Genomic DNA, 121,183 nt, shown 5'->3' with positions numbered 1-121,183 from the left:
TTAATGAATAACAGTAAGTTTATAGTGCAGAATATTTTCAACACATTCATAAAGAAAGTCGAGTGTAATCTGTTTCAAGTTCCTCTTTTCATTTACAGCCAAAGTTTCTCGGTTTCTTGCATTTTGTCAACTCATTCATTGTAGCGGATGAATTTACAAAATCACTTGTATTCGAAGTATGTTAGATATTCTAGTATGCAGATTCAGAGAAAGCTTCAAGCTAGTACGTTAAACATCAATATTAAGGAAGATAAGCCATGGGTAGATGGTGCTGAAATATGTCAACACCATATTTAATAATAGCGACAACATTGTAGCTGTTTACTTACTTTACACTTTTCTCTCCAGCTTAGAACTTAGGAACTGTCCATGAAGCTTTCAAAGCACATCTCCTTAGCCTCGTACTGACATTAGCAGAAGATATACAGTAAAATGACTCTTTCATACCTACAATACTGTCAGCTTGAGTTATGCATAAAAAAAATTTTACAATAAGAAAATATATAGGCCTACAAACAGCTGCGTTATTGTTTTAAAGCATGTCTCTCGAAACAAAACTCATTTTCTGATTGATATTAAGGAAGAAAAGACGAGATAATTACTGACTGAATGGACAGAGGTATATCTAATTTATACATTTAATCAGTACACAGGAATATCACTATAAAAATGAATAAAAGATATAAGTGGTAGTGCGATTCATAGGAACCCTATAATTGCGCGAAACGTTTATGCTCCTGTTGGGTGTTGTTATATTATTTCGATTTTTAAGGAACTGGTTCTTATTTGTAAGGAATGTGGATATGATTAATAGTGAAATAAATTTAATACAATTTACGTGTTGTATTAGTAATGATTATTTTCCATTATTTCTTTATTGAAATGTAAAATACTTCAGGATAATGTATTTGGGTTAACCTACATCGATTTAACCCGTATATCTGTACAAGCAATCACAGTGGAATTACTGTCTTCCATCTGAATTGGTTTGTTGGAAAGCCATTAGTTTGTATCTATGATAAAAGAAATAAATATAATTTATGAAAGACTGTAAGCCTAGCCATCTAGCAAATGCCTTATCGAGGCAAAATCATGATATCAGTTTAATATGCACAGTGCTCAAAATGGGCCAGTATATTATACTGGCATTTCTCTGTACTAGCAAATTTCATACCGGGACATTTTCTTTAAAAAGTTTCATACCGGTATACTTTTAATAACCCATTAAAGTAACAATACGTTATATTACATTTCAGGTCTCGTCTGCTGCTTAAATCATTTTATTTGTCCAATACATAATTCACACACATTTTTGAGACTGTAGTTACGACGGCAAATATGTTAACTCTGATTTTCATTGCTTGCGAACTGCTGAGATTTATTTAGGAAAATATTTAATTAGAAGTCTAAGAATAATTTTCAACATGACGCCGAAAAATGTACATCTTTGTATTCGTGGTTTCCGTGTTGCTTTGTCTTCAGAACCACAACCTGCATTACTCCAAATCAAACTGTTCTGAAACCTTTGTTTGACATAGTGACCTCATTGATCTTATCAACAGCAGAATGTAAGCGCATATTTAGTAGAACAAATGACATCTGTACACCAACCAGATATTGTCTACTGTTGGAAATCATAGCGAATTTTTTTCTCCAAAATAATGGACCCCCCCCCCTCTCCATCTCCTTCAGCCAGAAGAACACATAAGCTCCTCGAAATGGAAAGAAAGATGCCACGTTGATCAGGTTGCAGCTCACCAGAAATAGGAAACCAGAATACATCTCTCGAATAGAGCCATTGCTTCTAACTTGCAGTATGGCTGTACACATGTATAACTGTATTTCAGTATGTATATTGTATAATATATTTATATTTTTTACATACAGTGATCTATCATAGACTTATGTAACTGAGGATGGTATAACCTAATTTTATCTTCATAAAGTATAACAATACTTCTAAATTTCCATTTCGAGCACTGAACATGCATCCAAATAAGAGAAGTTTCGTTTTATATATAGCACTTACTTATTTACAAATGGCTTTTAAGGAACCTGGAGGTTCATTGCCGTCCTCACATAAGCTCGCCATCAGTCCCAATTCTGAGCAAGATTAATCCAGTCCCTACTATCATATCTCATCTGCCTCAAATCTATTTTAATATTATCCTTCCACCAACGCCTTGGCCTCCCCAAAGGTCTTTTCCCCTCAGGTCTTCCAACTAACACTCTATATGCATTTCTAGATTCATCAATAAGTATTGTCCACACCTGTGGAGTAATGGTCAGCACGTCTGGCCGCGAAACCAGGTGGCCCGGGTTTGAATCCCGGGTCGGGGCAAGTTACCTGGTTGAGGTTTTTTCCGGGGTTTTCCCTCAACCCAATACGAGCAAATGCTGGGTAACTTTCGGTGCTGGACCCCGGACTCATTTCACCGGCATTATCACCTCCATATCATTCAGACGCTAAATAACCTAGACGTTGATACAGCATCGTAAAATAACCCAATAAAATAAATCCATAAGTATTACATGCCCTGCCCATCTCAAACATCTCTCATTATGTTAGGTGAAGAATACAATGCACACAAAGTATTATAATATATAATTTCTTAAGTAAAATATTTCTTTTGATTTGTTAAGAAGACGTAGAGTAATAAATTTTACACGTCCATTTATATCAAATAATTGGACATTTTTTTTAATTGGTTTATTTTACGACGCTTTACCAACTCTGATGGTTATCTAGCATCTGAATGATACGAGGGTGATAATGAAATGAGTCCATGGTCCAGCGTCAAAAGTTACCCAGCATTTGCTCTATTTTTTTTAATTGATTATTTAACGACGCTATATCAACTACTGGACTATTTAGCGCCGATTGGATTGGTAATAGCGAGATTATATTTGGCGAGAAGAGACCGAGGATTTTCCATAGATAACCCGACATTCACCTTACAGTTTGGAAAATTTTTTGAGTAGGTTATTTTACGACGCTTTATCAACAGCTTAGGTTATTTAGCGTCTGAATGAGATGAAGCTGATAATGCCGGTGAAATGATTCCGGGGTCCAACACTGAAAGTTACCCAGCATTTGCTCATATTGGGTTGAGGGAAAACCCCGTAAAAAACCTCAACCAGGTAACTTGCCCCAACCGGGAATCGAACTCGGACCACCTGGTTTCGCGGCTAGACGTGCTAACCGTTACTCCACAGGTGTGGACTCAGTTTGGAAAACCTCTGAAAGAACACCAACCAGGTAATCAGCCCAAGCAGGAATCTAACCCACGCCTGAACGCAACTCCGGATCAGAAGGTAAACACGCTACCACCTGAGCTACGCCAGTGGTAATTAAAGTTTTCTCAGACCTTTTTTTAAATTACTTTATTTTACGACGCTTTATACACTACAATGGTTATCTAACGTCTGTGTGAGATGGTGATAATGCCAGCGAAATGATTCCAGGATCCAGCGCGGAAAGTTACCCAGCATTTGCTTCTAATGGGTTGAGGGAAAACTCCGGAAAAACGTCAACCAGGTAACTAGTCTCAACCAGAATTTCAACCTGAGTCCGCTCTTTTCACGAACAGATTTGCTAATCATTACCTTACAGTGGTGAACGACGTATATTGTAAAACTTTCTAATACCTATTATTTTTCTATTTACGAAAATCGGCAGTTTAAAATGATACGAATGTTAAAACATATTAGTATCATATTGAGACTCCGTCCTTTAAGTTGTAAATTTTTAAGACGTTGCGTCATTGTTTCATCCTCATGTAAATTTATGTTTACAAAGGATGGTAAATCCTTGGAAATTAGCTCACTCTACCCTGTTCTCCGTTATACATGTCATGTGTATTGCAGCTTCGGGCTTTGTAAACTTTGTCTGAATTCACAATATAAAGTGGAAAAAATATTATATAGAATAATTACTTTCTTTAGTGAAACTTTTTTCCGTTGAAAGTAATTGATTGTCTTATTTGTTAATTTATCCTGCGTGATATAAAATTATCATGAATATTATTAGTTAATGACAGTTGAAGTTCAGTGGCAGTGTGTGTTTTTTATTTCCAACGTAAGTAAAAACCATTGTATTATATGTATGTTATTCCCAAGTAATTTAACACAAAGAAAATGAAAATGAACAAAATATGACCAATAGCTTATATTAACGGCATACACAAAACCACTTTTCTAGTACCAGGTATGCTGAAAATGAATATTTGCAGAAAAGTTTCGAAATCGATATTTTCCAGCATCAGAATATTCTCGTTATACTTTAAACCTACAGTGAGAAATTCAAAATAAAAATTACAAAACAATAGTAAAAAATCACCAACAAAGATCACCAGCTCCTACAGAATATCGATTTGAGACAAGTTATTTGTGTACTGTACAATCAGAACCAAATACTCGTCCTTATTTACATAAAACTTATAGAATGGAGGGTTTGTAGACTATATTGAAGGAAGTTTCTGTAGTGAATATTGCCAGCACTGTAGTGCTCACCTCTCACTGGATATGCTAGCAGACGACTGTATCATGTGTCGCAACATTCATGGTCATACAGTGTAAGGAAATGAAGAATAACGACGCTGTTTTCTAGGAGAATTTGAAAAGAATTTCTCTTGTGTAAATGTCACGTGACCTTTGAGTTTTTACAATGCTCTAACTGCATTACAAATGTCGCATTTCAATACAGTCTGTCTGTTGTGTATGTGCAAATATCTTTTAAGATCCTTGCCAGTTCTATCAAGGGCGGAAGAGTTAAGATTCTTATCCACTACAGATGGCAATAGATTTCATGACCAACAATATTTTCAATCTGTTATGTTAAAATTTCCTATTATTGACAGACATTTTCAAGTCTAATGCTATATTAATCTATGGTAGGTGGGTCTCTTAAATGTTGAACACTGGTCAGAAGCAGATAATAGTGAAGAGCTGCCATGAGATTGTCCAGTGTTTTCAAAAAGATTGAACAAGAGTTTGAGAAGATTTTTGCTATGGACGAAACACGGATTCATGTCTTCGACTATGAAACAAAAAATCTATCAAGGATGGAAGCATCTCTCTTTTCCTAAACAAATGTTTCGAGCACAGAAATCAGCTGGAAAATTTATGGCTTCATTTTTCCGGATGCAGAATAAATTAGCATAGTATATTTCTTGGTCTATCTACCTCAGCATTTATTTAATGGTGAATATTATTTTAATCTTCTAAGGCGACTATGAGAAGAACTGAAGCTCTAAAGGCAAAGGAAGTTGAGCAAAGGAGTCATCCTCCAACAGAAAGTTTACAACTGAAGTAATATTGCAAAAATGTGGGTTCTTAACTGTTACATCAAACAACATATGCACCAAATTTGACTCCATCGAACTATTTTCAGTTTCCAAACCTCAAGCAGGACTTAAAACAGAGCAAGAATTATATGATGGAAGCAGTAAATGACCATTTTCGAAGATTTCTGAATTTTATTTAAGGGGAAATAAAAACCTCCCACATTGTGCTAAATAATATATTGAATTAAAAAGGATTTTATTGAAAAATAAACAGGTATAGATCAAGTCCCACAATTTTTTTTCTTTGATTGGTTAAAATCTTATCAAGCCCCCCCACTCGTAAAATTATTACCATAAATATCACATTTGTACGGTTTGTCCTTGATATGAGTTAGCACATGGTCTTCAAATACACGTGAAAACTTAAAAGTCCTCAGTGCAAATGTCACACTTGAATAGAGTTTCACTTTTATGATGACGCATATAAACAGAAAGATCTTGCTTTTCGTTGGTCATGTTACAAAGAACACATTTAAAATATTTCTCGCCAGGGTAAACACGTATATGAACTTTGAAAGTATTCCAATATCAGAACTCCTCACCAAAACTGTCGTTCTTGAAGAAATTCTTACCAGATGTATGTCAATTCTCTCACTATAAACTTCGAGCCACAATAATATCACATTTTCAGAGTTCAAACTCTGCATAAACATAACCTTTAAATTTGAAATCATACAACTTAATGAATTCCTTATCACATAATTTGCATTTGAGTGGTCTATTGGTAATGACTTAATATATATGCTTACATATATTTTGTTGCAAAAAATTTCTTAGTAAATGTCGCATCTGAAGGTGTTCTCCCCTGATGGAGTTTTTCTGTGTATTTAATTAGAATTCGTGGTGCTCTAATTCGAATTTCAAATACTTCTGGCATCTAGGTTCATCTCCAAGATCTCATCCTTCATTTCTCAGGTCGTCATAGCTACACTGAAGGAAGAGCCTGTAAATCAATAGAAAAAAATCTATGACCAAGAAACTGGAAAATGACATCACAATTAGCAAGGTCTTATTTAGTTTTTTTTTTTAATTGCAATGGTGTTCATTCGATGTGATTCTTATCCCAGCAAGCTGTGAATATATTAAGAAAACATCTAATGAAAAAGTAATTATTTTTATTAGTTCTGTTAAGTTATCTGTAAAAATGTTTTGTAAATAGGTAGTTTAATTCGTGAACAGTGTTTCCAACAACCTTACAGGTCTTCATAACTATAAGATGCATCACGACCTAAGTAATCAATGTGACACACTTGTTCTGTAACTTTTTTTCTGATAACTATTGTTAATTTTCTTGAGAATTTCCAATGAAAATCCATTACTCAGAATTTGTTGTTGATTATTTTTAAATTGTACATCTAAGGTGTGTAGAGTTTGGCCATCTGTCATTCAGGTTCTGAGCTTGCAAGAACAACGCAACTGAAGCACCACACCTATACAATACTTGAAGTAGCCAACAAACCACTATACCCACCTTTTGTCAAGCCACCATCCTCTTCCAATTCCTCTGCAATTGGCTCCTCCTTTACTGCAACTATGTTACATGGCTCCTTCTGAAGCACACACAATTTTTAACATCACCATCTCCATATAATAAAAATACAATATCTGGTGAATAAAATAGACTTGCTTATATGAATGAAACTCCTAGTTCTTCCTTGATCCATTTTTATACATATAGGATGGCATAAATTGCGTTCAAATTGTTTTCCTTCTGCATTACCATATTATTTGAATGTGTGTGGAACATACTGACACACACGAAGACATAGTTCAGTACTTCATTGACACACTGTAAAGTTTAAATAATGGGGGCATGTGGTAGTATCACAGTTAAGACGTAATGCAGCAACCCAGAAGGACGTGAGTTCCATTCCCGATGGGCTCATGGATTTTTCAATTGATCTAACCCTTCAAGCTGCACTATGGCCCTGGGGTCTACTCAGCCTCTAACAAAACAGAGTTCCATGGGGGTAATGGCGGGAGGGGGGGAGGCATGTAGGACTGACATACCTACTGCCATTAAATGCCAATTGTCTGTAAAGGTGAGAGTCCTAACCTCTCGCCACACTCTGGGCCGATTTGGCCTGTCATGGGTTTGACTTTTGTAGTTTAAGTAATATATTATGCATTAATTAATTTTGCATAAACTTATTATGCTAGATGTACATAAATTATTATCGTTTCCAATATGATTTCTTTTCTGCCATTTATGGATTATTATGGATTCTATGTCAGAAAACATAAACAAATCAAGAAGAATTCATGTAAAAAAAAATGCAGGTGACCAGTAGCTATAGTCAAAGGCTCATTGTTTACCTATTAAAAAGACTTCTCTTCGGAAAACTCATTACATCTTTTCATCTGTGGTTTTTGTTTCATTTAAAATTTATATTTAATACATAAAAATTTTACTGTAATAAATGACAGATATTTAAAATACTGTCTTTAAAGAATAAAATGCTTAATTGAACAAATACACTACATTTTTAAAAGCATATGTTTTAAAGTAGTTTAAGACGAAATAGTCTCTGAAAGAGAGTGAAATTATGATAAAAGAAAGAATTATTTATTATTTCCTGTTATGCTTGTGGTTTGGTGGCCCGAATGTCTCTTCATTACGTAGTTCATCCTTAAATAAAATATCACTATTTCAGAGCAAATTAGGTGTACTGATACAAAAATTAATACTTGTAATAAAATTAAGGAATAAAATGGAGATCCATTTACTATCGACTTCAACTACTGCCAGTTTCTTGGCCACAGAACACGACAAATTATTACGGAACTTCACATAAAAGATTACTGTGACTTTTTGTAACATGTTATGAAACATGAAGTTCCATAACATAGTTCGGTCTGGGCATAGTCTAAGAAATTAGGAATTACAATGCTTATAAACAAGAACACAACTCACCCCTACTTCAAACTTCAACAATGGAGACGAAATGTGACATTCATTTTCTTCACATCTTATGTCTGATTCATGATTATAGCCAAGGTCGCATGGCTCCACACTTACGTTATTCACATTCAATTGTAACATATTCCTTTCCTGTGTACCAAACATCAGAAATGAGATAAACATTAGGTCAAGTACGTGAAATGTAAAAATGTAAAATGTTGCTTTGAACTGAGATAGAATATTGCTTCAATAGTGAAATATAGCATATACTTCCATCTACAATATACTGAAATTCTGTTAGATTGAAAAGTTGATTATAATAATGAATGTTGTACGTTAAAATAATATTAAATTTTAAATACAGTTTAAAATTCGTCACAAAACTCTGAACTGCCATACTGTGAATTCTGAAAAAGAGAGTTACAACAATTTATTGTTTTTATTATGATTTTGTGGGACTTGGGCATAAGGTAAGATGTATGAAATGTAGGAAATTAAATGTTGATTAATGAGCATGTTTGAGGCATGCAACATGAACAAATGGAGCAACTATAACATGAACATCGCATAGTAACGGTAGTACCACAGTCTAGTATATGTATACAGTCACGAAGCTTGAGTTGTGAGGGTGCTAGGAACAATAGACTGTGCCGGTACTATTTCGCATTGTCTGTAATGAAGCGATATTAGCGGTTCTAGTGATTAGCAACTATCTATGGATACATATTTACTACGTATTGAACTTCGTGACTGTATATATTAGACTGTGGTAGTACCATTAATTTAAATACCTGTAGTACAAAACTTTCTCCAACTTAATTTTTTATTAAACAGTTTTTACAATTCGTTATAAAACAATGTATACCTTATTTTATTTCAAGGAATGCAGTTTGGTGGCTTATTTGAACACCGAACTGCATTCCTTGAAATAAAATAAGGTATACCTGTCCACAAGTCCCTGGCTACATTGGAGTAAATTGACGAAGCTTGCTTTAAAGTAGTGATGGGAGTATCAGAATAAAAAAATACGAATTATTCGATTCTTGTAAGTTCTCGAGATATAGCTCGAATCGTGAACAAGTATTCGAATAATTTGCTCAGAAGATAGGTGCTGCGAGAAGTGAAGAATGAGAACAGAAAGAAATACTATAGGGATGGAAGTTCTCGAGAACATCGATTGCTCATCAATTATATTTATTCAGCTAACCTCACCTACAAACATGAGGTAGCTGCGTGCAATAAAGACTTCCTCCAGATCGTCGCTGCCTATCTCATCTCTCTCCTCTTTCTCTCTCTCGTCTAATTACGGGACGCAGGAATACAACTTTATCAGAAGTTGCAGATAACTACAGCATGTGATTAGAATAATAAAAAAATATAAACTTCTGTGCTTGCACAATACACAGCTATCGTTATCGCTGTCATGCTGGATGTTGGAAAAGAGAACCGAGAACTACTCGAGAACAACCGAGGTGAGTAATCAAATCGTTATTTGAATGATAAAAGTAATCGAGAACTTTTATTCGAATAAATATTTCGATTATTTGAGAACAGATTATTCTATTCTCCCCATCACTACTTCAAACTGACTGACCACCTCCCATAATTGCAAGATTTAGCTCCCTCAGACTTTTATCTGTTTCCGAAACTTTTTCCCTGTTAAGCTAATAACTAATCGATACTGCCTCAGGTTCTAAAACACCCATTTCCTAATTCATGTCTTTTATTATTCAGTAGTGTGAGGGGAAAATGACAGCATGAGACTGAAAAAGGGGGTTTAAGGAGAGGAAGAGACAAAAATGGTTCACACAGAAAGCCATCTCTTAACCAATATCTCTATTTTGGTCATTACCCACAACTCCAAAATCTTCATGTGTCCCATTGGAGCAACAAGAGATCAAGTCATTATGCCGATTCTAGACTTTTACTGAATAAAATATATCAAGTACTCACCATTAACGACAATCCTCTTTTTTTCCTATTCTTCTCCTCATTCTGTGGAACCAATGGGCTGATCACGGATTCTGGTGTAATTCCATCACTCAGAACTGAAAAAAAAAGTTATTTCCCTTATTTGTCCAAAGGTCCATAGGTGGAGCTATGAGGTAGAAACCACCTAATGAATTTGTGGGCCTCTAAAATTACGTAGGTTGTGAGAAACACCTAAAAATATACCAAAATCAAACAAAAATATTCCATAACCAACTTTTTTTTAAATCAACACCTGGTTATAATCTAAGGCTAATTCCAGACCAGATCAGTATAGTCTGTTCCCCCCCCCCCCCCGACAAACTCGGCTATTCCTCCTGTGCTAGGTTGACCATTTTGCATACACCAGTGGAGATGAAGTCATTGATGAATTCAAGAACATGGTTTCTTTCCAGAGGCATCTTTTGTTAAAATGACTCTTAATAGCCTAACCAAATAACATATACAAATCTAGTCTTTCAGGTAAAGCTCCCTGTAAAGCAGATTTGAATAATTTCAAGGGAAAAATTGTTCCGGGGCCAGGTATCGATCCCGGGACCTCTGGTTGAACGTACCAGTGCTCTCTCCAACTGAGCTGCCCGGGAACTCCACCCGACACTGTGTACGTTAACAGAAAACCACAATTCCAAGTCACACAGAGTCTGTGTGCACTCGAAGTGGGTCTCTGGCATTTCGTCAGCCCACACGAGTTGTGTGGATATAAAGGGAAAAGTTGAGATGGTGTCGGTTGGAGTTCCCGGGCAGCTCAGTTGGAAAGAGCGCTGGTACGTTCAACCAGAGGTCCCGGGATCGATACCTGGCCCAGGAACAATTTTTCCCTTGATATTATTCAAATAATATATGTTTATCTCAAAGTATCTATCCAAATAACTTAAAGAATATAATAGTCATTCCAATAGACAAAGCAACATGATAATAATTATGGACCCATTTGACTTATATTGAACTTGGTTAAAATTCTAGAAAATGGATTAAATATGGACTAGTTAATTATTTACAAACACCTAATATTTTATGCAGTAATAAATAGCTCCTACGGTTTTGCACAGTAATAAAACACTAGTGATGCCATGTTTCAACCAGACAATAATAGGTGAACTAGATGCAGCCAACAAAAATATTTAGGTATATTTTCTTTGAATGTAGAGGTTGCTAATGCTCTAGGTAGGTCTACTGCAAATATAACTTTTTTTTCTTACTACAGTATGTTGGACATAAAAATGAATAAATACAATACGCAATATGTAAGAATGTAGGAAATTTTTCATTGCAAGCCAGCTCAAGTTGCAAGTCACAAAAGTTCAGTCACGAGTGGCACCCCCTAATGAAATTCTCTAGCTCTGCCTATTATCTGTCTATCTGTCACAACTTGTTCCTAATATAGTTATTGTTATGAGAGAGAAAGATTTACCTTCATTTATCTGTTTATAAATAAAGTCAGCCCTTCTTTCCTTCTGCACTGCAAAGTGATCTATGACAAGTTCATTGAAGTTGGGCGATGCCAACAGCTGGTTTTCAATTGAACACATTGCAAGCGCAGAAAGTCGGTCTTCTTTCATTGTATTCTGCGTAAATGTTTTCACTCTTTTCAATGTTGACAAACATCGTTCTGCTTCTCCAGTGGGCATTGGAATGGTCACTATGATCTGCAAAAGTCTGACTGTCTCGGGTAAAATAGTTACCAAATTGTTCTCATGAATACAGTTCAACAAAATTAATGCCCCTGCTGCTTTTTCAAAATCTCTTCGGTTATAGAGTACATTCAACTCATGACGTAACTCCACAGGGTTCAACTTGAACACATCAACAGCTATTTTGAATTCGCTTTCTGGGAAAATTATGCGATGTTTTGAAAATAATGATGGTTCAAGCAACAACACAGCTGAAAGGTGATCGCTAAACAGAAAACGGTCGTTCATTTGCATTGTGATGATGTCACAAACTTCTTTAGCTGCTATTTTCCGTGTATCAGTAATACGTGCTCGTTTTGATGGAAGTCCATTTCCTCCTTCCTCTTTCCAATGGTCGTCAAGTTCGAGCAAAGACCTAACTCGTTGGATGGATGACTGAAATTCGGATATATACTTCTGCGTTTTCATTGAACTAACGGCTCTTTCCTGAAGCTGGCTGAACAAAATGTTGCACAGTGGCATAACTTTGTTGAAGAAATGTAACCAGAAAAGGAAATCGTCATCTTGCAGAAACCCTTTCAGTCCCACTGCTTTACGTACTGTCTTATAGTCGTTGCTAACGTCAGCAATAATCCTGTCCAGGCATTCCACAATTTCCTTCTTGTATGTGTGAACAGTGGTCACGCACCACGTTTTGAAATTCCATCTCATGGGTGGAGGGCTAGTAGGAATATTTTCTTTCACAACTTGGTCAAGAACAGCAGTACGTTTAGACGAATAGGAGAAAAAAGTGGAAAAACCTTCCAAAGTACTAAAAAATATTCGAACTTGTTTATTTCCGGTCACGCAACGTTCAACAATTAAATTCAGCTGGTGGGCGTAACAGTGAACAAAGTGGGCATTCTTGTATTTGGTTTTCACTCTAACTTGGACCCCATCCTTTGGGTCGCTCATGATAGGAGGGCCATCATAACTTTGAGCAATTAGCTTTTCACGGGTTTCATTTATTTTCATTTTATCTAGCACACAGAAGATGGAGTCACTTACATCTTTTGCAGTGTCAGCTTTTGGTTGTAGGAAACTTACGAATCTTTCAATTAATTTTCCCCTGAGTTCATATCGCATTATGAACCCCAACTGTGATAATGTAGCACAATCAGTGGTTTCATCGACTTCAATTGCGATATAATTAGTCTGTAATATTTCAGCTCTGATCAAATTAAGGCACACCTCATAAATTGAGTCGAGCAACTCATTCTGAACTGTTTTAGAAAGACCTACAAAAGCTCGATTTTCTGTTTTTTCAATATGCTGTTTTAGGAGACCATCAAGCTCCGACATTAAATTAACTAGGCCACGAAAAATTCCAGGATTGTTGGAGTCCTCGCCTTCACCATGCCCTCTTAATGCGAGCTCGAACTTTCCACAGAATTTTATGCAATCTATGAGCTTTCCTAATATGTACCGATTTTTGGAAACATCCTCATTAAATGTTTTTATTTTTAACCGGTAAGCAGTGTCCAATTGGCATCTAACATCTACTTTTCCCAACATGGCAAATTCAATGCCGCCATTTATATGCGTCTCGCTGTACTTGTGTTTCTTCACTTTGGCATGAAAATTTTTCAAGTCTGTAACACCTGTTACGGTCCATCCAATATCATTTGTCTTCATGATCAAACACGTGAAACAAAAAAATGCATTTTTAACTTCACATCCACATAACCAGTCAGCAGCATTATACATTGCCCTATTGAAATTCCTAGTAAAACTAGTTTTGTTTTTACTTTGTTTTTGCACTTGCGTGATTTTTAGTTCTGGTCTTGGAGGCCCTAGCTCTTTCAGTCTCACTCTAGTTTGGACATCGAGATTTCTATTTACAATATATTGAACGGAATGCATTTTTTATTTCCTAGCTCAATGAAGCATACACATAAAAATATCAGGGCACAACACTTCGATGCAGAAATTAACAAGTCACATCAGAAAATAAACTACGAGGTTCTGATATCAGATAATGGATTAACACATTCCAAAAAAGCAACACATACAGCATGTCACGCCACAGCCAACTAGATAGTAATCAAAATCATACAGCCAATTTGCAGCTTCCATCGTCATCCGAATGCCTATGAGGTTATATCCTCTTAAGGCATTTCACCTTCAAAATTCTCTTAAGTTCCTTCATAAGAACAGTGACAAACAAAAATAAGTGGCGTCCACACCTGTGCAGTAACGGTCAGCGTGTCTGGCCGCGAAACCAGGTGGCCCGGGTTCGAATCCCGGTCGGGGCAAGTTACCTGGTTGAGGTTTTTTCCGGGGTTTTCCCTCAATCCAATATGAGCAAATGCTGGGTAACTTTCGGTGCTGGACCCCGGACTCATTTCACCGGCATTATCACCTTCATTTCATTCAAACGCTAAATAACCTAGATGTTGATACAGCGTCGTAAAATAACCCAATAAAAAAAAAAAGTGGCAAACGGCTTCGAGCTCACATATATTCTTTCCCATAACCCAAATTTTCTTGCAAGGACGCATGTTCACGTACCTTTTGCTTCTCCTCCCAATTCTTCTTTCTATTGTCAAATATCATCATCGAGAATTCCACACAGAAGTCAGAAATATTGGGTATAGACCTATGGAGTTAATTTAAACGAGGTTGATGATTTACATTTTAAGACCAGGAGAATACAGCAGAAAGAAAGGACGTCATTAAAAAATATTTTGTATATTCTGCACAAAATGAAAAAAAAAATACTCTTTGCAATTATATGCAAAATTTATCGATTTACTCCATACAATCCTGTATACAGCATTTTTCAGCCATCAGCATCGTGGTTTAAACCATATTGGTTTGTTCTGGTTTCAAGTACCTATATGAAAACTGGTCAATCCATCACTTCTTGAAGTAAGGTAGCCCACATTTCTTAGTCCTGTTAGCTGGTAGATAAATACGGCACCTATTTTTTTCGGGATACGGTAGTTCACCATTCTATTTAAATGTTTGCTCCATAATTACTTATCTTGTATAATATGCTAGTTATTTTTTAACTCTTTCCACATATCTTCACATTTTTCAATCATAAAGAGTGTAGCCTGCCAAACTTCGGAGAAATATCATCTCAGCCCCTTTGATTTGTTTCCATTGATCTTTACATTGAACCAGTTTTCAGATCCATAGAGGAGTGTAGGAATAGCCATCACTTTATAGAATTTTCAGCAAAACTAAAAATTAAAAAAAAAAACTATAGCCTATGTCGAGCTTATTTTTTATGGAGCAGGGGCTCCAAGACTTGTACTTCAACATAAGGCTTACTGTGCTTACCACTTCTATTCTGTGAATGATTTTGTTGCTGAATGACCACTGCGTAAGTACAGCACTCTGCACCATGCACTTAACCAGGACTATGGGTAACGATGGGTAACGATGACAATGACATTTTGAATGAATGATAGCAAAATGAGTCCCGAGGTCCAATGCTGTAAATTACCCTGCAATTCTGCTCCATTTTCTTTAAAAATGACAACAAAAATTGTGTTTCACTAGTTCTTTTTCGTAATGTATAGATTGATTATATGTAGTTCTTTTCGCTGAAAACCTATATATTTTCTTTTTTTTTATAGTATATTTCAAGTATCGGTAGTGTTTTGCATTCTATATGTACTAAATTTATTAATAATTTACTTCATAAAATATAATGTCGTGAATTCAACACATTCTTATGTATTACAACATTGATCCGCTTAAAAAAATCTATCTAATTACATAAAATAATTTCCCATAAATTACATTAAGATGACAAAAAAAATTACATAAGACACCATACAATCTTGTACCTCGCTTTAGGCTTCATTCATACACTCACAGAGTTAGTGCCATTGAATTTGTATAATTCCTTTCCATTGTAAACGTGCTTATAGCAGGCTTTAGTGACAACTGACACTGGAATAGGATGAGACAGGACAAAATGAAGTAGACACAAGTAACAAAACAAATTTATTTTAATATATAGGACAATTTTATGTGTATGTGTCAAGATTTTAAGTTATTGAATTTGACCACTGATAACATTCCAGCACTAATAATTCTTTTACCTTCGAATAGTTTTCAAAATCTGGGATATATTACAATCACAATAGATTTCGCAACTGGTTTGTAATGAGCGTAGGAATATTACACAAATAACAGCGGGAATGTGATTAATCTGAAAATATCCGTATTTTTATTTTTATGGACTATATATCTCGCATGCGTTCATATACATGTGAACCCAGGTTTCTGGGTTGGAAATCCAACACTCTGGTCCATATTTTACAAGGACCACTCACATTTAATCTGCTAGAGATGTTTGACATTCATGCTTATCAATTTTTAGAAAAAAAAAAAACAGTGCTGTCTACTTTCAGCAAGAAAAGGTGGGAACATTATATATCACCGTAGACATACCGGTATAGAGATAAACTATTACGTCTCATTTACTTTCTCCAAATATGATTCATATGTATAAAACTCTCCCAGTCATTACAGCATTTATAATATCATTTTACATTATATGGTAAGGACACTCTTCTTACATCCTTCCTTCATATGAGTGAAAAAAAAAACAATAGGATAAAATCCAAGGAATGATAATTGGAATAGAGGGAATGGAATTGTTCTGTGGGAAGTTTATACACCACAAACTCCACCAGTAGTTTACACAAATCTATTTGAAGTCACCAGTAGTGAACAATCTTTCAGCTACAGATGGGCCTCTGTGAGTTTAAAAGAGCCCTTATAGGATTACTTATGTGCTGGTTATGTTGGAAGGTGGCTCATGGTCACGTGGTATTATGTTAACGAATCATCTAGTCACTTGCTAACTTCGTTACTCTACATGTCACTGGAGAAATTGATCTTCTATCTCCGTAGTGTATCCAGCTATTTGCTGACAACACATGCTCCACTATGTCTCACTATGAATTTCCTTTCTTACAAATGATGGGTAGAAAGTACGATGTTGGTTGTATATTTTAGCAGCCACATAGTGGAGAAATTGAGATTATCGTATTCTGAATTGTTCAGTCATTTATTCATAATTTTCTGTCAAGGCCATGTCATTCACTGTAAACCCAGCAATCTCCAACCTTTCCTATTCTCCGCCTTACTCTTAGTCTCTGTATGCCATCTATATAATATCTTAATGCTGTCTATCATCTGATATGTTCTTCTATCCCCAACTTTTTTCCTGTTCATCATTCCTTGCAGTGCATCATTCAATAGGCAATGTCTTCTTAGCCAGTGACCCAGCCAATTTCTTTTCTCTTCCTGATCAATTTCAGCATTATTCTTTCTTCACCCACTCTTTCTAGATTACTTACTTTGTTTGTTCATTTCACATGCACTATTTTTCTCCATATCCACATTTAAAATACTTCTGAATTGTATGCATACATATAATAAACTGCGTGAAGGTTAATTACCTTACTAAATTTCGTCACTGAAAGTGAATAACAACTCCAAATTCTCAACACGACAGAGAGTTGAATTTCTAATTCCAAATTCTCAACACAATGACAGAGTTGAATTTCTAACTTCAAATTCTCAACACAATGACAGAGAGTTGAATTTCCAACTCCAAATTCTCAACCCAATGATAGAGAGTTGAATTTATAACTCCAAATTCTCAACACAATCACAGAGAATTGAATTTAGCTCTTTATGCCTTTTTTCACAAGAAAGCAGACAGTGGAATGCCCAGACCAAACACTGCCAGAGTGCTATAATGTACAAATGAAGCTCATGGAGTAAGTTTATAGTTTTCTTTCTCTTTACCATAACAGCAGCACATTTTATATCTCCAATCTATTTCTGCATGTTACCCGCTTTCTAACATAGTGAAGATTTGATAAATAAAAAAGTACTCATGGATCTCACAGTCATATTTCCAACACAAACTAATTACATCTCGGTGCCTTACTATGCTGTTGATAAATAAAAAGTAGTGTAATTAAATTACCAATTAAACAATGAAGTTATTCCATACTATCCCAATCAAGGAAACCCATGTTCAAATATATCCAAATGATTTTAATTTTTACTTCAACTACTATTTTGTCCCTAATAATACATCACTAAATGGGACCAAATGTGACCTCCAATACTCACTCAAATAACTAAAGCAGAAATATAAATATTAAAGATATTCAATCAAATAAAAATGTTACAACAGCAGATCCAAGCATTTAAAACTTATCTTCTCACTGAGAAACAAATTAAGTTGTCAGAGCTGGAAAAGTGAATTGGTTTCAGTTATTTGACGCTATGTCAACTGTGAAGCAAAATTAAATTTTCTACCAGCCCCAATTTACAACAAAAACGTATTCCATATGATTGTCTTTGTGTAAATGAAACAACGCTTATTGCAAGAGTCAATGTAGAAATCTGCACAGCAACATTTTATACGAAAGAAATCAGTGCTAATATGACAGCTTCAACACATATATTGTTACTGATCTGAAATCCTGCCTCCTATAAATCAGTAGGTTGTCTTTGGTATACATTACTTATTAGCAAAATTGTCACATTTCAATGACTCTCCAGAGCTGTCACTCAAATAATAACATTAAACTCAAATCTAACACAATAACAGGCACAAAACTATAATAAATACACAAAATAAAATATAAAAATAATATACTTCTAACATGTACATTATGACGAAGCGAAGAGAAGCGACTAGAAGCATTTGAAATTTGGATATGGAGAAGAATGGAGCATGTGAAGTGGACAGACAGAATAAAAAACGTAAATGTGTTGGAAAGAGTGGATAAAAAAAGAATGATACTGAAACTGATCAGAAAGAGTAAAAGGAATTGCCTGGGTCACTGGTTGAGAAGAAACTGCCTTCTGAAGGATGCACTGGAAGGAATGGTGAATGGGAGAAGAGTTTGGGGCAGAAGAAGATATCAGATGACAGACGACATTAAGATATATGGATCATATGACGAGACAAAGAGGAAAGCAGAAAACAGGAAAGACTGGAGAATGCTGGGTTTGCAGGAAAAACCTGCCCTTGGGCAGAACACTATGAATGAATGAATATATTCCTAGTGTGGCCCTTCAGTATAGGACTTTAAGAGAATGAAATCCAAGACCAAAGCTATAATTACAATAAATACAATAAATAAATTAATTAAAAAGTAAATAAAACAAAAAGGTACCACTGACATCTAGGCTACAACACACATTATATACTACAGTATATTTCACATAAATACACCTACTAAATAAATAGCAATAGGAAGAAATATCTATTATAAGATAATTACAGAAGGGAATCTCTATTAACCATGAAAAGCAAGAACAGCATGCAAATTTAAAGTAATATAACATTATCTTGTCTTGTATTGATAAAAATAGCAATTCTGGATTCATCTATTGTATATGTACCGGTATTGTATGTAAGGATTTCAACATAACTATGAAGAACCATTTACCAATATGTCAAAACTTAACTAAAAAAATTGGAGAGATTTGACAACTTTATGCCGAGTTGCCAGATGGCAAATAGTTCAATCACAAGAATGACACATTGGAAAATAAGATAACTTTCTTGTTCTGTAAGTTCCAGTTATACAGAATACAAACAATACAAACTGCTACACATACATAAGTAGAAAATAGGGTCATTAAACAGCTTACAATATATAAGTGAGATTAAGCTACTTACAATTATATGACAGAATATGGGGTTGGTGAATTTTGTTTGCTTATAAGCTCTGTGAAATTCACCAAATTTATGGAGAGACAAGGCATGTTCTGAGAGGAGCAAATATCATCAAGAATAATTTCTGCAGTGCTGGTTCCTCCTCCACATTCAAATTTCTTGCTATTGCTCAAACATTAACGCAGAAATGTTAATATGATATGTGCTTCATTCTCTCCTACAAACAAGATATCTTATTATATTAAAATTAAAGTGTGAGATAGAGAAAAACTTTATTAATAGGGGTGTGATTTTTTTGTATTAACGATATATATATGCGAAATACCTTAAAAATTTAATTTTATGCATGGAAAATACAAATTCCTTAATGAAAGTACAAAATTAAGGGGAGAGGATGGTATTTTTTTGGTGAAAAATGAATAAAATTTAAAAAAAATTCTTTAAAATACTCTGTGATATGTGTGGAATGCATAGCATAACATTTTGTGGGTATTTGTGCCCTTATCGGATGTTGAGTCGCCATTTTTAAACTTCCTGCGTTATGGATTTTTAAATCACTCGCCCACTTTTATTGTTATTTCTGGTAAATTAAGTTTTCAAAAAATGTTTTTCTTTAAAATACCCTTTGATATGTGTGGAATGCATTGCATAACATTTTGTGGGTATTTGGCCCTTATCGGATGTTGAGACGTCATTTTTAAACTTCCTGCGCTATGGATTTTTAAATCATACGCCCGCTTTTATCGGTTTCCAGTAACTTAATTTTTTTTGCTACATTGCCAGACAAAAATGGATATAATTTCTAAACTATTAGAGATACATGCATGAAATTTAGAACACACATTCTTTAGACTATTAGGAAACTTTTCTCTGTAACAGAATTTTGTTAATTGATTTCATTTTAAAAATACGTCCGTTTGTTTGCAAGAAAGGAAATCAGAAAATTGTTATTAAATTTTAATTGTTCATTTTACAAACGTAGAGACTAATATCAAAATTCTGTTGCAAACAGTTTGTAGAACATGCTTTTGCAAATGCATTGCAAAAAACTGTTTGAATCTATCTTTAAAAACTGTATAGATATATCGGTTTTAGTACAATCCTGCATTGGGTATATTTTTTTCAAATTTTGGCCCCCAAATAATTGTTTTTTTTTTTTTTTTCAAAATATTTATATTTGGTTGAGTTACTACAGCTATGAGCTCTCTACATACAAAAAATTAATATTTTACACCAAATAGGAAAAAAGGTTTTAAAAAATACCATCCTCTCCCCTTACGTTAAATATATCCGCAGAATTTATAGAAATCCACGAAATTACTTCAAAATCACGTTATTTTCAACAAAAATAAGTTTTTATGAAGAATTCGCAGGAAAAATAACTCTCTCTTCCAAATTAAACTTGAAAATTTTCTTCTCTACAAAATATACATAAACATTTCTATATATTTTATCGTTCAACATTACATGCATGACATCTCGCCATGATGTATGCTTACTTTTAGGATCTACTTCCAGGGAGCAGGACAAGCAGTCAATGGTTATTTCTCTTTTCCGACAATGACTTGTTTGTGAGATCAAGAAGGCAGTACTATCACCTCCTCACAGTCCAATAAAATTTAATTATGAATTTAATTAATGATGCAAACAATTTCTATTAGCTTCATAGGGATTGTTTCAATAATTATTTTTTTAAATGTTATTTTATTATTTTTTAAGTTTCTTTAGGGTACGAAATTGTGTTCATTTACAAAATATCGCCGAAAATAAACCATTTTAATTACCGAAATCACACTTCTATTTACTAAACATTTTCGTTATCTTAACTTTGGTACATCTCCTGAAAAAGTTGGCAGCTTATCGTTTGTTTACACCTGGTACATATTTCAGTCTTCTCCACAATCTGGAACTGAATGTAAAGCTGGAGTGTCTTTCAAATAAGTAAAGTCTTTACAAATGTCATATTTTCTATACCTTTCCCTTTGTATGTTTAACTAAATGACGGTTAAGAAACTTAGAATTCCTAAAAGAATCACCACAAATTTTGCATGTAAAGGGCTTCTCCCCTGTGTGGATACGGAAGTGATCTTTCAAAGTACATGCCTGTGTGAAGCCCTTTCCACAGACGTCGCATTTAAAAGGCCTATCTCCTGTATGAATACGCTCATGTCTTTCCACGTCCCTCTTGTATGAGAAACTCTTGGAACAGAAATTACATTTAAAGACATTATCTTTATCATGTACCCTCATATGGCCTTTATAATAGTAACTGGTAGTAAATCCCTTCCCACAAATATCACACTTAAAACGTTTGTCTTCTGAATGAATTAGCATATGATCTTTGAAGTGATTTGACCGTTTAAAACTTTTCATACATATATCGCATTTGAAAGGTCTCTCGTCTGAGTGGTATATTAAATGTCTCCGAAGAAAATCAATATGTGGAAAAGCCTTGCCACAAACATCACATTTGAAAGGATTCTCCCCTGAGTGAGTTGATTCGTGAATACCAAGATGATCGACTCGTACGAAACTCTTGTCACAGAAGCTGCATTTGTAAGCTTTCTCGCGAAAGTGATTTGCTTCATGTTTTCGAAGATAACAGAGCAGAGGAAATGTCTTACCACAAACGTCACATTTAAATGGTGTCTCTTCTGAGTGAATATATCTGTGCTTGTTGAGAGATCGCAGAGTACTAAAATCTTTACTACAAATTTCGCATTTCAAATGCTTCTTCCCAATAGCTTTATCTTCAGGGTCACAAAGTTCATGCATTTGTTCTTGAAGTATTTGTGCGTCCTTTGTTACACTGTAGCATTCTATAGATTTCTTGCATGTTTCATGGTCTTTATTGCTCGCATTGTCATCACAATGAGAATGAATGGGCCTGCAAAGCAATAACACATCTCTGGTCAACAAGATTGAAAACTAGTCTGCAGTTCACGTAACGAAACATCCAATACTTTATATTATTGTCACACTGTCGAAAGAATCTGCCGTTCAATTCCAATTTAGTTTCAACAATGTTACTAGTCAATTCATAAAAATGTTCAGGAAACTGGTTCCTTTTTTTCCATATTTATTTCATTTTCTGTTAATCAAACAAAAAGTTCCTCAAAATAGTATGCTTTTGGTGAAACTGGTAAAATAATTTAATTTCCAAATTATATGTAATATTAATATATTTGCCATATAATGTAATTAGGATAAGAATTACATATTATTATTATTATTATTATTATTATTATTATTATTATTAGTTCGACTTTTCTCTTTCGTCGAAAATAGCTTCTTCCATGCATAAGTGTTCATATTCCTATTTTTCTATATCATAAAATCACTGGGGATCTTGGAAAACGACTTTATCGATAAGTTGGTCTACACAACTGGCTTCATATGGGTGAATGACTAACAGTCAAATACCTGCCATTAGATAATAAAAATTATTATTATTATTATTGTTAAAATAATAAGCGTGATTTCTTTCATAAGAAAACTGCAATTGGGTGCAAAGTATCATATACATAGATTTTCAGTGCTGACATTCTTCCTGGAAGAAAAAAAGATTCAGGCAAAATTCACAGGTGTCGAAAAATGTATAGCATTTTTCCTTTGTTTGTCTGCTGTCCACTAATATTCCAATGTCGTCCTCATCAGAAGTTACTGAAGCTATACTTTATTTCCAAACACCTGATCTCTGAGCAAATTATGGGAACAATCACGTAGTAAATTAAGGTGGTAGGCAATATTATCGGCCAAAAAACGTTCTTTCATTCGAGTACTACGCCTAAAGGCCTGCTTGTACCATATTCAGAATGTTCTTCCAAGGACTCTCTTGCTTCTAACGATTTATTTTGGCATCGAAGTTCTAACATCTGTTCTATTAAAATCCTGCAGTCAATATTGTTTTTTTCATACTTACTGTACATTCTGCTGTTTGTATTTTTTTTTTTTTTTTTCGTTCTGCTCTTATATCTGTATTTTTCATTTTGTTTAATAGTATGTAGACAGGAATTTTTCAGAAGAATTTAATTTCAGGTGAGATGAGTCATATGCCACCGCCACCACCATCACCATCACCAGTACTACTACAATAATTACTACTACTAATGTCAACACCACCACTACCACTACCAATATATCTACTACTAAACTGTCTTAGGTTTATGGCCCAGTTCAGACTTATCATCATCATACATGGCATGACAGCCCATTATGGGCCCTAGCCTTCTTCAGAATGTCCTTCCAGACTTCTCTATTTGCTGCTAAATTCTTCCAATTTCTAATTTTACTAATTCTAATATCCTGCAAGACATCATCTTCCCATCTTAATTTCGGTCTTCCAACTTTTCTTGTTTGTAATGGCTGTGTCATATAGATCTTTTTAACAGTTTTATTATTGTCCATACGTATCAAATGTCAAGCCCGGGCCAATCTATTAATTTTAATATACTTCACTAAGTAAGTTTCCTTATATACTTCATACAATTCACAATTTTTCCTTCTTTTCCAAGTATCACCTTCTTTCACAGCCCCAAAAATAGTTCTTAGTATCTTTCTTTCAAAAGTAGCCAGAGATTTCTCATCTGACTTTAAGAGAGTCCAAGTTTCTGATGCATATGTAATTACTGGTCTTATGAGAATTTTATAAATCAGTAGTTTGGTTTTCTTTGTTATTAAATGTGATCTAAGATATTTTCTAAGTCCAAAGAAACATCTATTTGCAACTATTATGCGTTTTTGAATTTCTATATGGCTATCATTCTTACAAGTGATTTCTGAGTCCAAATATTTAAACGTATGAACAGTCTAGAATTTGTATGAACCTATTACAATATGCGATGGATAATATGTACATTCCTTACTGGAAGATGGCATATATTTAGTCTTACGTTGATTAATTTGCAAATTCATTTTTCTAGCAGCACTTTCAAATCATATAAAGGCTTCTTTCATTGCAGACTGCGTTCTTCCACCAGTTCAGCCTAGCTTCCCTAAATATCATGAACCAACAACAGATATCCAGAAGCAGTCAGACCTCTTGGTCATGTAGCCAGCAAGGCACACTGCTATTGCAAAATGTCTATCCCACATAGAAGAAACTATATAAAATACTAGAAACTTATTTTACGTCATTTATTTTTTATTCCAAAACACTTTACTTACTTCTCTGTAAAGTCCTCATCCACTTCAGACAGCACCTCCTCTTTAACTGCATATGCGTGACATGCTTCTTCCTAAAGAGAAAGAAAGAAGTAGGTACCTTACAGAAGAATAAATACAGCATGCCTGTTTTATTTCTTCACTACTAAGTGGCAATTATTTGCAGAGCTATGTTATAAGTTTATCTTGCGTGCTTCACACTGTGTATGCCAGCTAAGATCAAGGTGAGGCCCGAGATAACAATAACATAACACGGAGAAAACAATATAAATGGACTCACTCATTTTTTATGAAATGGGTGACATTTTCTGCTGGGTCTGACAGTCAGTATGAGTGAGAATTTCTTTCGTGGTAATAATGAAATTGGAATGGATTTTCTCCGATTACTATGCAGGAGCAGGTGTTTATATTTCTCATGTACTCACTTTGTCCAACAAGCGAAAAGAAAGTCTACAGATAATTTTTCAGATGTCAAAGTTCTTAGTTTATCCTATAGCTCATAATCTTTGTTTTTAAAGAAAGCTATGTATTATCTTTTATAATAATAATAATTCAATAATTCAATCTTCCTCAACTTGGTGAGGTTGCCAAAGACAAAGAATGTTAAACAGTAACATTTAAAATGACATTAAAAATCTCTTACAAGAAATTTGTTTACAAGAAACTAAAATTTGCAGTAGATAATATTTCACATAATGAAAATTTATAAAAATACAGATAAGAAAATAGACTGAGAAAATTCAACTGTAATTTGAATTCAAATACAAATGTCGCCGTAAAATCTGCAGAGAACATTCAAAGCTATAATGGAAATTTCCTTAATTGTTGTTGTTGGGACTCCAAATTTATGACAGACTGACATAAATTGTTTTATGCTCGACCATGCCGAAATGTAGTAATTATACACCTGGTAGCAGTCCTTTAATGCATGTCATTAAAGTACACCTACTCATTAAAGTTCAGGTGTTTTCAGCCAATGACAACTCAGCTTACTGGTGTTCAGCCAATAACGAGTCAGCTTTGTACCATTATAAAACCGCAAGTATCGATTATTCTCGGATATGCAATCGAAAGAGAATTAGCGAAAAGTCACGGAGGCTGGAAATCCAATACTGTCGCAGAAGGTTATGTTCTGTTACTATAATAATTAGCGTTAATTGTAAATAATATTCAAATAAATTCAATTTGTCATCTCGTTTTTCAATGTCGAATTCAATAATCAAAGTTATACCAAGTTTAACGGATTACACAAGTTCAATGACATTATTGTTCCTCGGAAAAAATCAATACTTTCGCGTCTGCGCACATCTCACAATTCACGACCTAGAACAAGGTCACTTCCGATCTTGTCAGATACAAATAAAATGTATACATCTGAATACTGTAATTTCAAGTTAGAAATATGGTCGAGCATAAAAAGTCGTATGAAACTCGCCTATAATGGTAATTAAGAAGCTCGTATGAAAATTATGAAACTCGCTTGCGCTCGTTTCATAAACATCCATACTCACTTCTTAATTACTATCATTGAAGGCTCGTTGCATAATGTACTATTGTTATGGTCCCTCTAGCGCCCAACGATTACTAATGATGGTAACGAGTGACTACTGAAGAGATTCCTCTGTGGCTACCTTGCAGACCACGTAATGGTAGCCAGAAGCGCAGCTGTGAACAGTGAAAGTACTGAAACGCACAAACTGTACAACACGAAGACCATATTCAGAGGGATTTCATAGAAACTAGTGCACAACAAATACACACGCAATATTTGCAAAGTATTATGTTATTCTGTTGGTTGAAAACTGAGACTGAATTCAAAATGAAACACTATATGGCACAATAACAATTATAGTAAACTAATTACTTGTGTGATAATTACGTCAACTTTCATCAGGCTGTTGCAGCTCAGTGCAAATCTGAAATATATTACTACACGAGTAAAAATAACAAAATATCAAAATGAGATAACGCAGATACGAAAAATTTCTAGAATAATAATAAACAAATGCAAGATTTGTTTCAATATGTATCTAATCGTAATAAGATCAATACAACTCACCTCATGTTTGGAATTCAATAAAGGATATGTAATGGATTCTTCTTTTTCTTCGCGTTTTACGTCTAATACGTCATTGTAACTCTGATCATAAGGTTCTTCCTTGAATTCAATCACATCCACTTTCAAAAAATTTCCTATCTGTGTAACAAAAACATAAACAAGTAATTAAATTATACTTAGTCAGAAATTGGAATCCTAGTAACATGAGATATATGATGTTTCACAAGATAGTACCTTCAAAGAACCAACTTACTGATTTGTTCTTCCCACCCTACATATAAACATGATGAATAGTGTACAAGTGACCTTGATCCTTGAATAATTCATCTTTGTGAGTTTCCAGATGACCAATTAGCTATTTCTGTCTGATGACAATGCGTAAGTTTCAGTGTGTAGTTGAAGATCATTCAGGATGGATGTATAGACCTATATCATTGGAGAGCAGGTGTTTGTTGTCAAAACGTTACTGGGTAAAAAAAGTCTATAAAACGTTACACATGAGTGAAATTTCCTCTTTCTACAGTGATCAAATGATCTCCAAATGACTATGGTCATCTCAAACTCCAGATCTGACTCTTACGGATTTTTTCTTATGGGGATATTTGAAGGACCATGATTACAAGAATAAGCTTTGCAAGTCAGAAGACATAGAAAACAACATCAGTGCAACAATCCGAACTACTGATGAGGGCATGATGCAGAGGATCTTCGATAATATGGAGCATCACATTCGAGTGTGTCTAGATACTGATGGAGGATGCTTAATGTGAAAGGTACAGCATACAGTGGCGTATTATATCGCGGTTAAGACTAACCCCGCATCCTGCTACTGAGTTGCAGCGAATCGATATCCTCTCCTCCCCGGACTTCCCTCAAGCTTGCGAGTGCCGCTTCCTGTGAGCGAGGCCGTCGCGCGTCGCTATGAGGCTATTGCCACAAGTCTCTCGCAGTTGAATGACTGCAAACAGTGAATTTAATATATGGAAGGATCGGAGTGAAACCAAGTGTTACGATACATCATTATTACGAACTTACAGTGTTACTAAATATAATAACTCGAATTTTTTTTGGTAGGCTATCTCTCAAAATTCTCTAGGCTAAAGAGCTTCGCCACTGACAGCACAACAAACTTGACTGGTTCTTTGGAGGAACTATATCTAGTGAAACAGACCGTATCATGTAATCACTTACCAGTGATGGACTGCAGTCTTCTTCATTTGGGTCATCATTATCTGATACGAAATCAATTTCAGGTTCTGTTTTAATCGCATTCATGGTAACTGTGAAAAAATTCATTATTCTGTTATTATTTGAACAATAGCTACTTAATTTAAAACAGAAATTCATACTTCAATTTTTTAACGTACACCGCCTGTAACTATTACGTCTAATTATTTAGAAACCAAAATTCGTCAAAAACCTTTCACTGTGGTAAATTTTTTACATAATCTCGGATACAAACTATGAAACTATAAACAATGTGTGTGTTAAAACTACTGTGCGGTTTCCTTTCTTCCAACAATAAAATTTATTTTAAAAGATTAAAAGAGGCGATTTGTCTGTGATTTCTCGAGTGTGAATCATCACGTTTACGAAAAGGCACTTTTCAGTGCCAACTATTTATTTTGTGTGCACAATGTAGGAATTTGGGAGGCACAAAGGAATGAAGGAAACCGCAAGTTGAAGTTTAGCTGAATGGAAATATGTCACATCTAAGTGTTCTAACACGAATATAAATTAGGCCTATACAATATGTCAATTCATATTTTGTTTAATTAGGCCTAGTTTCCTTTAAATGCTAGAAGTACGAGTATATTGTACTTCAATACAAAAGCAGGATATACTAAAAAGACAAAAGAAAAAACACGCGTAATATTTGTGAAATATTAGCATAATACAAAGTTGACAAGCTATTATGCGAAAAATTAGATAATTATAAAGTCATTACCTTCCAGTTCCTCCCATTTAGCTTCGTTTCAACACTAACTGGGTCACTGTACGTACAAGATAATTGTTTTTTTTTTTTTTTTTTTTTTTTTTTTGTGTACGTACTCTGCTGATCCGTTCGCAGTGACCGAAAAGAAAATTATTTTACTGCTGTGCCCTTACATGGCATATAATCAGAAATAACTGCACTGTCTTAATTTTGAATGGATCGTATTGATAAAACTGATAATGTAGCCTACTTATTATTACATAACAATCTTCTCATACTTACCAATATTATTTGTTATTTTAAGCAGTTGTTTGATAGGGATCATTTGTTAATCACATTTTATATCAATCGTTTTGAAGTAATAGTGGCTTCTACTTTAAAGTCAGATTTGTATAATACAGGGCTACTACAAAGGCTTTGCCCGATTCCATAGCCTTGTATTATGAAAAGTATGAGACATACATTATTGAAAGTTATACCAATAAAAAGAGAAACTCAACAAGTTTTTGATCCATCAACTGCTACAAGTGCTCGATGTGACCTCCTCGCGTCACGCGACAAACATCCACTCGGTAGTCTTAACTCCTGCCACACCCGCTGGAGCATATCACGATCAACTCTAGCCACTGCTGCACGGATCCGGTTATTAAGTTCTTCTAGATTAACTGGCACAGGAGGTACATACACTTGATCTTTGACAATCCCCATAGAAAAAAATCACAAGGAGTCAGATCTGGCGACCGAGGAGGCCAACGGAGAACACACCGATCGTTGTTAGAAGCCCGTTGATGTGGTTGATGCCTCAGTTACATGAAGATAAACCAGATGGGGCTCCACCACATTTCCATCTGGAAGTGCGTGGGTATCTTAATGAGCATCTACCAAAACGTTGGTGTGGACGGGCTTCTAACAACGATCGGTGTGTTCTCCATTGGCCTCCTCGGTCGCCAGATCTGACTCCCTGTGATTTTTTTTCTATGGGGTTTGGCGAAGATCAAGTGTATGTACCTCCTTTGCCAGTTAATCTTGAAGAACTTAATAACCGGATCCGTGCAGCAGTGGCTAGAGTTGATCGTGATATGCTCCAGCGGGTGTGGCAGGAGTTAGACTACCGAGTGGATGTTTCTCGCGTGACTCGAGGAGGTCACATCGAGCACTTGTAGCAGTTGATGGACCAAAAATTTGATGAGTTTCTCTTTTTATTGGTATAACTTTCAATAATGTATGTCTCATACTTTTCATAATACAAAGCTATGGAATCGGGTAAAGCCTCTGTAGTAGCCCTGTATATTCGTTACTGTAGGTACGTTAAAAGAAAGCCACAATTTAAGTCACACAGAATTGTATGCACTCAAAGTTGGGTTTCTGGCGTCTTATCTTATTCCAGTTGTGTGGATATAAAGGGAAGAATTGTGACGGTGTCATGTGTAGTTCCTGGGGTAGCTCAGTCGGTAGAGCATTCGTGTGCTAAGCAAAGGATATCGGGATCAATACCCGGCCCCGAAACAAATTTTCCCTTGAAAATTATTCTAACTACACTATTATTTAGATTAACTACATCATTGTGTTCATTAAATTGGGCAGTTAACTAATATTTTGTCCTCCAATAGAAGATCTTGCAATGCAGAAACGTATAAAAATTTTGGGAAAAATTCATTTTTGAAACAGTTATTTGATTCACCTGAAAATTTACAGATACGAGCTATCACTTTTTAGCTATCATTATATAGCACTGATTGATATAACAGCCGCACATAATTTCAAATATTTATACTTATATTTATTCTAGGCCACTTTGGTGGTAAGTTTAGTAAAATGACAAAAAACTGAAGGCATCTGATAGACAATATGGCAAGAACGAAACAACAATAATATGAACATTTCAGGATAAACTGCGAACAAAGAAAATGTTTTCGTGCTAATTTATTTATTACATCACCAACACCTGTCAGGGAACAAAAGTATTGATTGATGGCACTCATGAATGTTAAAAAAAATGTTATGTTTTATTTAATGTCGCTCGCAACTGCCGATGTTAAATCAGCGTCGCCCGTGTGCCAGAATTTTGTCCCGCAGGAGTTCCTTTACATGCCAGTAAATCTACTGACATGAGCCTGTCGCATTTAAGCACACTTAAATGCCATCGACTTGGCCCGGGATCGAACCCGCAACCTCGGGCATTGACGGCCAGCGCTATACCAACTGCGTCAACCAGCCGATGACACTCATGAATCATAGAAACAATTATATTTCAAAATGCAAAAATAATAAAATGAGTCAATATTTATAAACCTAGTATCATTATGTATAGAGTTATTCTCGTCAGAACTTGTTTCGTCTCACTGAAAGAATAAAGATAAATAAATTATACTGTTAACAAATATTTTTAGAATTCTATTTACAAATTAATACATTTAATGGGGTTTAGTATCATGGAACTATTACTGAGTTTTTTTACTTCGGTTTATGTAGAAATGTCTATTTATATATACAACAAATCCAAGATTTTTTTAGCTATTTTTACATGGATTATTGTTCTGTGTTCCTTATTTACGCCTAATCCTCAACGAAATCCTTTTATTTCTGCAAATTAAAGTTGATCTTATTCTAATACTAAAAAACTGCAAATTTCAATTACTAAAAAAATTCGTAAGATTTCGAAGAATGTTCCTTAGAAAGCTATACTAAACCAGACAGATAACTCACTGTAATTAAGAAACAAAATAGCGAACATAATGAATTCTAATTGCACTTTATTTAAATAAATCTTAGTCATTAAAATCAATGGTAATTACACAATTTATGAACTTCAGCATTAGTAATGTTTCTGTTGCTGCAACAAATGAATAACACCAAACATTATAATATATTACAAACTGCTGTTTATATAAAATTATTCCAATGCATTTCAGCAAGACATCAAGACAAACCTTCACACCACATGTCGAAGGAGATTCATATTACAAAGTCTTTGACCATGTAAAAAAAAGTCTAAAATGTAATACATTTCATTCCTGCACGCTGATTGCACTGAATAAATCTGCAACCATTAACATTAATATAAACACAGTCTAGTATATAGTCACGAAGCTCAATATGTAGTAAATATGCATCCATAGATAGTTGCTAACCACTAGGATCGCTAATATCGCCTAATTACAGACGTTAAATATTACTGGCACAGTCTATCGTTCCTAGCACCCTCACAACTCAAGCTTCGTGACTGTATATACTAGACTGTGGTATAACCTTACAAACCACCGTTTGTTATAGTTTCTTTGAAAAACACGTATGCTTTTTAAAAGGATGCAAATGTCTAAAAGCCTTACAACATATGTCGCATTTGTACGGTTTTTCTCCAGTGTGAATTAGTTCATGTGCTTTCAGATTTCTAGACGAACTAAAATATTTTCCACAAATATTACATTTGAACGGTTTCTGCTCAGTATGAGTAATTTGGTGCGCTTTAAGAAAGTTCATAATCCTAAACTCCTTACTACAAACGTCACACTTATATGGTTTCTCATTTGTGTGAGAACTCATATGAATACGTATATTTTGCTTTCTCCTAAAGGTCTTGTCACAAATAAGGCACTTGAATGGCTTCTCATCAGTGTGCATTCGTATGTGGTCATCTAGATGCTTTACACAACTGAATATTTTACCACATGTATCACACTTACAGTCTTTTTTCCCAGAGTGACTTCTTACATGTTGTTTCAAAAGGTATACCTTCGTGAAAGTCTTGTCACAAAACTTGCATTTCAAGGACTTCTCATTAGAGTGAATAGGTATGTGACATTTTAAAGAAGTCATGTACTTGAAGTCTTTACTACATATATCGCATTTGAAAGGCTTCTCATGAGTATGAACAACATTATGAGTCTTTAAATTAGTCACAGTAAAGAACTTCTTATAACAAATATTACATTCAAAAGCCTTCTCTCCGGTATGTAAAGCCTTGTGACGATTGATCTTTTTGCTTGTAGTAAAACTCTTGTCGCATAAATCACATTTGAATGGTTTGTCACCTGAATGAATAACCATATGAGCTTTTACGTAGCCAGGCCTCGCAAATGACTTCAGACAAATGTTACATTGAAAGGGTTTTTCGCCTGTGTGAGAATATGTGTGTCTCTGGAGAAGAATCTTTCGCACAAAACTTTTATTACAACTGTTACACTTGTATGGTTTCTCATCTGAGTGAATAGACACGTGTTCTCGTAGATGATGTCGCTGGCCAAATCCTTTATTACAAATAGTGCATTCGAAAGGTTTTTCTCCTGAATGTGTAAGTCTATGGTTTTCGAGGTACTGTTGCACATTAAAACTTTTTCCACAAATTTCACATTTCATTTCCTTCGGACTTGTAGACTCTTCTTTGTGACCATTATATTCATGAGGGATATCTGCCAGGATTTCTGCTTGACCCACAACATCGTAGTTTTGTACGGAATTCTCACAGACATCATTCTGTTCATTCCGCATTTGTGTACACCTGTGAAACAATTCACGATTTTGTGAAGACGATATCATAATACATATGACAGTCTAATGAATTTCTGGTAATTCTACGAGGCGCATCCAGAAAGAAAGTTTCCCTATTTAAAAAAAAAAGAACACACTTTCAGGAAAACATTTATTGGCAATAGGTACAGCAATGTTTCAGCTATTTTTCAACATAGCCACCATCAGAATTGAGACACTTGTCGTATCGTGGGATCAAAAAAAGAGAGAGAGAGAGGGAGGGGTAGAGAGAGGGGGAGAGAGAGAGAGAGGGGGGGGAGAGAGAGATATATGTTCGGCCCATAGACCTGACAGAGCAGCCGATGAATTTCAATTGGCACAATAGCTTTGTGCATTAAATAACTTTATCACCAACCGAACTTCGCAGGTGGTGGGAGAAGGAATAAGAGCTTCCATTTCGGACCACTGCTGCCACGCTACTGGCACCAGGCAGGACCTGTCCGGCTGGCACATGATTGATACATCATAGATCTGTTACGCATGAGCAATTGACACGGCTAATTATGGCTTACTTTCTGGATGCGCCTCGTAATACAATTCCTATGTTTCTCTAATTCACGTTTCCTAAGTGAAAGTGTTCTACTATATACAGAGAGTGCCAAAAAATATATACACACTTTGACAGGAGATATCTATTTAATACAGTATATTTCAAAGTTGGACCCAAAAAACAACAGTAATGTGTAGTATGATGTCCTGTAAACAGATGAGACTCACATACGTTATGCTAGCGCTGTGCGACAGGTCAATCAACAACAACAACAACAAAATGAAGCCAAGATTATCGTTTGAAAAGTGGAAAGCAATTTTGAAGTGGTACTGGAAAACCGAGAATGTTGTTGAAGTTCAACGGCATGGAGACGTGAGTACAGAACAGAACCACCAACGCGATTAACAATTGCTCGCATTCGTGACAAATTTGAGACTCATGGTACCGTATGCGATGTTTACAAGGGCAGATCTGGGAGACCTCGCACACCAACAAGCCCCGCGTCCTCGGCTATGGTTTTGGAACGATTTGAGAACGCACTGCAGAAATCTACAAAGCAATGTGCACATGAGACTGGGATTAGCAGAACCGGCATACGTCGTATTATTAAAACAGCAAACTTGAAAGTTTTCATCCCAAGACAAGCATGCATTAAATGAAGATAACCCTGATCGGAGAATGCAGTACTGTGAGTGGTTTCGGAACATGGTGCAAGAGGATGAGGTCTTCATAGGGAAAGTTGTTTAGTCCGATGAGGCACAAGTCTACTGGTGTGCAAACAATCCACATGTTTTTGTGGAAAAGGCTGTTAATTTACCTGGAATTAATGTTTGGTGCGGGTTGTCATCTAGGGGTCTAACTGGACCATACTTTTTTGATGGAACAGTAACTGGCCAAGTGTACCTGAACATGTTATGCACATCCATCTTACCCGCCATTCGTACACTCTATGGAAATAAGGAATTTTACTTCCAACAGGATGATGCACAACTACATTACCACCGAGATGTACGTGCGTACCTTGATGAAAATCTTCCAGGGCACTGGATAGGACGAAGAGGTCCGATTGAGTTTCCATCACATTCTACAGATCTAACTCCGTTGGACTTTTACATATGGGGAACTCTTAAGAATGTTGTATGCCGTAGAAAACCAGCTACACTGGCAGCACTTCGGGAAGAAATTGAAACGGCATGTGCTGCAATCGCTGAGGACACTTTCGCAAATGTTGCTCGAAAAGTAGTTCAACGCATTCAGAAGTGTGTCGATGCCCATGGTGGGCATTTTGAGCAACTGTTGTAACTGTAAAAGTCTAAAGTGATTAGTGCTCATCATTTTCTGTCTGTGTGAATTCAGCTTTGTTATGTTAACACAGGTTTTTCTTTGCTTGAAGTGTGTATACATTTTTTGGCACCCTCTGTATATTATGGAAAAACAGAATTTCATGAAAAGCCTGATGATATATATTTTTTTAATTTTACAATAAAAGAGTCTGAAAATTCGCTATGCAATTAACTAATATTCGTCTTACAGTTGGAGAAAACGAAGGGGAAGAAATCAAGCAGTCCAAGTGTGATTCAAACCCAAGCCTACACGAGCATAACTTCAGAGGATGAGTTCCACTCGCTATCCCTGGACCACACTGAGGGCTTGCAAACTCATATTTTGTGCCATCAATGTCGCCACATCTATGGCTCAAGTGCCAGCACGTTGGTCTTTTATTCAGGCGGCCCAGATTCGATCCCCGGCCAGATCGTGATGGAATTTATGGTGGAAAAGGCATACATTGCATACTCATCCACGAAAAGGAACTTGCTCTATCAGGGGCTGAGGCAGGATGGCCTAACTGTCAGCATCGGATTCACGAATGCCGGATTTGGGCAATCAATATAGGGGACGCACAAAGGGTCAAAGCATGCCTAAGTGTACGGACCAGTCCCAGGTGCAATCCTCGTAAAGCCAAGCCTAGCAAATGCATTAATGTCAGAGGCACTATAAGGCTAGAAATCACGAAATTGATCAAAACATGTCCTTGAAATTTATTATGCTACTGACTGGAATTTATAGAATTTTATGTGCTAAAGCAATGACAACCATCATGTTGTAATTTAATTACTGTATGGACAATTGTAATTAAATTGTAGCATAAAATAGAATTCTCTTTTAAATAACCGGTTCTGTGACGTGTCCCTCACTACATCTCCGAAAGCATTTTATTGTCATTTAGCAATTAAAAGAGTGAAACACAATATTTGACAGGATTAAATGTTAGCATACCTCTGTCATTTATTAGTTTATTACAAAACCTCTGTCTTTTATTTATTAGTTTATTACAAAAGATAGTCACTGAATTGTTTTTTTAATGCTCTATTATTTAAATCAGTCTCTAATACTTAATGTCACAGCATACTACAAGCGATATAAGTATCCACTGGATGACTGCAAGAGTCCAGAACAGCTCTTCAGTTGTTTCGTATGGGCCACAGTGTAGGAATAAGCAGTGAAAGGGTGATCTGTAATTTTTATATTAGAGGAAGAAAAACATATATATCTGTTTTCTGGTGAGTACCCGTATTACCAGTCAGTTCTGAGATAGTTAAATTCTGTAAAATGTGTCATGTAGGTTTATGTTTACAGTGAGATATGAGGATGTGCAATTAAACATAATCTTAAACCCAGTAATCAACATGAGCTTTAAGAGATAACAAATTGAAAATTAGTTTTTGTCAGTTCTGTGACACCACTTCTCTTTAAGTGTTAAAAAAACCATGGAAACTCCGCAAGTAGAAGTCGTCGTCAAGGCCTCCTATCGAGATAATTTTTAAAGTCTAATTTATCTAAGCTCATTTCACCTACATAAAATTTCTTTGCTACTTTTCCTCTCCCGTTTCCTCGAAACTCTTCTGAAAGCACAGCAATACCTAAAGCACAGAGGTTCGGAATTGTTATATAAATGCACGTGCATTATCCCTTTTGCAATAGAGAAAGCTCGCAAACTTTGAAGATCTCAGGCAATAGGTTCACGAAAAATTAGTGTATTATAAATGAAACTTAAGCTATCTACTAAGATACTAAAGAAACGAATGTGAATGGAAGCAATACAATGGTTATGAAATATTCGTAAAATAACATGATGAATTTATCTTGTCATTATGTAAGAAATAAAACAATTCATGAAGATATAATTTGCCATGTTGTTTCACTCACCTTCCTATTACATCATCATCCTCTGCTGTGGTCATTTCTGGAATTGGCTGCTCCTTAGGTGACTCTACGTCACATGAATCTTCCTAAAGAACAATTATATTGCTTACAGAGATGTCTCATAAATTGAGAGGTGGAAGACAACGAGTTACAATAATTAACGTTAAATCCAAATGCAGGTATTTTATATTTATAGCCTGAACATCTTTGACATTACGTATTTCGTTCCTAACCCTTTGTTTTCACACCAGGATGGACTTAAACTGCCTTAAAATGCTCACGGACTTGGCAGAACAGAATGAGATTAGACTCATCTGGGTGCAAGGTGCCCTGTGACACTGAGGGAAATGAAAAAGCCAATGAACTTGCTGGATAAGAGAAGAGATCAAAATTTATTGAACCAGAGCCGGCTCTTGGAATACCTAGGTTTTCTGTAGAAGAGATGATTAAGAAGCAACATTGGAAACCCTGGCTAGAAGCTCCAGTAATTAGATATGAAAAACAATTCATTAAGAGACTATGTAACAAAAGAACTGAATGCTTAGGCCCTACTTCAATGTAACAGACTTCAGCTGAGAACAAATTCAGTATTTCACACAGACCATGCTCCTGTGAAAAAGCATGTTAATAAAATATGTTTGTTTGAAGGTTATTTGAACTGTAGATTGTGCAGGAAGGAGACTGAAACAGCCCATCATATTACCGTATTTTCTCGAATACCCCACGCCCTCGAATAAGCCGCACACCCCACTTTTGAAAAGCAAAACATAAATTAGAAAAATATAACTTTCAACCAATGTATTTACGACAAATTAAAAACAATTAAACTCAAATACATTTCAGTTAAAAACAAATGTTATTCTGCAATAGGATCCTCCAGTCTCTGATGCAACTTTCACTTATCAGCACATCAAATTTAGGCACTGTAGTCCAATTTCCATTTTCCTCCGAATCTTTGATAATTTCAAGTATTTCACTGCAAGTAAAGGATCGCAGTCTCATACCTTCAGTGGTACCGGTACTCATTTTCAAAATTGAAAATATAAGACGCACAAAATACACACTCATCACACTTGAATTTTATTTTGACAGATGTTGGCCTACTGCTAATTCAAACACCATTTAATAATGTTAACAGTTGAAATACCCGCGCGGGAAGATAATGGCATGTGATAAGGCCTTAGAAACTGCTTGGGAGGAAAGTCAAGCAATGTTACCAACTTAATTTCAATAAGCCGCGCACCTGTATTTCTCACTTGTACTATAGGCCTATTTCGGAAAAAAAAAAGTGCGCGGGATATTCGAGAAAATACGGTACAGGCCTATGCTTCTTCAAATCTCTGGCTCGTAAAAGGTACAATATCTTCGGTAAATTAAGTTATCACCAGAGGAACTCGTACTGACTTCATTAACAGGACTATATTCCTTGGTAAAGGATACAGAGTTAATGGGTCAGTATTAAAGATGTGGGTAGCATAATAAGCATTTAGGCTGCGATACATCCAGAGTAATGATGGTCCTGTGGGTAGGAAGAAAAAAAAGAATCTTTGCTGGTGGATGTGACAGTGGAAGGGGAAGTAGATGCAGTGATGATCATAGTGCTAGTCTGGCAGTGGATATGGTGGCGGCAGATGCAGTGATGGTAAAGATGAAGATACTGAAAGTGATAATGGTGATGGTGGTAGTAATATTGAGGACAAAGATTATGGCTGTGGTGGTAGCGTGCTAACGGCAATAGCAGTAGTGAGAGGTGGTGGTGGAGGTGGCAGATTGTGGCAGTGATGGTGGTACAATTGAAAATTAAGATGGTAGTGTCAGTGAAAGTGGCAATGGTGACACCAGTGGTGATGACAGCAGAGATGGTGTTGGTCATGGTGCCAGCGATGTGCTAATGACAGTAGTGACAGTGCAGATTGAAGCTGCAATGGTGGTAATGATTATGGTAAGGATGGTAGTAGTGATCGTGATGGTGGTGACAGTGGTTGTGATAGTGTGCTGGAAGGACTAACGTAGCGGCAGTGGAAGTAGTGGAGGTGGAGGCAGCAGTGGCAATAGTATGCTGTGGTGGTTGCAGAAGTGCAAACTGCGGTAAAGGTGATGGTACTGAGACCTCGGTAATTAACAAAAATGATAACAGCAATAACAATGGTTCTGAGTTTATACAGAATGTCTCAGAAGGAATGTGAAATACTTCAGGATAATATAGTTTCAGTTAATCTATACTGATTTAACCTGATATACCTATGTCCTAAATATAATCATTGGAAAGTTATTGATGGACGAACTTTTAAATGGAGAAAGGTATTATAGATGTATTTCTACGTTTTAGAACATTGTGATGTGATACATTATTGCAAATGCTACATCTTATGTTGGTCCAATAAGTTTATTTCATAATTTAGTACATACTCAGTAAGAAAATAAAATAATTACACAAGACAAATTACTAAGGTTTTCCTTCTTATAGATTTCATGAACTGTAAATTCGTATCAGGTAATTACCGGTTCTCTTTCCGATCTCAATGAAACACTTGGTAGCTTGCCAGTTTCAGGTAACATCCGGTAAACACGGGAAAGCATTCAGTTAGATGGAACCCTTCAATTGATAAAACGTCGTCTGTATTTTTCAACAGCAGCCAACACCAACACAAAATCTATACACAAAAAGCAACTATGCGAATACAGAAATTAAGTGTTAAGTGATCATGTATTCAGTTGTGTGTTGCGCTGGTATTGCGGTGCTCAGATGCTACCGTGTGCAAAAGATCTGGCCTAACACGTCAAATGTAGTATACGGAACCGCAACATGTTCCAGTATTTCTCCCCAACCGTTAGACTTCGGACAGAGGTAGGCTACATCAGGTTAACCCAAACTACAGCTTGATTCAGGGATTTTGGCTCTTGCAAAAAGTAAATAGATAGACTAAGAGCGAGTTACTCGTCACTACTGGCGGGCTGGGTCACACAGGCCAGGCCGAGCAGTCATAACACCTAAAGCTTCCTTCTTATCATGTCGCGGTACACTCCGTGTTAAAATACGATATTCTTTCACACGTCCTGTCACTAATCACTAGGTCTGTTGACTAAACAATGTCATGATGACATATTTTCTTGACATGAGTGACCCTCAGCTACGAGCACAGATATTATTTTCATTCTTTCTCTTCCCTCTTTCCTTCCTTGCACGTTTGTGATTAAATTTCTTTCTTGTGACGCAACACACAGCTCGCTCACTAACCAAACAACCAAGGACAGGGGCCATTAACGTTGAATCGAGCTGTACACTATCCTGAAGTATTTTACATTCTTCCTGAGACATCCTGTATGAAGATATGCTCACGATTGTTAATATCTGATGTATAAAAACTGAACATCATAATTGATATTGTAAAAATTAACTTCGAAAAATTACACACATTATTCACTACTACAGATAAAAATGAACACAGTACCGGTACCAAATATCTGAAAGAGTTCCACTGGTATCTACTTTCTGCAGTCTAAAAACACATAATCACGACAGTAACATCGAGATTAACACAACTCACCTCAATCTTCAACTCCGAATACTGATAGTGAGCTTCATTCTTTTCACACAAAATATCAGATACATTTCCATAGCTCGGATCAGAAGGTTCAGCATTGATACCATTAACATCTTCTTCTTTGAAGAAAATTCCTTCCTGCGTATAATACATTACAAAAAATGACATCCGATGCAGAACTAGATTTTTTACATCAAGACATCTTAACATAAACTGGCTATAAAACGCGATGGAGTAAACACCCACTTTGCCTACGTACCATTGACGAAAGTTTACCCTCTCCTTCATTTGTGGACAATGCGGCGCTCTCCGGTTCAGTTTTAATCGTATCCAAAGCAACTGTAACGAAATCCTTACAGTTTATTTTCTCATTGCACGACGACATTACTTTGACATAAAAATAATTTGATTTCCATATTTTCATACATATGTAATCGAAAAAAACCTACTTATTTGCAAACGTTTAACCAATTTATGTGTAACTTACAATAGTCTAAAGGAAAGGAATATCGTTGAGAAGAAAGGAAAAGTCCAACTAGTAGTTCTGTCGTATATTAAGTGAAATATCAGTTTATATTAGGCCTCTTATTAAATATTAGGGACTATCGATTAAGGGACAGATTCCTCTAAAAAGACTAAAATACCGCCAAATTCTTTAAGTTTCAAGACCTTAACTAATACTACCTAAGTTAAAAATAATTTATATCTAAAATATTGCCAAACATTATAGTAAACATTCAATAAACACAAAATTCTTACTTTCCATATTCAACTTCGGTGACACAACAAATCAACTAACCTACACATAAAATGACATATTTATATCTAACTTTCAAAGAACCTGAATACCACAATTTTCTTTCAGTTAATTGGCAGTTGGCACCATTCAATAAAAAATCGCCAAGGATCCTACTGCAGTGAAACACTGCCATCGTGATCTAGACCAGGCCGTAATGCAGGTTGTGTGACGTCATTCGATGAGTCGGGCTTTTCTATTTGAGTATACGGAGCTGAGAGAAAGATATTACTTTATAGCGTGTCGGCGCTCAATTTTATTTAGTGTAATGTGTGTATAAGACCCCTTCACACTTCTTATTGCATAATATGTTGCAGAAATAATTACAAAACTGTGTTATTTTAATGTGAACGGAGTTTTACATGGTAACATAACCTGGTTGCATCAACATTTTAAGTTTGGAATGGAAGCTATTTTGAGATTTAATAAAGAAGAATTATTTATATTGTGATTTTAATTTAGCACGTCTACCTTCCTTACTTGTAGGTACAAAATTTACCACAGTCCCTCCTATGAAATTAGTGTATGTACAGTTGTGTGTTAATCTGGTAGGTTAGATAAATACAATTCATTAGAACCCAGTAAAGTAGGGAACAAATAAATAATACAATTAAATTTTTATTCAATGTAATATGTGCATAAGTTCCATTTATGTGTTGCATAATGTGGCAGGAATAATAAATAAAACTGTGTTATTTTTATGTGAAGAGAATTTACCATGTTAACATAACCTATCTGCGTCAACATTTTAGGCTTAAGTTGAGAACGAAAACGGTTTTGAGATTTAATAAAGAAGAATATATTTTTAGGATAAACTTCAGAACACGGTTACCGTCCTTACTTATAGGTAGAAAATTCACCACAGTCCCTCATATGAAATGTACATACGTTATATTACTTAGTAGCGCTGAGGTATAGTTCCGGTAATTTCTGAACTGAAAACAGTTGAATTTATTTTTTGTGGAGATGCATTTGATCCTATAAGCAAGGCATATTAAAATCCTGAACGAACCGAACTAATTTGTATATGCAAGATGTATGAATACGAAGGGAACTACCTCAGCGCTAGTTTAGCCCTAGTAACATATTAAACTAATCAGACTTCAGACTGGAGTACCGTCTGAAACGAATAAATACAATTGAAGTGTAGACAGATTGCATTTATAAGTTATACGTAGCGTTATGCTTAATTATAATGCATAATTGCGAATATGGAAATAAGGCAAGTACTGATAGAATAAACATAACCTATAACTTCAACACATTAAAATATGCGTGCGATGCAACTGAAAATTGTTGAAACGTGCATAAATGAATGTGCAAGAATTTCGTAATGAAGCATGAGTGCTTTATTTCAACTAATTAAAATTCTAGATACTGTAACAGTAATGAAAACTATAGGGTATAATTTTTCGTAATATACTATATGTATCTCGTTTTTAGTTCAAATTGTGTATATTATCAAACGTCGTATTATTTACTCGTATAATGTAGGTTATTCACAAATAAAAAGGGCGCAATAATTTAAATTTAATAAGACAAATACGGTAAACTAACAATAATGGATTAGACAAGAGTAACATCGATATCGCTGCACTTCGGCCTAATCACAACTTACTTTACATGCCAGTCAGTGTTTCACTTTCACGTATATATTATTACACATATTTAGCCTACTGTTTATAAGACCAAAATTTCACTTAACCACATAAGGGCGCAATATTTAATCGAAATAAAGGCAGGTATTACACATACGAACTTTGCCTGCAACAACGTAATTTTCACACCAAAAATAATATTATACCTTAAATTGCAAGTAAATTGTGTCTCAAGTGTCTCACAATCACTGTTTAAAATTTTACTGACGCAATTACACTGCATTTCAGAGAAATATATGTTATTCTTCATGCACTGCAACTAATTCATATAGTTGAAAGACCGCCTTTCGCGATCAGCTGTTAAGCGAGTCACGTGGTCTGCCTTACGGCCTGTATTAGATCACGATGGCAGTGGGTGAAATCAAGCTTCCATGTGTTCCACCTTCATGACACCTACCGTTGGTCACAATATTATATGTATGTAGGTGCTGCAAATATAACAGCTTATATGCGAATCTAGAATATTTCAGCATTGAGCAAATCTTCTATATATCTTCCCACATCATACACGGGACTGAGGTCTGATTTGCATTTCGTTATGGGTTAAATGAGGGGACAGCTAAGTGACATGAGGTCGAGGTACGTGACGAGGTTAGTGTGTTAGTTGAGAGAATAATATTTAAATGATGTAAGGTCGAGGAGTGTAAAAACGTTTGAGTTTAAGTAGACCTACTGGTATGTTTTGTCACCTGTGTGTGGTGTAGGGAGGTATCGAAGTTTCACCAATTTTGTAAGCAGAATTCACTGCGATCTTCTATTTCAATAAATTGCAGTCCTCTGAGCCGAATTTTCTCAAGTTCTTATAATGAATATATGAATACCAACACTTATTCTATGACTGTGATTCCATTCATTAACCATATTCAAAGACCAAATCATCTATTTCTTTGTATTCTTGGAGCCAGAGTGTCTTTATACTGTGGTAAGTCTTGCTTAATTTCCTCGAAATTTCTATAATGAAAATTATATCCTGTTCAAGATTTCAAAGCCACCAGCGTAGCTCAGGCGGTAGCATATTTGTCTGGTGATCGGGGCCTGCACTCGGGGGTGAATTTGATTCCCACTTGGACTGATTACCTAGTTAGATTTTTCCTTAGATTTTTTCCAACTGTAACGCGAATGTCAGATGATCTCTGGCAAATAGGCTTCATCTCGTCACATATAATCTCGCTATCACTATCTCTTGGCAATGCAATGGTCTGGCAAGCAGTTATCGCCATCTCTTGTGGATAACGTTCTTGTGCAGTGATCATTAGCGTATGTAAACAGTGAATTGTTTTTGTTTACAATCATGGAGAGAATCTTACCTGAATTTCGAAGTAGTTACTCAAAATGTCCTGCATTGCTTTTTTTGTTTACATATGTTGTAGTGATGTATGGCATTCTGGACATTATACATGATGTCGGGAAAACTCAATACAGTAATTACCACAAAGTAATCTCGCAGCTTGGTAAGAATACCAGCTACTTAGATTTGCTTTAGGATAGACCCAGGACGTGATACGAGAGTTTTCATTATCAGTTGTTGCATTGCACCATTTTATATATCTCAATTAGCTATGTGAACACTATTGAGAAATACCAGTACATATTTTTAACCATGGTTCGATACATAGGCAGAAACGTATCTATGGAAGAAGTTGTGCGAGTTGTGTTGACTCAGGTTTCAATGGTATTTTTCAGGGACTACACAACTATCGAAATGTTGTGTTGTGTTCTTGATAAAAGTAAACATTGTATACAGCTCATATGCAATATTAGTAAGGATGAGAGTTCCATCGAGTACCAGTACCTATCCCAGAACTTCATATATTGCTACAAGTAATGGAGGATATTCTGGACAACTGCTCCGAAATTCAGGAAAGTTTCCCTCCATTTTCGTAAATAAAATTCACTAGTTATCTGAAAGATCATTTGCCACACTGTAGTGCTATGAGGTGACAAGAACATTAGCCATAAGAGCTGTAGATCTGCTTAGCAGATTGTAGTGTCAAGAGATGGCAGGACTGCTGGTCCCATACATTTGATTCTCTCTATGCAAAATTAATTTTTTTATTCATTTTATTGGATAATTTTACGACGCTGAATCAACATCTAGGTTATTTAGCGTCTGAATGAAATGAAGGTGATAATGCCTGTGAAATGAATCCGGGGTCCAGCACCGAAAGTTACCCAGCATTTGCTCGTATTGGGTTGAGGGAAACCCCCGGAAAAAACCTCAACCAGGTAACTTGCCCCGACCGGGATTCGAACCCGGGCCATCTGGTTTCGCGGCCAGACGCGCTGACCATTACTCCACAGGTGTGGACTGCAAAATTTATGTGACGCAGTTCTGATCACCAGTAGGCCAAATAATTAGGTTAAAAAGTTGCTCATTATTGTGGCTTATAGTTATAGGTCTTCGCTATCATAATTAATTAATGCAGCATCTATTGGCTGACACACTTCCATTTCACTGACAGATACTAACCACTATATCCATCTACAAAAGGAGTGATGGTGAAGTGTTTCTATCTATAATTCGCTTAATCAGTATTAAGTCTTGTATCATGCAGTTTTGTTCCTTAGACAGCATTTGTTGGACTTTCTGTATATTTTCTCTAGTTCACTCCTTGTTTCATATGAAAGAAGTCTAAAAAATAGAATCTTATTCCGACGATGTAATGTCCCATTTTGACTATTGCGATTTCTTGCTAACTAATTAAGTTCACTCTTAGCGGAAAGACTACGTGTTCATGTGTGCATACAATTCATCTGTAATACTAGTAAATTTGACCATATAACACCTTCCCTCAAGTTACTTTCATGGGTGTGTCTGAAGGAAAGAACAATACAATCACTGTCTCTTCTATTTAGAATCATTCATACTTCTATTCTGAATTATCTGCTATCACACTTTCAATTTCTTAAGACTATGAAACTGGCATCAAGCACTTCTTTCTATCCCTTATCACAGAACGTCTTTATACTCATCCTCGTACAATGTAGATTAGACCTTGCCTCTGGAATTCCTTACCTAATGACATCAGGGTCTGCCAGACTTTATCAGAATTCAAAATTAAACTGAAAAATGTTGTCTTATTTAATGCTTTTGGGTATTGATTGTGATAGTGTTGATTGTGTTTTTTACTCTAGATTAGAATTGCAAGTTTCGTATTTATGTTCGTTAATTATTTGGCATATAATTATTTGAAGTTCGTGTGACTGCAATCTGTGTATATTTTTGTGTGGCTTTACTTTGTTTAGTGTGATTTTTCTTTTTATTTCTATTGTTGTATTTGTATTTCCGGTGGTTTGGAAGAGAAGGCCTGATAACCTTAATTACACCAGAATAAATAAATAAATAAATAAATAAAGCATAATATCGTAGAATAGAAAACACATGGACTGAGATGACATGTCACTACATTAAGAGAAAATTCTTCTTCGTATGGCGCAAAACAGATGGATAATAAATCAGTTTTAAAATATAATTTTATTTTTTCATAACTAGACAATACAAATATCCCACACGTCGCCAATAATCCAATCTTACTCAAAAATCTGATTTTCTATTAAAACTTTCCGTTGAGAAGTCTAGTTCCCATCATAACAAAAATTATTCCACATTATATCAATCCAAGTTTACAAACCACTTTTTTAAACAAAAGTATATCGTGAAGGACATCAATATAATAGCTTATACCGGTACATATACAACTTAAACTTAAAGATGTTAAATATTAAATATTCCAAATTTCAAAAAATAATATAACAAAGACTGTCCTTGTAATGCACATACAGTTAGCGTAACAGTAACAGGTACTACTACTTCAAGATGCAAACTACTAAAATGTGTAGGACTACTAAAAACGAATTCCTTTGTATACATTTACTGTTTCTATAATAAATATATTGCGTCTTTTATATAAACATCATTCATAAAACGTCGTAGGCCTACTAAGAAATAATTGTGCATTGTATGAAATCTCAGTAAGAGACATTCTACCAGGAGAATGTGGATACGTCCTGCAGAGTAATATTGCAAATATCACACGAATTGCATTCGAATTTTACTATTTAACAGCACCTACACTTTACGAAATATGATTTATCCCGCTGAGAGTTATATCGGAATACGATTAGACAACTGAACGCAGACAAAAAGTTCTTGTCACACCTGAGATATTCAAATCCAGCAATGTTCTGTGTTCACATAATCTATACCGGTCAAGTATAAATGTCGTATTCGTAATAATCATGAATATGGCAAGTTAATTCATAATTTACATTAAAATTTTCAATAGAACACACTTTATTTCGGAAGAAAATCCAAATAATAATGTCTTCCAGTATATTTCCCTGTGTATTAAGAAGTCTCGCTATATTCATAGTAAAGGGCTGACTTAATCTAACAGCTACCATTATTTTTACAATGAATCACTAATTCCTTAATATTCTTTTCGTTTACCCATAGACTACATATACATCCCATTGAATAACCTTGAAACATGTGCACCTTGAAGCCAGTTTCATACCTCTTAAAGAATCCATTCTATGAATCATCACTTATTACAGTAGAATCATCATTCATAACTCTCTTTATATAGTGTCTGTTACGAAATTGAGTCACATTTACTAGTCCACCAGTTCCGCTGTTTTAAAATCGCTGGAAATTTTTAACGATGATCAAGTGGTATTCATTTCTTCAGTACGAAGTGAAACTGAGAGTCCTATGGTATTGATTCTGACTTCATAAAAGGTTCCCAAGGAAAATGCACTGGTCTTTTATCAACAAACTGGAGACTGCTAGTGAACATACGTGGCTGTCCTCTCATCATAGGTGCAATTAATTTCGAAACAGAATTCTACACTAATAGACAACCACAATTCAGAATTAAAAAAAAACTTGTCTTTGTCAAATAATCATTTTGAAACAAAACCATTGTTTATATTTCTGCTATTAAAACAATATTCACTCAAAAAATCACTAGTAACCCTGGCAACACCCTTCATTTCAAGCATCCACTACTGTGGATTCAAATCTTAGTTGAGACAAGTTACCTGATTGAGGTTTTTTCCGGTGTTATCTCTCAATCTATTGAGATAAAGCGCTGGGTAACTTTCCGCGTTCAACTCTGGACTCATTTTGCTGGCATAATCACCTTCGTTTCACTCAGACGCTTGATAACCATCACAGTTGATAAAGCGTCGTAAAATAACAATAAAAATTTACTTAAAGCAACATAAGACAAAAGAATGGTAATTTTAATCCATGGAAGACTTTGAATTTTCGACATCTGCAACTGCCTCCAAGGAATATTGAGCTTTTAGCGCCTCTCGTCTTTTATGGATTCGTAAATGTGCCGAAAGATGACCGTATTGCGAAAAATTCTTATCACAAACTGTACAACTGAAAGGTTTCTCCCCTGAATGAATTCGTGCATGAGTAAGGAGGTTTCCACGTTTTGAAAATCCTTTCCCACAGGTTTCACAATTATAAGGCTTTTCACCAGTATGCACTCTCACGTGGGTAGTAAGATTTCCAATTTCTGCAAAACCTTTCCCACAAAAGTCACACTTGTAGGGTTTCTCACCAGTATGTATACGTGAATGCCTAACAAGTTCCATTCTTCTACAAAAAGCCTTGCCGCAAGACTCACACTTGAAGGGCTTCTTTCCAGAATGAACACGCAAATGAAGTGCAAGATTTGCGCTTTTACGAAAACTCTTTTCACAGATATCACATGAATAAGGCTTTTCTCCAGTGTGAATACGCACATGAGCGAGGTAAGTGCTTTTCGTCCAAAACCCTTTCCCACACGTTTCACAACTAAAGCGGTATTCCAATCTATGAATCCGTATGTGAGTCAGATATTCTTCTTTTCGTGCAAACCATTCCCCGCAGGTATCACATTTGTAAGTTACACCTTGTACATGAGTATGTCCAACTTCACTACGCTGCCTTGTGGGTTTATTAAAAGGAATGCTATGCGAAGAACTGCTTCCATAGTGGCCTTCATTAAGAAAGGGATATCTTGGGAGTTGCCGTTCGCTAGCATTGTGAACAGCAGCATTTTTCTCAATGCTGGTGCAACTGTCCAGCACTGTATTCCTTTTAGTACTGCTGCAACAATAAAACTTGCTTAGATTTACAGCAATAAATTAGCTATTATTAAACGAAGTCAGAACTTTAACAAATCTTCTTCTAAATTAAATCATAGAAATGTGTTCCACAAAAAGTAATAGGAGTAGCTGTCCTTCATAACTAAGAAAAATGAGACATTTAAATGCTTTAGCAAACACTTTAGTAAGATGAATATGCATAAAAGAGAATTTTCATTGTAATACATGTCATTCCCAACATATAGAAGTAATATAATAAATAATCGGATTATTACGAAATACATTGTCTTAGACTTTGGCTATAAAACAGGAATGAATTGTTAATGGATGACTATAGTACACAATATACTCTATTTAAAGAAAAAAAAAACAAAGTTACATATCACCAATAGCAGTCACGAACCAGACCTAAATACAACTCTTTGCTTCATCTAGTAGTTACAAATCTTTAACTTAAAACCTCTTACAAAATAATAAATTAAGAAAGTTGCCTAGATAATCAGATCAGGAAGTAAACTGCCAACAAAACAATTAAAAGTCAACTTTTGAAAAAAAACTCCGTATGATTTCCGAAATCATAGATAAAGCAAAGATATATATGCTGAATAGATCCAAAGACACAAACATTGCTCAAGCGTTATGTTATGTTTTATTTAACGGCGCTCGCAATTGCCGAGGTTATATCAGCGTCGCCGGTGTGCCGGAATTTTGTCTCGCAGTTCTTTTATATGCCAGTAAATCTACTGACATTAGTCTGACGCATTTAAGCACACTTAAAAGCCATCGACCTGGCCGGGATCGAACCCGCAACCTTGGGCACAGAAGGCCAGTGCTATACCAACTGCGCCACCAGGCCGATTACATGCTCAATGTCCAGTTATATTATAATATCTGGATGCAGGGTACGTGTTATTACTATAATGACTATCATCATCATCATCATCATCATCATCAGTTGACTTGACAGATTCGGATTTCATGGAGTCCAATAAATCAACTGAAGTTCAGCAAATTACATGTAATGACTAGATTAAAAAAAGTTCGCAGCATTGATTTCTTAGACAGAAATCAGCAATCTTACAGCCATGTACACTAGATTTTCTTCAAAGTAGTTCTCTTTAGCAAATTACACACGTTTGCCAACAATTGTAAAGTGTTTGGTAACATTCCTGAAAACAATTTTTCGATGTGTCTTTCAGTGCCCTTGTCTGCACTTGCAAATTGTTGTCCTATCAGAATTTTTTTCAGCCGTGGAAATAGGAAAAAGTCAGGTGGTAAGAGGTCCGAAGAATATGGTAAATGCTCCAAAACTGGGCTTGGGAAGAAAATGTTTGACCAGTAGCGATCAATGTGCTGGTACATTTTCGTGGAAAAGAAATTAATTGTGGTGATGGAGGAATGGTGATACTGATGTTGACGGTATTGATAGCAGAATGATGATGGCGGTAACAGCAGTGGTATTTGTGATGGTAGAGACTTTGACAAAAATTGGATTAATAGTAAATTCTTTATAGACATTAGTTAACATTGGAATCATATTCAATAACGGACTTACCATGGTAAGGCTGATACATCTTCTGTTACATCCTTCTTCATCCCCAGCCATACATGGGTGAACTGGGGAGATGTCTCCTTTAATACAAAATAATGATTGCTTTTTATTTTCTGTATAAAAATAAATTTTAGTACTGTAAGAAAAATCAACCTGTCTTAACAATATGAATCCATAAAATATAAATATTCTCCCCACATTATCTGAAAATTTAATCGTAATATTTTTTACCAATCAAGAACAGTAATTTCTTTGTTCAATGGATTGATATTTATAATTTTATGTAAAAATAATTTAAAAGAAGATATGCTTAAACTGGAAACATGTTCGATTACTTTCCTTGTCTAAGCATATTTTTGTTTTATTTGTTAGAACTGCACCCATGTTTTAAAATCCACACAGCATATGATACGAACAGTGTAACATTTTCGAGGTTATCAAAATGCAGGGTACGAACGAATCTGAACATTAGACACTGGGCAGAAAAGATCAATGAAGAACACCGGCAGCAGAAATTAGGACTGACTGCTAACTGGGTAACGGAACAGGTTAAAAACTTAGTTATCACGGAGGAATTAAATGGCTAACCTGTTTTGAAAAGAAGTTGATGAGAATGTAAAAAATTATCACACATTTAAAGAATGCAAGCCACTCGCCTTCCGAAACAAATATTAGAGTATCAACCAACAGTTCATAAGTATGTAGGGAGACAATAACAAGATGGATGGATGCTTTCCTATGAAGTAGAAATAGGTCAAGAGGTCTAAACCAGTCAATACATTACGAAAAATAGAATGACTCCAAAGTGAAAGTGAAAGAACACTATCACTCTTAACAGTAATATCATACATCATATCAAATGGTCCACACTTGTGGAGTAACGGTCAGCGCGTCTGGCCGCGAAACCAGGTGGCCCGGGTTCGAATCCCGGTCGGGGCAAGTTATCTGGTTGTGGTTTTTTTCCGGGGTTTTCCCTCAACCCAATACGAGCAAATGCTGGGTAACTTTCGGTGGTGGACCCCAGACTCATTTCACCGGCATTATCACCTTCATTTCATTCAAACGCTAAATAACCTAGATGTTGATAAAGCGTCGTAAAATAACCCAATGAAATAAATAAAAATCATATCAAATGCCAAATTTTGTTGCCGTGACAAAATATTCCATCACATCTTCAGGTAAAATATAATTTCCTTAAAATTAAGAATTAAAATATATTATGTATGCAATATCCACACTCACATCATCATCTGTCTTCTGTGACGAACCAGCATGGTCATCAGGTTTCACAGTCATAAAGTGGTAACCCTCACATCTTGAGGTTTCGACTTCTGATTTCATAACGTCTACATTACACTGAAAATTAGAAAAAAAAAATATCATCTTCAGTGACAGTCACTGAACGGCACATATCAATAAAATCTTTCTTGCTTTCATACCAAGAGTTATGACTCATGCTTTGTGCATAAAACAGTGTGTTGCCAATGTGTGCGTTCCAATGACACTGTGAAACTAAAATAGTTTACATTTTAGTTAACTGTTCCCAAACATTAAAAGGATCCTGTTCAACTAGTTCACCAAGAAAAAGATCGACAACCTACTGTAGTTTATAAAAAATTAAAGCCATAAAAGAGCTATGAATTGGACTTAATTTCTATATTGTTACTTTCCTTTTCAGTTTGACAAAACTGTTATAAATCATTTTCAAAAAAGTTGTTTCATTGACAAAAAAATCATTTAACTTACATCAACATTCTCCTCTTCTTTTAGAACACTTTGTTGATCATTACAAGAAGATTCTGCTTCAATTTTCACATCCAAGTATTCCTACAAAATGTTTACAACATATAACAGAAATTTCGTAGAAATTGACATGCAATATATTTCTTCCACAGTTTTTTTATATGGATATAATTATATGAACTCGCTGGCAACAAAACAAAATAATCCCCAGGAGTCAAATGTAATAAGAGCGATAACAATTTTTAGCATGGTTTCCTTTGGAAATGGCATTTGTCACAGATACAACACACATAACTTTAAAAAACATAAACCTTATGGGAGGTTTCCAAGCAAAATTTGCCAGTCAGTTCTCATCCAAGAACTTCAATGTTTCATGAACAGATGTCTGTGTGATGGCTAACACTCCAGATAGCTTTAATGGTCGAATAATAAAAATATTAAAGGAAAATAACCGCAGGATATTTTAAGTTTCATAATAAGGTTTTTCTGATTAGTGTAATGTGTAGCTAGTGGCCGATGTATGCAATGGAGGGGGAAAGGAACTGGCCACTATTATCTCCTGACCTAATTAGCTCATAAGTGGTTCCTTCTTGGTATCACTTGTGGGGTTCAGACCTGTCTTCGGACAGTTGACTAAACGACAACAATAAGGTTTTGAAAAGATCTGCAATGTCGTGAAAAATGTTGTGTCCAGATAAAAAAAAAAAAAAAAAGACTGACATAAAATGGAGTTTATCTTACATACTAATCTGAATTCAATCTAATCTAACTTGTTTAAATAAGTTACTTATGAACACTATACTGTGTAGTTATATAAAACAATGTCATTGATGACAGAGATGAGTCCGATGATTAGACATAGAATTTCCCATCATTCAGCTTACAGTAAAGAAAAAACTGGGCATTCTGCCCAAGCAGGATTGGAAGCCAAACCCAAATGTCACTCTTACTGTACTTACATTATGCTCGTTCTCTCCAATTCAACTTCAATCAAAGGAAAATTATTTACTCCCATAAAATGTTACTCATCTTATAATGACACAAAACATCTGGAATAATATTCTTAACACCATTTTTTAAATATCATTCTCTGTATCAATTTTAATAACAAATCTTTTCTTCCAAATTTGGCACTAACGCACCTATAGGGTCATGATTCAAGTCGCTGTCTGAATTAGTTTCCATTTCTAGTGGCTAGGTATCCACAGTAATATCTAGAGACGAGAATTTCATGCACATTAAAATCTCAACATATACATGCATTCATGCACTATCAAACTATAAAACACGCACGAACAAGCGGAAAATACATTGCACTTTCATTTTTGTTCCAAATTTCTTGTTTCACTTTTTTTTTTTGCAAAGTCAACAACTAACAATATTTATAAATTGGTTTCTGTGAGGTTTCTGGGCTTGTCAATCCATATGTTTTTGTAGGCAGAGAATGACCTCTCTACATCGCAAGAAGTTATGAGTGCAAATTTGAATTAAACTTTTTCTGTTATTTAGTTTCTTCTTCCTTTTCCTTCTTCACTCCTGATTCCTGAAGTTAAAATAAGGAACATAAAAATCGAGAAACTGAGGTGTCCATTCACAACCATTAAAACATGCACTTAAACTAAATATAATGTATATTATATGCATGAATAAGCTAAAAATTGCTTAAATATGCATTATGCATGTTTTTATCCCCAAAACGGCCAAAACATGCAAATATGCCAGAAAAAGCGCACATATTTCGAACCGGAAAGTAATGAAATGGATAAGTACTAAGTTTGAGCTATGTCCTATGTTCCTATAAAAACATGCATTTGCATGGAATTCTCGTCTCTAGTAATATTGTTTACTTTTGGAGACTCTTGTATTGACTCAGTTGTTTTTGTATAAGAATAACTCTATGAATTATAAAGTTGGTACATATTTAATATTAGGATTATGAATATGCGAACAGATTTATTACAGTTTTTGTAAACACGCTGAAAAGTAACAATATCAAGAGTGGAAAACAAGAACATGATAATTATGTAGTAGCTCTCTTGTTATTATGGAATGTAATATCCTCTTCCTGATGTTTCACTATCAGATTTCGTGATCCATCTGTATAAATGTGAAGGTAGTATTTATATTTGAAGCGTGCATTTCCATAATGTTGTAAGTTCCGAAACCGGGAGAATCTATTTTTTTCACATATATCTGTTGTAGGTGCCCTGTTTGACAATGTTACGAAAGGTTATGAAGAAAGTGCTGCTCCTAGTAATAAAGTAGTGCACTTTCAGGTTGTGCAAGTTACAACGTTGTGTGTACTGTATAAAACTATTTTTCTTCCTACTGTAAACTTTACAAATTGGCATTTACAACGTTCTGGAAATGCACACTTCATTTATTGAAAATTAATTCTATGACATTTGACTGAAAGAGAAATGTAGAATCATTTTTAGTGATATCCTGGAAATTTTTACATTATGTCCTGAAACCATTGACTTCGAACGAGGAATTTCATTCGTAATAGTAGATTTAGTAGTAACATACAGAAGTACAAGAGTTACACAGAAATACAATTCTGTCTTCTTTGCTCTACTTCAACAATGATTATGATTAAATTAGATTTGAAAATTAATTTGTGTAGATATTTTAAGGCCAAAAGACATTTTCCTCTTCAGGCATGATTCTGTAACTATTCACTATAAATACTCACACTGATATCCCCTTCATGTTTCACTAAGATCTGTTCACTACCGCTCACTGCAGATGAGGATTTTACTTGTGGTTTCGTGTTCGGCTCATCCTGCAAAGATATTTCGATGGTGTTTAGGTAAAGGGAGATAAGTCATAAAAATAAGTTTTAAGTTAAATGAAAATTAAATATAAGATCCTTATTGCAAATAGTTTTCTACACAAATAAAACACAACAAATGCTAGTATTACTTTGTTTTTTGTACACCCACTTACAGAATTTAACTTGTGTATTCCCCTGGGGAACAAAACTCCATTTGCACAAAGAATGATTCGACTTAATCCTCTTTACCCGAACAGCATCGATTTAATTTCACAATAATACCAAACATCGTTCATCAGACTGTATAACGATATACCGATTCTGAAATAATAGCTTTAAGATTCAACATTATTAGGAGTGTGTGCTCGTTTCATACAGGTGATCATTCCAGGTTTTCTCCCAAACTTCAAGATCCAGAACTTCTACTACAGAATGATACAAAGTCGAGATGAGGAGAGGTAAGAGAATGCGTAAAAAGATGAGTGATAATAGGAAGAGAAGGAATAAGAATGAAGGATGAAGAAGCACAATACACGATAATACAGTACAATATATGTACGATGATGATGATGAGGAGGAGGAGGAGGATGAGGAGGAGGAAGAGGAGGAGGAGGACGACGACGACGATAAGGAGAAGGAGGAGGAGGAGTAGGAAGGGAATGAAGAGGACGACGATTATGTGATAAGGCACATGACATGTGATGTCATGTCATGTCATCTCATATGACATGCATGCGATACAATATGAGTCCACTGTTGTGGAGTAATGGTTAGCATGCCTGATCGTGCAACAAGCGGGACCGAGTTCAAATCCTGGTTGGGACAAGTTACCTGGTTGAGGATTTTTCCGGAGTTTTCCCTCAACCCAACAAGAGCAAATGCTGGGTAACTTTCGGTGCTGGACCCTGGACTCATTTTGCCAGAATTATCATATTCATATCATTCAGACGTTAGCTCTTTACATTGCTTCCCGTGTTCATAAAGTGAAAAAGAATAAATTCATCGCAGAAATTATATTTTAATTGTGAGAACTATGAATTCTCTAATCATAAAATGTCACAAAATTCTTTCTCTAAGCACCTATCCTGGTCGAAGCTAGATTAGATTAGATTGTGTTCTGGAAACCATTCGCAATAATAAGGACTTTTATGCCCAGATCATCGATGATTTTGCTGCTAAAGAGAGGAAAATTGCTTTGGTCTTCAAATATATTTAGATGAGTTGGCTGCTATCAGTTTTATACCATATATATATATATATATATATATATATATAAATTTGTATTATTTCTTCCTCACATAAAATTCCACAGCACGCCACTGACACAGCCAATCTAATTATTGCGTGTAATGTTGACACCTAGAAATCCTTTTTCTTATACTGATTTACATACATATTTATTTCAATTCAGTTTTTATATTCCTCCATTGTTTAATAAAAATATTACCGTATTACACTACTGGTAATTTAAGAGTATCTGGGACAGCATATAAGCCACCATTTCATTCAACTAATTACCACTACAAGAAAATATTACTTATTTTTCTACTCTCTCTTTTCTCTCCTTTTCTTATCTTCAAAAAAAATACGGAATGAGTTCAAATCTATTAATTTAAATCACAGCATTTACCAACAAAACTTGTTAAAACAAAAGGCATACCAAGAAAGTACATTCTAGTAAAATAAAGTCTGCTGGAAAATTATTGCAGAACCAATATGATTCTGTTTTTACACTTAAAATAAAAATCAGAACATATATTAAACCAAAACTTACCTCAGCCTCACACTTCACCACAGAAAGTGGGTCAATTTTCTGTTTCACATCGTAACATTCAGCAGTCCAAGAAGTGGATTCCCCACAGCAATCAGTTTCCTCTTTGAGGAGATCCATTACAGCTGCAACATCATAATTATATTTCGCTAAATTAGTACCAGCCACATAAACTATAGTACCGGGGAGCATTTGCGTCACTTTTTATGCAAAAAAGTCACAAATCTGTTACAGAGTAAACATCTTATTGTAAACTGTGTGTACCTTCACTACAATATGCATGCACACATTGCACTTTCAGACACTTTTTTATATTGCCACTAATTCAGTGTTCTAACGAAGGGTTCTAACAGAAGCAAAACTTGATAGTATCAATGAATCACTTGAACGTTCTCCTAATAAATATTTACGTCGTGTTCTACAAGACATATGTGTATCAAAAATTTCAGCCCATACAGCTACTAAACTTATTGAAACCTTATGGAGTTACCTTAGTCCAAGAATTACGACCGCAAGATAACGAAAGTCGAGTGATTGACGGTAAGATTATTGTTGATCCACATTTAATCATTTTCTCTGATGAGACATGGTTTCATTCACGTGGTTATGTATGTTCACAGAACAATAAATTTTGGTGCACAGAAAATCCGCTATTAATTCACGAAGTTCTCATGCATGATTAAAAGATTGGTATGTGGTATGCCATAAAAGCAAATCGAGTGATAGGACCGATATTTTTTGAAGATACTGTAAATTCAGGGAGGTATCGTACGCAGATACGCGTACAATTTTTTGAACAATTATGTGATAATGACAGACAACATGCATATTTTCAACAAGATTTTGCCACAGCCCATACTGCAGATGCTTCATTGGAGGCTATAAGAAAGGTTTTTGATGACAAAATTATTTCTACAGGGTTATGGCCAGCACGTTCCCCAGATCTTACTGCGTGCGATTATTAGTTGTGGGGAACCCTAAAAAATAGTCTATATAAATACTCACACACCATCAATGAACTGAAACACAATATAAGAACAGAAATTAGGAGGATAACGAGAAAAGAACTTTGGCGTGTGAATTCAAATTTCTTCAAAAGATGTCGGGAATGTCTGAATGCTAATGTACACCACTTTAAGCAAGTACTGTAACACCGGTTAGTCAAATAAAATGATGACTGTGTGCATGCCATTAATTAATAAAGTTATATGAGTGCAATACACCGGAGATTACGGATCTAAAGTGCCGTGTTTTACCTGCGCTCTACAGGCTTACTCCTGCCCGCATTCTTCGGATCAAGCGTGACGCGACCGCACTGTATTTTTGCTCCACAGGAAATAATACACACCCGTATTTTATTCACAGATTTAGGCTATAGTACCATTTTTGATCCAGGGAAAATACTCGTCTTTACTGCAAAAACGGCCTGAGAATCGCCTTGAATTGATATACTTTAACTTATGCAAGGTGAGGATAAACGAAGTTTTACGCCAATATTTACTCGAATCTGCCAACACAAATATTATAGCTGTTTTTTTTTTTTTTTTTTAAGATGGGACATGACATTAGCATTGCGATCGGAAAAACAAGTGAATATCACATAGTGTGCGAGCCTTGTTGTTATGGTAACAAAGGCTGTGTTGCCAATATTACACTTCCCACGTGTGAATGCTCAATAGCTCTTTTGGGGCATTCGTTGTGCACACAATATCAGTTATTAATATGTTTTGTGTTTCATTCTCTGTCGATTTTTCTATTGTTTTATACCTTCGTGTCAACGGTCAATATTAATTTTTTAACGTCGACCATCTAATGTCAGTAGAACCTTACATCAGCTGAGCGCGTGGTCGTCCACTTTGGTAAAGTAGTGTTGTACGTAGTTCCAAGTACGGCCGCTTAACTGTAATGTCCCATCTTTCGAGAAAAAAAAAGTATAAGTGCCGCCCTTTCTACTTTCCCCGATATATATCAAAGTCTTCTGTTCTGATAATAAATCTGCACAAAGATAAAGAAAATGTCTAATCAAGTTAAAATTAATAGGTCACTCACCGTTTTATGAATGATAGAATTCCATGAAGAGAAATAATAAAATTACAAGGGCTAGTCTTCTCATGTTCATGTACGCGCTTTACATGTTCAAAATATATCACTTTACATGTTCATAATACACCACAAAAATTTATCTCGCTGCTTTTACGAAGTTATTTACTTAACGATATCCAGTATAAATACAATATCCATACATTACGTGAAACTATATGACTTTCAATAAAATAGGTTTCTGAATATCACACCTAAACAATATATAAAATGTTCAACAATTCACGTTATATAATTCATAAATATTTGATGACATTGTTATGAAATTGTTAACACAACATTTATGTCTACGTGACACATAACTCTTTCCGTTATTTGCGATGACACACATAGAAATAGAACGACAATATGTAATCAAATATGCTGTGACTTGTCACGATTTTTTTTATGAACTACCGACGACCTCAAGACCGTATTTCATGAATTCAGGCAACTCAATTCATTTTCTTACAATGGCATTACATTGAATCTTCAGCTATCCTATTGCAATGAAATCGAAATATGAAAGAAAGTTTCCGTGTTTGTATAGGTCCCGTAGCCAGTTTGCGGTTGAAAGTAGCGTAGACAAAAAAACTGAGGTAGATAGGGGGTCACCAATTAAAAAAATTGCCTACAGAATCAGTTATTATTCATTGTCATACTCCGCTTATTCCAACAGAACTCGCGCATATAAATATGAAGGTCGCTGCATAACGTGTTTAATATAATAACATAAAAAACAACAAAGACTTAGCTACTGCTTGAGGGGTGGTACCTGCACTGCGACTTAGTAGACCTGTCGCTCGCACATTTCATCTAGATGCATTCCCAACGCACGTCAGCTAACTGCAATAAGGTTAATTGAATATTCAGGTTTTTAGCAAGCAAACCTACTCGAGATTAGATGAGAGCCCTCTGAGTGTTGCTATCTGGTGATTGAAGAATGTACGGTAATGAATAATTAATGGAAAGATGGTGATGATGCCTAGCATGGATAAAAAGAGAACTCAGAAAAAGTCCCCAACTGCAATTTGTCCACTACAAATGTCACTGGCTTAACAAAGACTTAAACATCAGCAGGGTGCAATCCCCCCCCCCCCCCGTTGGAAAGTTATCCTCCTCATAAATTCATATTAACATTCCTGCAAGGGATAACTTCTACCCCCCCTCTTACAAAATATAATTGTTTTAATTCGAGTATACTTTAAAAAGTACAGTATAAAGTAAGCAAAGATAATAATATTGATGTATTATCATCACCGGCACACTGGCAACAATCAATAACTTAGGAATTACACATCTTATCTTAAGCCTGCTCGTGGATATAATCAGTGCTGTAATGGTAATTTTTTTCTTGGCCATACACCCCATCCCTTGTTTTCTCCCTTGAAATATATTTTACTCTTCTCTCTCTATCTCTCCAATCATTTAATGATTTTTTAATGTTAAAAAAGAAATAAAGAAATTGTTTTGCTTTACATTTTAATAATTGTACAAGCCTGATTTAAAGAATACACCATGTAGCACCACCGTAGATGCACCAGCGGCGGATTTTCAGGGAAGGCAATGGAGGCCGAGCCTCCCCTAATATTTTACCAGAACACAATATGGCAGTAATAATTTCAGCTGAATTAAGATCACAGACAAGTTACAGCAAATGACGAACATTTTTCCTTTTATATTAATTTTATTATTCACTACGACTAAGATGTAAGTTATGTAAAGTCGACCACATTCTGTTGGTGATGCCCGCTCGCTATACTGTACATAGTACAAATAATTCGTACTGAAAAAAAACAGCGCTGTAACCTGTATAGTCGACATCTAGCAGCCTGCAGTGTCTATGTGAGAGCGGGAGAGAGGAGTCGGCTACATGACGCTACTCCCCGGTAACCATGACAACAGCAGTTCAACCAATAAGATAGCTGGTTAGAAGAGTGTTTAAACTTGACTAGAACGCGCGAAGGGAGCCGATTTGGAGACGTACTACCCACCGCTGACAAATAGTCAAGGCCGGTTTCGGCTGTATTCAGAAGCTTTCTCTCTTTCTCTCTTCTTGGTTTTAGAAAATTGAGTCACGTGTTGTTAGTTTTCTCTCCCTGCGTAAAAGTTTTCATTTATGTTGTTAGATTTTCTCTTGTTTGCAGGTGTTCTTGTTATTTTATTCTTTTGTGTTATGAGATGTATTCACTTATACAGTATTTTAAATATATCGAGAGTTTAGAAACAAATGCAGATTTGTCTCTAGCTTCTTCTAGTAGCAGTTATTCAGTATGTTGTGGCCTATTTGATCGGTTTGCGAAGAAAGAGGAACGTCCAGTTAATTTGCTGTAAAATTAGGCTATGTAATAGTAATCAGCAAGCCCCGGATTCTTAGGTTCGAATCAAATTTTTTGCTATCTCGTTACTCTCGAAATATTGTTTTTCTTGTTCGTTTTATGTAGCAAAGAGTAACATTCTTAAATGTAATATGACCTAAAAAGACCTAATTCGTAGGTTAGGACTTAAAGTGTCCCAAAGAGTGGCAATCTTTACAAAGCCGTTGTAATATATTAACAGTATGTTGTTTATATTTATTTTTTTCCCTAAAATCATGTAAATTCCTAAACATAAGATTTAAAATCCTAAAACATAAATTGGAAAACCTAATTTTAATTTCTTAAAATCTATAAATTCTGCGCTTGGTAATGAGGTATGTCACAGGCCTTATATTTGTATATTCTCATCATTCACGTCTTGGCTTCCTCAACTTTCAAACCCAGCGTCCGCTACTGAGATGCACACTTGTCTCGATGAATCCTGGAGTGTGTATTTGCAGCACTTCTTATTTTTCAACCATTTTTTTATATAATTCTGGATTCTAGTGCTGCAGAGATGGACAATTTTTGTTTATGAACATCAAACAAAATACATTAGAAACAGCAAGAGACAATCTAAAATCTGTACAGATTTCCGCATACAAAACTTAGGCACCCATATGCTATATGGCTCCATACAGACAAAATTTTCTTTTCCCCATACGATTAATTAAAAAAATTGTAGATTCCCATACAATGTATGACCCCATATGGCCTCCATGACAGCACTGGATATAACTATTATTAAGATCAAGATGCAAGACAAGCAACACAGTGCGACCAAGCGTTGAGACGTATCGAATGAGGATAATAATAATAATTTTATGGGTGGTATTCTCTATCTAGTATTCTATCCCCTCCCTCATTAGAAATCTTAATTCGCACCCTGACTGTATGCAAAGAAGAAGGCAGGTTAGTGTATTAGAGACTGAATTTTTATATAATGAATTCTTCTTCTTTACTGCAAGCAAGGCCTGTTATGCCTCAAATGGCTGGACACACCAGCGTGTCTTCGGATGTCCCAGATTTCTTTATATAATGAATCAAAGAAATTAATCACATCTCTAACCTTTGAGACACTACATGTGCACCAGTGCGTATTGGAATACGTCTACGTCATCAGGTGTTAAAGGTGTATGAGGATTTGATCAATAAGGTGCAGTGAAAATGACAAGACAAACCAAAGCTGAATATAAGTTACTAAGTAATTAAATATAATTTAATAATAAATACAAATGAATATACATATAATATACAATAGTAATGCAGTGATTAAGTGGATAATAAATAACAGAAAATGATCAGAACTAACAAGGACTATATTCGTAATTTTTTTTTTTTTTAATTTTTATTGGGTTATTTTACGACGCTGTATCAACATCTAGGTTATTTAGCGTCTGAATGATATGAACGTGATAATGCCGGTGAAAAGAGTCCGGGGTCCAGCACCGAAAGTTACCCAGCATTTGCTCGTATTGGGTTGAGGGAAAACCCCAGAAAAAACCTCAACCAGGTAACTTGCCACCTGCTTTCGCGGCCAGACGCGCTGACCGTTACTCCACAGGTGTGGACCTACATATAATCAGCACAGAACCTTCTAGAATTCATACACAACAGTTCTCAAGTACAGAAGCTAGAAATTATAATACTGGCTTCTAAGAAGTAGAAAATACAATTCTGTACAGTACTTTACAATTATTCATTATATCAAACCAGTGAACGAGATGAAAAGCCATTCCGCTAAGTTAAACCCGGTTCCCATGGTGCTTGTTTCTGTGATGGATGCCAAGCTGGGAGCGCTGACAGTTGCTCTGCGTGCTTACTTGCCGGAAATAATGCGCTCTGATGGCTGCTTCAGTGGCTATCATGCTGGATTTCGAGATTAGGTTGCTTGCTATTTTTGGCTGGAACCAAAGATGATGATACAGTATCACCGCTGAAACCATGTCGCCATGTTCGTTGTTTTCAAACTGAATCTGTTTTTTCTGTATTCCTTAGTTTCTAAGAAAAAAAAGTAATTAAATATCGGACTTTGGCTGTTTTACACTTCTGGTTTAATTACCTTATTACAACATTTATTATTGTTAATGTAGGACTTCAGTTGTTTTCCACTCAAGGTTTAGTTTCTTTTTCATCATGAGTGTCGGCAACAGATGAAACAGCAGATGATTTTCCAATTTGAACTGTGAAAATACTGTGGGTGAACAGTAACCAGCATAGTACTGCACATGGGAGCCATCAGCGTACCAATCAGAGCACTAAACTTGCTGGCCAGCAAGGAAACAAGTACTGTGGGAACTGGGCTTTACAATATATTTCCATACTTTACCCCTGAGCTGGTCCCAATCTGACAAATCAAATATACATGTTACTACTCAAGAACATCGGAGCTAGCCAGCAAACCCTGACTTCACATATTAGGTGAACTTCCTAGCAGAAGACTAGATCCCAAGCGAGTTGTCTTAGGACTTGCTCCTATCAGCAAGGCTCGGTTCCCTTTCCTCTTCACTTACCAATGTAATAGTGCTGCTATGACATAGTCGGAAGGATAGGACATGCCCGTAACTGCACGCATGAAACAATACAGACGAGTCTGAGCCAGCATACACAGTTCACCTTATTCATGGTAAATTTCCCTCAGTGTTGTGTTATACTGTATACAGAATGTTACAAAAGTGATGGTCAAAAATTTAGGGATGAGAAGTAAAAACGAAGAGAACCAAAGGAGATCAGTAAACATGGGTCAGCAAATTAACTGTTTACGAGACAATGCCATTTTGTGCTGTTTGAGGCCAGCTGAATAGTAAGTACTAATTCCAACAAAAGCAGTGAAAATGTTATTTAATTTATCAATCACAAGACAGTAAAATTCATAATTTTCGCTTCAACAGCATAGAAATGTGATTGACGACATATAAAAGAAGCTTTTTTTTTTTAATAAGTGAAGTTTGTAGATAAACAAAGTACAGTACAGTATGAACAAGTTAACTGAAGAATTTTACAGCAGTTGTTCAAAATGCTGTCCATGCACCTGAATGCATCTTCTCCACAAAGACCCAAGAATGCGCTCGAGCAATCCTGGGCTATACTTCATACATTGGAAGGTATCTCCAATCTGATGCTGCAATTATTCAGATTTGGTGATATCTGTTGTGTAAACTAGGCTTTTTGCATAATCCCATACACAAACATCCAAACGATTTAAATCTGGTGATGTAGGTATAGATTCTCCTCTACCTATCCACTATTCACCATATCATGTTTAGATATCGTCTCACACTTAAAAGGATATGGGATGGGGAGAATGTGGCATACATACGAAGCGCGAATCTTGCTGCTTTACCGTATCCAGGCTCTCAGTTCACTGCTGGCCCAAACCGGCAAAAACAAAAAATTATCTCGTAAACGGTTAATTTTCGACCCACGTTTACTGGATCTTTTTTACTTTTCAACCCTAAATTTTTTATCATCATTTTTGAAACAGCCTGTATATCCATCATATACAAGAATTAAAATGTAAATAAAGATCAATAATAATTCCGTTAAAAAGTTTAAGAAAAGAGTGCCTTTCGTCGACCAGTAATTCCCTTTCTCTTTAGTCTTTCATAAATGGACACATCTTAATTGTTCATTTACAACTTGATTCATTCAATATTGTCCCCAGATTCATTGCATTTAGATGCACCTTAAGGTGCCTCATCTTGTGTGAATGCGCATATGAGCCGAGAGATGACCATATTGAGAAAAGTGCTTACCACAAATTGGGCATCTAAAAGGTTTTTCCCCTGAGTGAATTCTTACATGAGTAAGTAGATTTCCACGTTTAGAAAATCCTTTCCCACATGTTTCACAATTGTAAGGCTTTTCACCAGTATGTACTCGCATGTGAGTTGTAAGATTTCCAACTTCCGCAAACCCTTTCCCACAAAAGTTACATTTGTAAGGTTTTTCACCCGTATGAATTCGTTCATGCCTTAGAAGCTCCGTCGTTCTATAAAATTGTTTTTTGCAAAACTTACACTCATAGCGTTTTTCTCCAGAATGAAATCGTAAATGGACTGTAAGATTTCCGCTGTCACGAAATAGTTTTCCACAGATTTCACAAGAGAATGGTTTTTCTCCAGTGTGAATTCGTATATGAGTGACATACGTATTTTTTGTAGAAAATCCTTTACCACACATTTCACATTTGAAAGACTTTTTCAGTCCATGAATCCGTGCGTGAGCAATAAATTCTTCTCTTCGTCTAAAAAATTCCCCGCAGATATCACATTTATAACTTCTTCCCTGTGTATCAGTATGTGTCACAGTTTCATTACATTTCACTGCTGGTTCAGCAAAGTCACTACTCTGTGAATATCTGTTCCCATAATGTGATTCATTACAAGTGTTATATCTAGATAGCTGCAACTCGGAGGAACTGAAAATATCAGTACCTTCCTCAATACCTGTGCAACTGTCCACTCCTCTGCTCTTTCTAGTACAGCTGAAACAATAAAAGTCCCTATATTTACAACAAACATTGAACAATTAATGGTGAAACCAGTTCTTAAATTTTAACAAAAGTATATAATTTTGAGAAAATTAAAAAGAACGTGAAAACATGATTACAGTTTTATTATACAGGGACATCACTTTATTTTTACCAACATGTTTAACATTAACCTGGTTATACTCGGAAACACTGTTACCCCCTTCCATTACAGGAGTTTGGAGTTGCTAGTGCAATATGTAAACAAATCATTTTACTAGCTATAGGAGGAGAGTAAAGTAGTGTATCCATTTATGATACAGGGAAATATAGTATTACGATTTTCAATTTGGTCATTACTTTACAGTTTATTATCAAAAAACAGTAGAATAGTAACAATTTTTTTTCACAAACTCAATTCTTCAGGCTGTTATATACATTATGTAATGTCTACGTTATTCAGCATATTACTAACCTAATTTATTCCTGAGAATTTTGTGACCACTTCCGTAAGAGACCCCAATTTCTACAGCTAACTTCTTGACCGACTTATTAGGACCTCGCTGCATCCTTTCTCTAGCATCTTCTGTCATCTTTGTTGGCCATATTACACTTTTCTTCCTTTCTGTACACTTTGTTGCTCTAAATTTATCTACCAGATTAATGACATTTCTACGAAAATATTGCGTAATGGTATAATCAGAAAATTGTGAAAAAAAAAAAACTGTTGTTCACATTCGGTTATATAGTAATTCCAGTTTCCATCATCGTCCTTCATACCTACAAACAGTAAAACAAAACTCTTGTTTAAATAATGCTGTTAAGTACCGTACCATATTATAGGGTACCATACTTTCGGTAACTCTAATCTTCACTTGTGCTCAGTCCACACAGATAAATTCAGTTATGCTACACACCATACTTGTGTGAAAATAAACTTCAATAATATAAGCTCTTTCTTCTATACAAAATGCAACATATTTCTGAAACACGCTGTACTTTGTACTGTTTTCTTCACTGCTAGCAACAGCGGCTGTAAGTTTCTGTGACTGACGTTAGCAAGGACATTAGTGAAAGGGGTGGGAATCAAGTACATTTAGAAACGCAGGTACAATAAAAATTGAAGTAAAAATAAAATGATGTCCCTGTACAAGCTAATTGGGATACTTGTTGCTTATAACGCAGGAAAAATATAAAGGACGATATTTTTCATTGGAAAATATATTACCGATCAAACACCTATAAAAATATTTTTACTCAAACGTTTTACATTAGTCGTATGCCTTTTTCCCACGAGGACGATGATGATGAAAAGTTAGATTAATGTTCAAGTCTCTCTAAATAAGTTAACAATGGTATCATAAGCACTCACCCTAGTAAGGCTGTATCCTCGTCTATGTCCGTCTTCATTGAGACTGAAGTAACTCGGTATTTCTCCTTCAATGTAAAAAAAAAAAATAGATTATCTTCCTACACTGTGTGTGTGTGTGTGTGTGTGTGTGTGTGTGTGTGTGTGTGTGTGTGTGCGTGTGTGTGTGGCTACATTAAAGACAAAGTTTTTGTTCCACACTTTCATGCAAGTCTAATGAATGAGTTCCAATAAGAGAAGCAGTTGCAACCATTGACAGTGACGTGATTTGTGGGATTTCGGACGAAATCGCTTACAAAACAGATGTATGTCGTGTTACAAGAGGAAGCAATGTTGAACATTTGTAATACTTAGAAACGAAACTTTACGTTTTACTGAAATTTTTACTGCATTGCTCAATTCAATATGAATTATATACACCGTCTTTCAAATAGAATCATCTGATTTCACATGGCTGTATCTTTTACATGCATGCACATAAAACCTTGGGGTAAATTTTAAAATACGTTTAGGAATAAAATGTTTTCATCCACATTTCATAAATGTTCAGGACACATGACATACATCTAGACGATAGTCAAATTCGTTCCATACTGTCGTCATCATGTCTGGTCTTACTGGAGTCACTGCTGTTACTATACAGCATAGCAATTCGTCCAATGTTGTTAGACGAGGAGGCAAATAGATGGAGTCTTTCACAAACCTCCACAAAAAAAATTACATATAGTGAGATCAGGCGATCTTGGAGGCCAGTGGTGCAAAGTGTGATCCACAGTTCTCTGACGACCGATCCAATGCGGTGATGTTCTGTCCAGTTGAAATATGAGCAAGCAAGCGATTTAGCTGCACCAGGAAGACGTCTACCAGCAATCAAGTGAACGACAACTTGCAACTTGTGCCTAGGGAAACTTTTATTTTTGATCTGTATTTTAAAATTTGCTGCGAGGTACTATCGTCTTTCATGTAAAAGATATAACCTTATGAAATCAGATCATTCTGTTTGAAACACGGTGTACTTTTTTTACAATTACATGTTTTTTTGTATAACTAATATAGGAATGGCTTGTATATTTGTGATGGCTCAATAAGACTTCACTGATGTAAAAGTCTTGAAGACTTCTGAAAAGTTGTGTTAAAAATGTTATGTATTCAGATATATACAAAAAGCCAAAAAAAACGTACAATGAGACTGAACTCTGATTTCAACCTGCGTCCAATCAATACAACTTCAATCAGAAATAAATATTTGTCATCTTAAACTATTACAAAAAAACATCTCGAACAACAAGATTTGCATTCAGTTAGTAAATCACCAGGGAGTTCTGAGAGGTGCAGTGATGCTGACCAGACTATCCTGTTTCCAATTCTACAGAGATCGGCATTCCAGATTACACATGAGCACTGGATGTACGTATATATTTTACACTACAAAATTACATCATAATATTATTGTAAATAAATGTAGTACATTAAAATGGAAGTTACTGATTTATTACACTGGAAAGATAAATTTCAGCCGCGTGATTAAAGAAAAATCTGAATATCGCAAACAGGTTTAAAGTTGAACCTTTATCTCAAAACAATATGCTAGCAATTCATCGTGAATACTCACGTTATTCTCATCACGTTTCACTAAGATCTGCTGACTAGAGATCACTGAGAATGAGGAATTTCCTTCCGTTTTCATGGTTGGCTCATCCTGTGAAGATATTTACAAATAACATACTCCATACTACAGCATAGGCTATACTGGTACACAAAGTGTATAAAAGTACAATTAGTGAAGAAAATATGGTCTTAAGATCTGTAAAGTTTAAGTTGTGTATCAGAACTCAATTCGGTAAACAAGAATTACTGTTATAACTTTTGGACAAATAAAAATAGCGAAATGAAAAGTAACACTGTGTAGACAAAGGAGTGAGTCCAATAACCATGAATATGTACATGAAACCAACCGGGCCCTCAGGACAAGAGTGACGTGTGGAGTAAAACAGCCTCGAAATCTCAAAATAGACCTAAGCGTGGGACAGTTATCTGTATAAAAGCTGCACAATTTTCTAACGAAATATCGATTACAAAAAATATTGTCTAATAATATCAAAACAGTTGGAAGAAGAGCAGTTTGGCTTCAGGAAGGGAAAAGGTACAAGAGATGTAATTGGACTGCTACGAACAATCGGCGAAAGATACCTAGAAAAAAAACTAAAGACGTGTATATACTATTTATGGACCTATAAAAGGCGTTTAACAGAGTGAATCCGAATAAACTGATGTTATCCTAAAGAAAATTGGCGTGGATTGGAAAGAGGGGGGGGGGAACTGTTCAGTAATCTTTATATGAATCAACGAGCCAAAATCACGATAGGAGAAGAAATGAAATAGGGAGATGAGTACGTCAAAGATGCCCTTATCACCTATCCTGTTCAACATCTAGAGAACAGAACATGGGAGGAGTAGTAGTAGAAGGAAGAAGAATAAAGTGTATAACATTTGCTGATGATATGACGTTGTTAGCAGAAGAAGAGATGATACTAAGGGATATGTTAATTGAGCTAAATGACAGCTGTGAGGAGTATGGAATGAAAATAATGCTATCCTATTTCTGTTTCTAAGTTAATTTCAAAAAGGGGATAAAAATGTAGGGTTTTGAGAAAAAAAGAACAATTAAAATCGCTTCTGTAGCTGTTCTGTAGGGGCGATTTCTCAGGGCATGCTATGCTTGCTGCGCAAGCCCAATATTTTCGTAGAATGTGTATTTCTCAAAATGAGATTACGTATATTAAAATTTATTTTGATTTTTGGAACATTGTATAGGCGTAATACCATCCGCAGGTTGCACACCGAAACTATCGCAACGCTTGCTCGTTTCTCGGAGCTACAGGAAAGACGTAGAAATAGCGAGAATATGATGTGCGCGCAAGTGCCTTCCTCCTTAGTCCGTCCTAGGCGCACATGCTTCTGTTATGTGTTGTTTGAAGCTCTGGTCCGAGAGCTACACCAACGACTATTTAACGTTACACAAAGCAGTATTGACAGCGGGAATGTGCTGTGATTTGCGAGTGCAATGTAATTGTATGAGCGGAATGAATGTGTTAGCTCCTGCATGTATTATTAATTCTTAAACATTAATTTGAAGTATTGCAATGAGTTCGGAATTGTGTGTTATTGAAACCTTATTATTAAATCCATTTTCCCGAAGGACTATTCAAGAGAAGACAGACATTATAGAGAATATGTGCGCTCGTTCAGTGCAGCTCAATACAACAATATGCATTGGTTGGCAGGGTCGAAAAATGTTATTAATTATTAATTATTATATCCTCCCATCTTCCCCTATGAATAAAAGAGCAAGCCTAACTTTTGTGACTAGCATTTGCCCCTGCTGTTCTGCACAATTACCTACATAAAACAATGCACAGACCTATTAAATTTGAAACCAGAACTTACTTCAGCCTCCCATTTCATCACTGAAAGTGGGTCAATTTCCTGTTTCACATCGTAAGATAGACCAGACCAAGAAGTAGATTCCAAACAATCAGTTTCTACTTTCACGATATCCATTACACCTTCCATTACACCTGCAACATCACAGGTGTATTTTACTAAATTAGGTATCAATGCAACTTCAACATAAATATCAATGTATCAATGTTCCTCTCCACACACATTAATTTCTCTAATATTAACTGTACTCAGCTAACACAATTAATGATGTCATTACTGGGTACGTTCCTTTATGTATGCTTTAATTTTAAATGACACATAACTGTTTCGTACACAAATAAAGAAAATGCTTTTTGTCAAGCTAATGTTAATAGTTCACTCACCGTTTTATTCAGGCTAAACTTTTTGATTTATCATATTATCAACAATATTGTCCATTCGCCTCACTTACAAGAATGTTGACATAATAAATATAAGTAGGCTGTTTCTGGTTTTTTTTAACACAATGTTTATGTCACGTTTCACATAATTCTTCCCATTATTTGTATTGACTGACATAATTATATTAGTAAATAAGTGTACAACAATAATTCGACGGAATCAAGTATGCCGTGTTTTGTTACAAAATCTTCCATATCGTTTATGCTAAACATTAATTCTTAAAATGTGGTCCGAGACCTCAGGGGTCCGCATAAAAAAACACGATAGGAATATAATCCCAGCAATATTGTAACTTCATTTCCATTTTTAAAATGTTTCAATTATAACTTTTTTTTATTATTAACAAAACTGATTTTTGTAAAGACTGTAAACTAAACTTGAGTTTGTAATAATTTGTATTACGGTACCCGACCATTCTGTTTGTGGAACTGCAGTCGCTTGTACTATATAGCGCGCTGCTGTTACGTCACTTGTGCAGTACAATCGGGCTCTTATTTTACATAGTCAGACTTGTCTTTCTCCCACGCACAGAGTAACAACATAAGATCCCAGCGCCGCTGTTTACATTCTAATGGCAAACAGACAAGTCTTCTCGACTCTTCCTGCACTGCGATATGACGCAGTTCATTTCAATGTGCAGATTTACACCAGCCAACTCCACCTCGTCCCATCATGTGATCACTTGATCACATTCAGTCCCCTCGCGTATGTGGTACCTAAGAGGTTACGTCCATTTTCGGCTTTTCCCCTTCAAAATTTTCTAGAACTCCTTCAGTGGAGCAGCGTAACCCGGAATGAGACTAGTGGCCAACAGGCTTGGAGCTCACATATTTAGTTTCTTACAGCCCCCAACCCCTTGCAAGGACGCCTTTTGCGTACCTTTTAAATTTGTCCTCCCAATTCTCCTCTCTTTTTCGATTCGATTTTTCGATGTTTACATTCCACATACAAAATGGTCACCTATACTTGTTTTTTTGAAAGATGGGACATGACAGGAGCGTTGCGATCGGAAGAACAACTGAATGTCACATAGCGTGGTAGGCCTGTTGCTATGGTAACAACGGTTGAGTTGCCAAACTTACCGTTTGCACGTTGCGAGTGCTTAATAGCTCTCTTGGCGACATTTATTGTGCACACAGTGTTAGCATTGGTACGTTTCGTGTTTGATTCTCTGTCGATTTTTGTATTGTTTTCTTACCTTCGCGTCAAATGTCAATGAATGTTTTAACGTCAGCCATCTTAACGCAAATTGCTAGCTTCCATCAGCTGGTAGCATGGTAGTCCATATTGGCAACATAGCACTGTAGTTCCAAGCTCGGCCGCTTAACTGTCATGTCCCATCTTTCAAAAAGACAAGTATAGTAAAGTGGACCAGGAATAGTTTACACCTACCAGTACTTATTCATGAAAATATTTTCTTACCTTGCACTAAGCAAAAGCATAAAGTTAAAGTGTTATGGAGTTCTGGAAAAATTCACATCATATGAAAATGGTTTAAGAACTATTGGATTATACCATTTCCACAAACAAACTGGTTCTGCTATTGGCATTTGAATCATCGGCAATCTTCGTCTTTTTTGTTAAAATTAATTGTTACTTAAAATTATATTATTTCACTATGATATGAAGATATAATGTATGTACAGTATCATTTTTGCACATTAAATCGGGATTTCTCAGAAAATCCAACTGTTGTGCTTTTTTTGTTCAGCAGTGTATTATAGGCTTGCAACAACCTTCATGCTAACGAGTTAAAATTTTTACCATACATCCAGTAGAAAATGAGACAGTCTCCTTTTTGGCCAAGGTGTCGGGACGCACAGAAATTCCGTATTTTAATCGAACTATATTTCATAATATTAAAATCAATATCGGTCATTTCTGTAACTGATGTTTACTTCATAAATTAATGTTGAAGTTGTTACTTTGATTTTTATAAATGTTTGCAAGTATTTGATTTTGAAAATAGACTTTTCCAAAAATTGTATAACTCTTGACTAGTTCCATATCTTAAGCTTCAAATCTTCAATGCTAATGTAAGAACTATGAAAAAAAAAAGTTCAAAGTATACTGTCAAGTGACGTAAATGAATTAACTAGTATAATACTGTTTAAAGGCAATAGTATTCTTTCTTTTGTTAAATCCATTGTTTCATCTTACTTAAGGGTACTGGGAAGTGCCGTTTACAGTATTTTCGCCTATAAATGAAGGGCTTAGAACAAAAAGCAGGTAAGTGACAGTATTTAAAAAATGAGGTAAGTGCGTGTTGTGATAGCCCAAAAGGATGTTTCTTTGGGATAAAATCAGGTACGGTAAGTGATCACACTGTGCAGAGCTGCTATATGGGCATCATTTCACCAAACTAGTGTATAATAATTCATTGTATGTAGAACTTTAACTGTAATTTCCTCAAAACTAGGTTTCCGTCACTTACCTGCTTTTTGTTCTAAGCCCCTCAAATATGAAAATATAAAATATTTTTTCCTCTGGTTCTATCAAACACAGACTAATGTCCTTTGCACCATGTGATAAACAATTTGTTGGTGAGTTGTGAGCTGGCCACAGAAACTTATTATCATTCATTGTTTTAATATAGGCATAGCAGGAAGAAAAGTCTATTGAAAAAAGAATATTTGCGATTGTCAACAGTTAGGAACACCTATTGCAAGAAGTTCTAATCGTACACTTTTCAAACTTTCCCCCATGTCAAAAAAAATATATATTTGAGAAAATGAGTGAAATAAAAAATATATTAATTTTTCAATTACACAAGCATAATGTCACAAATCCCCATACATTTATTTTGTTCTATGCAAATATGACATACATCTCCACATTTTCACTACTTGAATGATTAAACATTTTAAAATAGTAATCCATTCATTTTGAAGAACTGTATACTTTACATTAGTATACAAAATTTTATACCTTTATCTTAAGTAGTTTCTTAGTAAATGATTCCTGAATTTAGAACAATAAACATTTTTTTTCTGTGTTCTTTTTATTCTGCCACTTCTTCATTAAAACAATGAAAGATAATTTGTTTCTGTGGAAAAGTTACGACTCATCAACATTTATTTATCACATGGTACAAGGGACATTAGTTTGTGTTTGATAAAACAGAGGAAAAAAATATTTTATATATCCATATTTATACTCGAAAATACTGTTATCAGCACTACCCAGTACTCTTACACATTTCTCAGTAATATCTAACTTCAGTTTCCTTACAAAGATCATCGATAGTAAAAGTGTCCCTAATTTCATGAGACATTTATTGCAGGCTTATTTTTACTGCATGTTCTGAAAAGTATGGTTAATAAAACTACAGAGTCGTTTTTTGATAAAGTAAATGAAGAGTATAGAGGAAAAACAATCAAAATGACAATTCATAAGGGTGATTTCATCATCTAATTCAGTATATTACTACAAAGTTAGTGTTTTTTCTTATCGAATCTCATAAAGGAGAATTAATTATCACTACGATAGTCATCCTTTCCTACTTTTTCATTAGGAAAGATAAATATTGCAGAAATATACTGAATTAGCTGATGACATCACCCTTAAGAGCATTCTCACTTAGATTGTTTTTTCCCTTGTACGCTTCAAATATTTTCAAAAAGTAAAAAATACAAAATATATTAGCCGGATACTGAAGAGATTAATTTTTTAACTCTCTTCCAAGTCACTTATACATTCAAAATTCAAATTATAGCTCTGTTGTTAAATTATATGCATGCCAATGATGCTGTAGGCTTATAATTTGTTTTCAAAACTGTAATTTATAATTTGTGGGAATATGTAAGTTACATTTTGAGAAACTTAAAAAATTAAAAAAAAATATCGTAATAACTAAAAAAGTATTAAATTGATACTGATGAAGCTTGTGGACACTAATACTACTAACAAAAGGTTGCTGTATAGAAAAAATAAAGTCTCTGGCCTAAAAATTGTAGAAAATATAATTTTACCCATTTCATCCTTTAACTGCTTTTTTGTCCCCCACAGAACCATGGTCCCCTGGTTGAGAATCACTGTTCTACTCTACTTCTTAGGCCGGGGCACCGCACTAAAATGAAGTATGGGAAGAGGGGCAACATAAAAAATTTGGGAAACACTGACACATTAGACTGGTCGAAAAAATATCTTTCCTCAAGAAGACCCAAACCAACGCATATCCCATAACATGTGTCAGGCATGAGGGCTTAGACAGCAACACTATGGCATGAAACTCTATAGTTCTGCAGTATTTCACTTATTCTGTATTTGTTTCCTGCTCTCACCTAAATATGAAACTGTAAATATTTGTTTTCGGTATAATACTTCTGAAAATTGTTCTATGCAAATAGACACTATAAATTCTGGCAGGACAGAGTGCCATATTGCTCCACGTTTCTTATCTTTTTTGTACATTTATTCCTAGTGTATCAGATTAACTAATATATTCATCTGGTATCATTATAATCTTGGTTTCTTCTTTTCCTCATGACTCCAATTAGAGTACCAACTTTAAGAGGAAGTAATTTTCAAAAACAGCTCAGTGCTAGCGTGTTGGACTTATAGGCCAGGGGACAGGGATTCAAATCCCACTCCAATTTACATTTGTAAATTGTGTTCGGGAAGCCCATGGTCAAGGCAACAAAGAATTATCCCTCACGACACTGGTTCCCCTGTGGTTATTATTATTATTATTATTATTATTATTATTATTATTATTATTATTATTATCATTATTATCATTATCGTCATCATCCACTCATTCATTACAAGTGCCTTAAAGACCCATTGCTTTTCGGATAATCTCTGACAAACTAAGTAGGCTACACTTCGCGATACAAGCAACATCTATGACCACACTTGTAGAGTCGACGCCAATAAGGGCTAATTAAGGTCCTTGCCTTTGAACAAAAAAACTACACAGACCTCGCATATTTTTTTTAACTGTTTTTATTTATATTCAATTGTCATAGAAGTGAATAAAGTGAAACACGCACTTCATGGCAATCAAATCAGAATGTCCTCCATCAGAAAAAGTTCTCTAAAAACTCTCCCCTACAGCTCATCTTCTCTAACTTGGGCTCTAAATTTAGGCAGACTATTTTATGCAACAAACATATTTAATGAAAGCTACTGAGATGAAAACCATTTGCTTTCAACATGGATTAATTTCATAAAAACGTAACCATAACCAACAAGACTTCCTAAAGAATGTTAAGATATACAACATAAATGTTTCTTCAGCTGTAATCAATAAATCTATTAGCAAAGAGTTACTTTGTATGCAATAGCATAGCATATAATTATACTATACATGATATACTATGACCACGTATTTCCTTTCATCACCAACATAAGGTGAAAAATGCTGTAATAAGAATACGTCACCAGGACGAGATTAGAGAACATTCGGGAGGATGTTACCTTACTATCTACAGGAAAAACAAGAAGAATATTGTTTATATAAAAATTTATAAATACTTAGGAAATATAAAAAATATTACACCAATTGTTAGTATGACAATTGCAAAATATATTATATTATAGCTTATTATTATTTAACGTTACTCTTTAACCAGAGAAACTAATACAGACTACAACAGTAACAGAACAGTAAAGGAACGATGATAAAAGAGCAAATCACAACACTAGATGATAATCTGTATTTTAAGATTACACTAAAATATAGCTTGTCCTCGTCATACAAAACTATTACTCATACTTGTAACGTCTCTTCCCAGTGTGCATACGATGTTCATGTCTAATTTTACTTCCTCTTTCTGTAAATCTCATTCCACAATAATGACACTGAAACGGTTTTTCACCTAAATGAATACGTATATGGTTCTTTAAACTACCACGTTCAGCAAAGCACGATCCACAATAATCACATGTGTATGGTTTCTCACCAGTATGAGTACGAACATGTCGTATGAGACTTCCACGCTCAATAAATCCCATTCCGCAATGTACGCATTTATAGGGTCGCTCACCAGTATGAATTCGTATATGCTTCGCGAGGCTACCACGTTCAATAAATCCTGATCCACAGAAACGACAAATGAATGGTCTCTCCCCTGTGTGAATACGTGTGTGGCTTCTAAGATGGCCGCTTTGAGCAAAACCTTTACTACATATAACACACTTGTAAGGCTTATCTCCTGTATGTGTGCGTTCATGCTTTATCAAGCTTCCACGTTCGGCAAATCCAACGCCACAAGTCTCACAAGTGAAAGGTTTTTCGCCAGTATGAGTACGTTCATGTTTGATCAAGCTTCCACGTTCAGAAAATCGAGCACTACATGCATCACATTCGAATGGCCTTTCACGTGAATGAGTCCGACGGTGTCTCACAAGGCCACTGTGTTCTGTAAAACTCTTACCACAACAGTCGCATTTGAAAGGTTTTTCTCCAGTGTGAATTCTTATATGAGAAGATAGATTTCTACTATCAATAAAGCCCTTTCCGCAAATAGGACATTTAACAGACTTTTCTCCAGAATGAGCCTTTATGTGACGAAGGAGGTTCCCTTTCGTTGAGAATGCTTTTCCACATGTATCACACCTGAATCTAATGTTAATTGAAGAAGTGTGTGCAGCAAAATGTTCTTCCCTTATGTATTCCTTTCCACAGGTGATGCATTTTAAATATTTTATTTCATTTCCAATGAGTATATTATTTTCTTTAGTTCCACACAAAAAGCACCTGAAAAAAGGATAGTCATGTCAAAAGAATTATCGGTTTAAAATAAATATTGAGCTATAAATTAGTATTACAATACTGCAGGAAATAAATGCAATATAAACCCAAAGACCAACTGCAAAATGAAAGAAATACTTAAATTTTCTAATTTGATATACAGCACTTATATTTCGATCCCTGCACATTGTGCTTTAGATGAAATAAACTAGCCCACGAAAGGAAGCAATGGCAGCTTTTAGGCTGGCAACGAGACATGATTGAATGGGTCCACACCTGCTCAGAATAGTCATATACTCATCTCCACAATATGTGCGAAGTAATAATCCAACATCTACTATGGACAAACTACACTTTTGAGAATGATCAGCAATTATCAGAGTAGAAGGAAATGAATTATCACAACTTACAAAATATTAGTGGAAAGCAAGGAGAATGATAGAACATTAATATCCAGAGCCTTAGACTATTATTTTATTTGAAATACCAGCAATTTTAAGAATACATTAAAATGATAACACTGAATGAATGATATTCAGTAGGGTCTCAAATATACAGACTTAACCGTTTTGCCATAATCTGGTGCAACTTTCTATACTTAAATTGTCGACCACGTACAGTACGTATTATAGTCCCATCGCTCTTAATTCCAGCAGCCAATCACGTTGCAGGTCGGCTCCATTTAAACGCGTGCGTCTTGTCATTGGCTGCTGATGACATTATGCACTTTCTAAGGCCAGATAAATACTTAATATAATCGCCTGCCATTTTGGATCTCGTTGCGTTCGCAGAAAGCACACGAGGACGTTATTTGCCGTTCAATTATTTGCTAAATTATGGTGCGTTTGATTTATTATCATAGGAGCTGCGACATGATAATGTTTAATGCTGCGGCAAATAGATTCTTCGTCTGGTAGCTCGGCAACGAAAGAACAAAAATGGCGAACGATACTATCTACCTACAATTTATAGAGCCTTCACATCCTAAGGCGTAAGCAAAGAGGAGGAGTCACGCCGAAAATAACAGCGACGCGACTATAATCATAGCGACAAAAGAAATTTAAGTCTTAAAAAATTATGAACTCAATAAGAAACTGAAAGCACCACATAAACATTTTTAGGCACCAAGGCAATCTGGCACCAGGAATTTGTTTATTCCTGGTTCATGTTATAAAAAATTGATGATGTCATAAAGAAAGCTAATGTTGCTGTGAATTTAACTTCGAAGGAGAACTGATAATGCTTTAGAGATGCAGTATTTTGCAAAACTAAGTGGAAAAAACAGACTTCTTCAACCTATGTTCTTCACTGTAAGCACTGTATCTATCTTAATTACTTGATGTTATAGAATATTTACTATTTTCTACAATCAAGTTGAAGTATTCTTTTTCAAAATAATGAAACAATATAAAACATGGCACAAATTATTTTACAAAAAATATAGTACTGTAGGCCAATATAAAATTATATATTAAATTATAGTAGTATACAAAATACGTAATATTGTGAATGTATAGCATTTCCTCTTTGAATTTTACTTATTACAATATTTATGTATTTATTTTTATAGTGACATTTATTGAGACATAATTTCTTTTTGATTCGTCAAATATAATACTCACTCCTCAAGTGTTCCACGCTCTATTTCTGGTATCTTCTCAATTTCCTCTGGTACTCCAGTAATATTGTAGAATCCACTCCACTATGGAAAATTTTAAATTCTGCATTAATAACTACAACTAGTTCTAAGATCAAGAATGTGCAATATAACTATAAATTTCAATGTAAATTAAAATGTAAGCACTTCCATTTTTAAGGCTTCAAAATTATCCAGTAAATGATTGAGAGTCCAATTAGTGTAATACTTGAAACTCAGTCACACAATACTACATAGCTCGCAAAGTATATAAATGTAATTTCCTTGCTCAAAAGCGATTTAAAATAAAACCTCTCTCTACACAACGTGAAGTAAATGAAAACACGTCCATAACAGAATATTTTCCTAGCCCCATGAATTTACCGCTATAAAGCTATATAGGATTACGCATATAGAAGAAACTGTCCAATGCGAAAATGGGCGGAAAATCAATATCATAACGGAAAATATATGCCTTGATTTTACTTATTCAACTAATATGACAAGGAAAGCTATACTTTCTATTTTGTTACATTTTCTTCAGCAAACAACTATATCAGGTGATATTCAACAGAAAAAATTTAAAAGAAATAGAATAGTATTTGAAGTACGGACATTCAAGAAATCTGAGAACACTAGTTAGTGATTTGTTCAGGAGAAAATTTTCTTGCTTGCGGTAAACTTGTCATCATCTACAAATTGGCCCCCTCTTCCCAAAACTTCAATAGTTACAGAATTGACCACTCACCTGTTAAACAATGCCCATTCAGTATATCAAGATGGTCTCGCGAACTGACAGGGATAACAATGTTTATATAATAGAATAGCACATTCATAGTGTTTTTAAATAAGTGCGTGCTATACTATTTTAAATTAAAAGTAAGTTTTTTAATTAAATTTCCTTGCATTGATTTCAAATCAAATCGTAGATTTATGAATGCCTATATTTTATTTTAAAATCCTTCTAATACTGTATTTAGTGTGTTGTGCACTTAAGCACATGTAATAAATTTCTAGGTCACGAATTTCAGCACATAACATAGATGAATGTCTCTTATTAAGATTCTGGCTGATATGTACATCTATTATCAGGCAGTACATCTCACTTGACAATATGTGTCAGCGGTAGAACAATCTGATTAGTATAACATGTAGCTAATCGGCGATTTATGCAATGGAGGGAGAAAAGAACGGGCCACACTATCCCATTACCTTCTGGTCTAGTTGCCTGATAAATGCTGTCTTGTTGGTATCACTTGTGAGGTTCAGATCTGTCTTCGGACGGTTGACTAAACAACAACATAGATGATAAGTTGAATAATTTCGAGGGAAAAATAATTGTTCCGGGGCCGGGTATCGAACCCGGGACCTTTGGTTAAACGTACCAACGCTCTCCCAACTGAGCTACCCGGGAACTCTACCCGACACCGATCCAATTTTTCCCTCTATATCCACAGACCTCAAAGTGGGCTGACAACCATCAAGCAACCAACATTTGAGTGCACACTAACTCTGTGTGACTTTAAATTGTGGTTTTCTGTTACGTACAGTGACGTGTATTATGCAAATTAAGCTTTCAGGAATAACTCCCTGTAAAGTTAATTTGAATAATTTCGAGGGAAAAATTGTTCTGGGGCCGGAATGCAATTGCCATTATGAACAATAGATGTTTTCTTCAAACGTGTAAGTCCCCATCAGTATCAAATCAATTTTCGATGATATAATTCAGAAAATATTTCAATGTGTAAATAATACAGCATAAATACTATTTCACTTGATGTTGTACAATGTATGTGATACTAGAACACATACATTTCTGTTGCAGTTCTGATTTCAATTATGTATATGCTTTTCCAGCTTAAAAGTGTTCACAACTAAGGTCAATATTACTATCCTAAGATATATTCTACAAAAAACACAAAACATAAACACTCACCTCAACTTCTGTTTTAACATCATTGCTCGGTAGTTCTTGTATGTCACTTCCTTCAAGATTTTCATTCATCTGGTCAACATTCTCCCACAAGGAATTACTTTCCTGTCCCTGAAAAATTAGTACCACATATCAAAATTCAATTGTTGTAGGGCAATATTCACCGAGATCATAACGTGACTGTCAAAATGCCATTGAATACATCACATGAAATTAATAAACTCGCCAACCTGGAAACCTTACTTATTCTTCAGTAAGCATAATATCGTTCACAAGGATATTATAATGTTCATGGCACTCTTCAGGGAACTAAATATGATTGTAATTGTTATTATTATCATCGTTGTGTAAATTGTAAATTATGTTTTTTAACAACGCTCGCAACTGCTGAGGTTATATCAGCATCGCCAGTGTACTGAAATTTTGTCCCACAGGAGTTCTTTTACGTGCCAGTAAATTTGCTGACATAAGCCTGTCACATTTAAACATACTTAAATGCCATCAATTAAGGCCGGGATCGAACCGGCAACCTCGATCATCGTTTTGGTGGAGGTGGTATTAACAATGTTAGATGACAGTAGAAGATATGGTGATGTTATGGTAATATTGATGCTAGTATAGATGATGAAGGTGGCGATATTGATAATGGCATAGGTACTTGCAATACTGGTAGTTTTTAACTGGTTATTTAACAATGCTGTATTAACTACGGCGTTACCTATCAGCGGAATGGTGGTAGAGAAATGGTATTTGGTGACGTGAATCTGAGGATTGGCTATGTGATTACCTCACATTCGCCTTACAGTTGGGGAAAAACTTTGGAAAATTCTCGACAGGTGCACAAGTTTACTATTATGCAAATCTTTACATAGAACTATGTGTGGATACGATCACCTGTCGACAGGTGCATATATTTACTATGCTGCATATTTTCATATAGAACTACACAAGGGTGGTGCGAGAAATGAAACGAGGTTGTGTATGCAATCATGGCAAATCACGGCACTCTACAGATTCAACAAAATGGCGTGATGGTACAGACAGCCCACTTGAAAATAGCCCTAATTTTCTAGGTCTAATTTTGGTAAAATTTGGAGGATTCCATTGACACTTCAACACTATGTTTAGTAATCCAAGAAAAAGGAAATACGGCAACAACGTGAAATTAAACAATGAGGTGAATAATGAGGATTGAGATAACAATAGTAATAGTGTCACATCGCTGCTCACACATGGAATACAACAATACAAGCAGAACACTGTGACGACACAGAGAACAAAAGGAATACAAGCAGAACTAGGGGAATACAAGGATTTTATACTCCATGTATGTGATAATGGGAAAATAAGTACTTTAAGAAAACTGGTATTGGGGAAAATTGTTGGCAAAAAAATTTGTTCACTGGCAATTTTTTCACTGGCAGAAATAACTTAAGAAAATTTACTATGGAAAAACATGGATTGGGAAAAGTGATAAGGAATAGCGTTTACGTCCTTCAGTACTATGCAATGATTAACTTCTATATGCCTCACTGAGTTTATTTTAAATCATTCTTCGCCATAATTACTCTCACACTCATGTTACCTAAAAATAGCTTGTAGAATGGACAAATATACAGTCAACTTCGGTTATAATGAACATCTGCGGACCAACATATTTCGTTCATTATAGCCGAGGTTCACTAAAACCGAAGTGTTGTTTTTATACTACTGACGATGCTATACATACAATATTAATGCCCGTTTGGGACAGACCACTAATGTTCTATTTATCTTCAAACTTAAACATTTTACACTTCGACATCCTGATATTCACAATTCGAAACTTGAATCTAATCTGGCCATGTAGGTAGTAGGCACTGACCGATTTCGCACCTCTCCCCACTACAGGTATGCTACTATGTATCCAGCCCTGGAATTTCCCTGGGTTCACTTTTACAAAGATGTGGGAGGAAGGGTTGAGGACCATTATACTGTAATCCTTCTTGTATTTACCCTTTGGTCATAACTCTACTCCCTTTTACAAAATAAAACACTTTCTCTTCCTATTCTTCTAATAACCTCTTTTAAAGGGGTCAGAACTAATCCTTCCTTTGTCCCTCACTGCGTACACTATTCTCTTTAACATGTTTCAAGCTGGCCAGGAAATTGAATAATTCCTTTGTTTTTCAATGCACTTAAAGAGTAGAAGGTCTGAGATTTTGTTTTGAACATATTCTTGGAAGTTTAAAGGAAAAAGGGTTTCCTAAATCACCATTTTGGCTATTTTAAAATTAGGCCTACATTTTCTTGGAAAATGTTCTAGTTTTAAGTTCACTAAAACTGAAGCGAGGGTTCACTATAAACGGAAATATTAATGTACTTTTTAATGTATGCAGGTCGGGACCAACGATTTAGGTTCACTATAGCCGAATGTTCACTATAACTGAGTTCACTATATCCAGAGTTGACTGTAGTTCATAATTATAGCAAAAAAAAAGTGAATTAAATATAACAAAACAAACAATAAACATAAATAAAATATTAGCCAAATTTCAATCACTGTGATAAAATGTATGGTGTGACCTTTTCAACCTGTGCGACCTCTAGTGTCAGTGCCTACCACGTGACCCTTCTTAATTCCATAAGAAATATACCATAAGGAAAAGAACAAAATGAAGTAGGAAGCAGAATAAAGACAGTCACAGACTATAACGATATACGCTAACATTAGTTCAGCATCTGCAGGTGAATGCAATAAACTGCATGTTATTTTGATTAATATTAGTAGCTGATTTTTAAATTACATGTTGGCTGTTAGTCTCGATTGAAGACTCACCTCAGCTTCACACACCACCACAGCAAGTGGATCTTCTTCCTCCTTAACAGGATAGTAAGTGAGCATAATCTCATCATCATCGTCATCAGCTTCTATTTTAATCAAATCCATTGCAGCTGTAACACAGAGGTACCGTACATCACGTAATCGCTCAGTGATCGTGAAGAAAAAAAAAGAGTAATTATTTAGAAAAAAAAACATTTTTCCCATTCAGAGGTGACAATGTAGTATTTTGACTACTTAATCCATGATGTAATTATGTGGCGCAAATGATCGGAACATAATTAAAATTAATCGTTAATATTGAAGTGAAGTCGTTGTACATGTGCCGTTTTTACGTTAACATTATTACGTAAATAGTTCCGATAGTGTGTGCTGTGATGTGGAATCGAAATGACGTAAGTGGTGTAATTTTCATTGGCGCCGGCTATATTGTGGTAAGAAGGCACATGTCCCACAAGAGTTGAACTACATAGGCATGGCTCCCATATCGCTGTTTCAGAAGACGCAACTGCAAAATTAGGGTGAATATTAAAAACACCCCCTATCTCACTAGTACTATTTAAAAGTAACCAAAAAGTTATAATATTGTGCTTTATTTCGATTGCCGTAATATTTTTTTCATTTATATATATATATATATATATATATATATATATATATATAGCTCAGCGACGCGAAAGAGGAGAAATAATAGGAGCAGTGGGGAGAACTCCGGAATAGAGATAAGGGCGAGCGGTCGGTAAAGAAATGGATTACAGCTTAGTTGTACTGGAAACACAACGCTATATCGCATGCATGACATCCGATCGCTCTGAATGCAGACGACAGACTAACCTGAACATCCCTTGGCGTAACTTAATGGACTCGCCTGACCCAGGCGCACATTTTCGGCGACTGTCAGGACTAAATAATCGTACTGTAAATAAGAGTATGTTTTTTGTTTCTCATGAAAAGCATTTTATGTTGCACTTAGGTCGTTATTTTTCCGGAACAGCGATATGAAGTATTAGTTTAAATTAGGTACGGACATAAGAGAGGCGAGGTATAGATGATACAGTTCACTCCTTTCACAATATTTCGGACGTAGCTGCTGTGTTCACATCAACGGGTAACTAGGCTACATGAACTTGGCTTTTCTTCAGCCAAGGAATGTATATAAATATAATTACATCACAGTCTAGTATATACAGTCGTGAAGCTCAATACGTAATAAATATGCAAACATTAGGTAGCTGCTCACCACTAGGATCGCTAATATCGCCTCATTACAGGCAATTCAAAATAGTACCGTCACAGTCTATTGTTTCTAGCACCCTCAAAACTCAAGCTTCGTGACTGTATATAGTAGACTGTGATTACATTAAACATTTCAAATCAAGTCAAATACGTAGTATAGGCATTAATACGATCACTATAGCTTAACTCATAAATAATCACAAATAAGCTCTAGATCGCCTATACAGTTTGGTCAAGAGTCTGTCTATATTAGGATGAATAATATTACTACATAAACGTAAAGCAGTTACGAGATGATAGGCTGTTAGACGTGTACGCGCAATATTTTTGATCAGGTTCATTTTAGAAAAACATGTTCGCAGACATATGTGGATCCAAAGATTGCCAGCATCTTAGCTGCGAAATTACTTAAGTTAGGAGATTTGTCATTACGTAATAATTCATAGAATTCCTTGCCGGGTTTACCTGACCTTGAAAAAAGGTATTGAACTCTGTAACTCGCCAATTTGCTTGAAATATGATAAATTGATCCACTGCATTTTCAGGTATGAGTGACTGTAGGTTGGCTTTTCCATTAACAAATTATTCCTGTAGATTCTTGAAAAATTCCTCACTATTTCTACCTGCACAATAAATTAAATTAAAATAACACATTGCTTTATCGCATGTAACAACTATTTTATTATTATAAACAATTTATAACAATCCTATTTTAGAGTCTTACCTATAAGTACATGTTTGCCAAAATCCCTCTTATGTTCAAGATAGAAAGTGTCGTCTGATGTTAAGTTTTATATAAATCTCAACTGAACAGCTGAGGCACTGAGCTATACCTTTATTCATTACAACAAAATAGTCTTATTACCATGCTTCTTGGAGATTAAAAGAAAACCTTAGTTATTCGCCATATTCCACTAATTTACATACACCTGATTACAACGCTATGGTGCCGAGTTCAACCTCTGCTTGTATGTATACGCAGACAACTAGAACATCAGTGGAGAGAGAAATGAAGGGGTGGATATATATATATATATATATATATATATATATATATATATATATATATATATATATACAGAGTGTAACAACTTTGATGTTTAGAATTTCTGGAACATGTTCCCTATCACGTTCTACGTTGATTAAACCTAACATACCTTATCCGAAATTGAGAGGTTACAGAGATAACAGAGCTGGAAAAAATAGAACTTCTTGCAGCTCCAAGCATTATACCGTTTATACAAGGCCTATTTTATGGCATTACTAAGTAGAGATACATAAGAAACATTTGAAAAGCAGTGAATGAAGGAAATTTTACTTTTAAGAGAAATTAAATTAAAATTGTTTAGGTTGTTAAGGAAACGAAACAGACAACAGTTTAAAATAACAGTTGTGGGAAAAATAAACCGTATTGTGATAAGAAAAGAATGGTGTATGCAACAGAAGTTGACACACGTGAACAGTTGTGAAACAGAATCATTGCTGCTTCTGAATTAATAAAGAACAGCCCTCGTATTATTCAGTCAGCCACAAATTGACTTCTGCGTAGAGCCGAGAACTGTATTACCGCTCAAGGAGGACATTTGGAGCAGAGATAGAATTAATCACATTTTCCGCAAGAAGTACAGTGTTTGGAATGTTAAGGACATTTTTTTTTCAACTTTGCACTGCTTCTTTCATACTGACAAGTAGTTGATATTAAAATGTAATATGGTAATAATAAAAATAATGACACAGACATGTCACTTTCGGAAATTGGTGTTGCTTCTTTCAGTATTCAGCGATAAAATTAAACTCAAAATATTTAACTTTGGGGTACAAATACTCCAAACCTATAGAACTTTGGATATAGGTATCTTAGGTTTAATCGACGTAGAATGTGTCAGGGAACATGTTCCAGAAATTCTAAACATTAAAGTTGTTACACCCTGTATATATATATATATATATATATATATATATATATAACGACGATCGCAACTGCCGAGGTTATATCAGCGTCGCCGGTGTGCCGAAATTTTCTCCCATAGGAGTTCTTTTATATGCCAGTAAATCTACTGACATGAGCCTATCGCATTTAAACACTTAAATGCCATTGACCTGGGCCGGGATCGAACCTGCAACCTCGAGCACAGAAGGCCAGCGCTATACCGACTACGCTACCCAGGCTGACGCCCGACGCCCGCGAAGGAACATATTGCCCATGCCTGATCCGAATTATTATTATTATTATTATTATTATTATTATTATTATTATTATTATTATTATTATTATTATTATTATTCAGAGATATTATACATTTCATTTGCATGGTAAAATAATTTCACAGTACATGCTAAGCAATAGTCGGCACCTATGTAGTTTTTTATCCTTGGATTTGAGTTACGCTGTTAAGTTGGCAGGAAGTTGTTCGGATGTCTTTGGAATTTGCAGAGGATGTACTATGTCGGACGTAGAATTATAGGGGCCTATAGATTGTTTATTTAGCAGTCTATATTGAACCGCTGCTTATGCTTTCCATCGAGATCGTCTGCACCATTTCTTCAAGGTGACTGGCATGTTGCTGCATAATTAAAACATAAGTTTAAAAAAGTATTGAAACTTCACACACACATACATAAGTGTTCTGTCCGTGGGCAGGTCTTTCACTGTAAACCCAGCATTCTCCAATCTTTCCTATTTTCTGCCTTCATCTTAGTCTCCGCATATGATCCACATATATCTTAATGTCGTCTATCATCTGATATCTTCTTCTGCCTCAAACTCTTCTCCCGTTCACCATTCCTTCCAGTGCATCCTTCAGTAGGCAGTTTCTTCTCAGCCAGTGACCCAACCAATTCCTTTTTCTCTTTCTGATCAGTTTCAGCATCATTCTTTCTTCACCCACTCTTTCCAACACAACTTCCGGAATCTTTTATCGTGGAAAGACTCATCATGCCATGTTTGCAGATTTTCTTGCGAAGGATAAATGAGGTAGCTTCCCGTTGCTTTCCACACATCACTCTCTCTCTCTCTCGCATATTAAAAAATCTCAGAAGGCCCCAGCGTGGAGATGAGTAGAGTTGATTTGACTAATTGGGCCCTCCGGACTTCACCGAAATTCACCACAAGGGTATAAATATATTTTGCCACATTCACGAAACGAAATTAGCCACAACCTAACTGCCTATCTCACCACATTCACTTAAAGTCTAAAAATTTAAAAGTAATTTGGCACACATTGTGTTGTATTCACCGTTACATGCTTAAAATGTGTGTTTCAGAACTTTATTTATTCCACATATGTGGAGTAACGGTTAGCGCGTCTGGCCGCGAAACCAGGTGGCCCGGGTTCGATTCACGGTTGGGGCAAGTTACCTGGTTGAGGTTTTTTCCGGTGTTTTCCCTCAATCCAATATGACCAAATGCTGGATAACTATCGGTGCTGGAGTCCAGACTTATTTCACCGGCATTATCACCTCCATCTCATTCAGACGATAAATAATATAAGATGTTCGTAAAGCGTCGTAAAATAACCTACTAAAGAAGAAAAAAAACTTCATTTCTACGTTTTTCAACTTCTAGTGAAAGTGATTACAACAACACTAACTAAAGGTCCTACCTTTTTCTACAGTTGCTTCCGCCAAACATAAAAACTTCGGAACACATGAAAATACGTCGGAATTGATAAGAAAACGCAAAGAAAGGCATACCAAAAATGAGTTTTCGTACGGTCGAGGATCAGTTGCAAGTTAGGTTTTCGTTTGTTTAGGCTTTTAGAATGTATTGCACATATGGTTATTGATAAAAAGTGAATTATCGTAAGGTTTAATATCAGTGACAGATTAAGTTAGGTTTGTTCAGGCTTTTGGTACGCCTTTCTTTGCGTATTCTTATCAATTCCGACGTATTTTCATGTGTTCCGATGTTTTCATGTTTGGCACAAGTAATCGTAGAAAAAGGTAGGACTTTTAGTCAGTCTTGTTCTAATCACTTTCACTAAAAGTTGAAAAACGTAGAAATAAAGTTCTAAAACACATATTTCAAGCATGTAATGGTGGATACAACACAATGTGTGCCAAATTACATTTTTACACTTTTCGTGAAAGTGGTGAGAGCAAGACTGGTACGCTTAGTTCTTCTACGGTCGTTTGCTCCAAAAATAAAATGCCTTCATGAGAATACGTCGGAATTGATGAGTTTCAGAAAAAATACTTAAAAAAAGGAGAAAAGGTATTTTCTGAAATATTTACCAGAAAACGAAGATTAAAAAATGGATGATGATGATGATGATGATGATGATGATGATGATGATAATAGTTTTCAAAAATGATAATAGTTAGTTCACTCATGTATATATTTACAAACAAGTGTAAGAATCCGGTGAATTTCAGCTAATCAGAGCCACCCATTACTGCAATATTCGATTTCATTACTGTCACTTTGTTTTGTCGCTGATGATTCGCAACTGTTAATAGGTGGGCCCAGATTCAAATCCTGGTTGAGAAAAGTTACGTGGTTGGAGATTTTTCCGGAGTTTGTCCTTAACCAATTCAAGCAAAATTGCTGGGTAACTTTCGGCGTTAATCTCGGACTCATTTCGCCTCATTAATCCCCATGTTATCATCATCAATACCGTAGCCTGGTTAACTTCACAGTGCGGCTATTGTACTTGTACAAGAGCGCGGCTGTTCGGCTACCCAATCATTCACAGAACAGGAGCGGTAAAGACAATAACCCTCTGGATGCAGTACAGAAAAAAACCTTGTCACATATCTCGGCATCATGTCACTTGGCTATTCCCTCATTTAACTCATCTAACCCGTAACGAAACGCAAATCAGACGTAAGTCCCGTGTGTGGCGTGGGGATATAATATCGAAGACTGGCTAGTATTTGTAAATAAATATTTTCATTCTTTCCTTTCCTTACGAATGCAAATGGAATGTGACAAGTTACTATGTAAGTAAACAGTATGCATCATTATCTTTGGATTAATATTTATTTACAGTATTTATTTATTATTCTTTACGCTAAATTGTCACTTGATAATAATGTCATAAGAACGAAGCGATGTTAAACAGAAAAGGTAATGGTAATAGTGATTGTAACAGTGACGGCGATAATGAAGTTTACTTATTTTCATTTCATACGAAAGTTGCAAAAAGTTTGTTTAGCTGCAAATAGGAACACTTAACCAGGAAATACCGTAACATCACACCTCTGTGATATGGTACCTACTACATATTAGATGTGATATGTAAAAAGAAAACTTCCAAGAAAAAATATTATTAAACATAAATACCTACATGAAAATTCAGAAGCTTCTCTGGTAAACTTTATGTGATGGAATAATAATATTCTTAAAAATCCAAGACTGATATCTTGGCACACGAAACACACTTTCTATCCTTTCGCCATTCATAACCTAGTTTTATTCACAAGCAATGAAATTCAATGTGGATGACCTACAATCAAGAATGCCGTGAACATGGACAATGACTGAATCAATGACAGTTAGTCGTAAAGGTAACTTGCAATATAGTACTATACGTTTGTTCATTTCAAAACTTCCCAACTCCATTAATTTTATAAGGCTCACGATTTTTAGGAAAAATACGTCAATTTAGTTTTCGAGGGGGAAGTTCAAAGCCACTGCTAATTGAATTCTCTGTTCCACCCCTTCACCCCTACACGCCAACACTTTTTAATAAATTTCAATCTGCACCCCCTACCTTCACCCCCTACCTTCAGACACACCATTTTAAGGAGGATGATAAACATCCGTTTACAAAAAAATATTATAATAATAATAATAATAATAATAATAATAATAATAATAATAATAATAATAATAATAATAATAATAATAATAATAATAAAACGGATATAATCTTAAGTGAATCTTCGCTACAGAATCTACAAATTATATTTTAGAACAAGAAGCAACAACAATGATATGTTAATGATAATGCTAATAATAATGTCGCAATATTGTTATAATAATAATAATAATAATAATAATAATAATAATACTTTTTTATTATTTAATACATTCATTCATTCATTCATTCAATGTGTTCTGCCCAAGGGCAGGTCTTTCACTGCAAACCCAGCATTCTCCAGTATTTCCTATTTTCTGCCTTCCTCTTTGTCTCCGCATATGATCCATATATCTTAATGTCGTCTATCATCTGATATTTTCTTCTGCCCTGAACTCTTCTCCCGTTCACCATTCCTTCCAGTGTATCCTTCAAAAGGCAGTTTCTTCTCAACCAGTGATCCACCAATTTCTGTTCCTCTTCGTGATCAGTTTCCGCATCATTCTTTCTTCACCCACTCTTTCCAACACAGCTCCATTTCTTGTTCTGTCTGTCCATTTCACGCGCTTCATCCTTCTCCATATCCACATTTCAAATGCTTCTAGTCGCTTCTCTTCACTTCGTCATAATGTCCATATTTCTGCTCCATATAATGCTACACTCCACACAAAGCACTTTATTAGTCTCTTTAGTTCTTTCTCCAGAGATCCGCAGAAGATGCTCCTTTTTCTATTAAAAGCTTCCTTTGCCATTGCTATTGTTTATTATTATTATTATTATTATTATTATTATTATTGTTTATGCAATCTGCAATGGATCTTAGATAGGTGCCAATGTTGTGTTTACGTTCACTATATTGCGAGGGACAGAAACGTATAGAACTGTTAGCAGCAACGAGTTAGATACTAACTCGTTGGTTAGCAGGTACAGATACACAATAGAAACATCTCGATGTCACTCACTGGCAAATTTAGCTTAAATGCAGCTGAACTATTGATCATAATGAGTGTATATTGATTATGTTGCCTTTACTTGCTTATCACGGAATCCAATTGCGTTCACAAGGGTAAATACCTTGCTTGCCATACGCATTCAAATAATGGTCGACTTATAATAATAATAATAATAATAATAATAATAATAATAATAATAATAATAATAATAAACATTTAACGTTTGCAGTACGAACGTGTCTTTGCTACGCCATCAAGCCATAATTATTGGGTCAAGCCATAATTATTGGACATAAGCGTGTAGTTAACTCCCTTAATAACAGTAATCTTTCAGTTGTTACCCTTAACAACACGCTAATCCCTTATTCATCTGTCGTAAAAAATCTTGGCTTCTTTTTTGATAATAATCTAAGTTGGAATTTTCAAGTTAAAGAAACGATAAAGAAAATCTGTTCCTCCTTTCACTCTTTGAGTCGCTTGAGAAACTTCTTGCCCCAGCAACTAAAACTTACCCTAGTACAAACCCTAGTAATGCCGCACTTCGATTATTGTGACGTTTTGTTAAGTGACCTAAGTTCTGAACTGTCAGTCAAGTTACAGCGAGCTCAGAATATGTGCATCAGATACGTGTGCAACATCCGACGATATGATCACATATCACCGTCCTTCGCAAGTCTCTCGTGGCTCCGACTTAAAGAACGCAGAACTTTACACTCTTTGTCTTTACTCTTTCGAATTCTGCACACCTCAACACCAAATTACCTTTCGTCTCGTTTCTCTTATCTATACTCTAACCACGACGTAAATACCAGATCACTTATCTGTGGCACGCTAAATATACCTCTTCATAGAACATCTTGTTATTCCTCATCTTTTACAATATCCACCTCGCGTCAATGGAATTCCTTGTCACAAAGTATTAGGGGCTGCAAGACAACAAACACCTTTAAGAACAGCTTAAAAGATAACCTTATTAGCATTTCACTCCAATCATACTGATTTAAAATATTACTGACTACACTGTTGCTTTTTTTCTTTAGACATCATCCTGATTGTGCTGCATTTTCAAAATTGTCTCATAATAATCTCTTTCTATTATCTAATATAATTTGAAATATATTAACATTCTATGTATTTTAGTTTAATTCTGCTACCCAGTTTATTTCAGTGTTTAATTAATAGTTCATAGTATTTTGTTGTTTAATTCGTAAATAACTCTTGTATACAGGTAACTCTCATCTAAATCAATTTGTTGAATTCTTTGTAAGTTCATGCATATGTATATACACTTTTTGCTGGTTGTGTGGAAGAGAAGGCCTTACGGCCTTAACTCTGCCAGCTAAAATAAATCATTATTATTATTATTATTATTATTATTATTATTATTATTATTATTATTATCATGGATCGAATTACTTCGAACACGCATTTCGTTAGTGAGCAAAGACAATACGTGAGAAAACAGATCCGTGACGCGGGTGCGGACTCTGTTAATGACAGAGCTGTCATTTCACTGTCAGGTCCCTCGATCGATTTTGTGAAAAAATCGTAGCGTGCGTACGTATGCCAACCTACGCCAGGTATGGCCAACGATTTTGTAAACTTCGCTCTATTATGTTAATTTACTAGGTACTTCTCTTAGTGGAATATACATACATTTATATTTTCTAAATTATTTTAATAACAGGCATAATATTATTGTCATTATTAATAGGGGTAAGCCATATTTAAAAGTAATAACAAAAAGAAATAAATTGACATTTAATAGTCCAAAATTGGCAAATGATCTCGTATAAACATTTTTTATTCACAGCAGACACGATTCTAAAGTACTTACGGATAATCAGTTTATTGTCAGTTCTTTGGGCGATGGCAAGCAAGGAGTAATGTCAAAAAAAAAAAAAAAAAAAAAAAGTAGAAGATGTAATTTTTAAAAATTAAACTGCAAAAACTAAAGTTTTACCTTCTAGGCTACAATTGAATGGTAACCAAGTCTATGATTGGTGACAAGATTATTAAACGGATAAATTATTTTGATTTCCTGAGGTACAATATATCCTGTGTGAGAAATTACTGCAATAAAAATAGCAATACTAATAATAATAATAATAATAATAATAATAATAATAATAATAATAATAATAATAATAATAATAATAATAATAATAATAAATAACACTAAGAAGAAGAAGAAGAAGAAGAAGAAGAAGAAGAAAGAAAGAAAAGAAATAAACTTAACTGTTCCTATGGAACACTGAAAAGAATCCTCAAAAGTATACTATTCCGCGATTGTATAAAGTGATGGCTCATCCACCTCTTTTATGTGTATCTGAATTATTATTATTATTATTATTATTATTATTATTATTATTATTATTATTATTATTATTATTATTACTATTATTCTTACTTACATACTTACTTACTGGCTTTTCAGGAACCCGGAGGTTTATTGCCTCCCTCACATAAGCCCGCCATAGGACCTATCCCGAGCAAGACCAATCCAATCTCTATCATCATATCCCACCTTCCTCAAATCCACTTTAATATTATCCTCCCATCTACGTCTCGGCCTCCCCAAAGGTCTTTTATTATTATTATTATTATTATTATTATTATTATTATTATTATTATTATTATTATTATTATTATTATTCACTCTAACAAAAATACTACGCAAAAGTAGAAAAAGCAGAAATAAGATTTCTGAGAAATGTCACAGGATATGTGCCCATCTCAAGAATAAAAAGGAAAAAAATGACGATATCAAACAGGAATTGCATAATATTTTTAATTGAATAAAATACTAACGCACAGTCCTAAACTGGAAAGCTTACTCATAACTGCATACAAATAATAGTAGGCCTAACATTGAGATGATCAGCATAATCTATAATTAGATTGTTGTAGTTTCTACTTCTTCATGTCGTCCTCTGTCTTTTGTAAAATCATTACAGTATCTTGTTTACTTTTCTCTCTGTCTAACGGGGAGTGTCGGCTTTCTAAGCCGGAGAGCAGAGTTGAAATCTCAGCGAAACCGACTGGAATTTATGAAGTCAAATATGGTGATTGAGACAGGTCATCGATAGGCATATCCACACCTGTGGAGTAACGGTCAGTGCGTCTGGCCGCTAAAACAGGTGGCCCGGGTTCGAATCCCAGTCGGGGCAAGTTACCTGGTTGAATTTTTTTCCGGGGGTTTCCCTCAACTCAATACGAGCAAATGCTTTCGGTGCTGGACCCCGGACTCATTTCACCGGCATTATCACCTTCATTTCATTCAGACGCTAAATAACCTGAGATGTTGATACAGCGTCGTAAATAAAATAAATAAAAAATCGACAGACACTCCCATTTCCCACTAACTGATTCTTTAATTATCAACTTCATCTTGTTGGAACTGAAAATTCATCCATCATGAGACAACGTCCAATGAAGCGAAGTGATCTACAAGTTCGGCGCGATTCTCTTAGGCGCTTTGGTTAATAACTGAGAATTAGTAATGACAGTTGAAGAAAAGAAAAAAGTGCACTTCAATTGTCCTTACAATCAGCTATTTTATCACTACGGGAATGTATGTTTCATTAACGCCCAATGGTTTCGTTCCTTATCTATTTACATTTGTGATAACACGCCGTGTTCCGCTCAGAGGGATCGATAGATAAATGCTCCACTTAAAATCAGATGAAGATATTGTTGTGAATTACATCTGATAAGATGCAGAAACTTAGTATATTACGATATAAGGTTGGAAAATGCGTTTTACAAAATCGAGGAAAAGTTTGAAAAACTAGCAGAGCGAGTTTTTCAATTTCCGAGATTTTGTAATGCACTTCACAAATTGAAAATTTAGAGCAACATTATTCCAAAGTCTTCGCAAAACTATACTGTAATGGTAACTAAGTAACAATAAGTGCACTGTAATGGATATATTTCAGTATAGCGTTAGGTATGTTATGTTATGAATGGTTTTTGTAGCAACAAGTTTCTGTGTGGAAATTCTAAATTTCAAGGTCTAACGACAATAACTGTAAATACAACAAAAAAACACGATCGTGCAAAAAAAAAAAAAGCGCATGCGCACCAATGTCTAACGTGGAAACAAGCCTGGCGCCATTCGGTAGAGCATTCCGCCATGTTTTTAGTTATTTAACGACGCTGTATCAACTGCTCGGGCAATTAGCGTCGAGTCCATACCTGTGGAGTAACGGTCAGCGCGTCTGGCCCTGAAACCAGGTGGCCCGGGTTCGAAGTTACCTGGTTGAGGTTTTTTCCGGGGTTTTCCCTCAACCCAATACGAGCAAATGCTGGGTAACTTTCGGTGCTGGATCCCGGACTCATTTCACCGGCATTATCACCTTCATTTCATTCAGACGCTAAATAACCTAGATATTGATACAGCATCGTAAAATAACCCAATAAAATAAATAAATTAGCGTCGATGGAATTTGTGATAGCGAGATGGTATTTGGCGAGCTGAGGCCGAGGATTCGCCATAGATTACCTGACATTCGCCTTACGATTGGGATAATCAGCTCAAGAGGGAATCGAACCCGCGCCCGAATGCATTCAGTTAGTCGCTTTGATTCCATCATGCAGGACGACACCGTTGTCGGTGCAGTAACAACCATCATTGTGCTGTCTTGTGCATGTTTTGGGGGAAGAAGGAGTAGCGGGAGGAAAGAACATGAAAGAGAGACGTCGTAGGAGATGATGATGTAATCTCTCAATAGGAGTGGAGAAAGAGGGTCCAAATTGTTTTAGCTTAATAGTTACGATGTTGTTTCGTTACTTCCTTCATAAATATAAATTATTTCATTTCAGGTACGGTGGTCAAACATGCTGTCAGTTTTGACGAAATAGCCCTCGAGAAGTTTTGAAAATTTCTGCCGAATATCTGCAACAGATTCTGAGTTTCAACCAAATTTAACTGCATCAAAAATATCTACACAGAATACACGTTTGAAAGAAGCAATTCAGCACAAGAGCATAGCGGTTACCTTGTGGGATTTCACTTCTGGAGATATATTGCAAGTTGTATTCTTCATCTGACATAATTAGGAACATTAAATCCAGACGTTTGAGATGGGCAAGGCATAGGGGAGAGTCGGGTAGTATCGGACATCGGGTAATATCGGACAGTGAGTTTCTTTCAACTACCACACGATGATAGTACCTGATTGACATGGTTACGTTTCTGTGATGTCGCATAGAGAAACGTAACCATGTCATTCAGGTACTACAGGGTTGGGCAGATAAAACCGGCCCGTGTTATGACATTGATAGGTACTAATGATTTGAAACAAACTTCAAATGGAATGAAAATAAAATGCATTTACCTTCATAATAAATGTTGGAAATGCCCTCCATCTGCATCTAGACACTTCTGTGCACGTTTTAACAGGTTCATGAAAACACGTGTCAATTCCTCATGGGTGATACTGCGGATGCAATTCCGCAAGTTCTCCTACTCACATGAACCTGTTGAGCCAATCTCGTGGTAGACTTTCGAGGACTCCTAGTCATAAATTTATTATTTCGCGCCGTAAGTTGAGGAGTCCGGACAGAAGGAGTTCAGTTCCTTGTTACATTTTTTATGGATCCAGTCGTACGCCATTTTCGCACCAAATCTTGAATGCTGCTTTTCGCTGGTACTGAGCGAAGCGGATATTTGTCTCAATAATTGTTGTGTTTCCTTAATAGAGCTGATCTGTATCTACGCCTCCACAATGAATATTCGCTCTGGTATTGAATAAGTCATGCTTATTTAAAGAACAACTCTTTACATGTGTTTAGAACGTCTGACTTTTAAACAGCAACCAGAAGAGGTTATAAGCAACAATGGCGCAACAACAATGACACAAAACACGCGGAAGATACAATATAGCCAACATAATTACATTTTCAAGAAAAAAGAAAGAAAAGAAATCAATATCTTACATAATTTATTTTCCAAATCATGTGACATGCGATGGGGCCGGTTTTATCTGCCCAACCCTGTACCATATGGTGGTAGATGAAAGAAACGCACTGTCTGATACTACCCGATGTCCGATACTACCCGACTCTCCCCTATTGCACGTATGGGCGAATCCAGAAATGCATATAGAGTTTTAATTGGGAGGCTGGAGGGAAAAAGACCTTTGAGGCGGCCGAGATGGGAGGATAATATTAAAATGGATTTGAGGGAGGTGGGATATGATAGACGAAATGGAGAGATGTTGATGGAATGATGTAGATATCTAATATAGGGAAACGGGAGAATTCCGAGAAAAACCTCTACTGTTACCTTGTCCACCATAAGTGTCACTATGGATTTTTTTAATCTCAGGCCTGACCTGGAATCGAACTCAGGCCGCCTGCGTGAGAGATAATGAAATACGAGTATAACACAAAAATATGCTCGTTCAGGTCATATTTAAAAATGTGCTTGATAACGTCATAAATCGCACAACAATAATTGTCGAAAAATTATTTTGTTTCCATGAAATTATTCCTTTTCAAACACAAGGTTTGACGTGTCAGAGCTTTTATTCAATTTTAATTGTAATTATGCGTTACTTTTGAAAAGGCCTGTGTTTGCGAGTCAGAAAATAATTTTGCAGCAATTTCGCTGTGCAGTCAATAACTACGACGTCAATATTCTGCGAGTGATCTTATTTATTCATATGTCTCATGGCAATAACCGGTGTCGACAGGTCGCAAGTGTCCATGCAAAACATGTTTTCGTGTAGTTAAGAGTTACGTTGACACGTTAGATCACTACGTGCTGAGTAATCAAACTTCATCGACAATCCATTGGGGTTGGAGTGAGCTGCGAGCATAAAGTGTTTACGTTTCAATTGCCCCTTATGATGTACGTGCTAATGAAGAGGAAAGGACGCTGACGCTGATCCTGTGCGTCAGTGTGAGGAGAAGGCGTAACATGACCCCGATCTCAAAGAAAAGTCACCGAATTTCCGACATCGCAATATTAACTGTCTCTGGAATTAGAACTGGAAGTGCTGATACTAATGTAAGTTTTTGGGTGCTTTTGGTAATATTCAGTACCTACCATATTTTATGGCTATAGTAGGCCTATGTGTCTTTAATTTCGAGTAAAAATTGTAAAAAAGGAAATCTTTTAACGTGAAATCTTTTATGTGCTTGACATTCGAGAAACACTTTGTTAATACGGTGACGTCATTTATTATTATTATTATTATTATTATTATTATTATTATTATTATTATTATTATTATTATTATTTGGTTATTTAACGTAGCTGTATAACCGAGCGGGCTAGCGGCGTGGTAGAGGGCTGGCCTCGCATTCGGGAGGTCCGGGATTCGATCCCAGGGGCCGGAAATCCTAACTGAGGTTTTTCATGGTTTCCTCAGTTATTTCCAGGCAAATGCCGAGATTGTACCTCTTGAAAGTCCGGCCATGGACGGCGATCCTTCCCTTAATCCTTTCATATGTGTCTGAGTGAATGATGTGTAATGTCTTAAATGTCTGTGTTGTATCGGAGGTGGCCCTGGCATAGAGCTGATCCCTCATCCGGGGAGGCCCTCCATGTCCTTGTGTGGTCAAAAAAGTATGTATGTGATCCATAGCTTAATTCCTCTCCCGACAGGTCGCGGCCCTGTAAGGCCCGGGTGGCGTGGGTCGTGTAAATGTACCTATAAGGGAGAGGTTAAACTGAGAGAGAGAAAGAAAGAAAGAAAACGTAGCTGTATCAACTACGAGGTTATTACTACGAGGTTATTTAGTGTCGATGGAATTGGTGATAGCGAGATGGGATTTGATGAGATGACGCCGAGGATTCGCCATAGATTACCTGATATTTGCCTTACGGTTGGAGAAAACCTAACCGATAGAATCAGCAGAAATCAAAATGTCACGGGTTGTGGCAGGATACCAAAGAATAGACAAAAAGAAAAGCGAAGAGATAAGAAAAGAATGAAATATCTACTAATTAAATGAAAACATTAGAGAATGCCAACAATCATACTTTGAACATACACAAAGAATAGAAGATGATCGAATTCCTAAAATAATACAAAACTACAAACCTACAGGCAAGAGAATACAGGGACGACCATCTAAAAGATGGAGAGACCAGTTCTACTGGTTTGAGACCGGAACAGGCCTGATGTTGATCATAAATAAACAGCAGCCGCAATCAGAAATTTTTACGATAGCTATCAAAGAACCCACCAAACTAGCACTACATACCGCCATGACACTATTCCGAGCCAAAATCGAACCTGTGCTAACATACGGCATAGAAATATTCTGGAACCATCTAATGATCTCAGATCTAACCGCCATAGAAAGAGTCAAAGCGAGATGCCTAAAAAAGAATACTTGGAGCCTCTAAGTGAACACCTTCGAAACTAGTAGGTATACGAGCTGGCTAGAGAGCCGTTCCTCCCGATTGAAAAACTTTGGATAAGAAGACAGCTCCCATCTACTCTTCGAGAGACGGAACTGCTCAGGAAAAAACAAGAAAAGAAGAATGAAAATTTTCCGGATTTCCACGCAACAGATGTCATAGTGGGCCGTAGCTAGACAGGTCCAAATAACGACATGCGCAGTGCTCTAACAAGATTAGCATCATATGGTTTTCACCATTAACTATGTACAAAAAAAAAAAAAAAAAAAGCTTCCACGAACCCTCACCTCAATGCGTATGCAGCCTCTGTGACAGACTGTGAGCGATACCACTCCAACCAGTCCTTACAGAGAACAAAATCGTTGATGGAATCCTAGATCATATATACCCAGATTGCTCGGCGTTATAGGCTTTGACGGTAACAACTTTTGTCAGGTTTACTATGCTGCCATCTACTAATGGCATAAGGAGTCACGTCATAACTCCCATTTGAATTGCATTAGTGACTGTACTGCCATCTCGTGTTTGTTTACGGCGGACGGGTGGCGATCCTGGCGTTTGTTCTCTTCAAAGTGCAACCGATTTTAACATAGGAATGAGCAATCTATATGACATGATCTGGGATGGAATATAGCAAAGAACATTGACAACAGACCACCGGCGTGGCTCAGTCGGTTAAGGCGCTTGCCTGTCGGTCTGAAGTTGCGCTCGGGCGCGGGTTCGATCCCTGCTTGGGCTGATTACCTGGTTGGGTTTTTCCCGAGGTTTTTCCCAACCGTAAGGTGAATGCCAGGTAATCTATGGCGAATCTTCGGCCTCATCTCGCCAAATACCATCTCGCTATCACCAATCTCACCGAAGCTAAATAACCTCGTAGTTGATACAGCGTCGTTAAATAACCAACTAAAAAAACATTGACAACAAAGAGTGTAGATTCTATAATCCTTGGAACTATACAGGCAAATCTGTGCGCTATTTACTTATTATTATAACGCTGCCAAAATTACACCAAATTATGACTGCCATTATTTGTGGATCTGAAGTTTGAATAGAAAATTATAATATTTATTTCCATGCGTACACGTACTAGTTTTCTCAAAACGTTTCTTTACACACCGAAAGATCCCGGGTTTGATTTCCGATGGGGCCATATTTTCTACATCGATGTAATTCTTCCGGCTGCATTACGACCCTAGGGTTCACGCAGCCTCTAACAGAAGTGAGTACCAGGAGCATTTCCTTGTGAGACAAAGACTTACGTCCACAGTCCTCCGCTAATTGGTAAGAACTGATTTAGCCTAGAGGCTATAAAGTACCTGTAGTAATGTCACGAGAGGTCTGAGATTTATCTGGAAAATCTCAGACCTCGAGTGGCATTTATTAGGACTATTTCGTGAATAAAATAAAAATGTAAATAATATATCCCTAAAATTCGATCACAAAATGTTAATAATTGTTTATTAATGAATACTTAACCTATTCAGACATTGTGAAGTTGAAATACTCATAGATTAATATCGATTACTGCAATAAAGAAATTCGATGCTATTATTCAGTAATGCCAATTGCGAAATACAGGTTTAACAATGTTAATTACATGTACTGCACTTTTCTCTTATTATTATAACATAAATACATTTTCATTATCTGCTAAAATCATAATTTAATTTAACAGTAACAGTGGGGACAGCTATACTCGTATACCAATGCTTATGTATTCACAGCGAGACATGTTGCTACACAGTGAAGCCATCTCTGTATAGATAGGCCTCATTAAAACAAGAATTTTATTACGCCATAAGGAAGGCAGTTTGATGAAAAGACATTATTACTATGCAAGGTCATTGGGTTTGATATGCGATGATGTTACATAAAGTTGAACATTTGACTTTCTATTCGGCCTAATTGTTTCATGTCATTCACAAAATACAAATTTTATAGGCTACTTATTGGTTATGTTACCTTTGGGAGCAGGACCAATGTCAGCTGTGTCTTATTTCGACCGTTATAATCTGTGCTACAGGAAAGTATTTTTTATAGCTCGACAAACGCATTCTCGCTGTAGTGTGTAACGGAACTAAAGCTGCATCTACACAGTTCAATATTCCAATCGCGTATGCGTGCAATCTGGGAAGAATATTGAAAGAATCAAGTTTAAAAGGTACGTTTAATTAAGATACATGAAGATTTTGTGTCTACATGGTGCGCTGTTTTGAACGTAAATATATTAATTAATATTAAATATCAATCTTGCATTCATTGCTTTAAAGTTGAAAGAAAAGTTTAACCGTGTAGTTGCATCTTAATGTATTCATGATCATCAATTCACGGGGAAACAGTTGGCGACAACGACTAAACAAAAGAACGACCATGCGATAAATTGATAGCGATAAATCTAGCTGCAAAAATTATCGCAAAGTCTGACTGTGATTGGTTGGAATTCAAAATTTCATTACACTTCAGTGGTCGAAAATGGAATGACGTCATATAAACGAAATAGTCCTTGTAAATTCAGAGTAAATTATAATGGATAACAGTGTATATGGTTCAAGTCCTAACGTGCTGGTCTTGCATCCAAGCAGCCCGGGTTCGATACCCGTTTACCAGTATAGTCCTTTTGTCTCAGATGGGGACGCGCGCGGAGTCCAACTCGTTCCACAGGACGCTGGCCTACATCACCGTCTTGGCGCAGTGCTTCGCGCTGCTGCCCGTACGCGGTATCGCGGCGCCCGACGCAGAGGCGCTGCGCTTCCGTTGGCTCAGCCTGCGCGTAGCCTACACGGCGGCAGTGCTGCTGGCGCTATTGTTCATGGCGTTCTTCTGTGCGCGCCACCTGCTGGAGGAGGGCGGGTCTTTCCAGGACGCGCGTGAGTAATGCATCTCGTGTTCCTGTCGTAAAGCAAGCCCGGGTTCAAATCCCAGAATGCACTTATGTAAGTTATATGCAGATGCGTATACCCATGTCCCCTGCTAGAGCTGAGACGAGATGTTATGGCACCAACCTGCGCGAAGTTTTAAATTGCCGGCCAGCAGGGTAGAGGAGTGGGGGTTGTTTGGGTTACGGTTCTCAAGCTCAGAGCGGCAGGCATATCCGTTTCATCTCTTTCTAAAAACATAGGCCTACGTCTTACCTTAGTATCACAACTTTCCTACTCAAGAGTCCGAAGGTACCTAATGGAATTACGCCCGCTATTCCATCTTTATATTTTTATTCTCCGTCCGAATCAGACGACTGATCTGTGCTGGGATCAGATGTCCCTAAGTTTATGGTAATGTTCTCCAAAATTAGTCCATCACGTGCTCACTTTCAATGTAATTGTTCTCTACTTTCTTCACATAATCATACACTGATATCCATTCTTGGAAGAAGCGATTGCAGAATCGGCCTCTGCTTATGCGTAGAGTAGAAATTACAGATGAGTCTTCTTAGGACTTCCTCATCAAAACTGTCTACAGCTGCAACAATCTTCTTCGGCTGTGATTTTTCCGGACTGGAGAAAGAATCTGCTGTTCCTGCCTCAATATTTTTCCCTTCTTTCCTGATTCTTGCCAAGGTTCGCTTTCAAATATCAGTGGCAGCCAGTACTCTTGCACACACGCTTTTCAATGGAATTGGTATTCCATTTACAGCCTCTTCTGACATGAATTTTCATACATTGTATGCTATTTCATGTCCTTGACTATGAACTACTCTATGATTTCACACCTTAGACAATGCCATAATGAGGGCGCTCAGAAGGACAATGTTTTCAGTATTAGCAATAGCGGTAGTAGCAGAACGATCTGAACACTCGGAATGCTAGTAACCAACTAACCCAACATCCCTCCAGTTGAGTGTGAGGGCGAGTCCAAGCAAACGAACTAAAATGCGTTCCTCGTGCTGGTGCCATAACTTCTCGTCCGGGCTCTGCCACACCTATATTAACTTACAGCTCACAATTTTTCTTATCACCGATGAAGAAAGCAACAGAAATTATTGCTACCGGTATTGATAATTATCGGACGCTACAAGGAGCATGCCTAAAACTGCTTGTACACTGACGTTCAAAGGTACCTATCCGAGTTACGAATTTATGATCGTGTAAGCGAACTTTCCAATCACGATATGTCAGAACCAAAAATATTACAAATTAACAAACTTTGAAAGAGTTCCGCTAGTTCTCAAGAAGTGCCACTATTATTGGGGGCCGTTAAAAAGTGTCAGGGAAAATAATTATGTAGTTGTAGCACAAACTATTCTTTTAATAGACAATATCAGCGGTTTTCAGCCAAACTCAGTGTTATTTTACAATCAGTAAAGTGGCAAGAAAAATTGACTATTATTAATGTCAAAAATTTCACTATGGTGTTTCCCTTATTCAATGCCAATAACAAAACTGTTTGGAAATTACACAGAAAAAAATTACTATTATCTTTTTATTTCATTCATGTTATAATAAAATTCATTTTGTTCTTATGTAATTGAACATGACGTAAAAAAAATTACCCTGATATTTCTGACATTTTCATCAGATGAATAAGATTGAAACAGAAATATATTGTTATTATTGTTATAAAGGTATTTGGAATTGTCACCTGGACAAATTCTAAACATCAATGTGTTAAGAAATCAGTGTCTGTATTAAAATGTTATTTCATTATGCAGTTTATTATTATCTAAAATGTAAATGATGATTTGTGAAATACAATTGACGCTCTCTGAAATACAACTGACAGAACTGCAATACGACTGATGTTTTCTGAAATAAAACTGACTCAACTGATAAACAAATTATGCTTTCTGAAATACATTTGACTTAACTGATACATAAATGATGCTTTCTGAAATATATTTGACTTATCTGATATATAAATGATGCTTTCTGAAATACATTTGACTTATCTCATATATAAATTATGCTTTCTGAAATATAGTTGACTTATCTGATATATAAATTATGCTTTCTGAAATACCGTACATTTGATTTACCTGATATACAAATGATGCATTCCGAAATACATGTGTGTCCACACCTGTGGAGTAACGGTTAAGCGCGTCTAGCCGTGAAACCAGGTGGCCCGGGTTCGATTCCCGGTCGGGGCAAGTTACCTGGTTGAGGTTTTTCCGCGGTTTTCCCTCAACCCAACATGAGCAAATGCTGGGTAACTTTCGGTGTTAGACCCCGGACTCATTTCACCGGTATTATCACTTTCATCTCATTCAGACGCTAAATAACCTAAGCTGTTGATAAAGCGTCGTAAAATAACCTACTAAAAATACATGTGTAGATGAACCAAAAGAAAACATTCGAACAGAAATTAGGTGTTGTGACCATTGGGGAACACTTTTCCCAATTTCTTTTACATAAATTTTATTTCCCAACTACAATGACTTCCCAAATCAAATTATTTCAATTTCTATCTCCAATTCACTTTTCCCAATACAATTTTTTCCCACATTCAAATTATTCCAATTTTTATCAGTTTCCCCAGAACAATTACTCACATTGTTCTTAATATCATAATTTATCTAAAACAACGATTTCCACTAATTATGTGGAATCAATACAGTGCAGTTCTACAAGGTTTGTCTAGAACTAACAATCTGTCGGAAGGATGGCACAATAAGATGCAAGAAGTTATAGGCCGTCATCATCCCAGCTTGTACACCTTCCTCAGCGAATTACTGATTGCAGAAGGAGCAGTCAGATACAGAGAGCATGTTTCGTCAGATCGAACTTGGACAGAGTGAAGAAACTCTCCGATACCACACTACAGAGAGTGAAAGCACGCATTTTTAGTGTAATATCTAGGTATGCAGAATATGACAGCCTTACATTCCTCAGAAGTGTTAGATACAATTTATATTTTTGAATGACTACTGAATTATTAGCAACATTTTAGTAATGTTAACAAATACGAATATGTTCGTGTTGATGATAGATGTAAAAATTACATTATTGGGAAAATATATAGTTTGGAAAAAATAGTTTGGTTATTTACATTGACTGGGAAAACAGTCTTTGAAACTTTTATGCTCGACCATGCCGAAATGTAGTAATTATATACATGGTAGCAGTCCTTTAATGTTTGTCATTAAAGTACACCTATTCATTACAGTTCAGGTTTTCGATTATTCTCGGATATGCAATCGAAAGACAACGAGGGAAACGTCACGGAGGCTGGAAATCCAATACTGTCGCAGAAGGTTATGTTCTGTTACTATAATAATTAGCGTTAATTGTAAATAATATTCAAATAAATTCAATTTGTCATCTCGTTTTTCAATTCTAAACCAATTTCCAGGTTATATCAAAATTAGTTCATGTTATTCTCTAAATTATATCAAGGTCAATGACATTATTGTTCCTCGGAAAAAAATCAATACTTTCGCGTCTGCGCACATCTCACAATTTACGAGCTATGCACAAGGTCACTTCCGCTCTTCAGTGAGATGCGAATAAAATGAATACTTCTGAATAATTTCAAGTTAGAAATATGGTCGAGCATAGAAAGTCGTATGAAACTTGCCTATAATGGTAATTAAGACGCTCGTATGAAAATTATGAAACTCGCTTGCGCTCGTTTCATAAACAAACATACTCGCGTCTTAATTACTATCATTATAGGCTCGTTGCATAATGTACTATTATTACATTATTGGTAAAATAATAACTTGGAAATAATTACTTTAGGAAAAAAAATATTTTGGATATTGGTACTGATTGGGAAAAAAGATCCTTGGAATTTTAATTATTTGAGAATTATTTTTTGGGGAAAATGTACCCTAATCGTTGTGGCGCCGTTCACGGAAGGAGATGTCGGCAGTTGCGAGGGGGTCGCGCCGGTAAGCGGCAGACTTGCGATTCGGTAGTTTTAAGACTCGCATTGTATAATCTTTTTGCCATCAGAGTGCGTCATCTTCTACGGCATCGCCATAGCAACCTACGTTCTCTTCGTTCGAATGGCCGCGCGATGGCCGGACCTCGGTGCCCAATGGAGAGCCGTCGAGCATGCACAGAGATGTTACGGGCCAGCGAAGAGGCTGCGCCTTCGCGTGCTCTGCGTGGCGGGTGTGCTGCTGGCAGGGGCCCTGGTGGAGCACTTGCTGAACGAGTTCAGCAACTTTCAGGCTGCGGGTGGCTCTTTTCGCTGTTATCTGCTGCGAAGCCACAGACATCTGTTCCACTACGTAGCTTTCACGCCACTGCTGGCGGCGTTCGCCACGGCGGCCGGCGCACTTGCCACCTTCTCGTGGAGCTTCATGGACCTGTTCCTGGCCGTGGTGAGCATGGCCCTCGCAGCACGCTTCCGCCTGCTTAACCGCCACCTGCTCACCGCGAAGGGCAAGTACGTGCCCGAGGCGTTCTGGAGTCAAGCTCGCGAGCATTACGCCAGTCTCGTGGCGCTCACGGACAGCCTCAATGACTGTGTGTCCAGCCTCGTACTGCTCTCTTTCGGCAGCAACCTGTACTTCATCTGCCTACAGCTCTTCAATAGCCTCAAGTGAGAAAATTTATATCTCAAATTAATTAATATTTTGGCTACAAATTCAGCCGATTCAGGTTCGATTTCCAACTGCCGACGGATATGCAGGGTGTAAGTGAAATAATCCTGCAGAATGAAAGGGACGATAGGAAACCTGTATTACGTTTTGTGATTAAATGCACGGTTAATTAGAAAATTGAGTTGGAAGTTTCAGCAGTCTGGCAGCATTGCAGCTAACACACTGCTCTTTCTTCTCGCAATACAGAGACAAAGACAAAGTATATGATTATGTTTCGTGACCAGAATATTGTACCAAATGGAACTATATAAATTGCAAATTTGTCCTTTGAAGAGGTGGAAAAATTCAAATACCTGGGAGCAACAGTAACAAATATAAACGATACTCGGGAGGAAATTAAACACAGAATAAATATGGGAAATGCCTGTTATTATTCGGTTGAGAAGCTTTTATCATCCAGTCTGCTGTCAAAAATCTGAAAGTTAGAATTTATAAAACAGTTATATTACCGGTTGTTCTGTATGGCTGTGAAACTTGGACTCTCACTTTGAGAGAGGAACAGAGGTTAAGGGTGTTTGAGAATAAGGTTCTTAGAAAAATATTTGGGGCTAAGAGGGATGAAGTTACAGGAGAATGGAGAAAGTTACACAACACAGAACTGCACGCATTGTATTCTTCACCTGATATAATTAGGAACATTAAATCCAGACGTTTGAGATGGGCAAGGCATGTAGTACGTATGGGCGAATCCAGAAATGCATTTAGTGTGTTAATTGGGAGGCAGGAGAGAAAACGACCTTGGGAGGTCGAGACGTAGATGGGAAGATAATATCAAAAAGGATTTGAGGGAGGTGGGACATGATGGTAGAGACTGGATTAATCTTGCTCAGGATAGGGACCGATGACGGGCTTATGTGAGGGCGGCAATGAACCTCCGGGTTCCTTAAAAGCCAGTAAGTAAGTAAGTAAGTTAGAAAATGAAGTTGGAAGTTTCAGCAGTCCGGCAACATCGCCGCTAACACACTGCTCTTTCTTCTCGTAATACAGATGTAAGAGGTCAACGAACTCAAGTCTGTCTCCCTAGTTGAACTACTTCCCATCTCCCTCTCCGACTACAACGTTTCAATTTGTTCTCATCGTTTAGTGCGGCGGTCATCAGCACAGAGCATCCTGGAGCTAGCGTCTCTTTCCCGCGGAGAACACACTGCACTATACTAGGTGTTCATTTCAAAGTGTGTCATGACGTCACTGTTGTTGGGTCACCGATTTGAAGCGAGTTTCAGCTTATATGTTAGAGAAGTTGCCTATTATTTAAGGCGTTCTTCAATCTGAACTTGAGAACGTGTACGGTACAACTTGAACGTCGTAGCAACAGATGGCGGTCTGTACGGTCTGTGTGCTACCATAACCTCTTTCGAACTGTGTTTTGCGCCGGCAAGTCGTACGCAAGGTATTTGTTATCATCGGTTGCGTACGGTAACATTCCACAACACAAATCAAATGCTCCGTGTCCATGTTGACCGTCGAAGTTAATGTCAACAAATACGTAAGTAATCGTCTTAACCCTCTCCCCATATCCCGACAGTACGTATTTCCAAACAGTTCACATTCCTGCCACTACCGGCGTTACCGTACGTATCGGCACGTACTCTTCAGAATGAACGCCGTACTTGCTAGCCAACTTCTCTGCCTCTTAGATTATACACCTGAGCTGCGGAAGTGTAGGAAGATTGAATTCTCTAGGCTCAACAGCTAGCCACATGACGGCATACAGCGAGCCAAGACACATTTTGAACTGAACATCCAGTAGTGCATTTCGTAGCTGCTAGCGGGTATGCTCTCTACCTCTTCCTGCTGCACGACGGGGCACACGGGACGGCTCCGCAGACCCTTTACCCATTTCAGCGAGTGCTGATGACCACTAGTTTAGTGGTTTGAAATTAAATTTACACAAAAACCGTCCACGCTACTGAAATACGCCAGAGCGATAAATGATTCTTTATTAGATTTTCTATCGATATGGACAAAAGTCACGATTCTATTCGCAATAGTTTCGAAATAAGAGGGTGTAAAAACATTTGAGGAAAAAAACATATTTTCTGAGAAAACTATGAACTTTCTATCAATATGGTATTACACTTTTTTGTTACATACAACATGAGCTATTCGCTCTGAAAATCTGCAGGGTTATTTCACTTCCACCCTGTATAATTATATATAGATTGTTAATGAATTTGAGATACGGAACCCAGGGTCACCAACGTAAAATGTCTATGGTACAAGGCATCACAATTTTGTACTGAAAAATCAATAAATGCGAAATATGGTTACAAACTGCATTGAAATGGCTCCATGTCTTATTAGCAGACAGCGGACTTTCGATCCCTACGCAGCGACAAGACGTCACGTTCCTTGCCATACGGGCGGGGGCGTAGCAATGAGTTAAATGACCTGCCTGCAACTGAAGTACATTTAACATTCAGTATCGGGACCGAAAATCGGACTGCTAATAACTTATCAACAGCGTTTTTCATAATAGTGTTAGCATAATCTGCAACATTTACAGACAATTCATATGACTACACGCCACTGCATTAGTGTTGTACGATAAAGACTTAAGGACTTGGGTTTTATCAGGTATTCACTCTTTTCTCTTAAGGGAAGACTCCACTGAAAATTGTCCACACCTGTGGAGTAACGGTCAGCGCGTCTGGCCGCGAAACCAGGTGGCCCGGATTCGAATCCCGGTCGGGACAAGTTACCTGGTTGAGGTTTTTTCCGGGGTTTTCCCTCAACCCAATACGAGCAAATGCTGGGTAACTTTCGGTGCTAGACCCCGGACTCATTTCACCGGCATTATCACCTTCATTTCATTCAGACGCTAAATAACCTGAGATGTTGATAAAGCGTCGTAAAATAACCCCCAAAAAAATCCACTGAAAATTATTAATTTTTTTTTTTTTTTTCAAAATAATTTTTATCGGTTATTTCACTTTCACTTCTTCAGAATGTATATTTTCATACCCAAATGGATTTAGTTCAATTGTGATTACAAATATGTTTATTTTTTTTTAATTAACGCTGTAAGGGGGCTTGGCATTTAAAGAGCTGTTAAAATTATTTTTTCATCAAAGAATTCTCTTCTTACAAATTTTTATTACAAATCTAGTAACTTTTTGTTCAACAATTGGCTCCCTGAAGTTACTAGATGAATGTAGCGATGGAGGATTTTAATTTACATAAATATTCGTCTTATTTTCAAATAATTTTTCCGTAAGGTTATTTTTATTGATTCAACACCCACCTTTTTATGCCAAACATTAATCAATCTGGATTAAATTTTTACTGCAAGTATTTATGAGGTAACTACATGTTTCTATGCATTTGTTTTGTGAGAAATGCTGCTAATCCATTTTGAATCTTGCGTACACTACTTTTAACACTTGAATATAAGTACCGGTAATTGATTAACTAGCGGACGTACTCGTGTTAATTAACACGAGTATGTCCGCTAGTTAATCAATTACTTAAATGCTGCTAATTTATTTTATTAATATTTATTTCATGAATTATATGAAAAATAACATTTTTAAAATTTCAAATAATTTTTTCAAAGTAAATACTGTAAATGAGATGTTTCATAAAATGAATGCATAGAAATATTTCTCTATGTCTTGTGAATGTAACTAGAAAAAACTAAGGTTAAAAATTGAGATCTTCTACTAAAAACTTGTGTTTGAAAAATTTCTAAAGAGAATAGAAAAAAATAAAAATTCAAAAACCAAAAACATTTGGAAGTTCAAAATATGGATTTTGTTACTCCTTTACATAGTAAACATGCTCTCAAGATTCGGTTGAAAAAAATGATTAGGGAAAAAGTTGCCATTTTTAGTCGAGTGTCCCCTTAAGGTGAGGCATGATAGCCGCCTCTTAGCATTGGATTTACGGTACATGACTGCACAACAGATTGATGTCGTGTATACAAAGGAAGGGAAGTACGCCGGTTGCCACTCCGCCAATGGGACAATCGTTTGTAACACACGCCATCACGTAATAGATTTACCCATAAGACCATTATTGCTCTTTCCTAGGCGATGGAAATTACATAAATTTGAAGTTCTTTTGTGAGGTTAAAGATACCGCAACCTATGGTCCGTCCCAGGAATCTGTCAAGTAGAAAGACGAAAAAAGATCCCTGCGCAAGTGGTATGCGGGAGGGCTAAGGTCAATCACTGCTCTGGAGGGAAGCATTGCTTGAACGAAGCGAGGAATCGCCTGCAGGAGGGGATAATTTCTATCTGAACTCTACTCTACCTTCTACTACGAGCATCTTACCCCTTAGCGGACTCGAGCTGATGTTGCACGCAATACACTCCGACACAATTAGACTCCGCCCCCATATGCGTGAAGTTGCTCTACAGATTCCTGGGACGGACTATGGGAAGTTATCTGGTTCGCGCATGCGCACATAGCATGCTACCTTCTACTACCCACCTAAAAGTACAACTACATTCCATGGAAAATTGCTAACTTATTGTGTTCATAGTGTTCGTATAATAATAAATTAACATTGTCAGGAAGTCAGTATTTCAGATATCGTGGCTGTACACTCACTTGTTCGCATATTTTAGAAATTGTGGGGTCCTCTTCGTTGACTGAGGTACCTCCCGAATGAATGAATGAATGAATGAATGAATGAATGAATGAATGAATGAATGAATGAATGAATGAATGAATGAATGAATGAATGAATGAATGAATGAGGGAAAAATGGGAGGAGAGACATTAAAAGGCACGCGAAAACGCTTCCTTGCAAGGAATTTCGAGGATGAGAAAAACTGAATATGTGAGCTCCAAACCTGTTGGACACTTGTCTCACTCCGAGTTCCGCTGCTCCACCGAAGGAGCTCAAGAAAATTTTGAAGAGGTAATACCGAAAATGGACGTAGTCTAATAGCTACCACGTACCTCTCCTCTCGCCGCAACCTATGTCGAGGTGACTGTACGCTACTCACCGTCTGCTTACAGGAGTCTGCAGCACTGGTACGAGCGGCTGTACTTCTATTGGTCGTTCAGTTTCCTACTGCTGCGCACTGTCGCCATGTCGCTGTCAGTGGCGGAGATCTACGAGGAGAGTCGAAGCCCCCGTTCGGTGCTGTACGCTGTCCCGACGCCCTGCTACGGCGCCGAGGCGTCGCGCTTCTTGCAGATGATGTGCAGCTGCGACGTGGCTCTCACAGGCCTCAACTTCTTCAAGGTCACCCGCTCCATGCTGCTCACGGTGAGACATGACTTTCCTGTGGTTCTGTTCACTGCACATTCGAAGCTGCAACGTGGTTTGTGTTTGCAGATGGCGGGCACCATCGTCACATATGAGGTCGTGTTGGTGCAGTTCAGCCACAGCGACGCACAGGCTCATGTTACGACCACGGCGTCCACAACAACCGAATTCTTAATGTGACGCTGAAAAAGAAAAGACTTAGAAAATCATGAAATGTTCCTGGAGAACAAAGGTTCATTTATTTGATTGATTGGTTGACTGATTGATCGATTGACTGGTTCATTCATTTGTTCATTAATTCATTCAATGATTGTTTCATTCGTTTATTCATACATTATTAACTGCCTATCTGATTGATTGATTGATTGATTTATTGATTGATTGATTGATTGAGTGAGTGATTTATTGATTGATTGTCGTTCATTCATTGTTTAGTTTGGTTCGTTTACTCAATTCCTTTGTTTAGAAGATTTTATATGTTTGCTTGATCGATGGTTTGGTTAACTGATTTAGTTGGTTTGTAAGCTTTCATGGCTTAGTTTCTAGTTTTATCTTTAGTCAAGTTTCATTGATATATTTAATTGTTTGGTTTTTCGTTTTGTTAAATTTTTTGGGATGATTAGCTGGTTGTTGGTTGGTTGGTGGATTCGTCGGTCGATAAGAATGACTGTTAATTGGACGAAGTTACGCAATAATAGACCAACCAACAATTTGAAAAAATGATATATTTGCATAAGTCTGTTGATGGCAGGCTAATTTAAGTAGGAAAAACTCAGGAATGCGATATCTGAATTTTGCTGCTATTTATAAGCAAAAATTCGTTTATTGCATAAAATTTATTTATTTATTTGGCTTTGAAATATTAATTCAACTGCTGGTCTCTTATTAAAAATCGGTTAGCATTTTTTGGTATTGTGCTATTTTTTGTAACAGTATGAATATTATAATTCTCCTTGCATAATAGTACATTATGCAAGGAGCCTATAATGGTAGTAATTAAGACGCAAGTGTGTTTGTTTATGAAACGAGCGCAAGCGAGTTTCATAATTTTCATACGAGCGTCTTAATTACCATTATAGGCAAGTTTCATACGACTTTTTATGCTCGACCATATTTCTAACTTGAAATTATTCAAAATTAGGTCATGTTATGGTTATGTGCGAACTGACCTGAATTGTGAGATGTGCGCAGACACGAAAGTATTGATTTTTTCCGAGGCCGAATGTCATTGGCCTTGATAGAGAATAAGATGAACATTAGTCTGACATAACCTGGAAATTGATTTAGAATTGAAAAACGAGATGATAAATTGAATTTATTAGAATATTATTTACAATTAACGCTAATTATTATAGTAACAGAACATAACTTTCTGCGACAGTATTGGATTTCCAGCCTCCGTGACTTTTCGTAAATTGTCTTTCGATTGCATATCCGAGAATAATCGATACTTGCGGTTTTATAACGGTACAAAGGTGACTTGTCATTGGCTGAACACCTGAACTTTAATGAATAGGTGTACTTTAATGAGGTGCATTAAAGGACTACTACCAGGTGTATAATTACTACATTTCGGCATGGTCGAGCATAAAGTTTTTTTATAAAAAAAAACAGATTTATTTCAATGGCCAATATCTCGAAACAGGTTTTTGGCGCTTTGTCTCTTATTGCGTAACTCCGTCCAGTTGATTGGTTAGTTGCTAGTTGTTTGAGTGAATCATGGTTTATTTAATTATTAGTGTGAATGGTTTTCACTGCTACAGTAAGTGATCTACTCTTTGTTCTTTTGTAAGTATGACTGAATAGTCATTTTAAATGTATTTTCAGTGTGTCCTGGACTCATGTAGAAATCCAAACAATTATAATTATTACAATAAAACGAAACAATTCAGAGATGTGAAACAGCCACTAAATGAAAGAACAGCTCTCCAAGTTCAAATACTGTTTTCACTAAAGTTCGATGTGGGCTCCTTTGGTAGCCCGGTGTACATCTAAGCGTTACTCCAATTTCTAGCACACACGATTAAGAACGTCGGTAATGACGAACGTGACAGCTTGTCTGATTCGCTTTCAATGGCTACTGTCGTTAATAGGGAAAATCTTTATATCATGGATGTCGAACTGTACTCTGGAGCCGTGAAGATTTGTTGCTTGCCGTTACTACAGGTCTTGTGTTACAAACTGCAACGAGTCGACCAAAGCAGGAGGTGGAGTCGATTAGTGATGGAAAAAATAAATTAAATACCGATATATTGATATTGCAATATATTGCAAACCTAATTTCGATAAACAATATATATCGCAGAAAATATATCGATATATCGCTATTCTGTAAGCAAATTGCATTTTCAGGCGTAAATTTACTGTATTATAATAAGATTACTTAAATTTTAATATTTCTTTTTACCATTGAAATTAACATCATAACAGTCAAAAGCGTAAATGTAAAATTGTATTGTAACAATAAACAATATATTTTCAATATCATATGATGTAGGTCCTAACCTAAATCAAAATCATGGTGGAGGAAAGGGAGCTTAAATGATATAATGGGAAAGAGTTAAGTGAACTCTACATAGTTAAGTATTTGATATTGGAACACGACTGAAGTATTCTAATTGTATATAGGATTCAATCCAGGACACAGATATAATGCTCTTTTCTACCTAACAACGTAATCATTTTTAAATGTACGTAAACAGAAATTGTAATTATTTTTAAATGTAAGTAAACCGTACTTAGAATGTTACAAGTTTTAACAAACTTTACAGTTGATTTGATATAATCCTTCTATAGTAAATTCCCATTGCAAGTTAATGCTAACTCCAACATTCCAAACAAAAATGGTGATGATTACAGGAATAGAATTTTTATGCACTAAAAGATATAATAAGAAACAGAATGTCAGCACTAGGTTATGCATAGAAATCATAGCCGTAAACAAATGTCACATCGGTATTAAATCCTTGTTTCTCTTTCCATTTCAGAATATAGAAATAAAAATTTTGATACCCGTTTTGAGGTCAGACGGTTCCCTTTCAGGGTGGAAGTTGCTCTCCTGCCTTGGAGAATTCCAGTCCAGCCAACTAGAACAAAGTATTGAGTGAGATTGCACATTTATGTAACTGTCCACCTTCAGTAGCACCATCTCTCGGGAATTATCGGAGTTGTCTAGTGTGAATTTTGTTGTTGATAATGATAATAATTCCAAAAAAAATCGATAAATTTATGAGAAAAACCGATATATTATACGATATATTGAATAAAAATTTCGATAGCGATATATCGCTATATCGAAACGAAAATATCGGTATTTCGTAAAAACCGATATATCGTTCCCATCTCTAGAGTCGCTAGGCACTCAACTAACAACAGTCGCTGGTAAATTTAACTTGATTGATTTAACTTCATTTTATTATTATTATTATTATTATTATTATTATTATTATTATTATTATTATTATTATTATTATTATTATTATTGCTGTTGTATTATTATTATTAGACACTGTTTGCAACAATTAATATTTAGTACGAAACCCTTTGTTCTTTATCAACAATTTTATGCGGTTTGGCATGAGATTTTTACATTGTTTTCTTATGTTTTCACCCCTGTGCCATGTTTGGGTGTGTTTTCTATGAGGTTCACCTCGGTGGTAATCGTCGTCGTCGTCTCTCTCTCTCTCTCTTTACGATAGACGAAAGATTTTCAATTGGATTTGCGTCTGGGCTGTTACTTGGCCACTGCAGGACGTCTACATTATTTTCAGCCAGAAAATTAGTTACTGACCTGGCTTTGTGACAGGGTCTGTATCCTGCATGAAGACACATTTACCATCAGGGAACCAGGGACTGTGGAAAAATTCGAGTTTCTAGGACTTTTTTGTACTGATCCTGTCGCATAGAATCCTACAGAATTATTTTGTGGCCAGTAATTCATGATAATTATGAAAATGTAAAAAATGTAGTGCTGAGTCTAATAATTTGCACACGTCTGTACTATTTCCTGCTGATAATACTTTTAACTAATTTAATCACGTTTGTAAAATTAGAAGCACACACAATAGTATGACTGATTTCGTTTTGCAGATAGCAGAGCACAGAACACTTAACAAGAATTTTACTCGCTCCAACTAAATCAGTCATATTTGCTTTTACGACTCTACATTTAATAATATCAGGTTTTCATATTTCTAGTAATTTATTGATTTTACTATGATCAGCACATTGATTTCTACTCTCTGTATGCTTCTCTATTCACTTTCAACAAGTTATTGGCAACAGTACAATATATTTAGGACACCAATGTATTGAGATCTACTTTGTATGCCAACATCACGTATTCAGTATTACTTCATAGATATGCAAACTTACGTCATTTTAATTCGTTTTTAATATTTGACATGATCTTTTTAATGTTGTTTTGGATGATTAATATTGTCACTATGTCATATTTTTACTCTAGTTATGTCATTTCCAAATGTAAAGCAAAGTACTTTTATGATGAAAGAGTGATGGAACGGAGAAAAATTCTCTCCGGCGCCGGGATTTGAACCCGGGTTTTCAGCTCTACGTGCTGATGCTTTATCCACTAAGCCACGCCGGATACATCCGTTCCATCACTCTTTCATCATATGATGACGCAGAATATCTGCATGGAAATATCACATGTACTTCGGTACATCAAAATATATATGATATGCGTAATAAATCACTTTGTGATTTAAGATGGCGCCCATACCGTCGGATCCCGGCCAACCAGTCACTCATTCGAGTGCACCTCAACACATGTATGGACTTCGGTCCTGCGTTCATAGACATCTATGACGTAGTGGAGAGGGCGGCCACTAGAGGGAACCCAATAGATGGAGCTTAATTTGAGACGATTCTAACCGGCGTCGGGGTTGTATCCGGCGTGGCTTAGTGGATAAAGCATCAACACGTAGAGCTGAAAACCCGGGTTCAAATCCCGGCGCCGGAGAGAATTTTTCTCCGTTCCATCACTCTTTCATCATATGATGACGCAGAATATCTGCATGGAAATATCATATGTACTTCGGTACATCAAAATATATAAAGCACTTTTAATTGATTTTAGATGATATCTGTTATATCTCGTACCTGAAGATGCCCTACAAAGGGCGAAAATGTTAGTATTATGACTAAATAAGATGTGACACATCAGTGTTTTCTTTCATATATTTAGGCCTAATCAATGCTTAAGCCATAAGACGGAATAAATCATTAATTATATTTTGATATATATGTTATCAGGTAATAGTAGGACAAGATCAGGAAGATATTCAGTATATGTTCCGCAAGCTTGTAAGTGAGTAGAGTCTACACGGATTGAAAGTGAATTTTATGAAGACAGAATATATGGTTGTTGGAGGGAAGGGAGAGGGCTTGGTTGTAAATGGTATAACAATTAAGAATGCCAACCAGTTTAAATATTTAGGATCAAGTATAGATAGTTCTGGTACTTGTGAAAAGGACATAGATAATAGAATCAGCCAAGTGAGAAAAATAACTAGATTCTTGAATGGTATCCTTCGGAACAGAGAAATGACAAAAGCAACTAAAAAACGTATCTTGAAAACAATGGTAGAGAGTGTCCTTCTATATGGGTCAGAGTGTTGGACTTTGAATGATAAGATGGCGGAAAAAGTTGGAGAGAGCACTGAGATGGATGGGTTACGTCGAAGAATGAGGATGTAAGAAATCATTTTATTAGAGCAGAGATGGAAGCAGAAGAAACTGTAGTGAACAGGATTGAGGAACGGATAATGCAGTGGTACGGACATGTACAAAGATGGAGGATAGATGGCCCAGACGGATAATTCATTGGTCCCCCACAGGAAGAAAGAAAAGAGGAAAGACTCGTTAAGTTGGTGTGGTAGTGTGAAAAAAAGTTATGTCTAAATTCGACTTAGAAGATGGACAGTAGAATGATAGAGCCTTATGGCGGACAGGAATTAGAAGCAACCGCTGAAAAGTGGATAGCTGAATTAAGAAGGAGACGAAGAAGAAGAAGAAGAAGAAGAAGAAGAAGAAGAAGAAGAAGTTTGTATTGGCAGCAACTTCACAGTATTTACCCATGTACAAATTTCAAGGAAAATGTTCGCAAACATCACCATCATTAACTTTGTCGCCATCAGCGTCATGTCAGATGACCAATGATATTGTACGAATAAAATGTATAATAAAATAAAACGAGGACAAATAAATATCAATCATATTACTTTTCTTAAATAACAGGTAATGCATAGTTGGATCGTTCTTCTTAATAGAAAATTACTCTCTGTTTACAAAGTGTAACGCTCTCCATAGCTATTGTATTCATAGCACAATATTCACCTTCTAATCTAGAAAATTACTGTAAATACATAAAAGAAACATAACTTTGTTCCATTTACATAGATCGATCTGTTAGTCAAGTCTGTCACAATACAGCCCGCTAAACCTTCTCTCATAAAAAAAGGAAATGTTCAGACTTATCCACGGCAGGTTTGAAGTAGGTAATTCAGAGTATAGAATTAGGGCTTATATTAAAAAAACCAGATAAATAGATTTGTCAAAATTATATTCGATAATATATATAAGTTCATCTACAAATAAGAATAACACCACAGAAAAGTCTAAATCTGACAATCCAGTTAAAATATAAAGTACCTACATAGGTAAGTACGAGAATTGGCGCAACACGCTGTTCGTTTCACATAAATGCTTGTCACCAACACGTTGAATTTTATGTTACAATGAATATGCATTGGTTTACAAATCAATAATCAGATAGTTTCACCTCCAATTATTACTAAACGATTTAAAAAAAAAATAGTATATCGTCTCCGAAGTACAATGTGAGATCATAAAATATTCAGAATGATACAGATAAAATTTAATCGCCTGGTGCAAAAAAAAAAAAAAAAAAAAAAAAACAACAAATAAGTTGAACACCGTGAAAGTTTTCAAGCAAGTTATTTATTTTTCTAGTGTTGACACTGTCTCTAATTATATTGGATGAAGAGTTGATAGGTGTCTAAAAAGTAAACTGAATGTTCGGAAGAATTCTGTGACCGAGTTTTCTGAGCTAGTTTTCACTGATTTACTTCAACGATCTTTATGGACTTAAAGACAGCTTTCCAGTCTTGTTGTTTATCTTTTAAATTAATCTTTAATTAACCATTAAAAACCCTTGATGATTTAAAGAGGATAGTGAGGAATTCTCAGTTACATTAGTTATCTTGTCAGCCTTGTCTCATTAAATGAAGCATAAACAATTCAGACTTCTATGAGTTTTTTGGCTTTCACGGTGACTGTGATTGGAAATAGGTTTCTGGGTAATTAACCGTGTCCTGGAACTTAAAATTGTGTTAGTGTCACGGCATCTCAAAAGAAAGTTTAGTGAACATAATAATTTCTCTCGTTTCAAAAGTAGTTGTTCAAATGTTCTAATATTACTGTGAGTTTGCGCCCCTTAGAGGCTGGTTATATGAGTTTTCAGCCTTTTATGGTGACTGTGATTGGAATTAGGCTTTTGGCTAATCCACCGTGTCCTGGAACTTGACTCAGTCATCCGGATTAGCCTAGCGTAACGAGCCCAACAGAATAGGCGACCTCTATGGTCTTACAAGCTCAGTCGTCCGGATTAGCCTGAAGTAACGAACACAATAGAGTAGGCGACCTCTCTGGTCTTACTCTGATGATGGAATCTGTATGTAGTTCCGAAACGTTGGAAATTTCAAGTTTCAGGACAAGGTGGATTACCCGAAAGCCTAATTCCAATTCAGACTTCATCACAGCATCATGTTTCTCTCTGCTAAAGGTAACATGGAAGCAATATTATCACTCGCAACACTGACCGTGTTGGAGGCCAACAGGACAAGACTGAGTCATGG

General features: G+C 35.9%; 6 protein-coding genes across 16 annotated transcripts; 1 reads left to right on the top strand and 5 right to left on the bottom strand.

Moving 5' to 3' along the window:
• Positions 1-5,524: 5,524 nt before the first annotated feature.
• LOC138693220 (zinc finger protein 98-like) lies at positions 5,525-28,822 on the bottom strand. 5 transcript variants are annotated; one of them, XM_069817050.1, is made up of 9 exons: positions 28,749-28,822; positions 27,992-28,080; positions 26,801-26,938; positions 24,745-24,815; positions 22,203-22,465; positions 10,201-10,295; positions 8,260-8,397; positions 6,817-6,895; positions 5,525-6,288 (listed from the first exon to the last, which is right to left on the bottom strand). In XM_069817050.1, exons 2-9 carry the CDS (start codon positions 28,073-28,075, stop codon positions 6,257-6,259), a joined length of 900 nt encoding a protein of 299 aa, XP_069673151.1. In that variant the 5' UTR covers positions 28,076-28,080; positions 28,749-28,822; the 3' UTR covers positions 5,525-6,256. The 5 variants fall into 5 exon arrangements, with proteins under 5 accessions (XP_069673151.1, XP_069673117.1, XP_069673126.1 ...); XM_069817016.1 differs by lacking the exons at positions 22,203-22,465; positions 24,745-24,815; positions 26,801-26,938; positions 27,992-28,080; positions 28,749-28,822 and adding an exon at positions 11,648-13,924; XM_069817031.1 differs by lacking the exons at positions 5,525-6,288; positions 6,817-6,895; positions 8,260-8,397; positions 10,201-10,295 and having other exon boundaries at positions 20,684-22,465.
• A 2,654-nt stretch (positions 28,823-31,476) lies between these two features.
• On the bottom strand, positions 31,477-42,444 carry LOC138693208 (zinc finger protein 665-like). Of its 3 annotated transcripts, XM_069816991.1 has the most exons (5): positions 41,262-42,444; positions 40,762-40,841; positions 40,506-40,640; positions 36,961-37,043; positions 31,477-33,234 (listed from the first exon to the last, which is right to left on the bottom strand). In XM_069816991.1, exons 1-5 carry the CDS (start codon positions 41,266-41,268, stop codon positions 32,004-32,006), a joined length of 1,536 nt encoding a protein of 511 aa, XP_069673092.1. In that variant the 5' UTR covers positions 41,269-42,444; the 3' UTR covers positions 31,477-32,003. The 3 variants fall into 3 exon arrangements, with proteins under 3 accessions (XP_069673092.1, XP_069673107.1, XP_069673100.1); XM_069817006.1 differs by lacking the exon at positions 36,961-37,043; XM_069816999.1 differs by lacking the exon at positions 40,762-40,841.
• A 2,922-nt stretch (positions 42,445-45,366) lies between these two features.
• LOC138693203 (zinc finger protein 501-like) lies at positions 45,367-59,344 on the bottom strand. Of its 3 annotated transcripts, none has more exons than XM_069816957.1 (7): positions 58,953-59,344; positions 56,907-57,028; positions 55,052-55,141; positions 52,360-52,440; positions 51,856-51,969; positions 50,617-50,693; positions 45,367-49,062 (listed from the first exon to the last, which is right to left on the bottom strand). In XM_069816957.1, exons 2-7 carry the CDS (start codon positions 57,021-57,023, stop codon positions 48,204-48,206), a joined length of 1,338 nt encoding a protein of 445 aa, XP_069673058.1. In that variant the 5' UTR covers positions 57,024-57,028; positions 58,953-59,344; the 3' UTR covers positions 45,367-48,203. The 3 variants fall into 3 exon arrangements, with proteins under 3 accessions (XP_069673058.1, XP_069673069.1, XP_069673079.1); XM_069816968.1 differs by having other exon boundaries at positions 45,367-49,059; XM_069816978.1 differs by lacking the exon at positions 52,360-52,440.
• Positions 59,345-62,582: 3,238 nt separating this feature from the next.
• LOC138693198 (zinc finger protein 239-like) lies at positions 62,583-71,175 on the bottom strand. The gene is made up of 5 exons (XM_069816942.1): positions 71,007-71,175; positions 70,627-70,757; positions 68,792-68,878; positions 67,183-67,247; positions 62,583-65,825 (listed from the first exon to the last, which is right to left on the bottom strand). Exons 2-5 carry the CDS (start codon positions 70,750-70,752, stop codon positions 65,036-65,038), a joined length of 1,068 nt encoding a protein of 355 aa, XP_069673043.1. The 5' UTR covers positions 70,753-70,757; positions 71,007-71,175; the 3' UTR covers positions 62,583-65,035.
• Positions 71,176-76,741: 5,566 nt separating this feature from the next.
• Positions 76,742-113,151, bottom strand: LOC138693180 (gastrula zinc finger protein XlCGF57.1-like). 3 transcript variants are annotated; one of them, XM_069816930.1, is made up of 5 exons: positions 113,020-113,151; positions 84,149-84,264; positions 81,334-81,441; positions 79,384-79,463; positions 76,742-77,767 (listed from the first exon to the last, which is right to left on the bottom strand). In XM_069816930.1, exons 2-5 carry the CDS (start codon positions 84,257-84,259, stop codon positions 76,774-76,776), a joined length of 1,293 nt encoding a protein of 430 aa, XP_069673031.1. In that variant the 5' UTR covers positions 84,260-84,264; positions 113,020-113,151; the 3' UTR covers positions 76,742-76,773. The 3 variants fall into 3 exon arrangements, with proteins under 3 accessions (XP_069673031.1, XP_069673014.1, XP_069673024.1); XM_069816913.1 differs by lacking the exon at positions 113,020-113,151 and adding an exon at positions 90,676-90,834; XM_069816923.1 differs by lacking the exon at positions 113,020-113,151 and adding an exon at positions 90,672-90,831.
• LOC138695167 (gustatory receptor 5a for trehalose-like) lies at positions 103,145-113,555 on the top strand. The gene is made up of 4 exons (XM_069819625.1): positions 103,145-103,385; positions 107,379-108,003; positions 113,033-113,285; positions 113,355-113,555. The coding sequence occupies exons 1-4, from the start codon at positions 103,145-103,147 to the stop codon at positions 113,463-113,465; spliced, it is 1,230 nt and encodes a 409-aa protein (XP_069675726.1). The 3' UTR covers positions 113,466-113,555.
• The last annotated feature ends 7,628 nt before the right edge of the window (positions 113,556-121,183 follow it).

Source organism: Periplaneta americana, chromosome 2 (assembly GCF_040183065.1).
Source record: "Periplaneta americana isolate PAMFEO1 chromosome 2, P.americana_PAMFEO1_priV1, whole genome shotgun sequence".
NCBI lineage: Eukaryota > Metazoa > Arthropoda > Insecta > Blattodea > Blattidae > Periplaneta > Periplaneta americana.
The sequence above is the reverse complement of the archived record's forward strand: the minus strand, read 5'-3'. Positions and strand labels throughout refer to the sequence as shown.

Bases quoted from the DNA above. Each gene is read 5' to 3' on its own strand.
- LOC138693198 (XM_069816942.1), bottom strand. From the start codon at position 70,752: ATGGAAGGTGTAATGGATATCGTGAAAGTAGAAACTGATTGTTTGGAA. The intron at 68,879-70,626 runs GTAAGTTCTGGT...ATATCTTCACAG, and splicing joins TGATGAAATGGGAGGCTGAA to GATGAGCCAACCATGAAAAC. The intron at 65,826-67,182 runs GTGAGTGCTTAT...TTATTGTTTCAG, and splicing joins GAGGATACAGCCTTACTAGG to CTGTACTAGAAAGAGCAGAG.
- LOC138695167 (XM_069819625.1), top strand. From the start codon at position 103,145: ATGGGGACGCGCGCGGAGTCCAACTCGTTCCACAGGACGCTGGCCTAC. The intron at 108,004-113,032 runs GTGAGAAAATTT...GTCTGCTTACAG, and splicing joins CAGCTCTTCAATAGCCTCAA to GAGTCTGCAGCACTGGTACG. The intron at 113,286-113,354 runs GTGAGACATGAC...TTGTGTTTGCAG, and splicing joins CCCGCTCCATGCTGCTCACG to ATGGCGGGCACCATCGTCAC.
- LOC138693203 (XM_069816957.1), bottom strand. From the start codon at position 57,023: ATGGATCTCCTCAAAGAGGAAACTGATTGCTGTGGGGAATCCACTTCT. The intron at 51,970-52,359 runs GTAAGTTAAATG...TCTAATTTTCAG, and splicing joins AAGAAGAGGAGAATGTTGAT to TGTAATGTAGACGTTATGAA. The intron at 50,694-51,855 runs GTGAGTGTGGAT...TTTGTATTAAAG, and splicing joins CACAGAAGACAGATGATGAT to GAGACATCTCCCCAGTTCAC.
- LOC138693180 (XM_069816930.1), bottom strand. From the start codon at position 84,259: ATGGATTTGATTAAAATAGAAGCTGATGACGATGATGATGAGATTATG. The intron at 81,442-84,148 runs GTGAGTCTTCAA...CTAATTTTTCAG, and splicing joins TGGTGGTGTGTGAAGCTGAG to GGACAGGAAAGTAATTCCTT. The intron at 77,768-79,383 runs GTGAGTATTATA...TCCTTTTTTCAG, and splicing joins GAGCGTGGAACACTTGAGGA to GTGCTTTTTGTGTGGAACTA.
- LOC138693208 (XM_069816991.1), bottom strand. The intron at 40,641-40,761 runs GTACGTAGGCAA...TATTATACGCAG, and splicing joins AGGGTAAACTTTCGTCAATG to GAAGGAATTTTCTTCAAAGA. The intron at 37,044-40,505 runs GTGAGTTGTGTT...ATTGTTCTTTAG, and splicing joins ATTCGGAGTTGAAGATTGAG to GAAGATTCATGTGACGTAGA.
- LOC138693220 (XM_069817016.1), bottom strand. From the start codon at position 13,769: ATGCATTCCGTTCAATATATTGTAAATAGAAATCTCGATGTCCAAACT. The intron at 6,896-8,259 runs GTGAGTTGTGTT...TGTGTGCTTCAG, and splicing joins TGTTGAAGTTTGAAGTAGGG to AAGGAGCCATGTAACATAGT. The intron at 6,289-6,816 runs GTGGGTATAGTG...ATTGATTTACAG, and splicing joins GGATGGTGGCTTGACAAAAG to GCTCTTCCTTCAGTGTAGCT.